This window comes from Rhinolophus hipposideros, assembly GCF_964194185.1.
Source record: "Rhinolophus hipposideros genome assembly, chromosome: 23".
NCBI classification, from domain to species: Eukaryota; Metazoa; Chordata; class Mammalia; order Chiroptera; family Rhinolophidae; genus Rhinolophus; species Rhinolophus hipposideros.
In genome coordinates, this window is record NC_138069.1 from 3778581 (window position 1) to 3922245 (window position 143665).

The window sequence follows — 143665 nt, forward strand, 5'->3', positions numbered from 1 at the left end:
TGGCGCCCAGTGGAGCCGCGGGGGCTCGCAGATCCGGTTTCCCCGCGGCGGTCGGAGGACCCTCCGCCGGTTCCCTGCCCGCCACCTCCCGGCGCCCGTGCCCGCGCCCCTCCGGGCACGCCCCGCAGCCCCTTCCTGCCGGCCGGTCGGCCACGCGCCTCGTCACCACGCGGGCACCTGTGCCCCGAGTCAGGCCGCGTCCTCGCACAGAGGCCCGGCCGCCCGCAGTCCTTCCCTACCGGCCCGCCGCCCCGCACCTCCGCGTCCCAACCTTCCGGCTCCGCGCCCGCCGCTGCCGCTGCCGCTGCCGCTGCCGCCCCACCCCGGCCCGCAGCGCCCGCGTCCCGCCGGCAGCGCCCCCACTCACCGGCTCCCGGCGCGCCCGGCTCCCGGGCCCGGCCCGTGGGCAGCGCCCACTGTGCCCGCCGCCAGCGGACCTGGGGCCGCCCGCCGCCCGCGGCTCCGGGGCGCAGCCAGCCCTGCGCTGGCGGCCGGGCCCGGAGCGAGCGGTGCAGCGCCCCCTGGCGGCCGCGCTGGGGAGCGCGGCTGCGGTGGGGTTGCGGCTCCCTTCCCGCGCCGCTCCTGCGGCCTCTCAGAGCCTGGCGGCCCTGCCCCCCGACTTTGCTCTGCTCCAGGACTCAGGGTCAAGGTCAAGCTCCCTGCGTTCAGGGCCTTGGCTGCCGCTCGCCTCCCACCCCCGCTGCCACAACCCACAAAGAGCATCACACGCTGCCCCCTGAGCGCAGCTCCGGCCCTACTCTGCAACCAAACTGACCCCCCACCGATTCTCTTTCCTGGCCAACCCCTGGCATCCTAATACCCGGGTCACCCCCTTTCCTCAAGGCTGGGCTCGGGCCGCTCCTCTGGGCTCTCTTTCTGCCATGGTCACAGAACTGTGATTTGTCTGTGTCCCTGAGTCCTGTGGGCACAAGGCAGGCATCCAGGGGTCAGGGAAACTGCACTCGACCCCCACTACCCAGTGCCCTCCGTGGGGGAGGGAGAGAGGGCAGGCCCAGGAGCTGGCCTGCAGGGAGAGTGGGTCACCTCTCTGAAGACACTGGGTGGGGGCGGGGGGGAGCTAGGAGGATAACGGTGAACTGTTTCATGTTTAGAATGGTGGGGGGCCTGGACAGTGTCTGGCGACCTTCTTCAACTCTCTCCACCGGACATTGTAAGTTTCCCGGTTTGTCCCAGCATAGAGGTGAGGACATATGTCCTCTGCTTCAGTCAGGAACTGCCCCATGAGATGTGGCAGGAAATCCATCCCAACCAGCTTAAGCAAAAAGGACTGGCTCATGAAGCACAAAGAGCCAAGTTTGCGGCTTTCCACAATATGCATAGGAATCCACCCGCCCTGTCTTCCAAGATCTCTGTAGCAGAATGGTCCCCAGCAGCCTGTGGTTGACAACAGAAAGAGCACGCCTGCCTGAGAATTGCAGTGACAGCCCAGAGAGGCCGCACCCGGGTTCTGCGGAGCCCAGCTCAGGCCATTTCTGCAGACCTGGAGGGTGAGGACAACAGGCCTGGGTGTGGGCTCCCTAGAGTGGAGATGAAGGGCACTGCTCTAAGCATGCCCCAAGGGCTGTTTCTAGAAGACTGGCCAAGTAAAACCAGTAGACTATAGCCATGGCTTTCACAGCTGGGGAAACTAAGGCCTGGGGCAAGCAGGCACGTGGCTGGGGCACAAAGATGTATTAGGGCCAATGTGGCTTGGGTGGGCTGGGCAGGGAGGCACTAGGGCCTTGAGATTGGCCAGGTCCAAAGATTGGCCCCAGAGAGGGTGATGCCGGACAGCAATGTCCAGGCACAAGCTGGTGAAGGGAAAGGGGCGACAGGTAGATAGACGTGCCTGAGTCAGGGGCAGGCACTGGCGCCTTACCCCAGTCCCTCACCCTCAGGCCAGGCCCAGGCCCAGAGTGCTCTCAGGAGAGAAGGCTGCAGAAGAGAACTTGGAAGAGGTGGCCACCCCCCTGTGCCCTGAGCAGCACTGTGGGGCCTCCTGACCAAGTGTGGCTCTGGGGAGCAGGGCAGTCTCTCTCCACCCTCCACTCCCTCTGTGAGCAAAGGCCCACGGGCTACTGAGGCACGATTGCCATGCCAAGTGTGGGATGGGTGCTTAGAGTTGGGACAGCGCTTAGCAGTGCAGCTGGAACCTGAGGGAGGACGTGGCCACAGCTCATGTCCCAACTGGGCTGCCCTGTGACGAGGGCAAAGGGCTGTGTCCCTGAGGGCTCCTGTGGCATGGAGAACATGGAGGACAGGTTAGCTGTGGTCACCTCATGAGGCCCACGTGGAGTTCTGCTCTGAGCCAGCCCAGCTTTGAGGGCCACTGGCTGGGCCCTGGGAGAGGTCTGGCCCAGCACAGGACTGTATTCACCGTGACCCCTCCCCAGCCCACCAGGGAGCACACTGTCCAGCAAGGCCCTTTGCCAGCCCCACCCCAGCCTGCCTTCCCACTCCCAGGGGCTGAAACCCACATTGTCTGGAGTACACTGGGTCAGAGGGTGAGTCAACTTGGGAGCTGTCAGTTTGGCCCACCCCCACCCCGAAACACCCTTTTGGGGGTCATTTCCTGAGGGCCTGTGTATGCCAAGCACCGTGCTGATGGCTGGAAAACTGTAGCAAGTAGGACGGGGGTTCCTGCCCCCTTGAAGTCCGCAGTTTAGAGAAGGGATACTGGAAACTAACCACGCACAGAAAAATAATGAAGAGAATCACTTCAGAGAGCACAGGTGCCAGGAAGTCACTGATGTAGGGTGAGGTGGCTGACACAACAGGGTTCAGGAAAGGCCCTTCTGGACACGTGGGCTTTGGGCTAAGACTTAAGACCTTGGGACCACCCGAGTTTGCCCACCAGCCCAGTGTTCACTGAGAAGGCCATGCCCGGAGTGGCTGCACTGAAGGAGGCTGGGAGGGAGGGGCGATGGACAGGGGACAGCCGACGAGGACAGGGAGCTACCAGGGTGGGTGAACAGACCTGGGCAGGAGCACCCCTGAGGGCTGTTGCTGGAGAGAAGCTGCGGGACTAGGTGGTGGGAAGACGGGGAGAATGTGAGAAGTGAGAGGCGGGGGGTCCGGTCAGAGTGAACGGCAGACCTGCTGAGACTGGGGGCAACAGGGATATTTGGAGGGTGCCTGGAGGCAGCTGGACTTGTGGGTACAGAGTCTGTTGTGGGGCCTCGTGGGTGAAGGAAGGGGCCCTGGGGCACCAGCTGCTGCACTCAGACAGCGTCCAGAGCCTGAGCGGCCCAGGCAGTGCCTCTGCCCCATCTCTTTGCACAGCCAGAGCAGGTGACTCAGGAAGGAAGGAGCCTGACCCCGAGCAGGGCTGCTGGGCAGTATCACCGATACAATCAGAGGAACGTGAAGACAGAATTTTGGACTCTGGCCAGTGCATCTTATTGGTGCAATCCATAACTTGCACATTCTGGGGTCTGGTGAAAATTCTTCAAACTTATTAAAAAGGTGAAGCTCCAGGAGAAAGTCACGACACAGCCAGTCACTGTGGCGGGGCCAGTTACGGACTGAATGTTGTGTCTTCCCGAATTCACATGCTGACATCCTACGCCCCAAGGTTACGGTGTTAGGAGGTGGGGCCTGTGGGAGATGCTCAGGTCATGAGGGTGGAGCCCCATGAATGGGACTAGTGCCCTTATAAGTGGGACCCCAGAGAGCTCCCTCACCCCTTCCACCAGGTGAGGATACAGCGACGAGGCAGCCGTCTGCAATCTGGAAGATGGTTCTCACCAGAACCCAGCTGTGCTGGCCCTGACCTCAGCCTTTCAGCCTCTAGAACAATGAGAGGTAAGTTTCTGTTATTTATTAGGTTGGTGCAAAAGTAATTGTGGTTTTTGCAATTGTTAACCTTTTAAACCGCAATTACTTTTGCACCAACCTAATAGAAGCCACAGGGTCCGTTGTACCATAGCAGCCCGAATGGACTAAGATGGTCACATGTCATGATTGTTTATAGACAAGAGCCCTAAGTGAGTGTCGGTGGGATTCAGGGAGTGTGCAGGTAGTTGTGTGTGCGTGTGTGTGCACTTGTGGTATGTGTTCCATGGACACGCATGGTGCATGTGTGTGTCTAGTGTGTGATGTGAGTGGGGGGGGTAAGAGTGTGGGTCTGATTCCCTTCCGGGTGCAGGCAGGGCGGGCCCAAGGACACACGCAGGCAATGTAGGTGGGGTCTCCAGAAGCAGAGCCTGAGAGGAGGTACAGGTGGTTTTGGAGGGGCTTCCACGGAGGTGAACACGCAAGGGACAGTGCTAATAGCTGCATTAGAGGACATTTACCATCCTCCTCCTCCTCCGCATGGGGAGCTATGCCGCGGTGTCTGGTGCCTCTGCAGTCAGTCGGTCCACACGCCCTCGACTCCCCGGCTCTCCTGGGGGAAGGCTGAGCGGACCTCCACAGCTCAGGTACAATTTCCGAGGTAGAAGAGCATGCGCTCACCGTGGGCCACGTGCAGACCCAGCTGTGCTGAGTGTGGGTGGCTGAGGCTGTGGCACAGATGACACTTGTCTGCAACAGACCACTGCCCTGCGGAACACGCAGAACACGAAGAGTCCCTGGCCCCCTCCTCGCCTACCTCCTCGGAGTCTGCACCTGCAAGCGGCACTTCAGCCAGCCGAGGTGGCATAGCTGGGGTGGTCACCCTGCCTCAGAGGGAAGGCCTTTTGCTGACCACTGGTTCACTGGCACGAAGAGCCGAAGTGTCTTGGAGCCATTTTTGGGGTCAGGGCAGCCCCCAGGGAGTCTAAATCTGAGGCCCGGGAAACATCTGCTGGGGGTCCTCAGCGCCCACGCTCTGATGGTTCGGGGTGAGGGACTGATGGTATAGGCATCCGCCCACTCTAGGCACCCCGGCACCTGCCACACTTGAGATCTCACTTATCCAGGCTGTCAAATGTCACTCTGCGTAGGAATCACCTGGAACTTGAGGCAAGGCAGCACCCCGAGACCCCACCAAAACTCAGGTGTGCGGGCTGGGTGGCCCTCCTCTCTTTGTAACTAGAGCTGCAGGTGATGCTTATGCAGGCAGAAGACGGGGTCCACCTCAAGGATGTGGATTGAAAACGGTACCGGGGGACCAGCCCATTTGTAGTGCACAGAACAGTGGCCCCCAGAGAGCTCCACATCCCAGCCTCCAGAACCTGTGACTGTTACCTCACACGGCAAAGGGGTCTTTACAGATGGGACTGTTAGGGCTGTGGCATGGCACAGCACCCTGGATTATCAGGGGAGCCCTTTGCAGCCACATGGTGCTGAGAAGCGGCACAGGGAGGCAGAGGAAGAGTCAGAGGGACATGTGAGCAGGAAGGCAGGGCTGCAGACGCCATGCTGTGGGCTCTGGTGGAGGAACGGCCGCCAGCCACGGAGTGAGGGCACCTCTGGAAGCTGAGAAAGGCCAGCAAACAGATTCTCCCCAAGAGCCTCCGGACACCTTGCTCGAAGCCCCGTGCTACCTGTGTGGGACTTCTGACCTACAGAACCACAATACGATTGTGTTGTTTTGAGCCACTGTATTTGTGGTCACTTGCAATGGCAGTAATGGGAAACCCACACACCATTCCACAAGAGACTAGGAGAGGGCAGGTGACTTGTCCATGTGGCACAGCAGAGCCAGCACCCAAACCCTGCATGCTTCCCACCTGCTGCGGGGGTGGGTGTGAGGCCGGGCGGCCAGGGCCCAGGCCGGGCTGAGTGGACGTGTGCTCGGCCCCCCCGGCAGCTCATGTACAACACGGGAGCCCAAGTTCCTGCTCAGACGCGGATTCAGAGGTCGGGGGCGGGGGGTGGGAATCTATACCTTACACCATCCCCACAGCATCAACATGGCCTACCAACCTTCGCTTGTTTAGAACCGACCAGCAGAAAAAGCATGGACGGTGGTTTCAGGATATCCAGAGGTCCTAAATGTGACACTGGCCAACTCGATCATATAAAAGTAAAGGCGTGTGAGCAGCGTGGAGTGCGGACCCATGGAGGCAGTCACACGGTGGTCATAGCTGCACCCTAAGAGGCTCATTCCAGGGTGGGATGAAGGCCGGGCAGTCGCTGGACAAGAGTGGAGGCCAGGAGGCCCTGTTCCCATGTTCCCATGTGCGAGTGCTGGTTTGCAGGCAGGAAATGCAGGCAGGCAGGGTGATGATGAGGTCGGGAATGGGACACAGCTGAATGACCTTTTGGGGGTGAAGTCTGCAGGATCAGGTCCTTCGCCCAGGCAACTTGTCCTCGGTTGTTGGTGGTCAGCTCAGCTGGATTAAGTACTTGATTGCAGCCTTAGAGGAGGTCTCCAGAGGGAGGCATGTGTGTCTTAGTTATGGCACAGGGGCGGTTTGGCAGGCAATGGAAAATGAAAGGATGGCATGTGGTTGGGTGAGGGAACAAGGGGACAGGAGGGGCCCTACAAGTGGGGAGCCTGGGAAGCATCCCAGCCCAGCTGAGGGGTCCTGACATGCTCCTCGTACGGAAGGATGCATTTTGATTTGTGCGGAGGCGATCGGGTTTCCCCAGGCTGCTCGCGGTTTCTAGAGCGGAAGGGGGTGGGGGTAGGATTCGCAGGCCCAAGGGACATGCACCAGCTCCCATCCGTGCTGGCCAGCTCCACTCAGCAGGCTCAGACTTGGTCCACAGCCTCTGTGTCCTCTCATTGCACACAGCCTCACAGCCCTAGCTATCCCGGTTCGGCTGGGTACCAGTTGGTACCACACTGGTGTCATACCACGAATTTCTGCTGCACACACTTTCACCTGCACACATACACGCACGCACGCACACGGACAGTGTCCTTACCCTCCCCTCGGTTTCCATCAGGAGGTGGTTTTGGGACATTTGACATCTGTGGCCTTCTCTTGCTCTTCCCCGAGTAAGTCCTGCACTCCCCAAAGGCCAAAGGAAGTTTTTTTTTTTCATGCTCAGAGTTTTCTGAGCAGAAAAACCAAAAATGGGTTATTTATTGAAACAGTTGTGTTGAGTCACCCTTGCATTTTGGAATAAACGATAAGATGATGGATTCAGTTAGCATCTGTGGAGAGGCCATGGGATCTTGACCTGTCCTTATCCAATTTATCAAGATGATAGCAGCCTCCTAACCTGAGTTGGGTGGCTTGACAATCTTGGGTAAGACAGGGTTTGTCTATGTCTTGAAAGTTGAGTAAAAACTGACCCGTAAGATTGATGTGTTCTGGAGAGTATTTGGGAGTGGGGGTTGACTTTGATGACCACTTCCCTTTCTCTGATATTCACTGGTCCTTCCAGGTTTTCTGGACGCCCCCAGAACGCTTAGCAGCCAAGAGCAAGGCCTCGTGCCAGCCTCCGGCCTCAGGCCCCGCCTCTGCACACATGGCCCTGGGGACTCACCTCCTCTTCTGGCCTCTGGCTCCCCAACTTTACAACGGAGACAATAATACCGACCTCATAGGAACTGTGGAGAGGACCACGTAAGTTCATACGAACGATGTGCTTTCTAGTCCCTGCCCTTTTCTCTATCCTTCCTCACTTCCCTCCTTGGGCTTGCTCTGTTGCTCTTTTGCTAAGCTCCCGAGTTGAACACTGAACTCACTTTCAAAACTCTGTCTTGCTTTTTTTTTTTTTTTTTTATTTAGCCAAGTCAGTGTTCTTTTTTTTTTTTTTTAATTAATTTTATTGGGGTGACAATTGTTAGTAAATTTACATAGATTTCAGGTGTACAATTCTGTATTACATCGTCTATAAATCCCATTGTGTGTTCACCACCCAGAGTCAGTTCTCCTTCCATCACCATATATTTGATCCCCTTTACCCTCATCACCCACCCTCCACCCCCTTACCCTCTGGTAACCACTAAATTATTGTCTGTGTCTATGAGTTTTTGTTTCTCATTTGTTTGTCTTGTTCTTTTTGGTTTATATACCACATATCAGTGAAATCATAGGGTTCTCTGCTTTTTCTGTCTGACTTGTTTCACTTAGCATTATTCTCTCGAGATCCATCCATGTTGCCACAAATGTTCCTATATCATCTTTCCTTAACGCCGAATAGTATTCCATTGTGTATATGTACCACAACTTCTTTATCCATTCATCTATCGAAGGACATTTTGGTTGTTTCCATGTCTTGGCCACCGTAAACAAAGCTGCAATGAACATTGGCGTACACGTGTCTCTATAGAGAAATGCTTTTATATTTTTGGGGTAGATACCCAGGAGAGCGATTGCTGGGTCATATGGTAATTCTATTCGTAATTTCTTGAGGAACCTCCACACTGCCTTCCATAGCGGCTGCACCAGTCTGCATTCCCACCAACAGTGTATGAGAGTTCCTTTTTCTCCACAGCCTCTCCAACACTTGTTACTATTTGTTTTGTTGATGAAAGCCATTCTGACTGGGGTGAGGTGATATCTCATTGTGGTTTTCATTTGCATTTCTCTGATGATTAGTGATGTTGAGCATTTTTTCATATGTCTATTTGCCATTTGTATATCCTCTTTGGAGAAATGTCTCTTCAGGTCCTCTGTCCATTTTTCAATTGGGTTGTTTGTTTTTTTGTTGTTGAGTTTCATGAGTTCCTTGTATATTTTGGATATTAGCCCCTTATCAGAGGAACTGTTTGCGAAAATCTTCTCCCATTCAGTTGGTTGCCTCATTATTTTGTCAATAGTTTCTTTTGCTGTGCAGAAGCTTTTCAGTTTCATATAATCCCATTTGTTTATTTTAGTTTTTACTTCCATTGCCTTTGGAGTCAAATTCATAAAATGCTCTTTGAACCCAAGGTCCATAAGTTTAGTACCTATGTTTTCTTCAATGCAGTTTATTGTGTCAGGTCTTATGCTTAAGTCTTTGATCCATTTTGAATTAATTTTGGTACATGGTGACAGATAGCAGTCCAGTTTCATTCTTTTGCATGTAGCTATCCAATTCTGCCAGCACCATTTATTGAAGAGGCTGTCTTTCCTCCATTGTATGTTTTTAGCTTCTTTGTCAAAAATTATCTGTCCATATTTATGTGGTTTTATTTCTGGGTTTTCAATTCTATTCCATTGGTCTATGTGTCTGTTTTTCCGCCAATACCAAGCTGTTTTGATTATTGTAGCCCTGTAGTACAAGGAAAAATCAGGGAGTGTGATACCTCCAGTATTGTTCTTTTTTTTTAATATTGCTTTGGCTATTCGGGGTCTTTTGTGGTTCCAAACAAATCTGATGATTTTTTGTTCTATTTCTTTAAAAAATGCCATTGGGATTTTAATGGGGATTGCATTAAATCTGTATATGGCTTTGGGTAATATGGCCATTTTAACTATGTTGATTCTTCCAATCCATGAGCACGGAATGTCTTTCCATTTCTTTGTGTCTTCTTCAATTTCTTTCAAAAATGTCTTATAGTTTTCAGCATATAAATCCTTCACATCCTTGGTTAAGTTCATTCCTAGGTATTTTATTCTTTTTGCTGCAATTGCAAAAGGAATTGTTTTTTCTATCTCTTTTTCTGAGATTTCATTGTTGGTATATAGGAAAGCAATGGACTTTTGTACATTGATTTTGTAGCCAGCAACTTTACTATATTCATTGATTGTTTCTAATAGCTTTTTGGTGGAGTCTTTAGGGTTTTCTATGTATAGCATCATGTCATCTGCAAAGAGTGACAATTTAACTTCTTCATTCCCAATTTGGATGCCTTTTATTTCTTTCTCTTGCCTGATAGCTCTGGCGAGGACTTCCAACACTATGTTGAAAAGCAGAGGTGATAGGGGACAACCTTGTCGTGTTCCTGAACGTAGAGCAAAGGGCTTCAGCTTTTCACCATTAATTATGAGGTTAGCTGAGGGCTTGTCGTATATGGCCTTTATTATGTTGAGGTATTTTCCTTCTATACCAATTTTAGTAAGTGTTTTAATCATAAATGGATGTTGTATCTTATCAAATGCTTTTTCTGCATCAATTGATAGAATCATATGATTTTTGTCCTTTATTTTGTTTATGTGATGTATCACATTGATGGATTTGCGAATGTTGAACCATCCTTGTGCCCCGGGGATGAACCCCACTTGGTCATGATGAATAATCTTTTTAATGCATTGTTGTATTCGATTTGCTAGAATTTTGTTTAGGATTTTAGCATCTGTATTCATCAGAGATATAGGTCTGTAGTTTTCTTTTTTTGTGTTGTCCTTACCAGGTTTTGGTATCAGGGTAATGTTGGCCTCATAAAATGAGTTAGGGAGTACTGACTCTTCTTCAATTTTTTGGAAGAGTTTGAGCAGGATTGGTATTAGATCCTCTTTGAAGGTTTGGTAGAATTCACTGGTGAAGCCATCTGGTCCAGGACTTTTGATTTTGGGAAGGTTTTTGATGACTGATTCAATTTCCTTACTGGTGATCGGCCTGTTAAGATTTTCCAGTTCTTCATGATTCAGCCTTGGAAGGCTATATGTTTCTAAGAACTTGTCCATTTCTTCTAAGTTATTAAATTTGGTGGCATATAGTCCTTCATAGTATTCTTGGATAATCCTTTGTATTTCTGTGGTGTCCGTGATAACTTCCCCTTTTTCATTTCTGATTTTGTTAATTAGTGTCTTCTCTCTTTTTATCTTAGTGAGTCTAGCCAAGGGTTTGTCGATTTTGTTAATCTTTTCAAAGAACCAGCTTTTTGTCACATTAATTTTTTCTATTGTCTTTTTGTTCTCTATTTCATTTAGTTCTGCTCTGATTTTTGTTATTTCCTTTCTTCTGCTGACCTTGGGTTTCGCTTGTTCTTCTTTTTCTAGTTTTTTAAGGTGTAACATGAGGTTATTTATTTGGGATTTTTCTTGTTTCTTGAGATAGGCCTGTAATGATATAAATTTCCCTCTTAAAACTGCTTTCGCGGCATCCCAAAAATTTTGGTAGGATGTATTTTCATTGTCATTTGTTTCTATGTATCTTTTGAGCTCTCCTCTAATTTCTTCTTTGACCCAGTCGTTCTTTAAAAGTATGTTGTTTAATCTCCATGTATTTGTGTTTTTTCCTGCTTTCTTTTTGCAGTTGATATCCAATTTCAAAGCTTTGTGATCAGAGAATATGCTTGGTATGATTTCAATCTTCTTAAATTTGCTGAGGCTGATTTTGTGTCCCAATATATGGTCTATCCTTGAGAATGTTCCATGTACACTAGAAAAGAATGTATAGTCTGATGTTTTAGGATGAAGTGCTCTATATATGTCAATTATGTCCAATTCATCTAATGTGTCATTTAGGGCTGCGATTTCGTTATTTATCTTCTGTTTGGATGATCTATCCATAGCTGTCAATGATGTATTTAAGTCCCCTAGTATAATTGTGTTTTGGTCAATTTCTCCCTTTAGTTCTGTTAGTAGTTGCTTGGTATATTTCGGTGCTCCCTGATTGGGGGCATAAATATTGATGACTGTTATGTCTTCTTGTTGTATAGTCCCCTTTACCATTATGAAGTGTCCATCTTTGTCTCTTGTTATCTTTTTCACCCTGAAGTCTGTTTCATCGGAAATCATTATGGCTACACCTGATTTTTTTCTGGGTACCATTTGCTTGGAGTGTCAATTTCCACCCTTTCACTTTGAGTCTATGCTTGTCCTTGTAGCTGAGATGTGTCTCTTGTAGGCAGCATATGGTTGGGTTTAGTTTTTTGATCCAATCTGCTACTCTGTGTCTCTTTATTGGTGAGTTCAGTCCATTTACATTCAGGGTGATTATTGATATGTGAGGATTTCCTGTCATTCTGTCTTTAGTTTTCTGGTAAGGCTGTGTCTCCATTGTTTCTTTGCCTTTTTGTTGTTGTCTGTTATTTCTGTGTGGTAGTATTCTATGATGTTTCCCTCTGTTTCTTCTTTTATTACAGTATATATTTCAGATTTGGATGTTTTTTGAGTGGTTACCCTTGAGTTTATGTAAAAGAAAGTTTGATATTTAGAGTATTCCAGTTTCTTCAGTACGCTTACTTTCTCTATTCCCATATTCCAGTTCAGGCCTTTACGCTCCCCCTTTTTATGTTTCGGTTGCCACAAGTTGTCCCTGTTGATGGTGGTCTAATAGCCTCCTTTAGTATTTCTTGTAGTGCAGGTCGTGTATTAGAAAATTCCCTCAGCTTCTGGATGTCTGGAAAGATCTTTATTCCTCCTTCATATCTAAAGGAGATCTTTGCTGGATATATTATTCTTGGCTCATGATTTCTCTCTTTCAATAGTTTGAATATTTGGTTCCATTCCCTCCTAGCTTGTAGAGTTTCTGCTGAAAAATCTGATGATAATCTAATGGGCTTTCCTTTGTAAGTTACCGTCTTCTTTTCCCTGGCTGCCTTGAGGATTCTTTCTTTATCATTGATTTTAGACAGCTTCAATACAATGTGCCTTGGTGAAGGCCTGTTGGGATTGAGGTAATTAGGTGTTCTATTTGCTTCTTGGATTCGAGGATCCAGTTCTGTCCACAAGTTTGGGAAGTTCTCATCAACGATTTGTTTGAATATATTCTCTGTTCCCTTCTCTCTTTCTTCTCCTTCTGGTATGCCCATTATTCTTATATTGCTCTTTCTGATGGAGTCAGAAAGTTCTTGTAGAGTTCTTTCATTTCTTTTAAGTCTCAAGTCTCTTTCTTCTTCCCTCTGTGTAAATTCCAGGTTCCTATCTTCGATGTCACTGATTCTTTCCTCCATCTGGTCAACTCTACTACCTAAGCTGGATATTTTATTGTTAATTTCTTCTATTGAGTTCTTAATCTCCAGAAATTCTATTTGCTTCTTTTTCAAGATTTCAATCTCTTTTGTAAAATGCTCATGGTGTTCTTTGATTGTGTTTCTGAGTTCATTAAACTGCCTTTCTGTGTTTTCTTGCATCTCGTTCAGTTTTTTCAGAATTGCGATCTTGAATTCTCTGTCATTTAAATCACAAAGGTCCATATCTCTAAGTTCCTTTTCTGGAGACTTTTCACTTTCTTTCTGAGCTATCTTGTTGCCTTGGTTATTCATGGCAATCACTGATTTACTATTTCTCTTCCTAGACATCTACAGGAGTGTCTCCTGCAACAGGTTGATAGGTATGCAAAGAGCTTTTGGAGTTCCAAAGCTCTTTCTGCACCAGATTCAGAGCCCGAATGTTTCAGCAGTTCTGTTTACTCCTGCAGGGATCCGCCCAGATAGGTGGGGCCAGGGGCGGGGTGAGTTGTGAGAGGTGGCCCAGAGCAATGGCGGCGACCACCACCACAGCCAGTCCTGCTTCCACAGCTCCCTCCCCTTTGCCGGAACTAGTTGAGCTGCGAATCTGTGTCTGCGGTCCACAGTTCTCAGAGCAGCAAATATTCTGTCCTTTGATCCGACACTGCTACTTTATGGCTTCTAGCACCGGGCAGGTGGGGGCAGGACGAGCTCTGGGAGGGTAGGGAGGGGGCGGCTAGTCTCCGTGCCTAAGGCTTCCGTTCTCCGCTCGGCAGTGAGGGCTTAAACCACCGATTTCAGCCCTCTTCCCTTAGTCTTTGCTCCGAGGTCTGCCGTGGGCGAGCGTTGGGTTCAGCGGTTTTGTATGCTGCCCCCTCAGCCCTGTGGGCCGTAAGCGGAGCCCTAGCAGTCCGAGTCCTTCCCTCTCCTGCAGCTGCAGAAGATCCGGGAGCAGTGGGCTCCGAGCACTGAGCTAGGTCTGTGTCCTGCGCCCGCGCGGCTCCGTCTCCGCACTTCTCCTCTCCCTCCTCCCCCGCTCGCGCGATTCACCCACCTGGAGGTGAATTCAGTAGTCGGCCTCTTCGTCTTGCCTGTCTGCTGTGCAAGGAGTCCTTTGTGGAGTTATTGTTGTCCGATTCGTTGTAAATTCCAGGGGAGCGTTACAGAGGCTCACCTCACGCCGCCATTTTTTTTTCGTCTCCGCTTTTTCATAAATATATTTAAGATGATTTCGCATCTTTAGTATGATGATTTACTACTTAAGAAAACCTAAGAAATCAACTTTGAAATGGAGAGCTGCTCAAACTCAGTGAGTTTCTGAATAAAGCTTTAGCCCAGATTAAAATCAAATGAAAACCAAGAGCATGGCTGCTATTAGTTGAAAAGAAAAACAAAGACTCAACAAAGGCATGGTGACCAAGGACTGAGGTCAGCCCGGTGTGGGCCAGCCCTGCCCCACGGACGGGACTGCTGGTGTCAGGCCGCCCGGCCCTTTGTGGGACTGCGGCTACACAGACTTCAGGACATCACTTCCTTATCCACACCGAGACAAAATAAGGCCACCACATGCTTCTGGCCTGTCCCCTTCCCCACTCAGCAACCTGCACACGCTGGGACAACTGGCCACAGGATATCAAACGTGTGGATATGGAAGGGAAAGCTGAAGCTCCCCACTGGCTCCCCCAAAGAGAAAATAAAGAAGGAAGTCTGAGAACCAGTGCATGGTGCCAAATTCATTTCTTTTCTTGAAATGTGACCAGTAAGCAGATCAGAGAATGCTGCTGGAGCGTGATCATCATTTCTGCGCGATGTCCAGCCAGATCCTTCTTGCAGAGCTCACTGCAAGAGAGCACTGCACACGGGCTGAAAATGACGCTGTTCAGCTGAGGGGCCCCGTGAGGAGGTGACAAAGTGCTGGCCACCTGGGTCCTGTCAAAGTGACTGCTGGGGTCTGCCTTAAGGCTGTCCTGCCACTCAAGACTGTTAGTTGTCCCTTGGATGAATTTTCAGAAGGGATGTTCATGCTCATAAAGTTGACGGATGTCACAAGCTGGCCAAGAGAACACATATGAAGGATGACAGAGTCAGGATTAACTGCAACATCACAAAATCCAGGAATTCTGATGGGCTCCAGGCTCCCAGTGTGACACGGCTGTTAAAGTGAAGACCACCCGAGACTGCGTTAATTAGCTGGGGGCCCTTGATTGGACGACGCGCTGCTCAGGCTGTATCTGGAATATTATGTTGACTTCTGGGCCCATACTTTTAGGATGCACTGCGGAGGTGAGGCTCTGGGTCTTTTTCATATGAAAGGGCTGGGAGAACTTTGAGTTTAATATAGAGAAGGGAAGACTTGGAGCTTACCTTTCCAACTAACGTATTAAAGCCTGTCTCATAAGATGGGTCCGACTCACTCTGTTTTACCCATGGTTGGAAGTCGTGGGAGCCAGGTTTCAGTTCAGTTTACAAAAGAACTTTCAAACAGTCAAAACTACAAAAAATTTAGTAGCAAAGGCATTTCCTTATTAAAACCATCTGAGCAGAGGCCAGGTGACCTCGTCAGGTTAATTCCTGCCCTGAATGGGGGTGTGAACCAGAGAATGTCTCCATCCATTCTCACTCTGTATGACATCTAAGTGCGTAAATAAAAGCATACTTGTGAAAATTCTAAGCAAGTCTCAGGGAAGTCGTGAGAGAAGGGAAGACAATATTATTGGAAAATCAACGATTTAAAATAGGGATTTAGGTAAAGTCAAGGGTTTATTTCAAAGCTCCACACAGAATGACCTCTTTAAAAAAAAGAGATGCACTTAATTCTGTTTCCAGGAAGTCTATATTACAAGCCTCCAGCTCCTACATTTCAGCCATGCACCGTGGAAGGAAGGAATGATGGAAATGATCCATTTCATTGCAACTAAACCCCTCTGTTCTCTTTTGGACACTTACTAAGAATAGGGGCTGGTGCTGGGGTGCAGAGTGAAGATGTCCTGAGAACTGTGGGCACAAGTTTCAGAGCTAGAAAAGGCCCCCAGAACCCTTCCTGCAGGCTCCACTTCCTGCTAAGAACACAAAGCATGTAGCAGCTGCTTCTAGAAAGGAGCTCTTAATGTGGCGTCCACCAGGGTCCAGGATTCTTTGGAAACTTTGGCAAAATTCTGTGCTCATGACATTTATCTAGAGAGAGGATCAGTTTTCACTAGTGTCTCAACGGTGTTTACAACTAAAAGAAGAGTGAAATCAACACTCAGAGGGCAAATCTATGGCCCCCTTCCCGATCGGGCCAGGGGCTACAGCCTCCTGGTTATCATGTGGGGTTGGGGGGGGTCGAGAAGTGATTCTGACTTTCCCCCAACTCTAAAGCACCAAGGCAGAGAAAGAGTGGTGTCCAACACCCTTGCTCACAACAACCCTGAGCCCCAAAACCTTCGTTTAAAACTGTGAAGGAGTGTGTGGCCCTGTGCCTTGAGGGCACAGAGAATGACAAGTTCCCAATGGCCGTAACAGGTGCATCTTTCTTAAATCATGGTCATGTGACGGGGAGACGTCACGGGCCACTCGGTCACTGTTATTACTGATTCAGTTACCAAGTTTCCTGATTAAAAACAAAAAATATCAAAGAACTGCCTTATTGTCAAAGGTAACCTTATGCTCAAATTCACACAAGGAGCCACAGGATGAATCTTCAGGACGGTATCCAGCTATTTTGAAATATTACCCCTTCCCCCACTCACCCACATGTATCATTTCAGTCAATAAATACGAAACATTTCAGGACGGTCTACAGTGAAAATGGGAAGGGGGTGAGATAGACAAATGGAACCCAGATGAATATCAAGAGGCATGTTTTCCCTCTTCAGAGACCTTTAAGAATAAGATTGATACTCATTGGTCAGGAATGACTCTCGCCCCTTTAGGTGGAGAAAAGAGAGTGAGCCACTAAGGGCCTTTCTATTCCTGAGGTTTTAAGTAGTGAATGTCCTCAAGTGCCTCGAAACCTGAAGTGAAATCCAAGTGCCACCCCATGCACAAACCACAAGCACCTGGGCACCCCGAGGGCCTTTGGCTGAGATCAGAGCACACCCCCAGTGGGGTCTCCTGGCTACATCTTGTGTGAGAACAATTACCCCAAGGCTCTGAATATGTAATTTTATACTGCGTGACTTTGAAGACGTAGACTCAGGAACTTGCAGAATATTTTCAGTAAGAGAGCTAACTGAAAGGTTTTGCTTTTCAATTTAAAAACCTTTGCTAATATTGATTGAAATGATGACACTCCAACATCCACCTGTGTTCACGTTAAATCTGTAATCAGAGATGGTGATGTAGAAATATACAGTCAACTGTCACTTAAAAACACACAAAAATTGGACATGCTGTACACTTCTCTTTTAAAACGTATCTGTATTATTTTCACCAATCAAAACACACATAATGGATTTTATTATAAAACATTAGGCAATGTTACGTTTGAGATGTGATCTGAAAGGCCACACCTGTATTTAGGACCGACGTGAAACACCAGTGGGCGTCACATGAGCGATCAGCCAATGACCCTGACGTCACCATCACATCCGGGTGGAACCAGCATCGCATGCAGCCTTCCGACGAGGGACCCTGGCTGTTCTCTACCGGCCCTGCTGAGGGCTTCTCCTTTCAGCCCTGCGGTTCTGGGCTTTTCATTCCAAACATAAGAACTGAGTGGTACTTGCATTTCCAGGACCACAGCTGATCAGCACTGAGCAGCATGTGCTTCTAGAATGCTTGCTTAGTCTGACAGACTCTGTCTGCTCTCTAGACCTGCGCTTGAAGTCAAGATCCAGCATAGAGGAGGCAGTCATTTCCAAGTTGAGTGAAAACAAAGCCAACAAACAAAACAAACCTAGTCCAAATTCCAGGCTAATAATAAATTACCTGGTTTATAAAAATATGTGTCCAAAATAGTTACTTCCAGGGTTGTATACAATATAAATTACAAAAATAAAATAGAGAAGATGTAAATGGAGCACATTTTCAGTTCTAATCCACATCGGCATTTATCCATAGTGACCAGTTTGAACCCGTGTGCCCTGCACCAGGACCCGGCATAGCCTGCTCAGGAGGGAGGACCCGGGAGCCGCGAGGCGTTCCCACGGAGCTCTGCGGTCTGCAGCCGGTGTGGCCTGTCCTAGGTGCACTCTCCGCTACCTGATGGAAGGTAGCTTTGGCAGGAAACCTGCCCAGGCTGAGCGGGCTCCCTTCGTGACCACACAGAGCAATGAGAGCTGAGAGCCAATCTGTGGGGCACCCAGCTCCACCTACGAATAGCGCCTGGTAAGTGGGACCTCATTGTGCCCTCAGCACACGGCTGCGTTTACATAAGCCCAGGGTAGACAACGCAGTTTACAAACAATCCCCTCTCTGTTTTCCTTTTTAAAGACAGATTTAGTAAAGTCTTTTTAAAGAATGTACAGTAGAGAGAAGGCCACTTTACGATGCTGTTACATGTATAGTGATACCTTTCTTCACTATATCACCAGGCCTCCAAAACCAAAATTGCCCCAGGCCTGTAACAGATGCTTCTGCCTCAGTCCAGGTTACTGTTTCCATCTTGTACTTGAATGTGTCTAAACCTCACAATACAAGACAATTTATTACTTCAATATTAATTTTGCTCATCAAAGGTTCCACTTTCCAGTGATAAGACCAATCAATAAGATACAACTGGTGCAGAGAGAATCATATATTGTAGATAATATTTACAATAAACTTTCTTATCAAAGTTCCCCCTAAGACCAATTCTACAGAATGTTGTTCCAAAACAATTAAATGCAAGATATGAATCTGTAACAGAACAAGCTCAAAGGAAAAGCATTACGAGCACAGGTAGCCAAAGTGTGACCATCACAACTCCATTTCTGCAGTGACACTTCAGTACTCAGTATCTTAGTGAATTCTGAATAATTTCCACATCAAAAAGTCTGAAAGTATCAATTTCAGGTGAGCAGTTTTAAATTGGGAAATATTCACTAGTCACTACTTTTTTGGGCATTTCCTCCATGTCCCTCTGAAGAGTTTTCCCAGAACATTCATGATTTCCCTGAGGAAAAGGAGATGCTGCCGGCAAGTGAGGACAACAAGCAGGCGTTCGGAATCAGCCCTGCTCCCGACAACAGATCCTGGGGGATTCAGGTGGTTTCTTTCAGTAAAGCGAGAAAGAACGTTGTGTTGCAAAAGGGAAACGCTGACTTGTGAGGTCATGTGCACCGTGAGTGACAGTAGGGTCAGAACGAGCCGGTCCTGTCTCAGGCAGAGCGAGCACTGAGTAGGCACCTGTGGTCACCTTCAGTGATCGTTTCCTAAAATTCTACTCTAACAGCAGGTAACGGATTCAGGATCCATCTGCCATCATCGAAATGGACTGTTAGTGGCTAAGAAAGAAGGTGAATGTCTAGGTAGCATTTTAAATTAATAATAAGTCAATAATAATAAGGATTTGAAAGGCATATGTAACTTAAGCAGCACAAAACAAAAACTTAAAATTTTATCACACAGTAAAGCTGAATGTACAGCCATCCCAGACTAAAACGATCTGGAGAGGACAAAGTATGCATGTAAGTGTCTTGGTTTTAGCAGGGATAATTCTCAGCCCCAAACATGACAAATTTAAGAAAAGTTCTATTTTTCATTTATTAAATAGATTTAATTATATTCCTTCCAAATTACAAAAGAGAATAAATCATACCATAAGAGAAGGTGAGATATGATAATATGATGGTGGCCAATTAATACACATAAATCTATTTTTTCTGGACAGACACCAAAGTACTTAGGAGGATTAAGAGATAATTCTAGAAGCAGCACTACCTGGAAGACTATTTGGCATTTAAATACTGATTTCCAAAGTGCTAGATGGCAAGTCGGAGCAAGCATTTGTGGTCACATGCATGTAAGTCCCAATAGTTACTGAGGATGAGAAACTGTCACTACTATTACCGTACAACTTTTAAAAACTTCATCCATTCTAATTGCTCACCTGAAATGACCTTGAACAAAATCTCTAAAAGTGTGGCTTGCATTTTTTTCTTCAGACACAACCTGCTTCATTTTATAATCTAGGCAGGCAACCCTATCGACTGAGCAGGGGCAAGGCATCGTGTTTCTTACATGCAGAACATGGGGTTTTCTATGTGGCTCCATCAACTCCGGAGCATTTCAGGCCCATGGAGGCGAGACTTCCTCACTGACGACGAGCTTGCAATTCCTAACTCATCATCGACAACCTTCAAGGGGTCCCGTCGAGGCATCGAGACTGCTGTCAGTGTCTGAGGCCAGCGTCTGCTCAGTGGACATGGATGAAATGTCATTGATGGATGACGACTGAGAAGGAGTGGCGTGGCTACTTACTGCTGCATCTGTGCTAAGAAAACCAAACATCATAAAACCTGAGGCACGACACTGCTACAAATCCAGGCAGTGAGACTTTGGGCCGCTCCTCGCTGTCCTTTTGTACTTTCCTATCCTAACTATTAGTACAGACAAGAAGTTAGTCGACTGTACATTTTGAACTTTTCCTCGTGTGTTTCTTTAGTCTCTGAGTCCCAAATACTCCTGTCCTCCCCTGTAACATTCTCTTTTTCTTCCCAGTGGCTAAGTGTCATGTATGCATTCATGTATGGTCATGTTAACTACATAAAAATGCCTGCTGGTTTAAAAAAGATATTAAAAGAAAACTGCTGAATTTATCCTAAAATTATCAGTATCACAAAAGGCTTAGGCACAAATAGGACTCTAGCGTCATCAGACACTTCAATTATAAGCATAAACACTTATTCTAAGGAAAAAAAGCATCAACCTTTGAAGAATTCTTTTCAAATAAAAACACCTTTTAAAATAAGGACCGTATACAAACAAACAAGAAAGGGGAAAAAATGTAGTAGACTTTTTTTTTTTTTTTTTGGAAATCCCCCATATGGACATTTGAAGGCAAGTGAGGCTATCCTATTTCCTACTATCCATATTTCAGTCTGGTCTGAGCAAAAATTAAACATCCAGGCTTTCAGAGGTCAGTGTTTGCAGCCTGAAATTTGTGCTTAGTTAACAAGAAGTACCTCAACTCGTGCTGAAGTTCTATAACCTCTGAATGCTTGACACATATGTCATGCTGAGTAGAAAATTCTAGAATAAGAAGCAGTGCAATCTACACCTCTGCGTGTGCGTGCACACCTCCCACTGGGAGTGGAGCGAGGGAATAAATATAACTGAAGAGTTTCATGTAGGAAACAGGGAGCATCCTACAGAGGTATGTTAAGACCATGTGTTACGTCTGGGCGACCATATAGTTACCTCGTGGCTAGTCAGCCTTCTACCAGTAGGTAGGTCCAGGGGAAAAATGGGATAACTAGGTGAACAATTTTCTCAAGAGAAAGCCAAATTCCATTTTACCTAGATTCACCTTAATTTTCTTTTTTAACTGGGTGGGGCCAGTACAAAGAGGATCACGCACATGGAAAAGGCTTTAAATTCAGTTTCCTCATCTATAAGTGCAGCTGACAGCAGCTGTTGCAGGGATGCAACACAAATGTTTATTACAAGGTTACTTTGCTGCCTGGCCTGCAGTGTAATGTTAGCTGCTACCCCCCGGACAAACCAGAATGGGGGACACTAGTTCACGCAAGCACTTCGCAAATCCAGTGCCGGCCAAGCTGGCGTTAACGCATGCTGCCATTTCCAGAAGCCAAACAAGGAGAGAAAAGTGTGTCACACCAGGAAAGCGATGACTAACCTGAAGGCTGATCTTTTACGACACCATTCTTGCTTCTTTCTTCCCAATCCATTACTTCTTTGTAAATCAGCTCTGCAAACAGAAATGCAGGTTATGGGCTTGCCAGTTTCCTGCATCTGTAAACCCTGCTTCCAAACCAATTTGAGCCACCCCACGGGCAACACAATGTGTTATTTTCATTGTGATATTCAGTTAATTCAGAAATATATAGTCGATCTAGGCTAAAACACCCATGTTTTGATTCATTACATCTTTTCAATCCAACTATGATGGCAGCCCAAAATATAGATGGTTCTGGATCCACGAGGGGGTTTGAGAGAAGGGGTAGGAGGCGGGGAGAGAGAGAGCTAGAAAAGTGGTGCTCACGGAACATTTTAAAGTGTGGTATTCTCACACCCATTTGCACGTGCTTCTCCGTCATTACAGTGGTTCTCCAAACGTGACCAGCGTCCACGTGTGGGCTAGAGCCCCTCCAGATTGCCCAGAAATGAATCCAAATACCTAACTTATCTCATGGCTTCTACCTCAGTTTTCCTCAATTTTCATTTGTGAGAAAAACAAATTCCTATTAAGTAAACTATTATTTAAATTTTAGTATTCGTGAAATAAAATGAGGACATTGCAAGCATATCCTGAGGCCTATGAGCCAGCCTTTTCCATGGAGTGTGGCCGCGTGCGACACCCTGCAGATCACTGTGTGCAACGCCCTGCTGGAGTGTGAGCGCAAGCAGGTAGCCGCAGGCAACGCCCTTGCCGGATGTGAGCGCACACAGATCACTGGCACTGGTGGGCCCATGGGCTGGAAGCATCACCAGGCTTGACCTCTGCTGACCATGGTTCTCAATTACTACTGATTCTGCTTTTTAATGAAAAACGTTAGTTTAGTCTCTTTATTACTGGTTTAGTTTGTTGTGGGTTGTTTGGTTAATCTTATAGTGGCAATAAAAACTATGTGCATATTTTTGATGTGCAATTTTACCCAAATTCTATTTTAAAACACATATACAACTATCAGCTTATAAATACAACAGAAGTGCACAGGACCCCAGGGAGCCTCCCGCTGGCTGCTTTACAGGGACCTGTAAATTGGAGTTACTCAACATTTTGCAACATGTTATCAAGGCAAGTGTGATACAATTACTGAGTTTTGTTTATAAGCCAAGATTTGAGGATGCAAGATCATGTGGAAAAGCCCTTCTTTTTTTCTTTTGAAGCAAATAATGTACAATTCATACATGTTTTCTCTAATTCTGTTGTTTTCAAGTTCTCCTTCTGAGAAGTGGGAAGAAGAATGGGCTGCAGGGTTTCTCATCGCTGCCCCCAAAAGTGAAAAGTTGTCCCTTTATAGGACTTCAAGTAATAAGTAAGAATCAAAAGCAGCTCTGTCCTTACCTTTCCATTCCTCAATGGCATGTTCTCTTTCTTCCAACTGGGCATCGTAAATTTGAGGTGGTGGCTAAAAATTAAATTACATGTAAAGTCAACAGTTCACAAAATAATGAGGCATGAAGAAAAAGGTAGAACCACTTGGAAAACTCCTAATGGATTTATGATATGCATGTAATTTTATTCAAATATGGCTTATGAAAGACTTCTTCACAAGTGTGGCATTATATTAGTTTCAAAATAATTAAGAAAAAAATTAATGAAAACAAAAATAGAGCTAATATAGTCCTCTTTGTAATCACATGACCTCAAAATACTCTAAAGATATCTGCTCAAATGTAATTATGAGTCATCACATAATTACATTCCTAGAGATGCAGCTGACAAACCACTGTGCTAGGCGACACAGAGGTATTCAGGCTTGCAGTTCTGCCCGCTAAAACTCCAAGCCCAGCCCCCAACTCATCAATGCACTATTCCAAAACGCTGATTAAAAATCACATGTTTATATATCGGCTTCTTTTCATATAAAACCATGTTTAAAATGGCAGTCAATCCATAGGCCAAGACATAAAAGTGTACCCCACTGATGGCATGAACTAAGCATGCCACTATGTGGTTCTCTCACTCACAGCTAAAGACCATCCAAACAGTGCTGCTGCGGAGAAACGCCTGTGAGCCAGCTCCCAAGTGGAGCTCCCCAGCAGTGCCTCTGGGAAGGACAGACTTGTGGTTTTCAGGAAGTGTCTTAGACTGACTGGGTGCCTAAAGGAGATGATGGAAGCAGAGTCTAAGGAACACTGCCAGGTACACGATGGAGGCTTAAAAATGGTGATATGATGACCACGCATCAGCAACCTGCGTCCATAAAGGTGATTATGTTATCACAGCACGCACATGTTCACTCCCAAGGTACTCTGAGCTACAGCCTCAGCAACAAGTGTCCCAAAGGAGTGGGGACCGCTGTCACATGATCTCTAGGACTTGTTCTCCTTATGTAGCTATTCCAGACTGACAGACATAAGATCAAGGTAACTTAAGTCCTGCCTCTACACACAAGTCTTCCCACCAGAGCTGCTTACCGCTTCTGCTTCGGCAGGGTCATACCAGACGGTAATGTAAGGGTGACGCAGAGCTTCGTCCACTGAGATCCGCTTGTCAGGGTCTATCACTAACATTTTTGATAACAAATCTCTGGCTTGACTTGCTAGAATGAAAATAAGTATTAGATTAATAACTAATGCTGTTAATCTGAAAATCTCACAATAAAGAACGACTGTATTTTGCTGTGTATAAAGTGCGCCAGTATATAATGTGCACTTACATTTTGGGCCCAAAATTTCAGGTAAAAAATTTTTTCCTTTTAATTTTTTAATTCAAATTTTTATTTGTTTATATTTAGGTACCTGTTTTTTGTATTATAAAGGAATTTTAACATATTATGGTACAAGAAATTTTTACCATAATTACAAATAATTACAGAACACAAGAACAGATACAAGGTACAAGAAATGTTATGTACCGGTAACAAATTTACGATATTTATGCACCATAGAAGGCCAAGAACTCTTCATTGTTGCAAGTGCATTGTAAGTTCAACAAAACTAATTATCATATTCCAGGGTATTATTTTATATACGTACATCGTTATTGATTTCTAGAGTTACACGTTTTTTTTTCTAGTTACACTTTTAACTCGTAAGCATAAATAAAAGAATTGAAAACATTTATATAGATACGGAATTAGTACTACCCATGTCTAATGTGCACCCTTATTTTTCCTTCACGAATTTGGGCAAAAAAAGTGTGCATTATACACGGCAAAATATGTAAACGTGACAGCACAAATAGCACAAACATGCATTAACTTTGATATTTTTTTGATAGGTTCAAGATCATTAGAGCCTTTTTTCTTTAAGAAGAAGTCAAGGAGTCCCTTTCATAGAAACCAGGATTTCAAGTGTGGTTTTAGCCTCTAGGTCTGGGAGAGTAGGATGGGCCCGAGCTCAGCAGCCCGGCCACGGAGGGCACAGGAGCTGAGCTAAGGGTGGTGTCACCAACATTGCAGGCATGAAGCACGGGCAAGCGTCTTCCCTGATGTCACAGCAAAATAAAATGAGAAGAGAGTTTTTAAGCCACACAACAGTCTCACACTTGGCAGGTGCCTCTGCTTGCCCACCTTTACAAAGTGTTGGCAACGTGCACTTTTTTTTTTAATCTCGAGAATAGCAGTTAGAAAAAAACCAACAAGTTCAATCACTTGGTTACATACAAGGCTCATCTAGGTTTCGGCAATTCAAGTTCACATGTATAGGCAAAGGGGAGAGGGCTTTTCTGATTGAGGTGCAGCTTACCTTGATGTGAAAACAGATCTATTCTCCTTTAAACTGCATTTTTGTGACAGGCACAGGAGAAGGGGTGCGCCTTTTTCACTGAACTACTTTAATTTGGTTTCTGACCCTTCAACTGGGCTAGATCTTCATTCTAGTACCCTTTAAACCTGAAAACTTTTTGAATTCCAATTGCTGCAATTAACAGAACAGTCTTTCAGACTGATCGGAATATTTTTATTTTGGCCAAAGGCTTCGGTTAAGCCATTTTATTGAGGACAAAACTACATCTTTTACTTTCTCTCTGCAATGCCTTCATTCTAGCCTGGAAATGGCTTTACTTGAGGATTTAACTATTTTATCTCCCAGTGTTCACAGATTTTAGAATGTAAACATGAAAAATGAAAGCTTCACCCAGATTATGAAAACAAGTACAAGAAGATATCTTACTTTTAATTTTGTCTCGTTCCGATTCTGATGGGAATATCCAATCTGGAAAGAGTTCTTCAAATTTGATTCCAGGATACTTTGGTCTGTTTTCTACATAATTCCTCACAGTTGGCTGAAGTTTCTTCATGAAATCTGCAGATGGTGTTCCTAGCTGCTCAATAACTTTATTCCACTGATCAATATCTAAGGGGTCTCTTGAGGAAAATACAACTGAAAACGCCTTATATTCATATTACATGAAATAGCACCATTCAAAGAAAAACTTAAATTATATTTATACCTGCCGACAAATAATTAACTAGGCCACCCCACCGCGTTGGCAGGAGCATTTTGAATAATAATCAAATAAGGTTTGGGTTTCCAAGTTTAGACCATTTAGAAAAACTCTTACACTCCGCACCTTTATAAGCTACGATCACGGTTTATTACATCAACACAATGAGATCTATATGCCTTTCCATTCATCAAAATAAAGTTATCTTGTAACTGAAGAATACTGATGACAGAAATGCTTAAACATGGAATTAGACAGTAACTACATAGGCAAATTGAAATTAGTTTTGTACTAAAGCTATGTTAGGTCGAAAGCACCCTGAAGTGGGGAGACGTGTGGGACCCCTCAGCTCACTGCTGATGAAGCGAAGCCCTGTGAGGCTGGCCTGGTGGCTGTGGCATGTGACAGATGTACAGAAGCCAGGGCTCTGGGCTTCCTGAACCCTCTCCTTGTCCCTTCCTTGGAGGCCACAGGCCTTCCTGAAGCTGGGCTTACACTGAGCAGTAACACTTTCAGAGGTCACTCTGTTTTACTTGGCATTGACCCCAGCCGGCACTGCTGTACCTAGGGGTGCATTTTATTTCCTTTCAAAGTGCATGACCTGGGTTTCAGATGCCACTGAGCACTAGACACTCTTCAGGTGTTGGGCAGTCAAGCTCCCTTGGGTCTCCACTTCCTTATTTGTGAAATGCAGACAATACCAGCTTTGCCTATTTCACAGGGGGTTAATGAGTGTGGGAAGTGATTCTGACACTGTCAACAACTATACAAGGGAATGCAAGCCAGAAGAAATCACAAAACAGCAGCTTAAAGAACTGACTAATTGAGGTATGTCTTAGAAAATGAAACTACATCATCATGAAAGAACCTAGGGAGCAGACACACATTCTTCCAAAGAACGACACTCAGTTCTTCCAGAACATCAGCCTTCCACTGACGTGCTCGCTCAGGAAATAGGTTTTGGACATTCAAATCGTTAGCCTATTCTTTCTTCACTCCCCTGTTCATACCTATGGAAGAATCAGAGTTGTGCCTGAGTTGTATGTACCTATGTAGCCCAATTGTGACACCCAGCCCACATCTACTGCTCTGTCTCGCTGTGGCACCATCACCACTCAAACCTCAGCTTTTTATGTTAAAACAACAGCTACTGTCTTTTGGCCCCACGTGGCCCATTAGCTACTATTCCCACGTGCAGCGGAAAAGTTGTCTATGCTCGCATTTCTAATCCCCAGCCTCTGGTTCTCTCTGAAACGTCCTCTCTTCAGGCTTTCCTCCCATCAGTCCATGAAAACTGGCTCATCAAGGCTGCCACTGACCATCTCTCACTCAGTGCTCCATTCACAGCTCTCACCTTTTTGACTGGTCAACCAGCCTTCCTCAGTAACTCCCTTCCTGGCCTCCTGGCTTCCTCTCTGGGAGGGGGACTCTTACTTTCCTTTTCTTGCACCCGTTTTTTCCGCCACCCCAGGGAGCTTAGTCCTCCTCCTTTGTTCTTCTCCCTCTGCACTCATACCAGTCTCCAGGCTTTACACAGTACTGGCAGATTCCACGTTTATTTCTCCATCCTCGACCTCTCTCCTGAGCTTCATCCTCGATATCTCCACTACCTGACAGCATCTCAAAACCCTACCGATGCTCTCTGAGGGGTTGAGCTTCAAACCAGATGCAGCATTCCAGCCCTCTCCCCACCTCACTCCCTCCATCCTGGTCTTCCTGCTTCAGCCCTCGCCTTTGCAGGCCTACCCTCAGCTCAGTGGCAGGGTCATCCTTTTCCAACGTAAGTCAGATGGGAGCCTAGGAAAGGGTGGGCGCTCAGTAAACATCTACTGGATTCATGGTAAAGGGTGATGTCAATAGACTACGGAGACGGGAGGGTGGAGGGGAGGGAGAGAATGGGGAGGACAGTCCCAACAAGCCTGGCTGACATCCTGGTATGTGAAGGCACCACTGTGCTATCGTTGTACCAAAAAGGAACCAAGACTCAGAAGGCCAGACTCCTCAAGGTCACACAGCCACCCCAAGGGAGTCAGAACTTGGGTCCACGCTGGCCTGGCTAGAGCTTTCTCTTTCTTACAGGCCATGTGGGGACAGGGGTCCTTTTCTACCCTAGGCACAAATCTAAATCAAATTTATGAGAACTGCAGTCTGTTTTCCAGAATCATTTTCTAGCCTAGTAATTTTTAATCTAATGTTTGAAAAAGTTGGCAAAATGATCTTTGGAAAACAATGTTAATCTCTGTGTATATTCTGAGAATGACATGAGGTGACTATATATATATATATATATATATATATATATATATATATATATATATATATACACATATATACATATATGTATATACATGTATATATACATGTATATGTATGTATATACATACGTATATATATCTTAATCACTGATATTGCAAGATATTAATATGTAATGTAGGAATTTTTAAATTACTTAGTAATCACCCAAAAGTACCCACATTTTTCACTTTTGTACTTTTTGAAGAAAACATTTCTTAATTAAAAAAGGAAAGGCAAAAAATGAATAAGAACTGAATGATAAGTAGATATTCTAAATTATTTACCTTTAGAATATATCAACTTTTCCTTTTTTAATTGAGTTTACTTGCAAAATAAAGGCCCTCTTACTTATAGTCTGAAACAAGTGAATCTAAGATAAGGGAAAACTGCCACATAATTTATTAGAAATAAAATCCTGCATTTAACTTCACATAAAATCTGTAATGTGGAAAATGTAAAGGAAGGTAAATAAAATGACAGGAATAAAATCTTTTCATTCCAAGTTTGTGTTGTGAAGAATTTATATTACAAGAAAATTACCCTCATAAAATTATAAAAAACTAAAATTACTTTAATAAAATACATACAAACACTGACTACACAGCTTGAGTTCCTGTAAAAATAACCATCAATCTGCCAGTGAACAGAGACCACTGTAAGATTTCATAACAAAAAAAAAAAAAATCAAAGACTTATGAAAATATTAAGTGGTTAGAACACAAATGAAAAAGGGCATATGTGAAGAACCATGTTAGAGTAAAAAATATTAAAGATGGAAGAACATGAGGAATATGAGGAAAGCAAGCTACTATATCTATTATATATCTAGTCTCCTTTATGCTATATTCCATTAGTCTGACTTCCTAACCATAGGATAAGTTAATCTTTTGCATTTTATATTTATTCAGATTTCCCAGTGTGTCACAAAATAATATTCTAGGTGGATCTTTTAAAATGTCTACAAATGTCGACAGAATAACAAACAAGAAAAGTTACCATATATTGTTCCTTAGAAACTTTCATTTTAATCTTTTTCATTTAGGTCTTATGTACTGTGCACCAGTTCTTACTTTGGGGGAAAGTACTTTAATACATACCGTTAACTAACAAGCTAGTACATTAATTAAATTATAAAAGAACACTGGCCTATTAAAGTTAGATAGCAACTTGCCTAGTTAAATTAGTTGAATGAACTAAATAAACAGTATTTTCATTTAAATATCAGAATACATTCATCAAAGAGTAAATAAATTTCTTATAAGCTATTTTTGATAAAATTAAGAGCTAATGTAATTGGTTTAACTTAACTCTTAAGCCTCAATAAAATCATAACAGGTAGTCAAATAAAAAAGAAAATGTAAAATTGAACCACTTGGTTTGCAACACTAGTTTCACACGCACAATAACGCCCCTTTAAAACACAATCTGGAATTATGACATTTTCCTTCTGAGCTCCTGCTGCCTGTGGTGTTTGTGGGAAGCGTGCCGGGAAGGTCCCGGGAAGGATACGATCAGTGCCTTGGAATATCACACAACCTTTCACCAGCTCGCCCATGATGCAACCCACTGACCAGATATCAACTGAAAATAAAATGAAATGATAAAATTATAAAGTGCCATGAACAAAACAAAGGTGAGGAAAAGGAATTCTAACAGTGCACTAAACACACACATATGGAAGAACAAATCGCTCGCTCAGGGTGAACTTGACACAATATGAATGATTGCTGACCGCCGCTGCAGCCGTCAGTGGGCAGCGACCTAGGTCTCAGTGCCCGAGACTTGAAGGCCGGACGGCTTGAAACGCAAAGGAAACCCCAGGAACAAGGAGCGCCCGTCCACACAGCTGTTTCCGGCCACACGCCCGCCGCCGCCGCCCGCTGCCAGGGCGGGGTCTCCCTGTGAAGGATACAGTCTCTTCCCGGGAACAGGACTTTATGGAGGACCATTTCTGCCATGATGCACCCGACAGACCAGATGTCCACTACCAAACACCAGGTGGTTAAAACCAGCAGGAGACCGCACGCGTCCTTCCTCAAACCCCCCCCCCCCCCCCGCACGAAGACACACCCGGCTCGTCAGTGGGAGCCGGCCTTAACATGCGGACCCCACACCTCCCGTCGAGTGAGCAGGGCCTCACAGGGTCCGGCTTGCCCCTCGGGCTCCAGGGGAGGCCCAGGTGCCCAGGCGTCCGGCCAGCCTCCGGCTGACTTCGGGCCTTCGCGCCTCTGCGGCCAGCTGCCGCCCAGAGCTCAGACAGCCGGGCGGGGCTGTTTCGTGCCCGGGCCGCTGGGGGCGGTGGCCGACCTCCCCGGGGATCCGCTTCTCTGCCCCTCCCACAGGGGACAACCAAAGCCCCAGGGCTGTGTCCCTCAGAGTGGGGGCACAGGGCACAGAACGTCTACCATAAACCTGACACGAAGCTCATTTCAGATGACTGGGGCAACTTGCGGGCCATTTAAAAAAGTAAATGTGATTTCGCTCTTTCTGACAAATTTGTCAAAAGCTAAGTTTGAAAGAGCTCCGGTATTCCTGGAATAAGTTTTGAATGTTAAAAAACACCAATTTCACACAAAAGAGAACATGTTGTATTATTCCATTTATATGAAATTCAAAAACAGGTAAAAGCAATCTATGGTGCTAGATAGAAATCTGGACAACGGCTTCCCTTGGGGGCTGAGACTGGGCGGGGCTGCGTGTGGGCGGAGCTGCGTGTGGGCGGAGCTGTGTGTGGGCGGGGCTGCGTGTGGGCACTCCCACACGTGTACACTGGAGGTGTGCCTTCTGCTCCATAAGTATGTTATACTTTGACAAACATTCAAAAGGATTGATTTCAAAAGTGAATGATTTTAGGTAAAGGAAATGTAAAATTATTTCTTATCCGCGGACTCTGATAATCTATGGATGATAGAGTCCCCACGTTATGTTTCATACAATCCACAGCACTATTTTCGACCGCCTCAGCCTCTTCCAGCTCCGTCTGCACTCACCGTTCTCCTTGTAGCCCATGCCCAGTATGACTTCGGGCGCCCGATAATAGCGCGTCACCACGTACGGGGTCATCATAAAGTTGGTGCATGCTGTCCGGGCCAGGCCGAAGTCCAGGATCTTAAGGGTGCAGTCTGATTTTACCACGATGTTGCTAGGTTTCAAGTCCTAGGGCAGAATTTAAGTGAATACAATGAACCAAAGCATGCTAAATACATGATCTCACATTGGCAAGCATTTGTGAGGTCAGTAACTACTGAAGTAAGCATATGGGAGTGCCGGCAGGAGGAAAGTTAGACTCGAACACTGGCATTTTGGAATAATTCTGGACAATCTTACTCTCAAACCAAAAGAAATACAAATCAGCCTAAAGCGGTCAGGTGGTTGCCCCTCCCCCCACGTGGAAACCTTCATGATCTTCCTTTGCTTAAAACCTTCTGAGAGCTTCACGCTGTTCCCCTCTTCCCTCCCTCGCCACCTCCAACGCCTGGTCATCCTTCAGTTCTCAACACTCTGGCTCTTCCCCATTGTCCAATTGATGTAATTTATATTTTTCAGTAGCCACCTTAAAAAGAGTGTAGAGAAACAGCTAAAATTCATTTTAATAATATACTTTATTTCATCCAATATATCCATAACACTGAGGATAGAGTGAAGGTAGGGAATACTTTATCCCTACCTTATCCCTAGAGTGAAGGAGTCACTTTAATCAAGCTGCTAAAATGATTAATATTATGAAGGTTGAGGCATAAAGAAAAATTATTCTTGTTCTAAGTAGTCTGGGAACTTAAACTTTTTGAAGTTTCCAGGCCTGTGTCAACGCCTAGATATACATCTGGATATACACCAGACCCCCAGATAACCCTCTGACTATCCCCTGAAGGCCTCACATAACCAGGCCACCTGACACCCATTATGGAGGCCACCAGATGTGACCAGAACTCCTGGCACCCATCCTCTAGACCACCTGGCATCCATCACCCAGACAGCGTGGCATCTGACTGATAACCGTCCTGGACCAATCCTAGGGCTAAGAACACAGGGCTGATTATTCTCAGGAATGCACTTTTTACTGTAAGAACTCTTTTCTTTCTTCTTCAGAACACTTCTGGGTTTTGGCCTAGTTGTGTTCCCTGTGTGCTAACTCTAAGACCGTTGAATAAATCTATCATTTATTTCTAGCCAAAGCCTCCCAACTCTTGTTGAGCTTGTTTGACAGGATTATAACTTCAAAATGTAACCAACATATAAAAATCATTAGTGAGATATTTTGCACTCTTCTTCTGGTACTGTCACATCCACTTAGAGCCACATTCTGAGTGCTCAATAGCCTCATGTGACTGAGCAGCACAGGGCTAGAGGTCTCTGACCCTGGAATCTTCCCATGGCTCTTTCTTTCCTTGGAAGAGAATCCATGATCACCAATCCCAACTCCCCCTCCCCTGGGACCCACCATTGCCAGCCGCACGCGCCCCCTTCCCATCCAAGGCACGTCTGTACCAGTCGGCCCTCTGTGCTCTCAGCTCTCAGAACTGGGCCAATAGGGCAAGTCAGTCAGAAACTGTTTGCTGAGTTAACACACACGTCACGTCACGCTGCACCACACGCAATGCCTGGACACGACTTCTGTAGTTCTTCCCTCTTACCTCCAGGGCCTTTCTTCCTGCTGACCTCCCACACCCCAGCCCCTTTCTCAGGCCACAGGGATCGGACTTTTGCCTGGGGACACCAGCCTGCAACCTCATCCTAGAATCTTGGACTTCTGAACAACCCACATGTATTCTATGCACAAGAGGTTTCCAGTGGGTAGTTGCAAGGTCAAATTACAACGTCAGCACACAGGACTGGGGAGTACTTTAAGTGTGACGGTTCGGGCCCAGCACCTGCCTTACTAGAACACTTTCCAACTGCTGGGTCACAAATGGGCACACGATGTTGCGAAGCACTGCTGGGGTAAGCAGAGAACCATTTACAAATCACAGCAGCTAAGGTTCTGTTTCATTATTGCTAAATGCTCTACCCAAACTTCCTGGATTCAGGAAAACAGGGAGGGAATGGGTAAGAGGCCTCCTGATGATGAGCTCTGCAGTGGGTCTGCGTTCTGCCTCGAGAGGACCCCGGCCTGCCCCTTACAGCCTCTCACACCAGCAGCCAGGCTTGTCTCCCTCAGTCAAGAGACCAGTGGAGCCTCAGCTAGAGAAACTAAAGAGTGCCCAGAGAAAAGACCTACAAATAGGGACACCTGAGGCCACCTGTTGCCCTAGAGAAAAAAATCCATCAGTCACCAACCCATGTACTTCCACTTGGCCTTCTAATGCTTCTGTCCTCTTTTTTTTTTTTTTTTTTAAGGAGGGTGCAGCTCACAGTGGCCCATGTGGGGATTGAACTGGCAACCTTGCTGTTATCAGCACCACACTTTAACCAACCGAGCTAACTGACCACCCCCTAATGCTCCCATCTTAAATAGGATCAGATGAGAAAAGGAGTACCAGACATTTGGGGAAAAGCTATGCATGACAGGGAGAGATCAAAATGCACTAAAAAAGGAACTTAGGAGAAAAAAAAACAATGCAGGGAGTGATAAAGAAAACTTCAAAGAATCTCTCATTTTAGAGAGATGATAGTGCATCATGCAATAAGGACAAAATACTGTAAAAAGGAACTACTCAGGATAAAAAAAGAGCTCCATCTAACCCATGCTTCAGAGAAAGAATACAGAGCACAATAAAGAGGGCGTTCGGAATGAAATGACAAATTTCCCAGGACCCCAAGGCATGGCCTTCCAGACTGAAGGGCCCACCAAATGCCCACCACAATTAATGAAAAAAATTCCCTCTCGGGTCATGTCGTCGTAACATTTCAGAATACAAGGAATAAAGAAACAATTTAAAAAGTTTGCAGAGATAAAAAACAAAACCAGTGTACCTGCAAAGGATCAGTAGTAATAAGAAAGGCATTAGAAAGCTCAAAAGCCATATGAGCTGCTATACTACAAAGTACTGCATTTACAACTCAGTGGGCAATTGACTTGCAACTAAGAATTTTATACCCAGGCAAACTATCAATCATTAATCAGGGCATAATATAGAGTTGCAGATATTTGGGGCCTCAAAAAGTTTAGTCCCATGCACACTTTTGGGGAAGCTTTTGGAGGATGTTTTCCACCAAAACAAGGGAGTAATCTGAGAGGGAGACAGAGGTCACGAAACAGGGAGTCCAACGCCAAGAGAAGAAAATACCAGGAAAAATGCTAGGTGAGGTCCAGAATAGCCCTGGTACAGGCAGGCCGTCCAGCGGGGAGCAGGGCTGAAGCTGCAGGAGAGAGCTCATGCAGATGATGAAACTGGTAAAATGGCGAAGGCATCTGGATGCACTGAGAGAAGCTTCAGATGCCTGGCAGAAAGCTAGGGGTCAAATCAGCAGTAAGAACATAGAAAACTGCTCCCTCCTTTTAAAACAAAACAAAACAACAGAGACCAAAACTCAAACAACAAAAAATGACAAGTTTTGTTAGCTCTGGGGCAAGACAGTGAAAGGAAAAGAAATGTATCCATGGTATAAAAGACCACATGCCGGTGAGGAGCATGGACGTGCCCTGTCGACGCACAGCACAGCATGGATGCCGCTCCAAACCCGGTGACACTGTCAGCACTGGCGCAAGGGGACAGCTGAGGTCATGGCAGGTGACAGAAGGCGAACTCAGGACCTTAGGCCCCACATTGAAAGAAAAGGTCAACTGACAGAGACCTAATCATATTATTTCAAGATGTGGAGATAAACACTGAAACAACAGCAAAAGAACTGAAAGAGTTTGCTGCTGAGGAGAGAGAAGTTAAGAGGAAAAAAGCTGGGACTCTGTTTTTTGATCCTTGATTAAAATAAAAACCAACCAACCAACTCATTTAGCAAATTGCAGGACAATTATGTACAAGATGATCCTGTTTTTGAAAAATGTAAGTTAGAAAGGACATACATATGAACAGCTATGCTGATACCAGTGTAAGTAGGAAGTCTGTGTCAGCGTAAAGTGAGGAAGGAAATGCCCCAACTGTTCACTGGCCACCTGCAGGTGACAGTGGAGGGCCGGGGGACTCTCATTTCTTTTAAGTCTTGAATTATATAAAGTAAAAAGTGCTGGGATTATGGGTATTTATTTTTCAAATAATTAAAATTTTACGCTTAGTAGAACACCATTTTAATAAGCAAAGATGAAAGTGTGTATCTGTGTATGGTATTGTATACAGGCAAAAGGACGGGGAAGGTTTACAGACTAAAGTTAACACACTAAAGGGTTAACTGCAGTTCATCACCTCTCTCCCTGGACCTGGTGAGGTGAGTGAGGTGGGCACACAGGCCTTTCACTATTCCCTTCATCTGCTTCTCCCCCAGTGAGCAGGTGGTGCTTTCCCAAGCAGAGAGCTTGACAGGCCATGAAGGTGTGAACAGGATGGACAGGTGGCCCATGGAATCATTTGCTCAGGTCTTCTCCGGTTTCTAAACACCATGCTGGGCAAACCAAACACGTCTTTGGTCTGTACCTGACCTCTGGACAGCAGGAGTGGGCCCAAGCTGCAGGCATCACACATCCCTAAACACAGGCACCTATGGGCTGCAGCTCCTCCCGGGTCCCAGGATCGGAGGACACTGCTTTCCCATGTATCTCCGGGCCCAAAAGGAGAGAAACAAGTGGGGCAAACCGTTTCCCTTTACAAAGTTAGTAAGCTTAATCCAATAAGGGCTAATACTCTGGGCACTTACTTGAAAGCATGAATTTAATACAAAATGTATTTAAGAGATATTAAGAAGTGCCTTAATTTATGTGAAGGTCTTTGCAATTTTTAGGAAGAAAAATAAAATGACATGTTGGGAAATCTTCATATTCAGTTAAAAAACCTAGTGTTATTTTTTAAAGCAAATTTGTCAACAGAATTTGTATTATTTTAACTGAACACTTGGTGGCAGCAAAGGCTGTATTTTACATGACGGCACATTGGTCAGGAGCCCAGTGCTTTCCAGCCAGCAAGCCAGGCCAGGCGACAGGCCCTGGGAGGACCCAGGATTCCTCCGGCATGCTGGCCTCGGGCTGCAGATCCATCCGAAGCTCACGACCAGGGAATGGGCTGAGGTCCCTCTCCTCCACTTGGCGGCTGTGATGGTACCAACCTTTCCTGGCACCTAACAGATCTACTACACCATCAGACATCTCTCTATTCTTCTCTGTATGAATAGACTTCATTGTTCTTATCTCACTGTCTTCCTCCCCACACAGATTTTAGTTCCAAGAAATGACAAGTCCCTGATGTTGAAACACAGTATCTAAAGACAGAGTCGGTCAACAAAATTAGTATGATAATAATTTAGGGAATGCTATGAATTATTCCAAGAAAATTATATTATTTCTGCTTCTAATCTCACTTGTTTTTTTAAAAAAGATTCTATCGTGATGTTCTGCTTACTCAGCCATATAAGTCAAAAAACAAAAACTCATAAAAACCAGCTTAGAGAATTACATTGTAGCTCCCTGGTTTTTAAATGTTACTTCCCAATAGTACAAGCAACTTTCATTGGAACCCCAGCCTTAGGCGAATCAAGAGGCCCATTGGGGGCCACTAAGTGGAGCTAGAATGCTGGTGTGGCAGAATTTTACAAAAGAAGAAATGGATATCTGGTTCATCATTTATGGAAGATTTCTCAAGCAACTGTACTTACTTGGCCTCTAACTCTCTCCCACCCTAAATCTAATCCCTTGATTCATTAAAAATGGGATTTCAAATATGGCAAAAATATTAACAAAAGGTGAATATGGGTAAATAGTATTTGGGAGTTCTTCATCCTATTCTTGTAATTTTTCTGTACGTTTTAAATATTCTTCTGCATATCAAGCTGAGGACCTGGCTCCTGCCTGCATCCAGGGTGGCTTGCAGGCCCTGGCCAGCTAGGCATTAAAATGTCTTCTCATCTCAACAATGTCTAGAAACTCAACACTATCCCGTATTTTATTTGGATTTTCAACACTGACAATTTTTTATGAAGCTCTTTTGTTTCTGGAGGATTATGACAACAAAATGATTGTGATTTTAAAAAATAAAATTAATATGGCATCACTACTTACTCTATGAATGATACCGGCTGAATGCAAATGTTTAATACCACAGAGCATTTGGTAAAGAAGGTAGGACATTCTTTCATGATCCAACTCCATGTGAATAACTTGACATAAGTTAGCGTCCATTAATTCCATAACCAAATACCTGAGGGAAAAGAAGACCAGCCATGTACACACGAAAATTACCCGGAATTTCTTCATGGCTATTAAACTAGAACTTTTATGAAACAGTACTAACTTATTACGTAGTCAACACACTGGCAAAAGTGAAACAATAATTTTTTTTTTTCTAAACATTTTATGAGGTATCTTGAAAAGAGGTAAATGTGTAATGAAACTTTGTAAAAGTTTTTCAAAAGAAAAAACAACTAACAACACATTGTCTTTCAAGTTAAAAACAAAACAATTTTTATATCATTGTAAACAGAATCTCAAACATCCAAATTCTCCTACATCTTAAACTTTTTACGATTGGATCATTCTTGCAAGTATAGAAACCATTCTGTTATTTCTCTCATCTTAAGAAATTGACCCCCAAAGATGTAAAGTACAGCACAGGGAATACAGTCAATAGTATCATAATAACTGTATGGTGTCAAATGGGCACTAGATTTATCCGGGTCATCCCTTTGTAAGGTATATAAATGTGTAACCACTATGTTGTCCACCCGAAATTAATATAATATGTCATCTGTAATTGGAAAATAATTTTCAAAAAGTAAAAGAAAATTTGGCTTTAATTCTCCCACCAGCTACCACCCTCTATTTTTATTCCCTTTGTAAGCCAAACTCCCCAAAGAGGTGTCATACTCGCCATCTCCAATTCTTTCCCCATTTTTTCTCAGTCTCACTCTGCTCAGGCTTTTGCCGCCCCCCCCCCCCCGCCCCCGCTCTCTGCTGAAGCTGTCCGCAAGGCTCCAGTGACTTCCGTGTTGCTAAGTCCTAGCCGATCCCATCCCCAGCTGCTTACAGTTGGACTGACAGCATTTGCTCCTTGGTCTTCTTCTGGTCTCTGTCACAGTCTGAATGATTTCCTCTGGTCTCTGGTCTCAAGGCTTTAAACACCAGATGTAGACCATCGACTCCCAAATTCATAGCTTCAGACCACACCTCTCTCCAGGACCATTTATCTAACGGCCCCCTTCACAGTTCCACTTAGGTGTCCCACAGACATCCTGAAGTCATGTCCCAAACTGAGCTCCGGATTCCACCCCGCCCTCTGACCTGCCCTTCCTGCAGCCTTCCTCATCTCAGCTGAGAGTACTTCCATCCTTCAGGTGCTCAGGCCAAAAATCCAGGCATCATCCTCAACCCCTCTTGTTCTCACACCACACATCCTAAGAGCAAACACTGTGGTTCGACTTTCCAGTCTCAGCACCTACTCTCTTCCCTTTCCCCTCATCACTACCTTCTCGTCTAAATGGAACCACCACGATTCTCACCTGAATCACTGCAATAGCCTCCCAACTGGTCCTCTGTGTCCCCCTACACCTTATGATCGGTTCTCAACCCAGAAATCAAAGTTACTCTTCTAAAATGAAAGTCACGTAAGCTCCCTCCTTGTTGAAAGTCTTCCTGACTTGCCTTAGAGTAAACTGAAATCCTGACAGTGGCCTGGAGCCCACAGTGTCTGGCCTTGTCACTTCTGAGCCCACATCATCTTTTCTCCTCGCTCCCTCAGCTCTGGCCACGCTGGCCTCTTGCTGTTCTGAGAGCACACCAGGCACACTCCCATTTCCACTCCTTGGCACTGACTGTTCCTTCTACCTCAACCCCCTCTCCCCCCAAATAATTGCAGGACCAAACCCCTCACCTCCTTCAAGGCTTTCTTCAAATGTCACTGATCCAGTGAGGTCTTTCCATGTCAAATAATGATTGTGAACAGCCAAACCCTACAATGCTGGCTTCCAGGGGACTGGAGAAAAACGTTTGCTATTTCAGTAAAGCAAATCAGTGGCATTAATAGTCACTCTCTGCTCTGAAGAATTATCTCCAGTCATCCTTTATCTGTTACGGAGATGATAACCATTTAGGCACAAACAACTGAATATTATTATCCATTTCCTTACTGTTTCTCTTCACAGAGAAAAATGGCTAAGACGTCATTAAAAATGTATTGCTACCTACATTTCCTAATAAAATAAGTTACTTTCTTTTATAAATTTTCAGTCTTTGCTGCATAGTGCTTTATTGAATAAAAAATGATACTTACACATCTTGAAATTCTTCTAGAGTTTTTTGTGGTGTAAACACATTTAACAAACTAATGATCTGAAAAGAGAAAATTAGTTAAACCTCACCATGTCAAATAACCCTACTTGATTATAAAAATTAAGTTTAATATTAACATGTTAAAACGAGAAAAAAAATCATAGCAGAGAGCATTGTTTTTATTATTGTTATTTCTTTTACCAAAATCATTCTATTACATGGCTGAAAAAAGTTAAATGATTAGGAGTCTCATCTTGGAAATTAGATACACTTTTAATCAAATTACTTTCATGTGTCCCTAGTAACTTATTATTACAGAATTTTACTGCTTATTGTCTTTGTGATTCTGAACATGAAAAAGTAAAAATTATGGGTAGAAAAACATGAAATAAAGCAATATGTTAACTCTGAAAAGTTAAATACTAGGTGCAAATTTCTAAAAAGTTTTGAAATATAGAGCCTGTATTTTTGGTATGATGAAGATGAAACGCCTCATAGCATTATACATTTATTTAAAGAAGGTTCTAGAATGGATCCCACTGCAGGCCTCACTCCTGGCACTCCAATGGTTAAAGAATAAGTCCTACTGTTTGAGCATCAAACACACATCCTCAATCATTTCAAACGACGACGACGGAAAGAGGAATATTCAGTATGTAGGATTGGGGTAGCCGGCTAACCAAGGAAAAAGCAAAACTGGATCTATAATTCATTCTCTATACCAAGATAAACTTGGACTGGAACAAAGATTTAAATCTAAAATGTGAAACAAAAACATTAAAGTGTAGGCAAACATTTATATAATCCTGGTGTAGAAAAGCTTTTTCTAAGTATGACAGATCAACCAACCAACCAAAAAAAAAAAAGAAAAAAAAATCAGTATGGCAAAATCAACCTAAATAAGGTTAAATGGAAACAGAAGTGAGGGTTGATGGCTTTAATGTACAAAGATGTTCTATAAAAGCATAAGAAAGAGACCAATAGTATAAGAGAAAAATGCCAATGCCCTTGGAAAAATAAATTCTCAAGAAATAAAAATAAATGGCTAATAGAGATATGGAAAGAAATTCAGCCTCACAAACAAAACTATTCCACTTGTTACCTGTCAGATCGGCAAAGGAAAACAAAAGACCAACAAGGTGTAGTGCTGGGGGTTCTGAAATAAAGGACATCCTCATATACTCTTAATGAGAGTGTGAAACTGACAGTCTTCCTCGAGGCCAATTTGTCAGCATATACAAAGGGCGCCAAAAGAATGTATACACATTTTAAGAAAGGAAAGAACTGTATTAAAATTGTAATAATATATACTGATAACAAAAGACGAATACAAGTCATGTGTATACATTTTTTTGGTACCCTCCAGTATTACAGCCAGAAGTGTGCATACTCTTTGACCCAGCAATGTTGGCCAAGAAATTCACCTGGACAAGTGTGCAAAGACGAACGTAGAAGGATATTCATTGCAGACTGTTTGTAATAGTGAAAAACTGGAGACAACCTAAATATCCAGTAATAGGTGATTGGTTAAATAAATGACCCTGTATCTGTACTATGCAGCTATTTAAAAAATTGCTCTGTCTATGTTCATCAATGTATGAGACCCAGCAATATTCCACGAGGGCAAAAGCAGGATGCATGACAACGTGGCTTATCTTGTTTATACACATGTGTATGTTCACATATGCATGAGAACGTTCACCAAAATGTTCATGATAGTGGCCTGTGGGTGGTGGGATTCAAGGATTTTTGCTTTCTTGTTTATATTTTTTGAATTTTAAAACATAATAACCATATTTTTTGTAACCTGAAAACAATTTTTTAAAATAAATAAAATAAAGCATGCATTGGAGAAATGAAAAACAAACTTGAAGCACAGACTCAAAAGGAAGAACGTATCTTAGTTTTGTATTTAATGTCCCTACACTAGGAAGATCCAGCATAAATGTTAAAACAACGGGAACCATATAAAGTTGAGGGTCGTCTTAAATTCTCAACCCAACAAAAAGGGGTCCTGTGGGGGAGCTCTTCAAAGGCCCTTCCAGACTTAACATTTTATGATTTTATCACGTGGTGAGGTTATCAAAATCATACTCGAAATAATACTCAGAGACCCGTAAGAGAACACAAAATGTGCCTGAGGACCTCATTTCCTAGCGACATGCCTTTTCTCCTTAAAATTGACAGTGCTTTGATGTCTGTGGGGATGCCATGTACCGCAATCTTGAATACAACATCATCTAACAACATTTATTTAAACTGAAATGTCTGTATTACAAGTAAAAAGCTACTTTAGAACAATGTTTTTCTAAAAAATAGAAATAGTTGTTTCTCAATTTGTTAGGTCAATAAATGCTGTTGCCATTTTGCAGAAACAGAAATAGTGAAAATCAAATAGCTACAGGGTAAACTGACATTCCTATCAATGCTGAGTGACCTAAATTCCTACGGACCGTGATGCCTCTGCTAACTTCAATTTCCCCAATGTTTTTTTATTTTATTTATTTCATTTATTTCATTTTTACATCCCTCACACCTTGAACCCCCCTCCCCCCATCCACCACCACCCCGACCTCACACCGAGCCATCACATTATACACATAAAATTATAGTTGGCATTCATTAATGTCCAGCCTCTGGTGTACAATGCCATGACCAGGCATCCACAGCATCCCTGAGGTGGTCTCCCAAACAGGACACATGTCCATCGGACACCCAACAAAATCCCCAAACACTATTGAATAAGTTCCCCAAAGTAATTCTCAAAAAACCCTGAGGCCATCCTGTGGTCACCAGCCGCCCCCCCCAATCCCTTCACCCTTCCCCCCATCCCCAACCCCCAATCTCCCCAATGTTGATAAGAATTTTATCAATAAAATATAACCATTTAAATCGTTATGTTTATTACTAGTTTACCCTCGGTCCAAACTCAGTGTGACCAAGAAGACTACCACATCACAGACAACATTCAAGTACAGAGAGGTAGCAGAGACAGAACTTACATTTTTATGATTGACACATTTTAGGAGGACGAGTTCACGATAAGCTCTCTTTGCATGAGTTTGATTCTGAAAAGGCCGGCTTAGTTTCTTGACTGCGACGTTTATCCCAAGAACTGTATCAAAAGCAGCACTATAATTAGGAAATATAATAACCAACCCATTAGAATAGTTTTTGAACAGCAATGCAGAATGTATAGTCAATGTACTATCTTAATGAGTAACAAACTAGGAAAACTCTGCTAGTTTCCATGTGAGGTACTTGTACACGTGAAGGCCCAGGTGAGCTGGCTAAGAGTGCAGAACGGACTGACTGCTTTGCGGAGCAGCTGCAGTTAGAATGGGTGCAGCAACCCTTTGTACGTGGACTTCTCTTGTATTCGTTGAGATTATTATGTTCAGAACGAAGTAATTTAACATGGAGTATGTCAGGCAGGTCAAGAAATGAAATCTTCAGTTTAGATATGTCAGTAAGTTGAATAAAAGCCACTGGTTATCACAGAATAAAATATAAGCATATTTTGGAGTATCTCACTGGAAGAAACAGTTGAACTCATGGAAGAAAATAATAAATCTAAGTGCTGATTGTGTTTTTCCCAGAAGGAAAAAAATAAATCTAAAAAGAAAACAGAAGCCAAAATTTCAGTTCATGGTAAATTTCCCAAGAAACACAAATTCTAATGTAAGCAATTGTTATATGAGTATATAAAATTCTACTAGAAACAGCACCTCCTACTATCATAGTAAGAATAGAATCTTCTACAGCCTATGCTTCCAGCATCTCAAGCTTCCAGTCAAAATTTATGGTTCATTTTCCTCCGGAAAATAGACAGGAATAACTGAGTAGCCTGATTGTACATTTTGTACTAATTTCAAGCTAGTACTAATTCTTTCGGCTAAGCATCAGGGGTTAAACGCATAAAACCTAAAAACCTAAGCACCATTTAAAATACGCTTTCTATTTCTTTATCTTATTCAGTTTAAAACATGGCTTACACTTATTCACTTCTACGAATAATGTTTTTTGCCAAACAACCCTAATTTAATTCAACCTGCTTTTAAATTGAACACCGCCTGCTATAGCACTTGGTTAAGAATGGTTAGAAACTTCATGTCACTTTGGAATTATTTTTTTCTCAAATTCAGTTCGCATTATGTGTACATGTTTACAAATATGTAAATTCACACGCCCATATGTAAATGCACCATTCATATAAATTGTAAAATGTTAAAGAGAAAGCTATTTGTGAAATCATTAATTAATGAATTTGTACACACATATGTCTTTGTACCTATATTCTATTTCTTGGTTTCAGGAATTTGAAAACAGACTCAACTTTTTTGGTCTCAACAGTGTGTGTCAAAATGAGCCTAATGGACCATTCTGAGCATCTGAGTACCCACATGCTTTTCCCACTCCTTGTTCCCACTCCCGGAACAACTACCTTCAATTACTCCTCGTTTTACTTCTTGCGATCGCTTCTGAACTGTAAAGAATATACTTTTATCACTATTTCCTCATTTATCAATTTTAGAAATTATCTACTATGCCCCATTACGAAAACTAAGGATTTAGTCACTCGAAACTCCAACTCCTCCCACTTTTTTGTTCTCATGTTACTTTTAACTTTTCTCTTGGTTACCCGTGTACCTTTAAATAAAATGCCTGTCTAAATTTTTGTTCTGTCATTCTCCAAAGATCCTCTCAACTCTTCAGTATGTAAAATGAGACTATTGTATTTCATATCTTTTCTGCTCCAGCTCTCTATTCTCTTTCCTCCAAACTTCTGTCTTAAACCTTCAAGCTTGATAACAAATCTAATCGTTCTCTATAGTTAAGTTTTCTGTGTTTCTTATTTAGGATGTGACTAAAAGTTGAAAGTCAAGACACAGAGTATACGTGTGTGAGCATGTAAACACTGCTGATTGCAGAGCTGGGATTATATTTAATTTTCTAAAGATCGTGACTCTCGCTGCCTCTCCTAGGAGAGTGAGACCAGTGCCAGCATCAAGGTCAAATGGGTTCTTTTGTTAGATTCCATCAACTGCTCAAACATCATGTCCTTTTACATTAGTTTTATACTTGGATCATGCCTTTTTCCAGCTTTTCCACCATACGTTTCTAATGAACATTTTTTTTTCTTTATTAAGAGAAGGAAAATGTACCTGTTTTAAGCCTATTAACAGTACTTCCTCCCTTCTTACATTATCTATTGTTTGGAATGAATTCCATTCTTTTTGAAGTTTCTTTCAAGGCCTGCTGCATAGTTATTGCCCTGGGACTTTTCACCGGCTTCCACTGTTCCAGGTGACATATGTGCTTGTATTGTCTTTGTTGGAGTACGTCCTCAAGTAATTTTCTTCAAATGCATAGGAGATAAATGATCTTACTCAGCTCTCTCCCTTGACTTGATAGTTTGTCTTCTAAGTCCAGAATCAGGTTTTGCTCGCAACTTCACTGATTCCCTATGTTGAATGTTGTTGGTGATAAGGTTTATGCCTGTCTGATAGTCATCCCTTGGCTTACTCTTTTGTTCCTCAGCTCAATGATATATCACAAAGAGCATGTCAGCACTCCCAAAGTGCCCCACACCTCCTACTAATCACTATCCCTCCTGTCCCCCTAACTGCTTCTGACTTTTATGATAATAATTCCTTGCTTTTACCAGCTAAACATGTATCTTTAAGCCCACCTGCCAGTTTATTTTTGCCTAGTTTTTGAAATCATCTGTGTCAGACTTCTTTCACTCAACATTATATTTGTGGGATTTATCCGGTGTTGCTTCATTCTGTCATTGCTGTAATATTCCTTTGCATGACTCTATGACATAGGCTCAATAGATTCTTTAGTTGTTTTTAGTTTGCAAGCAATTATAAAAAACACGGTCATAAACAATCTCATACATGCATGCATTTCTGATGAGTAGATGGCTAAGAGTGGGATTGCATATATTTTATTTTAGTAGATTATGCAAAACTATTCTCCAAAGTGGTTTGTTCTACTAATATGTAGGCACTGGAATTTTTTTTTTTTTTTTTTGTATATTGAGCCTGTGTCTTGCATGGGGGCTAAACATAGTCATTTTAACAAAAGGCGGGTAGGGCTAATCTAATCACAACAGCCCTTTAGAAGCAGAGTTTGATCTGGTCAGTGGAAAGACCGGAAAGTCAGAGAGCTGAATCCTGAGAAGGGCTAGACAGGACATTGTTGTGTTTAAGATGGAGGGTCACGTCAGGAGCAATGGGGGAGTCTCTAGGAGCAGAGAGGCTGACAGAGAGCGAGGGAATGGGGACCTTAGACCTACAGTTTAAGGAACTGGGTTCTGTCAACATCTTGAAAGCACCTGGAAGCAGCTGTTCCCAGAGCCTCCAGATGAGGGCCCAGTCCAGCCAGCATCTTCCTCTCAGCCTGTGAGGCCAAGCAGAGAACCTGGGTAAGCCCACCGATTTCTGACCTATTAACTAAGAGATTATAAATGGGTATTGTTTTAAACCACTAAGTTTGTGGCAATCTGTGATGCAGCAATAGAGAACAAATCCTCTCCTTTGCAGTTTTCTACCTTTTAGTCATGCCAGGCTTCATTCTGGATGTTTTATTCTAACTTATCTTTCAGATCACTATTTCTCTCTTCAGTTATTAATATATTTAATATGCTGTTAAACCCATCCATTAATGCCATAATTTTATTACTATACATTGCAGTTCTAGAATTTCTATTTAGTTTTAAGTTTTCATTTTTCCACCCCAAAAATTTTCATCTTGCCTTTTACCTTCTTGAACATAACATCAGAATTATCTCAAAGTTTGGATCCAAAATAATGCCAATGTTCCCTGTGCATTGTTTCTTTTCTCTGTTGTTTTGCTGATTTTGTGCGTGTTGTCTAATCTCCTTGTGCGACGAGTCATTTTTGGTTGTGTGCTGGTGCTTACACTTACAAAACTGTTTGCCATATAGAAATAATTTTATATTCAGTATGATATCATCTCCCTCCAGAGAGCATTTACCGGTACATTTACTTCTGCTGGGTACCTGGGGGCACTAGCAGTTTGGATTTACCTCAAGTTCAAGTTCAGCAAACTAGATGATTTGAAGCTGAGTGGTAGTGCCTACAAGTGCCTCTTTCTCTCTGGTTCATTCTTTCTTCTAGGATGCAGTCCTTTACTGGTGCTAATTCAAAGCAAAGGAAGTTCACTAGGCCCCTTTGGGGTCCCTGGACTCAAATCCTGTCTCCTAGCCCCACCAGGCAGTCCAAAGCACTATTCAATCTCTCAGCCGCCCACTCCAGAATTTTCAATAGCCCTCATGGGAAAGACAGCCCCAAATCCTGGGCTCCCCCCAGTAGACTTCCACCGTGCCACGGATCCTGGCCTAGTAGTTCTGCACTCACCTACTCACTCTCTAGCGGCAAATGATGGACATGGAGGTGGGGGTGGGAATGTTGGGAACCAACTGACCCAAATCCTTCATAGACACACTTTTGATGAACACCCACATTTCTAGCCATCCATTTCATCTTCATTTTCTGTATCTGTCAGTTCTATACCCACAGTCTTTCTGGGGTTGTACTATAGGTAGCTTCTCTTCCTTGTTGCAAGGGTCTCATCCACTTATGCTCACTTCCTCTGCTCTCTTTTACCTGTATCAAGTTTCCAGTTACTTTTTATAATTTCAGAAACTTGTTAAAAGCTTGCCACCACTGACTACTGGCCCTCCCCCTGTTCTCTTGGCTTAGGTGTGTGATCCACCATCTTAAACTCATTGTAGAGGTGAAACTCCTAAGGCCCACAATGACACATGATTTGGCCAATCACAAAGAACTACTGCTGTGAGGATCAGAGCTGGATTTAGACTCAAGTCTCCTGAATCATAGCCTTCCTATGCCTTTTACCATACAACTTCTTTATCATAGAAATTTTATTGTGGACATTTTATGTTTTCATTTATTTACATTAACACACAGAAAATAAAACAGTGTAGGAACAAGCCAACGTTCCTGCTTATACAGAACTAGAAGAAGCAAAAAGGAATGAGCAAACCAAACATTTCATGCTAAGGTTGTAACTGTCACTTCTAAGTGCTGCCAGATCTAAGATTAAACAACTTTTTTAAAGTTCAACACTTCATAGAACTGTTTCCTAAAATATATAGTCTTTACTATTTTGGCTGAACAACTTGAGATTTTAAAAGGAGAAAGAAAAGTTAAATATATGTAAAAGAAATGTAGACACATTTTCCCCACTAGAGCTTCAAAATCTTGCAATTACTTAATTTTACTATATGATTTGCTGATGTCTACGAATACTTCAAAATGATAAGCATTTTAAAAATTACTTCCTAATTAATTTTACTAACATTTTTAATGAACAACAAAAACATAGAAACAAATAAAACAAAGACAAGTGTAAAACAGTTCAAAATTCGGAGTCAAAATACTGTATTCTGATCCCAGCTCTTTCATTTAATCCTGTACCAGTCCTTGCACTTTGGTTTACCTGCACACCTGTCCCTTTGTCTTTGTAAAATTCAAATAGATGATTCACAAGTTTTGTAAATCTTGTGCTATAGCTATTTGTTACATTTTATTTTTCAAAAATGTAAAAACACACACGTCCCCTGCATTACTTTCCTATTGCTGCTGTTAACAGATTACCACAAATTTACTGATTTAAAACACACATTTATTATCTTACAGTTCTGGGGGGAGAGAAGGAGGGAGAGGAAGAGAGGGAGAGATAGAGAGGAAGAAGGAGAGGGAGAGAGGGAGAAGGAGAGAGGGAGAGAGAACCAAGCATTTTGATCAATCTGAGAGGAGACTCTGTTCAGAGAGTGAGCTAAGATTATCTGGGGGACATGTCACAGGTAAGTCTTGAAAGACCAGGGATGGTATCTCAATTGACTGGGGGGGAGGGGTGGTTCAGAAGAGAATCCAAGGAGATACAGTAGGGACACAAGTGATGGGCATCAGGAAGAACCTATCGTATCTGCCGGGAAGAGATCACTGGAGAGAATAGGTTATTTGGAGGTTAGGGCTTGATGGTGGGGATATTCAGACCCTTACATCACTGATGTAAGAAAGGGGTGTGACTGGCAGAGTCACACCTGCTGTTGCTCTATCTCAACAGCAGAACTAGGTCATAGACCCTCACATTGCACCATGCACAGAACACTTTTAAGGACCTTACAGCGTAATGAGAATATCCAAGATGCTATGCAAAATAGAGCCAGAAAGAATCCTCAGAAGACATGTGGAGGAACACGGGCAGGTTTCTCTCCCGGCAACCCAAGCACTGCCACTCCCAGCACCACCACTGCTATAGCTCAGGGGGCCCACGAAGCCTCAGCCTGGAGGGCAGGCAAGGGACAGCCAGCCAGCTCCCCGGTGGCACAGACTCTGGGAGAAAGTAGCAATAAAGTAATCATGGAGACCAGTTCTCCACCCATCTAGGACCAACTCCTGTGGTGCTACTTTATCTAAAGGTCAAAAGATGAAACATTCAAGGAGTCTGACAATAATGCTCATAATTGTACAAACATTTCTAAAAGGAAATCTCACTCTGAAGCAAGTTAGCTAACTAACCCCTTTTCTATGCATCCAGTAAAGTTAACTAAACAAAAAGGTTTGCATTTGGTAATGAATAGCTGGCTTGGGTTACATCGTTAAGTGAATTAAGGACATCAGAGATCATGGGCTCAGGAAGAGCTGCCTGAATCAATTCAAAGTAATGACTTCTTCCTTGAGAAGAATAGAGCAAACCCGTTTTTAACCTCTCTTTACAATCAAAACTCAGGCTATGGAAACGGGGGTTTGTAAGAGAGGAGATTTAGGATAGTGTTAAAATTTTAGCCTCTACCTCCTTCTTCCTACCATTCTGTATGATGAAACATACAGAAACAGATGAAACAGATGAAACAGATGAAAGCTGTTCCTATAAATATTAATAAAATTGTCATAAAACCATTTAAATGAAAATATTAAGAGCTAAGTGAGGTGACTGTTAAGATTCTGTGAATATATAACTTAAGCTACAAGAAAATTACGACATAGTTTATGCATAACATAACATGACAATATCATTATATATAATGCTATAGTATTAGGAGTTACATAGCCATTAAAAATGACAAATATTCTTAGTGTAAGGCACCTTCCAGTTTATTTTTTTCAAAACACTTTTTATGGAGGTGAGATTCACATAAACATAAAAATAACCATTTTAAAGTGAACAAGTCAGTGGCACTCAGTGCATTTATAGCTTTGTGCAGTCACCATATCTATGTAATTCCCAAAGATTTTCATCACCCCCAAGAGAGACCCCAGACCCATTAGGCAGCTGACCCCCGTTCCCCGCCCCCCTTGCCCGTTAACCACCGATCTGTCTCTCTGGATTTATCTTCTTTGGGTATTTCACATAAATGGACTCAGAGATTACCTTTCATGTCTGGCTTCTCTCACTCAGCACAATGCTTTTGAGGATCATCCATGTTGGAGGCGGTTCAGTGCTTCAGTCCTTTTGATGAGTAATATTCCATGTACATATATTACACTCTTGTGTGTCCATTCACCCACTAATGGCCATCTGGGCTGTTTCAGCCTTTTGGCAATTGCAAAAAGTGCTGCTAGAAACATTTGTGTATAAGTCTTCATTTGAACATCTGTCATTAATTCTTTTGGGTAATGTATTTAAGAGCATCTAATGGGTCACATGTAATTCTATGTTTAACGTGTTAGGAACCATCAAAATGCTTTCCACCATTTTACATTCTCACCAGCAATGTATAAGGGTTTTCATTTCTTCACATTCTTGTCTACATTTGTTATTTTTGGTTTTGATTATGATCATTCTAGTGGGTGGGAAGTGGTATCTCATTGTGGTTTCGGCTTACATTCCTAAAGGACTAATGATGAGAACCTTTCATGTGCTTTTTGGCCATTTGTGTATCTTCTTTGGGGAAATGTCTCTACAAATCCTTTGCCTGTTTTTAAAAAATTTTTCTTTTTGTTGTTGAGCTATACAAGTTCTTTATATATTCCGGATACTTGTCAGGTATATTTGCAAATATTCTCCCATTTTGTAGGTTTTTTCACTTTCTTGATAGTGTCCTTCGATGCACAATTTGATGAAGTCCAATTTTTTTCTTTGTTGCTCATGCTTTTGATGTCATTTCTAAGGATCCAAAGTCGTGAAGCTTTCCTCCTAAGTATTCTTCTGTTTTATGGTTTTAGCTCTTCTATTTAGGTTATTGACCCACTTTGAGTTTACTTCTTACACGATGAGAGGTAGGAGTCCAACTTCATTTTTTTGCATGTGGATATTTAGTCATTCCAGCACCATTTCTCTCTTTTTTTAATTAAATATATTGGGGTTACATTAGTTAATAAAATTATATAGGTTTCAAGTATACAATTCTATAATGCACCATCTACATATTGCACTGATATAAATGATATATATGTCATCTGTGTATCACCTCCCAAAGTCTAGTCTCCTTCCGTCACCATATATTTGACCCCCTTTACCCTCTTTTACCATGCCCCTCCCCCTTACCCTCTGGTAACCATTAAACTGTAGTCTGTGTCTATGAGTTTTTGCTTGTCCAGCACCATTTCTTGAAAAGACTGCTCTTTCCCTATTGAATAATCGCGGCACCTATTTTTGAAAATCAACTGGCCATATATGTATGGGTTTATTTCTGGACTCTTAGTTTTTAAATTTTTCTTTTTTTTTAAACTTCAGTATTTTCCTTCCTATAATTCTACCACTGCTTTTACCAGAGGAGGTTTAGTTTATAATGGCATTTTAGAAACTTTTATTTCAAAAGTAGAATTTTAAAATGAGAAATACACATCCATAATGAACAATTTCATCATTAAACATTTTAAAAAAAAATAAAGATGAGAAGTAGCATATGCAAACCAGAAATCAAAACAAATGTCTGCAAAATAGTATTTCATAAAGTATTATAGCACATGATTTTATTTACCACGCTATAATGAAGTCATTAGTTTTAACTGCTTATCCTTTATACAGCCTTATGTTTTACAATTAATTATAAACTTCCAGTCATCCTCTTAATAGGAGTATTACATTAAATGTCCTTGACATCAGTCTTACTGAATTACCTATGTCAAAATACCATCCAATTCCAAATAAGAGACGGATTTTAAATCAAAAGAATATTTCATTGTCTAGAACTTTTTATTAACATCAAAGTGCCCTAACATGAACCATCCATTGACTTTATGACTTTAAGTATGTTACTATTTGGAAGTTAAGATCACCACTATTTTAGACACAAGCTGTGCATTCCTTCCAAACTGCCCTTCTCCCACATTAGTTTGCCCAGGAAGCTCTAAACTGCCACTTCCTCCTTGCTCCCTGGGCCTCCAGCCACCTGGGCCAAAGAAAACAACTGACTTCCCCAGTCACATGCCTCTACAACAGAGGAGCAGTTACAAACCACTGGTGAAGAGTCTCTAAACCCAACGTCTCTAAGGAACACAAACTCCCCTCCCAAAATATCCATCCAAGAGTTCTCTTTCATTTTGAACCCCCTTCGCCTACCAGCTGTAAACGCTGGGTGTTTAGTTTCATCACAGTGTCTTTTAGATGCAAAGACAATCTTGTTTTTATTGACCAAAGAAGAAAAACGTTTTGCCTGGAAAACTAACGGATAAGATGTTTGGGAAGTGCTGATAACTGTATTCTAGAAAACAGGTGGAAAACTTTACCTTTAGCTGGCCAGTGATGTCGCAGCGGCTGACTGTCTTACCATGCAAGAGACTAAAGTTCAGGGTCAGACCAACGGTTCTGACATCCTGGGCTGGACACATAGTTGAAGTGAGACACCAAGGAAGAGACGGCCAGCCCAACCCCTCACACAGCATCCCTTCCTGGTTAATCCATGGGTGATAATGACACTGACTGGCCTCATCCTGCCAATGAAGGGTAAGGCACAGCAATGATGGCGCCTAGAAATGAATAGGAGTGATTGGGAATAAAAGGGGGAGGGGGAGAGGTGGCCAGGATGAAGAAATGAATAAAACTCCAAATTTCTGTTACAACTCACTGTCATACCTATTCCTCTACTATCATAATGGCAGGGGGAATGAAAAAGAAAAGAAAAGAAAAAGAAAAAATGAAAAATTGCTATCTATTTAAGTTTAAGCAATATTCTAAGGATTTGGGTTTGTATGCTACAATCTGACTACATATAACTAGAGCAAGAGGTTGACTCAGTTTTGCTTATAAACCTATATGAAAGAAAAGAGTATTTTCATCATCAGTGCTTCTAAACTCTGATGATTTAGTTTTGTTTTTAATATGAAAACAACTCAATCCACACACGCGATTGAAACAGATCATACTTACCAAACAATTCCTTGGGCTCCAGAGCCAATCGGTTTCAATTGCTGGTAGCGTTTTAGGACAGTGAAAGTGGAATCTGCCACTTGCACACTGTAAAACTGACTATCACATTTACTGTCACTCATGATGTAGTGTCATGTAATATTCCAAACGCTGTCAGTCGTCAGATTCCTTAAAAGAAAACCAGAATGAATATGCATTCTGACTGAAATTAGACACAGCTAGCTTAACAGTGTTTCAAATTTACTGGTATATAAGACAATGTGGCTGTAAGTTGATAAACTCAGCTTGACCAAGTTCTGAGCTTAAGCAGCATGAGAAAAATGCAAAGACATTTCAGTGGTACAAGACCATTATGAAAGGAAGGAAATTTGAAGCCATGCATGACCACATTTTACGTGATTGGGTTAGAAAATAACCACTTTTGGAGAAAAGAAATGGCACATTTTTACTAGTGACAGGACCATGTTACTACATGATTCTCATCAGCTTGCTTCCTGTGGGATCAACCAGGCACTGTTTCAAGTGATCACATCTACCGTTCCTGCAGAAAAACAAATGGACTAAGTCCATAAATGCAGGTGAATGTAATGAACCAGAAAGGAACTCCTCTGCCAAAGAGGTGGAAAATGGGGAAATTACAGAACACGGGGTCCCGGTGTCGCTGGTGTGCCGCGCACGCTCAGGGGCGTACTGATGTCACGTGTGCCCCTGCTGCATGGGGGAGGGCCGGCTGATGTCCCGGCACCTACATCACTAGTGGGCTTCAACATAGACATCAAAAACGGAGAACTGTCCGCAACCTAGCCGACAACGTGGGCGCCACGCCATTTGTTCGTGAGGTCTGAGTGTAACGCGCAGCCCGGAGCGGCCTTTCAGGGGTTTGGCTGGTAGGCTGAGATGCCCACTCTGCAGAAGCATGGATGACTGTGTAGGGAAAAAGCACACAGAAAATCAGCAGCCAGCTACGCTTGTTTACCTGGTTCCCTGGCTTTTGTCTGACAATGTTTATTGAAAAGTCAGAGAACTATTTATATTGGGGCTTTAAAACAATTTTTTAAAAGCCAACAATAAAGTCATGGAGGGAAACATTCTTTACTATTTTTTAGAATTTAAATTTTATTCGACACCACCAGCAAATTCCTGCCTGTTGGTTCTACCATCCAATATTTAATGTTTACCCACTGAGTTTTTTTAGAGTGATGATTCGTATTTCAACACAATGATGTCTGGCATTTCCATTAAACATGGAAGTAAACTGATTCATAACAAGCCTAAACAGAGAATTAAAATCAAATAGTTTCTCGAAGTGACCATTGCTTCGTGTTTTTCACTGTTCTCAGGGCAGTGGCTGCAACACAGCTGTTGGTGCCAGCAGCCATTGCAACTGAGCCATGCACCCCAGCCAGGGGGCCTCCAGGAGGACCCCACAGGAAGGGCCTGGCCTCTGGGACCGCAGGTGCATTCAGTAGACCTTTGCTGATCTCACCTATAGTACAGCATCTAAAGATTTCTTCACAAAGCTGCTCCATTTTACTGCCATCTGAAAGGATATCCTTTTCTAAAGATTAATTTACTTATAGATAACGCCACTCAATACTTATGGGGTGCCTTTATACTAGAAAGTGACCAGTAATGTAGGAGACACAGCAGTATGAGCTAGGAACCAGTCTCGAAGCAGCACGTAGTTCACTATTTGGGGGAGAACTGTGAGGAATGGGACTGTTATCCACATTGTAATACAAATTAGAATGAGGTCAGGGCCAGGAGCAAAATGTAAACAATGTCAAAGGGCAAAGAGGTCTTACCCATCGGCAAGACTTTAGAAGACCAGGAAAGCTTCCTGGAAGAGGTGGACCTGCTCTGGACTGGTTTGCCAGAGACAGGACAGCAGAGGCACGGAACTCAAGCTGACGGTGCTCAGACATGGTAAATCGCTCCTCTGGGCTAGTGGGGTACAAACACAAAGGATCAGAGACAGACTCGGCGAAAGGCAGGTAGCCACTACCACCTGCTGTCCTTTGCCGTATTGTAGAACACCGGCAATGCTGGTCATCATAAGCATGTCCTCGCAGCCCTGCGAGTGAGCTCCTGGAAGCACGCACTATGGGGACACTCAGGAAGAGACCTGAGGCCAGGAGAGCTCTAAACCCAGAGGACGGAGATTTGGGGTACAGGGAAGAGTACATGTGCCAAGAGCCGGAGGTGCCTCTGAGCATGACACATCATCTGAGATTTAGTTTTCTGGGTAGTGGGGGAAAGAAGCTGGAGAAAGAAAATGAGGCCAGATCACCACAGGCCCAGAAGCTGCTGGGAGCTGCCTGGGCCTGGGCCTGAGGGCTGTGGAGCCACCAAAGCTCGCACGAGGCGTGTGCTCTGACCTGCTTTTCAAGAGCTCCTTCTGGAAGCCGAGAAAGGGATGGATTTGAGTGGGCAGGACTGAAGACAGGGAGACCTGGCAAAAAAGACTGGATCATGGCAGGTGGAGGAAAGGAGATGCATGGTCAGAGGAAGAACATATGTGAATTATTGCCCCCAGACGAGACGAGGAGAAATGAGGGGGAAGCAGGTAATCCACGCTGAGTCAGGGAGTTCAGCTTTGGACAGGTGAGTCTGGAGTGCCTAAGGGACAAGCCGCATGACAGGCACAGGCTCCTGATGTATTCCAGGATCCATTCCTCCCTTCTTTGTTTTAGTAACGGAAGCCTCCCTGTTCCAGCTGGACAAATGGCTGCCCAACGAGAGACGACATCTGGCTGTTTTCCTGGTAGACAGGTGGGGCCAGATGCCCAGTTTTTGGCTAATGAAATGTGAGCAGAATTAATGTATACTACTTCCAGGTATTATTGTGATTATTATTATTATTAAAGAGAAAGCTGCTTCTGTCCAGTCTGTCTTTCTCCCTTGCTGCTGGCTGGAGGATTGGCTGTCACAGACCTGGAGTTGCAGGTCACCTGCTGAAGATGGTAGAGCCGCCCACCAGTCGGAGCCCGAACAACCAGGTGGCACAGAGACGCCCCCCACTCTGGTCCACCTGCCCACACTGAGACTGGCACAAATTAATTTTAACCTTGCTGAGCAAGTCTGGAACTGTCTCTGCGACAGCTTCTGTGATCTATATATACTCTGACTGGTACCACTACCCGGTTAGCTTTTATGAATTTGGGGAATACATGACATCACTATGTTCAAGAAGTATTAATACAGTTTCATCTCAAGATGTAAAACAATCTTAAAATTAAGTTGCCCTTTTTAGGCAGGGGAAAAAAAAACACCTAAGAGAGAACCTGGCAAAGCCACCTTCTCTGTCAGGCTTAGGCCTCATGAGAGCAAGAGAAAGACCCTCAAGGTGACTCGAGAAAGCCTGTAACTTTGTTATTAACGAAATCAACTCTGCTGTGATTGTATTTCAACCAAATGGATCTCAACTGGGTTTCCGAAAACAGTTTACAAATCAGGAAGAGAATTCCTCATGCAACCACGTTAGGACACACTGAAGATGGTCACTGCCCGCACTCCTCACGGGAGGGTGTTGCTTCCTTACTTTGCTTCCAAGGGCGGGCCCAGTGCCCAGAGGCCGGGGGCTCCTCAGAAGTGGGGCGGCCTGTCTTCCCTCTCCTCCACCATTACTTGATGATCTTAAAGAAATGCTCCCCCCAGAAGCCACTGAAAAAGTTGGGGGACACACTCTGCTCCTGGGGCTCTTAGAACCTGAGTGAGGAGGACACCTGGCGGGGAGGAATCGGCATGGCCCCTGTGCACAGGCCATGCTGCTTCGTGAATGCTGCAGAATGAAATGCTCTCATCTGAAATCTGTTTCTCTAAGACCGGACACTGCTGTAGAACGCCCCTAGATACTGGAGTAAACTACTCACTTGATGAATAAATAAATACTGGTGGGAAGGAACATTCCTACCTGTGTAGAGCCTAGAGTAAGAAGTGCTTTAAAAAAAAGTCTCTCCAACTCTAGTATACTTCTAAATGTAAACAATTTAGGGATTATAAATATAATATTAAATCTCTGGTTTTTTTCTAAATTAAAAATAAATTGCTCTATCTACAGCTTTATATAGTTCTCAAATTTTAAAGTGGAGAAGGCAATGGAGAGCATACAGCCCCAGTACTGCGGGGACGTCAGTAAATATTCACGAAGTTCTCATAACAAACATTTCCTGAGGGCCTCCTGTGTGCCAAGCAGAGTAACAAGACAGCCCCTTCCCTCAAACCACCAACAGCATAATTACATCACATCGGAAGTGTCCTATGGGTATGCACAGACCACAGAGCGGGGATTGGGACGGACTAGTGTCCCAGACTGATGTCCTGGGAGGAGCAAGGGAACAAATGGCGGGAGTGTAGGAGTGAGAGGTGGCTGTATAGGAAGGCTTCCTGGAGGAGGCAAGACCTGAACGCAAGTCTATTCACAGTATCAACCCAGGTGTGAGGAAATAGGTACTTTCATACTTGCCAGTAAGAACTGTCAATTAGTAAAACATTTTTTGGAAGGAAGATAGGTAATATCTAATGAAAATTTCAAATGCACATGACTCCTAACCTGGCAACTACAATTCTACAAATGTACCTGACAAATATGTGTGTACAAATATTCAAAGATGTTTGTGCAAGGATGTTCACAGCACTTCTCGTAACAGGCAAACAATTAGAAATAACCTAGCATGTACTCTTGGAATGACTAAACAAATTATGGCATAAAAGTACAGTAAAGCCATTAAAAACAATGCAGGGACTTTACTGATATGGAAAGATGTCTAAAACATAAATGGAATAAAGCAAATTAAAGAAGAGGGCACATGGCAACATCAATCTGTGGAGAAACACACACACACACACAATACACTAAAGCGCACAGAAATAGTGGGAAGTGAGACTTTACTCTTCCCATTATAAGTTTCTAGTCTGTTTTTTTTTTGTAGCCATGCACATATTTCACATTAAAAAACAAACAAACAAACATTTGTAAATGAAAAGCTGCAGACACCAGGGAGGGTGGGTCTGACAGATGAGATGGAGGCAGGAGACGGCCAGTCCTGACAGGCTCCGGGTGCAGCGCCATCCCACCCTGCGAGCAGGCAAACAGCTCTGAGAGCAGGGAAGAGGCCGGGACTTGCATCGAGGTGCGTTCGAGTGCAATATTCACGTTCTTCCCGATACTCTACTCCAAGGCCTTTAACTTTGTCTAGAAATACAGTGACATATTCAAGGACTGGCCGAGATGGGCCAGGAAGCACGAGGCCGTCACCTTCTGCCCTGGTGGCGTCGCCCCGCCCAGACACTTTTCCTTCCGATGATGACGATTCACAGATTCAAGTAAACCTCTGGTCACACAGACGCTGCAGGAGGCCCAGGATGTGCAATATTTAAAGTAACTTTTCATAGTCACCCTCTTTGTTTCAAGACTTGCTGCTGAAATTGTAATCAAATTGTTCTTTTTCCCTACTTTAAGTCTTACTAAAAATACCATAGCCCAACAACTTCATCTTTCTTTGATAATCGAGAACTCAAAGCAGCTCAGGGCTGTCCTTCTGAACACTCGTTCTTAAGTCCCTGCAGACACTATGATAAAGAACAAGCAGCATCTGTTCAGGATCAGCGAGAACCCTGAAGGTCCCCCTCGTAGGCCTCTGGACCCGCCCATTCTCACCCTCTCAGCCCGACTCCCAGTGTTCTCCGTAAGGCCTCCTCACCGTCCCCGGGACATGGCAACAGCTAACGGCTCTCCTAGCCTCCTTTCCCACTACCTCCAAACCACTTACACACACCATTTAGAAAGAGATCCGGCCACGTAAAAACCTGTACACAAATGCTCATTGCGGCAACATGTGTAATAGCTCAGAACCAGACACCATCCAGATGTCCGTCAGTGGGTACATGGTTAACCAAGTGTTACCATCCACACCACAGAACGCCACTCGACAATAAAAGTGAGCAAACTACTGAAAAATGCAACAACTTAGGCGGATCTTAAGGGCTATCCTTAGTGAAAAAGGCAATCACAAAAGGTCTATACTGTATAATTCCATTTATACAACATTCTTGAAATGACAAAATTAAAGCTCTAGAACAGATTAGTGGCTGCCAGAGATTACGGATGGTGTGGGGTAGGGGGTGTGGTGCGGTTATAAAGGAATAGTACAAGGGAGATCTTTGGAATGATGAAATAGTTGTTATCTGGATTGTGGTGGTGGTTATACAAATCTCCACTCGTGGTAAAATGACAGAACTATAAGCACACACTGTACCAATGCCACTTTCCTGGTTCTGATATATGTATATACAACCATAGTGGAAACTGGGTGGAAACTCTCTGTACCTCTTTTGCAATTTCTTGAGACTCTATATTTCTTTCTTTTTTTTTAAAATTTATTGGGGTGACAATTGTTAATGAAATTACATAATTTCAGGTGTACAATTCTGTATTACATCATCTATAAATCCCATTGTGTGTTCACCACCCAGAGTCAGTTCTCCTTCCATCACCATATATTTGATCCCCTTTACCCTCATCACCCACCCCCCACCCCCTTACCCTCTGGTAACCACTCAACTATTGTCTGTGTCTATGAGTTTTTGTTTCTCACTTGTTTGTCTTGTTCTTTTGTTGTTTTTGGTTTATATACCACATATCAGTGAAATCATATGGTTCTCTGCTTTTTCTGTCTGACTTATTTCACTTAGCATTATACTCTCAAGATCCATCCATGTTGTCACAAATGCTCCTATATCATCTTTCCTTAACGCCGAATAGTATTCCATTGTGTATATGTACCACAACTTCTTTATCCATTCATCTATCGAAGGGCATTTTGGTTGTTTCCATGTCTTGGCCCCTGTAAACAAAGCTGCAATGAACATTGGAGCACATGTGTCTTTATGGATAAATGATTTCAAATTCTTTGGGTAGATACCCAGGAGAGGGATTACTGGGTCATATGGTAACTCTATTTGTAATTTTTTGAGGAACCTCCACACTGCCTTCCATAGCGGCTGCACCACAAACTCTATATTTCAAAATAAGAAATTAAAAGAGAGAGATTTGTTTAAAATATGTAGTGATCATACTGCTCTCCTGTTTAAATTCTTTCAATAATGACCGACTGCCATGAGAGGAAAATTTGGATCCTTAGCACAGCAGAAGAGCCCGCAGGCCCTCTGGCCCACCAACAAGCAATATGGAACCACCTGGGACCAGCGAATGCACTGCTACTGCACACAGTCAGGCCTCTGCCTGAGCTGCCCAATCTGCCTGAAATGACTTCCTGTCCCCTTTGTTCTCCTGGCCAACCTTCACCCTCCTTCAAAATCTAGTGCAAGCACCTGCTACTCCTACAAGCTTTCCTCTCCAGCTTTTCTCTTCAAACCACGCCGGGCATGCTTTGTTTTAAGCCAGCACCACCTGTCTTCATTTTATATTGCGTTGCAAATATATCTCTACTTCTACTCTGTGAGCTCCTGAAGGGCAGAAAATGTGTCTGATTCATTTCTCAATCGCCTGCTAATTACATAGTGGATGCTCAGTAGACGTCTGTTAAAGGCAAACCTAAGCAGGAGAATAAATGTGGCAAATGTGGCAGTTTCCAGGCTCTCGGGCCTCATGTGGAAGGGTGCCGGCTCGGGTAGTAGATGGCCGTCCGCTGTAACCAGTTAGCCAATCAGCGACTGATATAACTGCCGTGACTGCGTGGGTTGGTTGGTTGGTTGGTTGGCAGGCAGAGAAGTGGATGGCGGATTGCAGATCGTGTGGATACTACTGCCTATGTGTGTCTCACCAGGCCACCGGCGAGACTAGGGGTGCAGGAAGACCCCTTGTTGGGGTACTGGTGGATGGTTGCTTCCTGTGTGTCTAACCCAGCCGCCAGAGAGAATATAGTGGTATGACTCCCCTATTCATGGCTTGGTGGGTGTTCCTTTTTGGCCTCGCCATATCCTGCGTTCTCATGTGGGGAGGGAGAGCTGCGACCTGCATGACAGCCTGCATGACAATAGGGCGGTGTGATGCGCGGTTAAAATCAGGACTCTGGAGTCAGAGGGCAGACTCTATGCAAAAAACCGTTACAAGTAATAAATTCAGTGCAGTTGCAGGATACAAAATCAATATAAAAAATCTTGTGTTCATATACACTAATCATGAACTATCAAAAAGAGAAATTAAGAAATTAAGAAAACAATCCCATTTGCAATTGCATCAAAAAAGAATAAAATACCTAGGAACAAATGTAACCAAGGAGGTGAAATATCTCTAGTATACTGAAAACTACAATACATTACATCAGTGAAAGAAAACTGAAGACACAAATAAATGAAAAGCTATTCCGTGCTCATGAATTGGAAGAATCAATATTGTTAAGTAATATCCATACCACCCAAAGCAAACCACAGATTCAATGAGATCCCTATAAGAATTCCAATGGCATTTTTCACAGAAATAGAACAAATAATCCTAAAATTTGTAAGGAACCACAAAAGACCCCGAATAGTCAAAGTAGCCTTGAGAAAGAAGAACGAAGATGGAAACATCATGTTCTCTGATATCAGACTATGTTACTAACCTATAGTAATTAAGACCGTATGATATTGGTATACAAACAGAAATACAGATCAATGAAACAGAATAGAGAACCCAGAAATAAACTCAAACATGTATGGTCAATTAATTTGCAACAAAGGAGCCAGGAATATACAGTGGGGAAGTCTCTTTAACAAATGGTATTGGGCAAACTGGGCAGTCCTCTGCAAAAGAATGAAACTCAACCACTGTCTCATAGCATACACAAAAATTAACTCAAAATGGATTAAAGACTTGAGCCATACGACTGCTGGAAGAAAACATAAGCAGTAAGCTCCTTGCCATAGGTCTTCACAATGATTTTTGAATTTGACACCAAAAGCAAAAGCAACAAAGCAAAAATAAACAAGTGGGACTACATCAAACTAAAAAGCTTCTTAGGGCAAAGGAAACCATCAGCAAAATGAAAAGGCAACTCTTACTAAATGGGAGATACTTGCAAATCATGTATCTGATAAGTGGCTAATATCCAAAATATATAAAGAACTCATACAATTCAACAGCAAAAAACCGAACAACCCAATTAAAAATGGGCAGAAGATCTGAACAGACATTTTTCCAAAGAGGACATCCAGATGGCCAACAGGTACAAGAAAAGATGCTCAACATCATTAATTATCAGAGAAATGCAAATCAAAACCTCACACCTGTAAGAATGGTGATTATCAAAAAGACAAGAAATAACAAGTGTTGGCGAGGAAATGGAGAAAAGGGAACCCTTGTGCACTGTTGGTGGGAATACAAAGGATGCAGCTACTATGGAAAACAGTGTGGAGATTCCTCAAAAAATTAAAAGCAGAACTACCATAGGACCCAGCAGTTCCACTTCTGGGTATCTATCTGAAGAAAATGAAAATACTAATTTAAGAAGATATCTGCACCCCCATGTTCACTGCATTATTTACAATAACCAAGATATGGAGGCAACCTAAGTGTCCATCGATAGAATGGATAAAGAAATTGTGGTATATATACACAATGGAATATTCCTCAGCCATTAAAAAGAATAAAATCTTGCTATTTGCAACAACATGGATGGACCTAGAGGGCATTATGCTAAGTGAATAAGTCAGACACAGAAAGACAAATACTGTATGTAAAATACACTTATATGTAAAATATAATAACAAATTAACAAATAGAAAAAAAACAAGTTTACAGATCCATAGAACAGATTGGTGGTTGCCAAAGGTGGGGGTTATGGGGTAGGCGAAATAGGTGAAGGGGGTCAAAAGATAAAAAGAAAAAAAATACACTACTCTTTTCTAAATTATACTATACAGACTTAAGATTTAGAGTGTATATTTCTTACAACAACTGTCTAGATTAGGATTTATATCTTCTCTATTCAAATTTTTAATTGTGATACATAATGCAATAGAAGATATCTATGTAAAAAGAAAAGATTAGGACTTTGGAGCGGGAGAGCAGTGGGTCTGCCACTTACCTGGGTGACCTTGGGCAAATAATTACACTCATCTGTAAAATGGGGATAAGCACAGAATCAATCTCAGAGGACAGCTGGCACATTGCCTGCAAAGGTCAATGTCTCAATGTCAGCTGACATCAGGACAGATATTACTACACTCATTCTACTTACTACTCAATTGTTTGAATTCTGAAAATGTGAACTAAAATCTGTTAAGTGCAAAAGCTGATGATATGAGTAAAACTAGGTGAACACCTCCGGGAAAGACACAACAGACAGAGGCAATGCACAGAATTGCGAATAATGCTTTGGGAGCATTTTGAAGACATCTTCTTCATAACATGTAACAGTAGCTGTTTCTGAGAGTACAGTTAGGAGTTGGTGAAACAGATTTTGATTCCAGAATCAGAGCCGGTGGATTTACTACCTGGGCTGTATCCTCATGCCTAAATATGCTAAAATCAGCTGGTAGCAGCTAGATATACAATATTTAAATAGTCTAACAAATTAAATCACTTAAAGTTCTATAGAAATATGTATGTATATACATATACTTTTTTAAGGAAGTTATTTCAAAGACAATTTCAGAACAGGCAAGAGACTAACATAAGGGAAGTTAATATTAATGCCTCATTTTAAAGAAAAAAATAAGAACTGTCTTATTTGTAATCCATATATCCTTAGAATCTAGTTTTACTCTTCCTGAAATGTTTCAGAGTATGTAGTCTTTGCTTAAGAAAGATACTAAAGTCAAATCAGCCTGGAAGTGGGGGGAGTATTTTATAGGATCAAACAAGAAACAAAAAAAAAACAAATGAATTAAATAAAATCAAATTTGCTGGATTTCACTTTCAAATGATTGGTAAATTTCCTTAGTTGTAAGGAATTCATTATATTCATTATATGTATTATAATTGTGTTCATTATTTTTGTACCTATTAATTTATCACCAACGTTTTCCAAAAGGATTTGAGGCATATTGAAAACATGTGAAATGGCAATTCAAAGGCCAATATAAAATCAGAGAAGATCCAGAGTTCTTTTTTCAAAAATGAGTTCTTAATTGAGCAGAAGATATACAAACTTGCCTCTCAAATAATACACCGTCCTAACGGGTCTAGGACTGAGTGTCAACTGCGGCTAACACCCCAGCGAGAGCGCCCCCCGCAGGGTCACCTGCCATGGGAGAGTGCACCCTCCTAGGAAGGCACCTTGAGTCTGACCAAGCCTTGTCTAGACCCAACTATGAATTTTCAGGAAACACAGAGAAACACATTAAATGCCATCGCATAGATGTAATCAGTAAAACCCAACAACAGAAATGCTACAGTACAACCCAATTGCTTCAACAAATAAACTACAAGGAAAACAGAAACAGAAAAAGAGGGGGAATCTACAGATTAAAAGACACTTAAAAGACCTATCAACCAATCACAATGTATGGACCTTATTTTGGATCCTGATTCCAATAAACAAACTATTACAGAAACTCTAAAATGTATGGGACAATGGGAAATTTGAATATTGACTGGTTGTTTATATTAATTTTTGCTTTTCCAAGTTTAAAAGAGTCTCTATCTTTTACAGACATATACTGAAAAATTCACAGATTAAATGACCTATATAGAATTTGCTTGAAAATAATATGGAGGATGAGGGTGTAAGTAGATGAGGTTAGGGATGAAATAAGATTGACCAGGAGATGATAATTTTTGACACAATTCTGGTTTTTTTTTTGTATGTGTGTGTGTTTTGGTATATATGTTTGAAGGTCCTCATAATAAATTGCTTAAAGAAAGGCCGGTGTTGAAATTAGTTCACACAATCACAAAAAGCCAAGTACAAACTGTAATCTACCAACAAATTATTTAAAGTCCTAGTATCCTGAAAATTAAATCCTCAGGAAAATCAAAGTTCTCCATAGAAGACTATGCCAAAATGGGATTATTGTTAACCAGGAAGGATCCTTATGAAGGAACAAATAAAGAGTTAAATGAAGGAAAACACCTAGATTGGATGTTGTTCTTCCAGAACAACTTAAAAGCCAAAGAATACTCACAGCTGAGGGACCCAGAAAAGAATGATGATCTGGGGGAGACCTGGGTTCCAATTTCACCTCCCAGTGACCTGCAGTGAAGCAGACTACTGAGATTCTGTGAGTCCCCATTTCCTCTGTAGAAATGGGTTTCATAGTTGCCACTTGCAGGGCTCCAGTGACAATGAAATGAGTACCTGGACAAACTAGCTCCCTTGGCCTCAGGCTATCTTTCTAGCTCATTACAGCTCTTCCTGCCTATGTAACTTGCCCTAGAAGTTGACAATCCTGCAAACAAGCTTAATGAAATTTGTGTTTTGCTTGGCTCACAGCATTTAAAAAAAAAAAGTTAAATTAGCTACTGCCAACAGTTAAAAAACTGGAGAGTTACAAATTTAGAGTTCAGGCTTCTTTTTAAAAATTACTGGGTGAGGTCTGGTTCTCGAGTCCCGTTCCATCCCCCCCCCCCCAGGCACCCACTGTCTTACACCTTGCCCAACGGGCTGATTCTCGACCCCACACTGGCTAAGCTCCCTCCTTCTCCCTGCCCTTCTCCATTTCTTTGCCTCTCCTTGCCTGGCAAATTTCTCATCACCCTTCAAGGCCCAACGCCAGCACCACCCGTCTCATTCCCTACATTTCCGTGGCACAATCCCTCCACTACAGTGGGCATCACACCGCCCTGGCACTGTCTGCGTGTCTGCCTTCGTGGCTGCATTCTCAGGCTCTCTAGAGGAAGGGACCTTGTCGCTATTGCCTTTGTGTCCCCAAGGCCGAGCAGAAAGCCTGACCTAAATAATGTAGAATTCAGTAAATGTCTCCTGAATGTCTGGAAGGAGATTAGAGCTAAAACATTATAAAAATGTATGATTTTTATATCATAGCGTGTTCTGAGTGTTACCAAATAAAGGGGTCAAGAACATTAAAATGTTTCACAAAATGAGAACAAGCTTCTATCTGCTTCCATGTTTCACAAGTTAGTCAGAAGTCACTAAGTGAACAGATAAAGCAGAGGCAAGTGGCAGGCAGGGTCATTCATTCATCCACTGAACTGATACTACTGAGTATTTACTGTGTGCTTTCTAAGCACTGCGGATAAAGCCGTGGGTAAATCAGACAACTACCTGTTCGCACAGAGCTACTTAACAAAATGATAGATAAAATGACTAAGGGATGAAAGAGGGTGGGCAAGGAAGGCCTCCTGTTCAATGAGACATCTTACCAGAGGAAGAAGCAGGAGCCAGCTGTGCAGATCCTGGAGACAACTGCAAGCACTGGAAACACCAAGTGCAAAGGTCCTAAGGTAATGGGGCTGCATGTTCAGGGCAGGTGAGAGGATGGCTGCGATAGGAAAGCAGTGTTCTGGTCGGGGTTCGAGGGGGAGGGGGGCAGGACCCGCTCTGCTCTTGCTGGGTACCGAGTGAGCAATGACGAGGCACAGGAGGGCGGAGATGGGGGACTCTGGGAGGCGGGTGAGGGGTTCCTGCCACACTGACACCGGCAAGGGGCAGTGCCCCGCCCAGTTTTCCACGTCTGTGCACTGAGCTCCAGCCCAGGCGCTTTCCCACACATTCACAGAGCCTGACGACAACCCTGTCCCAAAGGGCAGGCACTTGCCCACTTTCCCGAGGGGATAACCGAGAACAGCGAGCGTCAGTGCCATGGCCAAGGTCGCGGGAACCAGACCCGGCTCCTGAGCATCCCGGCACGGGTGTGCAGCTGCGTGCCGCACTTTCGGGAGAGGTGGCGCCCACAGACCCCACCGGGGGCCGCTGGGAGCCATACCAGCAAGAGCCCGCAGCCCCGGGCTGCTGACAGCCGGCGGGCGGGGGAGACTGCGATAGCCCGAGGGACAGGGGCAGCAGACGGGCCTCCAGCGGCCGCAGACCCCGACCACACCGCCCACGCCCCCCGCCAACCCTCCCGCCGCCCTTCCCGGCGGGGCGCGGCCAGAGCAGCCCCGGCCAGGCCTAGCCCGCCGCCGGGCTCACCTCGCCTCCCGCCGCCGCGCCGGGGGAGGGAGCGAGCGGGCAGACTGCCGGCGCTGGCGGCTCTTGCCCCGGGCTCAGCCGGCCACCCCGCCCGCTCCACCCCGCCGCCGCCGCCGCCGCCGCAGTGGGTGTGAGGGGCGCCGGGGCGATTCGACCCTTCCGGTCCGGCTCCCTTCGCCACCGCCGCCGCCGCCGCCGCTGCCGCCGCCGCCGCCGCCGCCGGAGCCCCGCCTGAGCGACCCGCACGCTGACCAATCATCGCGCCGAGAGGCGGGCGGGCGCAGCCAATGGCACCGGGGGGCGGGCCGCTGCCGAGGGGCGGGTTGCTGCGGGGCGTCGGGTGGAGCCCGGCGGGCGGAGACCAGGGGTCGGTGCGGGTTCCCGCTGTGCGCGCGGGGTGTAGAATTGCAGACACGGTCCGGCGTTCCCACTGAGTGTGCTTATCCCCCACGGGGTCCGGGACGCGGTGGCTGCATGCGGAGCCGGGAGGTGGCGGACCGGCGGGACCGAGAGCCGGGCCTCGCGGCTGCAGGTGCAAACTAGCAGCGACGAGGCGGCCTGGAGCGGGACGGAACGGCCTGGAGGGGGAGAGCCAGCGGCCTCGGCGCTCAGGACCCGGGCGTGTGATGGCTCCCGGGAAGCGGAGGCGGGGCAGCGAGGGAGTGGGGAGGCGAGGTGGGTCCTTGGACTCGCTGTGAACCGGATTGTGGGGGTGCGGCCAGAAGCGGGGGTAGGGGGTGGGATGCCGAGGAGATGGCCATGTGCAGACGAGTGTTCCCTGCCGGTCATTGGCAGAGGGAAGGAGAGAACAGACTGGTGCACTTGGTCAGAGGTCAAGCCTGTTTCAGAGGAGGGCAGGGTCGTAAATGGGGGGAAGTGAGTGCTGAGGGCCCCCTAGGGCGTGTGGTCGGTTGACATTGATATTTTGAGGCACCTCCCGCAGCCTTGCAGCCCCTGGGTCGAGTTCCAGCCGGCCTGGCATCCTCTGAAATGATGGGAGAGGCCAGATGACTGGGTGTTGCCCAGTCGTTTAGATAAGCAACGATGGAAATGAGGCCAGGAGGCCAGACACATTGGGAGTGGGGGTGGGGCGCAGAGGTCCTTGGATGGGGTGAGAGGACTGTGGGAAAGTAGCTGTCACAGGATGCCTGGGCCGACAGGGTGGCCAGTGTGGTGGACAAAATGGGGAAAGAAGGAGCACCCTGCATAGGGGGAGGTCAGGAGACAGGAGGGTATGGAAGGTGGTGGCAGAATTTGGGGAGGGCGGCAAGCCTGTGACCCAGAGCAGGCTGGGGGCACCAGAGCCTCAGAGGAGACATGGGGTAGAGCCAGGCATCCAGCCATGCTCTCTCTCTTAGGCCCCCCACCTTGGCCACCAGAGGGAGTTTTCTGAAATTGCTATGGCCTGATCAACTTCAAATTGGAGCTCCTGAGTGTGACCTGTATTGAGGAGGGTCCACAAAGGTCCTCCCACCCCTCAGCCTCACCTGCCACCTGCCCCAGGTGCACAACAGAAAACAGGGAAGCAAAATTTTCACAATCAAGGCTTATGGGAAACTAATGAAGTCTGGCTGTCAGCTGTGGTTTTACCTGGGAGCATCTCTGGGTACTTCCCCTCAGATTAGGTGGGACACCCAGTCCTAGACACTCCAGCCCTGGGTTTACAGCACTCACCCCATGCAAAGTAAATACCAAAAACAATCGTACATACATATACACCTGTATGTATTTAACACTTTTTCTGAAAGGGTTCTGTTTTTTTCTGGTTTATGAAATACAGTGAACTGAGCAGTGACGGGGGTTGGTCCATACTTGAAAGAGTGCACAGAATTTTGTTTGAGGCCAAGAAGCGATAAGATTCTGCCGCAAGTATGAAGAGAATTTTAGGACATGTGAGCTTTACTGAGGGCTGATGGAGGCTGCCAGGAGGGAGAGGCAGTTGAGGAAGGCCTCCTGCACAGGAGGAAACCCCAGCTGAAGCTGGGAAGGCCACAGGAATGTGCTGGGTCAGGGGTTCAGGTGGAAAGGGCATTCAGACCCAAAGGTTCAGAAGTAAGGACCTGCATGCTGTGTTCAGGGAACCACATCACCTGGTCTTGCTGGAGATAGGGGTGTGGGGGCTGGAGAGTGATGAAGGCCTTGAGGTCGAGGGCACTGCTGACTAGAGGCCCCTGAGCTGGCTTCAGCTCAATTATACCTCGGTTAGCCCAGAGAGGTATTTTTTTTCGTTTGTTTTTTTGTTGTTGACTTAGTTGCCAACATTTGAGAATTGGGAGCTTTCACTTGAAAAATCTCAATTATTGGTTTTGCTTAAAAAGTTAGAAGTTCTGGCAACATGGGCCCTGCATTCCCAGAGGGCAGTGATCAGCTGGAACTGAGTGGCACCTACTACCTTTTAGGCGAGGCCCCTAGTTTACCACAGTCCCCTCCACTCCCTATTACCCACCCCGGCTGCGACTTCACTCATCCCTTCCCTGCTGGCCCTTGGGGCATCAGGAGGTAAAGAACAGCTGTTGAAGGCTGTTAAGAAAGGAAGTGAATAATGTGAGTAGATATTTATTTTGGAAAGATCACTAGAGCACATGACATTTCAGGGATGAGGGGCTCATGGCCACAAGACCGATTAGGGAGTTCTTACAAAGGCCCTTGAAAGAGAAGATGAGGCCTAGCCGAGGTCCATGGCAGTAGGTGTCAAGAGGAAGGAACTGATCTTAAAACTATTTCAAGACTTTAGGGGAATGCAAATTAAAATCACAAAAAGCTACCACCACACACCCACTAGGATGGCTATAATAAAAAAAGACAGTTATCAACTGAATACTCTCACACTGCTGCTGGGAAAGCAAAATTGCATACCCACTTTGGAAAATAGTTTGGCAGTTTCTGATAACATTAAACATATACCTACTATACGACCTAGCTACCCTTTTCCTAGGTGTGTATCTGAAAAAAATAAAAACGTCCATGCTAAGAGCTGTACGTGAATGTTTATAGCAACTTTATTCAAAACAGTCAAAAACTGGAAACAACACATACGTCCATAATCTAGTGAGAGGTTGAACTGTGGTACAGCCATCAGTGGCTTCTCGAAACCTGGCCACAGGAAGGACTGGCCTGCTAACAAGAGCACAATATGGATAAGTAACAAAAACAACATGCTAAGTGAAAGCAGCCAAACATAAGTGAATTGTCTATGAGTCCATTTATATGACATTCTGGAAAAAGCAAAATCAAATCAGGGGTTGTCAGAGGTAAAGTGGGGGGAGGGGAATGACTATCAGGGGCCAAGGGAGTTTTCTGGGATGATGGGTATGTCTATATTTTAATTATGGTGGTGGTCACATGACTATTATTTGTCAAAACTCAGAACTGTACACCTACAAAATGGTGACTTAATGTATGTAAATTAAATAAACTTGATGTAAAGAAAATGTTTAAGAGGTGGAATTGTCAAGTGTTACAGGTGGGATGTGAGGGTGAGGGTGAGGGTGGGATGTGTAGGGCTCAGGGAGGACACCACAGTTCCTGGCTTGGTTTTCCGAGTGAGGACCTCTGGGTTTGGCCTGCTCATCCTGCCTAGAGGAAGGCCTTTTGAGCCTACATCCCATCTGCCCACTCCTCTCCCCCTCCCCCCTTCCTGTCGCCTTCAGCTCTGTGGCCCTGGCTGGGTGCCCTCTGGGATGAAGGCCACTGCCTCTTCCCTCCTCCTGAGACCTCACTGCCCCTCCCTTCCCTGCCCTTGACTTGGCACAGCGGGCAGACATTGCCCACCTCCCCTTCCCACACATGGCCTCTTCACCAGGGAGAACACAGGAGGAAGGAAGAGCTCTGCTGCCACTTCCTGGGTGGGGGGTGCCGGGGGTTGCAGTGCTGGGCTGGGGGCCACAGTGCTGACAGGTGTCCATGGCTCTGATCTCATCATCTGCCTTTGACTGGCCTGGGTTCCAACAGGGCTCTTGACTTAGTTGTGCTTTTCTGAGCACGGCATTCTCTTCTCTGAGCCTCAGCTCCGTGGGGAGTGGGCATAGGTGGTGGTCCCAGCCCGATGGGAATGCTGCAAGGACTCCAGGGGAGAAGTGCCAAGTGTGGGGCACAGACCAGCAAACCATGCACACAGTGGGGTGAGTATTCTCATGATGGCATCCTCCAGCCCCTCGCCCCACCCCTTACAGGACCACAGATGTGCAGGGGGTGCAAGTCATGACTTTTTCAGTTGTGTGTTTTAGAAGGCCATGCCACACTTAAGCTGATGGGGACAATTACTGAGAAATTCCTGCATTGTTGCATGGGCGTTGGGGTGGGGGTGGCGGAGGCAGAGGTAGAGCTGGCCTCAGGACTATAGGCTGTAGAGCCAGTCTGGGGCCTTGGAAGTGATGGGCAAACTGTCCGTCACATCCCTTTCTTCTCTGTGTCGGCTTCCTTCTCCCCGTGTCACCTTCTGTTCTTCCACCACCCAATGGGGGCAGGCCCTCTGTCCCAAATGGAATTTGAAAACTCTGGAGGAGTACTCTGATGGCCCCTCTGGGCAGGGCTTCTACTCCTAGGCCAGGCAGTCAGACTCAGGTGAGGACACAGTAGGACAAAGGGCAGAAACATTTGGGAAAAGCAGAAATCTGGGAGTTTATTCTCTGGTAATAAGAAAGGGCATCTGAGCCTGGGGCACAGCCGAAGGCCTAGGAGCTGTATGAAAAGAGGGCTGTTGGGTGGCTCTGTAAATGCTGACCTCAGTGGTCCTCAGCCCTCCTCCTCCAGGCAACTCCCAGATCACCAGCCCCTGGACTCCTGCTCTTCTCTGGAAGTCTGACGAGGCCTAAAGTTAAAGGAAAGGCCTGCCCCCATCCCCTCTGTCCTCCCTGACACACACACCCAAAAATCTCCCAGATTGCCCGGCAGTGAATTTTAGCACCAACAGGGCCTTTACACCATGTGCTCAGAACTTTGTTCTCACCTTGAATCTGAGCAGACTGCCCAAGGTCACATGGCAAAGAAAACTAAGACAATCAAACAGAAAACTGTATCTGGAAAGAAACAGACTATATGGAGAAGGAAATTCCAAAAGAAAAGATATCATTGCAAGCTTCAGAGAGAATAAAGAAACACCACATCCTTGAAACGAGAACCAGCCATTAAAAAAGAATTCAGCACACAGATTATGTCCACAGAAGATGGCCTAGAAGCAATGACATCCCAGTAGCAAAAGCGCACCTAGAGCCCAGCTCTTGTCTCCAATAAAGGAAACAAGGCTGATTCCAGGACTGGGGCGGGGGACGTACAAGAAGAGCCTGGAGCATCTTGTAGTGCAGGAAAATAAGGAGGTGTTTACGAAGGACACACGCACACACAATGCGAGGGCATGTCTTAAGGGACACAAGAGCCAACTGAAAGAGCTGGAACAATCTGAGCAACAAAATAAATGACATAGTATTGGGTTATGACTCAAAGTATAAAATAAATACCCATGAATTCATAATAATAGAATTAAATGACTTAATAAGTAAAAAATAAATGGGTGAGAGCAAATAAATCTGTACTGAATTCCAAATAATTAATGTAGATACTCTCCTCTCAAGGAAGTGAAGAACACGTCTCTCCTTTTAAGTGAGGGATGGGCATAGTGACTTACTTCCAAAGAATTCAGTATGGAAAGGGGGAGAAAATAGAATACCCGACAAATACTACCTCCGACAGGTGGTAGACACGTCTAGCAGTGATAAGACGTGTCCATTGTATGTACCTTGATATGAAGTGATGAGAAGGGCACTTTACTTCTGGGTTCTTCTTCCCAAAAACACATAACCCCAGTCTAACCACCAGAAAAGCATCAAACAAATCCAAGTGTGGGACATTCTACAAAATACCCGATAGTACTGGAAACTGTCAAGGTCATCAAAAACAAAAACAAGTAAAGTCTGAGAAACTGTCACAGCCAAGAGGAGTCCAAGGTGACGTGTAATCGGTGCCCTGGTATAGGAAGGGGCATTCGATAGAAACTAAGCAAATATGACTGAAGTCTGGGCTTTAGTTAATTAAAAATATTACATGTATTATAAAAATATATATTTATATATTTAGAGCACAAAAAAGAGCTCTTGGAAATTAAATTGTGTTTGCACAAATGAAAATATCTTAGTAGTAGGCAGATTGGGAGAGAAAATTGAAGAAACCTCCCATTTGGTAGAGTAAAAAGACAGTAACATGCGCAACAGAAAAGGTAAGAAATTAAAGGCCATCCAGCAGCTTCAACCTCTGAATAACAGGCCAGAGAAACAAAAGGAAATCCGCAAAAAAGTAATTCACGAAAATTTCCCAGGTATAAAGGGCCTGACTTACCAGACTGAAATCAACACTAAATGAAGAGACCAAGGCACCACACTGATATTTCAGAACACAGGGAACAAAAAAGAAAATAAAAAGGTCACCTGAAAGGCTCTTCAGAGTGACCTTGGAACCCTCAACTTCAACATTGCAAACAAGATAATGGAGCATTACTTTTACAATTCTGAAGTAAACAATTCTTTATGACCTAGAATTCTGTATTTAGCTAAGCCTTCAATCAGCTATGAGGAATAAAATGGTTTCTAGACATGCAAGCTCTCAAAAAACTTACCTCGCAACTACCTTTACTCTAGAAGGATGTGCTCCACTAAAACAAACACGGAAACTCAGGAGAAGGAAGACATGAGAGACAGGAAGCAGGACACCCATCGTGAGATGACAAGGGGTCCCTTGGAGGAAGGTGAAAGGTTATCCCAGGATGACAGCCCGGCGCCAGACTGGAGGCAACTGAGCCCTACTGCAACAGTGTCACCCCAGAGACAGACTGTCACCACCAAGACCCCCACTTCTATCGGGCCATCTTCTTAACCCGAGGACAGAACACCCAGGAGAACTTGGCCCGGATTCTCCCGAGGACACGCATGTCACTCACGGAAGCTCTCAATTTTCCCTGAGAGCGAAAGGGTCCACGGTGGGCTTAGGAGCAGGGGGTGCAGGGCAGCCCACTCCCTCTGCAGTCCCATACCTGGTCCACCCACAGTCCTGCCAGGTGCCCAACTGTGGGGAACCCTGTTTCCCAGGACTTGCTCCAGACCTCACTCATGACTTCCCAAAAGGGGCCTCGTCACCTCCCAGAGAAGCGGAAGTCAGAGCCCCGAGCAGAGACTGTCCCGCTCACCTCCTCCTGGGGCCTCTGCCCAGCAGGGCAGTGCTGCCCTGTCCTTGCCTGGCTGCTGGGCGCTTGCGCTCCGTCTTCAAGACCAGGTGGTTTATAGTGGGGGTAGGTTACATGAGGGTGTTGGAGCTATAAATCACAGCTGTTAACACAAAGTCAGGGTGGTCGTCACTTCTCGGGCATAAGGATGAAGTTCATTTTTCTGATTCTTGTTCAGATAAAAATATTCTGACTAGTTTGTAAGGAGTTTCCTAATCTCAGAAGTAGTATTGGCCACGGTTTGGTCAGAAAGACAGAAACCAGGGCAAGCATTTCTGGCAGGACTTATACCCTGATCGATTTGTGGGAAGGGCAGGATAATGGAGGTGAGAGAGTGCCACCACAGCCCCTAGGCTCCTGCCAGCTGGCCAGAGCTGGGGTTTTGGAGGAGCCTCAGGAAACCTCTGCTTGTGGCCCAGGTGTCTGGAGCACTGAGTGGAAGGTGAGTTTGGGGGAGCACCACCATACTTGGATCTCCAATCTGCTGAAGTCATGCTTCTGCCTACCTCTGCCGAGGAAAAACAAATGATATGATTTCTCAATGAATAATATGATTTCTAAACTATCTTCCAAATCTCTAGGACTGCCTCTCGATGGTGATATTTAACCTGGAAATGTAGTTCCCAGGTTTCACTCCGTGATCCAGGGAACAGCATAGAGGGAATGGCAGAGTTGCTGCTGTGAGGCCCAGAGGAAATCCAGAACAAAGGTCAGGTGAGATACTAGAGCGCACACCTATTAGCTGTCAGGAAGAGCTCACGCATGCAAGCCATCTGGGACAGCATCGCACAGGGAGTCTAAATTCCGAGCCACAAGCCTTCAGAACTGTCTTTCTAGTTTCCTGCCTGATTGTATTAATAGAGTCAGTAAGTAGCATAGGGTCATTGGGGAAAAAGTACAAATTTGACCGTCTCACCCCAAATTTGACTGTCTGCTGCCTTTAGGCTCTGGGCAACCATCTCAAGCAGCATCACGCGACCCATCCCCCTCCAACGGCTGTTCAGTGGACTCTCAGCTGAGTCCCAAATCTCCTGCATTCTGTTCCATTCTGTAAAATAGTCCCCATTTGGGTACTGGAAGCACACGAATCATGGGTATGGGGACAATGCCAGTGAGTACCAGCACATAGGGCTGCCCCCACCAGATTCTGCCAAATCCTGTTTTGAGGAGCCCGCAAAATTCAAGTACACAAAAAGAATGAGATTAACAAAAATCCAAATGAAGAAGACAAAAAAAATTATATTGTCTTTATTGTCTTAAAATTGCATAGTACTTTGATTGTGCACGCTTTTAAATAGAGGACCAGGGAGTCCATGGGAAGCTACTCTCCTGCAGGGGATGTTTCAGGCTGTTTTACTACGGGCCGGGGCAGCGATCACAATGCTGCCTGGGCTCAAAAAGAACCATGATCAGATGAAACAGAAGTTGGAGAGTTGGAGGGATTTAGATGAGAGGAAACTGGTAAAGAAAGATGAGATTTCAATAGGACCTATTATAGCAGGCACAGGAAGATGGGGTTGGGATTCAGGAGCACAGAGAGAGGAAGGGGAAAGAGAAAGGAGTCAGAGGCAATGCCTTGGGCTCAAATCTGAGATGAATGCCCCCTGCCAGGAAACTGGGGCCACGGGGTGGGTGGGGTGTCGGGGGAACATCCTGGGCATGACCCTGGCTACAGAAAGCCACATATTAGAAAAATAACTTAAAAGCTATACAATTGTCATTATAAATATTTTGTCTTTTAAAACTAACTAATGTTGGTTAAAAAAGGTTCACAGTTACTCGGAAGAGAGCTGTTATCTCTATTGCACGGTAGTGGAAAAGTCCGCTCTGATCCCTGTGTGTAAACAATGAGTCCCTTCTCCTCTGGTGACTTCAGGACACAGAAACAGGATCTGCTGGAAGCAAAGCACTTGGGTATAAGGCACGTGGAAGCTGTCAAGCCCTACTGGGATCTAGGAGATGAGAATGGTGTCACTGGGACAGATCTTGAACCAGGTTAAACGTGGTGACCGTCTCCTCATGTTCTTGTTCTCATTCCACGGTTACAGACTTGGCCAGATTTCTGGGAAAGTCAACCTAAAATGATAGAAAGTAAATGTTCAGGACCCCACAGATCTCGGCAACATGCTATATTGTAAAGCTAGTATCAGAGATGGTGTTCCTGGTCACCTCCAACCACAAGCTCCCTTGAGACTGTATCTTGGAAGTGGTTCTTTACTCCAGAAATTTCAGTTAACTGTACAATGTTTAGTTCATTCAATAAATATTTATTGTGCACTTGATACGTGTCATGCAGTCACACTATTAAAAGGATACAATTCATGCTATTAAAGACAGCTAGCTCAATTTGTACTGTTAAATATTCAATTTTCTTGAAAGGATGGATATGCGCTAAACCCACGAGACTTGTTAGTGTAGGGCAGGGGTTTGGAAAGAAATGTGACTCTGGATGGCTGATAAAGTGGGCTTTGACTTTCATCTGCAATGTCTAATTTTGTTTAAAATAATGTTTTGAAAAACAAGAAACAAACATGACAAAACGTTAGTATATGTCACTTCTGGATGACATGTATGCTATCAGGTGTTTCTTGTATTTTTGTGTGTGTGTTGTCATGTACTTTTAAAAGTTTCTCAAGATAAAATTATAATAAACTTCAATTTCTTTGCACAATGAATTGTATGTTCTTACACACTGCTGGTAAGATTACCATGTTTCTCCGTAAATAAGACCGGGTCTTATATTAATTTTTGCTCCAAAAGATGCATTAGGGCTTATGTTCAGGGGATGTCATCCTGAAAAATAATGCTAGGGCTTATTTTCTGGTTAGGTCTTATTTTTGGGGAAACACGGTACTTGGTTCTTTTCTGGAACATAAGTTGACGACATATGTTAGGAGTCTCCAAATGTTGAATCATTTGTTAGGCTGAGGACAAATCTTAAATATGGGACAAAGATGAATGTACAAAGATGTTCACTGCAGATGTTCCAAAAATTAGAAACAGTTTAAATAATAGAAGACTGGCTAAGTAATTGTTAAAATGCATGTTATAAGATTGTGGTGGAATATTATGGAGTGATTAAATGTTGCTTACAAGTTCAAGATGTGAGAAAATATTTGCAATACATCAAAATGGGAGATAGAATTTTTCATCCTTGACGTAACCTTGAAAAATGTTAAAAAATTCACATGCACAAGGAAAAGACTGGAATAAGATATTAAATCTGCTTAATTAGCACAGCCTCGGGATGATGAGCTTGTGGTTTAATGATATGGTTTTTATACACCTCACAGTTCCCAACTTGTTTTCAGGGGTTATGAGTTACTTTAAAAAGAGAATTTTTTCAAATGAAAATATTTCTCCTATGAATAATTACGCCAAATAATTATTTTTAAAAAAGGAGCTCTGGGGTTACGTTCTGCCCTTTGCTGGGTTCGGGGCGGTTTCCAGACGTACATCATATCCTCGGAGAACAGCCAGGTGGAAGGAAAGGAGCTGCAGGGGAATCACACTGAGGATGCCCTGGAGGCAGTCCACAGTGCGGGGCAGCTCGATCATTTTATACGCAAACTTGGAACTCTCGGTGTCATCCCTGGAGCACAGTATAATCGGGCGACCCTGAAACAGAGAAATGTGATCACGAAATGCACATCGTCTCCGAGAGAAGCAATCCCTCACACACATCTGAGTTTCTGAGGTCAGCATTGTTGCCACGGTGACAGTGATCTTTTGCTTTTCCTGTAATTATGGGTAAGGTGTTGTTCATGACCCACGTAAAGGACAAAGTGTTTGATGATTTGCGCGAGTTTCTTTCCCGTCACTGGCAGAGTGACGGTCCTCCTGCTACAGCCATTCAGTCCATTTCTGAGTGGGTTCCTTCCATGCGACTTCCAAGGGCAGGGTGCACCCGCTCCTTGCTCTAATGGGGCTCAGAGTTGAGTGGTGGAAAACAAAAATGTAAACTAGAAAACCAGTAAGGAATGACTAATTTCAGGAAAATGCCACAAAGGCAATAAAATAGGGTAATATGGTTGGGGGACATTGGTGAGGTCTGGGATGGACTCTTCAAAACAGAGACATTTGGGCTGAGACCTGGATGACAAGAGGCCAACTCTCTGAAGGTGCACGGGAAGAACATGTGGGGCAGAGGGAACAGCTAAGGTGCAGAGGCAGGAAGGAGCTGGCCTGAGTGGGAAACAGGAGGAAGGAGCTGGTAATGCAGGCTTGTGTCATTGTCGTTTGTCCGAAACGACAAACGACTGGAAGGTTTTAAGCAAAGAAGTGTAGTGACTGTGTCCTCTGACTTCTCTGTGACCACCATGCTGAGCCAGGTGTGGCAGCAGCTGGCTCCAGCTCATTGTTGGATTTCACCTGTAACTTCGTGGGCACCCCGCATGGATCTGTGGGGGCTCCCCCCTCCCACTTTAGGGCAGCCATAGTATAATACAGAATTGGGCCAATCTTTGTCTCTGGTTCCTGGGAGGGGGCCTCTAAACTCTTGGGCTTTCCGAGTACGAGAAGTATCTTCGTTTTTGTGGTGGTCCCTTGGACCACACCTGAGTTTATGTTAATGAGGTCACTCATGGTGGGCTCAGGATAGTCTCAGGATGGGGGCTGACCATGCCTGAAAGACCCACCATGTGGTTAGAGGGTTAGGGCTTTGAGCCACGTGATGTCACCCTGACCTCCTGACCTTCAGGGACAGAAAGGGGCTAGAAATTGAGTTCTATCACATGGCCAATGACTCAATCCATCGTGCTTCCATAATGAAACCTCAGTAAAAACTCTGGCCCCCAGAAACTCAGGTGGGCTCCCTGGCTGTTGATGCACTGGGGTGCAGGGAGGATCCCAAGGACACAGAAGCTTCCTGTTTGGGGACCCTTGCCCTGACCTGAGTCTCTTCTTTCGGCTGGCCCTGATTAGTATCTTCTATAATAAAACTATAATAGTCATATAGTGCTTTCCTGAGTTTTATGAGTCATTCTAGGGAATTAGTGTACCTAAGGGATTAGTGGGAACTCCAGAGTGTGGGTGGCCTGGGAACCCCGAACTTGCAGCTGGTGTCCGCAGTGAAGGCAGTCTTGTGGTGGGTAGTGCCCTTCACCTGTGAAACCTGACCTAACTCCCGGTGGGTGGCATCAGGACTGTCCCCAGGGCTCCCCACTAGTAGTACCTCCTCTAGCCTCCTTGCCTGGGATCCAGCACAGCCCTGGATACTGTGGGTCACTGGGCCTCACGGAGGAGCTGTTGTGGGCATGGCTGAAAGCTGGCCAGTCCCCTTCTGAGTGTGTGCCCCACTCATGAGGGGGCCGAGGAGTGTGCTGTCACACCCGCTCACTGGCAGGACCTACGCATAACTGGTGCTGGCAGACAGCGGGTGAGGTGGGCATGTGTGGAAAAGAGAAGGAGAGAGGTGGCCTCAGCTCAGCTGAACGTCCCTACCTGGCGGGCCGTGATCTGCTGCAGGGCATTCTGGCATTTGGCAAAGCAAGGGTCCTTCATGATGACCATGATGATGGGCATCTGCTTGTCGATCAGCGCCAGGGGCCCGTGCTTCAGTTCCCCAGCCAGGATGCCTTCTGAGTGCATGTAGGTTATCTCTTTAATTTTCTAGGAAACATAAGGGGGCTCAGTGTCATGCTGGGCAGACAGGAGGCTGCAGCAGATCAGCCAGAGGGGAGAAACAGGAGCTGGGGGAGAGGTGATTCTGGAAGGCGGGAGCTGAGGGCCACAAGGCAGATGGAGGCAGCAGCACACTGAGGGCAGCTGGCAAGGCCAGGTCCAGGGGAGACCAGCATGCAGCCTGCATCCCCACACCAGCCCCTGGGCACAGCCACCCTACTTGGATGGACAAGTCCGTGTCAATCAAGCTGTTGCCAGGCCCCACGGCCTCCCCACCATTGGAGTTTGTAATGACGGCACTGTATTCTGTCTAGATATGCTTCCATTCAATTATCTGATTAATCATATCCCCAATTCTAGACCATTAATAACTTAGGACTGCCTTGACTTACCTATCAAGCAAAATCACACACGGTGGGCTGTTCCTTGGAATTTCCCCTATGTTCAGGGACATTTCATTCTATTCTGTTACCACTAAACCCCCATCATTGGACTGGTGGGAGTTACGAAGAATACGTTTCTCCCCTTGAACTATTTATTTGGGTCTGGGAAACACTGTTAGGAGCGCAGCCCCACCCTGGATGCCCGAGCCATCTGGAGTGCTGGCCCCCAAGTGACCATAGAGGGGCCATTGACTTGGGCCATCAGCAGCGTGAAAGCTTCTTTCTTTCCCCAAAGACTAACTCGGAGAGGCAGTTGAATACATATCTTTCACCAGTGCACTCAGGCGCTGCAGCTGAGCCCCCCAGGTGGCAGAGGCGGGGGCCGGGGGTTTAGGAGCTGGGTGCCCACTCCTCACTGCCTTGGGCAGGGGTCACAGCCTTCACAGAAGGATGTGGAAGTTGGAGCTCACTGTGGTCAGGCACGTCATGGCTTGTACACCCTACCCCACTCCCCGCTATATGTAATATTTTAATGTTTCTTGTGGACCGACTACAAACAGCATTGTGTTTCAACTGCGCGAGGCAGTGGGGTGGAAAGAGGGGCCACTTGCTCCCACAGGGAGAGGAGGGGAGCTGAACTGGGTCATAGGTGACACCCTTGTATGGGTAGCAAGTGTTGCCTCACCAGGGACAGTCTCCTGTTCGCTTCGGGTGAACGTGAAGAGCAAATGAAGAGAGAGTAAAGGGCAAGCACTAGACCCAGGCCCCGGACAGCAGGCCCACCCTCTCGGAAGGCCCGTGGCCTGGCACCCGACCGTGCTCCATCAGCTCTCTTACACCAGCCAGCAGGGGTCTTTATTGCCACAGGGGGCAAAACAGCCAGTCATGGATTTAGAAAAAGGCAGGGTCTGGGACGCTCATTCCCACAGGATCTCCAGCTCCTCTTACAAGTAACAGAGCAACTACCCCACACTTCTGCTCTACTCAAATCCTCCCACGCAGGCTGCTTACAGTAGTGGGAAAAAGTAAAGTCCACATGAACCTGAGTCCGAATTTCAGGCCGATCACTTTTGCTATGTGATCTTGAGCAAGATGAATTTTTTGGAGGTTCAGTTTCCTCCTGGGTAAAGTGTGGATAATAACTGCCAGGGTCTCAGAAGACGCCCATGAGGTACAAATGGGCTAATCCAGATGGAGCCTGGCACAGGCTGACACCTCCCGGGCTCACCCAAGGGTGCCCTGCCCCTTTACCTGGGAGAACAAAGGTTGGGAGCCGCTATGTCCATGTCCCCAGGGCTACAACACCTGGTCATGTGCTTCTGTGCAATGTAGCCTCACCTGGCGGACAATGGGTCCTCAAGCGCTCCCCTACCCTAACCCAATGCCCTGCCCTTCTTCTTGCTGGTTTCTTGGGGTGGGGTTGGGATTGGGCAGAGGGGCTCACCAAGGCTCCTTCCAGGCACGTGGCGTAGTTATAGCCCCGCCCCATGACCAGGAGTGACCGCTGCATGTAGAGCTCCAGGGCCAGATCGTGGATCTTCTCGTCCAGTGACAGCACTTCCTTGATCAGCTCTAAGTCACACACACGGGAGAAGGGAGAGCCAGTCACACCAGTTTTAAACCAAGATTCACAAAGAATCCTGGTGTAAAAGACAAGGTTTAGGAACTCACATCACTTAGTACACTTGGTGTCCTAGCATTCATTTCAAACAGTTTTACACTTAAATTATGGAAAATAACTTGGGTTACGGGCAGGGCAGGATTTTGCTGGGAGAGTGATTCATATTTGTGTTCATACTTTCCTGAGCATGTAAGATAAGTAGGGAAGCGTTATTCCTAGCTCCATTTTACAGGTAAGGCAAAAGAGGCTCAGAGAGGCTAAATTCCCAGCTGGCCAGTTACAGAGCTGACATTCCAAACCAATGCCCTTTGTCCAGGCCCCATGCCATGCCTCAAGACAAAGCCAGTGTAAATTGGATCAATGGTTCTCAAACTTTTTGGTCTCAGGACTCCTGCAAACTCTTTAAAAATTATTGTGAATCCCTAAAAGCCCTTATTTTTGATTGATATTGATTGATATAGCTATCGATATTTATCAGATTAGAAACTGGAAAAATTAAAGACATTTATTTATTCATTTATATAAAAATAACAAGAAAACCATTATATTTTTTAAAAAATCAAAGAGTTGCATTGTTTTTTGCAAATCTTTTTAATGTCTGACTTTTAAATAAAGACAGATTCTCATATCTGCTTCCTCATTCAATTTGTTGTTTGATCTTTTAGCTGAAGTACAGGAAGAACATCCAACCCTACAGAAATCTGTGATTAAACAAGGGTGGTCCCAGGGGGTGACATTTGAGCTGACACCTGTGCTGAGAAGCCATCAGCTGTTTGAAGAGCTGGAGGAAGAGGGTTTCAGTACAGGAAAAAGTCAGTGCAAAAGCCCTGTGGTTGAAAGAGCTTGAATTGCTGAGGATCAAAGGTCAGTGAAGCCTTCTGGGAAGGGGAGGGAGTGTGATGAGGTTGGAGGTGGCAGGGGCCCAGTGCGCAGGGCTGCTGGGCCTGGGAGGAGTGCAGACTTCAATCTTGGCCCAGTGGGAACACCTGCAGGCATGTAGTGGTGAGGAGGACGTTTTGAGGAAGAGGGTGTAATTAATAGCATTATTGGCAGTCAGAGTCAGGAAGACAGCAGCCCAGAACAATCTACTGGATTTGGAAGTAAGGAAAGTTTTGTTTTGGGACATACCAGGTAATGACTGCAGGCCCTGGATGATCTCTCGCCGTCTGTCCTGTAGAGAAATACGGTCTTCGGACATCATCAGGCCAAACATCACGAGGGAGATAAACTGACTGGTGTAAGCCTGTGGACAGACAATGGCGCTGGCAGAGGGCACCCATGTGGGAGGGGCAGATCACTGGGCCCCCTCTCGGCCTCCCATCCACCCTCACTCTCCCACAGAGGTGCACGTGGGTCCTTCTACCTTGGTGCTGGCCACTCCGATCTCCGGGCCTGCATTGATGTGGACGCCGCAGTCGGTCTCTCGGGAGATGGAGCTGCCCACAGTGTTGGTGACACCCACAGTCAGGGCCCGGCGGTCCTTACAGTAGCGTAGCGCCAGGAGGGTGTCTGCGGTCTCGCCTGCCACAGAGGCCCTTCCTTTCAGTTGCATGTACACAGGTGCATGGCTCTGCCAGCCCAAACGCCCAGCACCCCCCACACATTCATTTACTCCCCTCTCTGACACCCAAATCGGTGCCCAGATACAGGCAACTTGCACTCAGAAAGACTGAAAATGCATGCTCAACGATTTTGCTGGTGGATCCTTAGATTCGAGATTTCACTACTATTTATGTGGCAAGCACTCTCTCATTCACTGTTTCCCTGACTCTCGTGGTAATCCCATGGGGGGCTGTCATCCCCATTTCCCCTTGGAGAATGAGGGGCTCAAAGACGAGGAAATCAATGGCTCACACGCTCAAGGTCATGTGCTGCAGGTGATGGAGTCAGCACCACCTGGGTGGGCTTGGCCCCCAGTGCCCTTTCTACAGCTCTAGGCTCTTTTATTCAGAATGTGGCGAGATTTAACATTTAAAAAAGCAAAAATGCCCCCAAATGGCATTTCTCAAATAAATCTTGTTTTAAAGAGAAACACTTCTTTATAGCCTCCCAGTACGGACAAAAATTATTTTTTTTATACTAAAGCTACTTAAATAGGTTCACGCATAAGCCAGCACAAACTCCCTATGTTTGTAAGTCCTAAGGAACTCAAACTAAATTAAATAGGTTCAAGACCATAAAATCAAACTCATTCGATGTCCACTGCTCTTGACTGTGGCTGTCCCAGTTCTCCCGCAGTGCAGGCTGGTGCTACTGCAGGGTCCAATTCCTCTCCTTTTTCTCTTCAGACTAGAGTCTAGCACGTAGCACCAAGGTGTCACACAGCCCTTCCTCAGCACCAGTGGGGCTCGGGCCTGGGAGGTGGGGAGCAGGACAGCTCTATCTGCATCAGTCCTCCTCCCAAGTTTTTGGTACAGTATTTTTTAACTTAATGGAAAGGGCTGAACAAACTGAAACTTTAAACCCCTTCTGTGTAGACACTCAGGAACTGCTGCTGTGTTGTTTTCACCCTAATTCCACCTCTGTTCTCTGGTTAGTGGCTCCCACCAATTCATGAAACATTTTTAGGCTCTGAAGGGATCATAGGCCAAAGGCTACACTAGCAACTAAAGTCACATGGGAGCACCTGGGAACGAGGAGCTCAGCCAGATGGTGGATGTGTCTGTATTAGTGTTTCTTAGCTTGTCCTTAAAATTGGAATTGTATTAAAAATTCCAAACAGAAGCAACATTCAAAGTCCTAATAGATATCAGGGCGTTGCTGTGAATGTTTTAATTGCGATTACGACACTGTGCTTGTTTTTTTCTTTTATCGTACGCGATACATTCTGAAATATCTATGGACAGAAATGCATGATGTGTGGGATTGATTTCAAAATAGTCCAGTGGAGGGGTGGGGATGACACAAGGTCTGCTGAGTTGATCGTAGCTGAGGCTAGGCGATTCTTTATAGGAATCTCTACTTTTATAAAGGTTTGGAATTTTCCATAATTAGAATGTTTTACAAATCTTCCTAGAGCTCATAGGGACTCCAAGCATATGGCCGAGGGTCACCTTCTCAACCCTCTGCCCAGCCCGACTGGAGCAAATGGCCAAACCTGGTGTTAGGATGGTACCCAGCAGGGTTTGCTGAGCTGGAGGAGTCCTGAACCCTACCCTGAGCTGTTGTCTCTCCACACGTCCCCTGCTGGGCAGTGGGGGCACTGCAAGCACCCTCACAGCCCTTGAACCAGTAGAAATTTGGAAGATGTTTCTCAATTAAATCCGGTGCACATTTATGGCACTGTAGTGAGTGGTCCTTTAAGCCCTGGACTTGAGACTCCAGGAGGAGGGGATGCCCTGGCTATAGGGCCCTCCTCATAATATGCGACTGATGGCGCTGTGACTGATGGCGCTGAGGGCTAAACGACCAGATGCATGAGAAAGTGGCCCATGGTCAGTGCCCAGAGAACTTCACTGCATGAAGGAGGGTGGAGGTGCATGGTGTGATAGTGAGAGCCCTGAGGTGAAGCCGTGCAAACCTGTATCCCTTACCCGACTGGCTGATGAAGAAGCAAACGTCATCCCTGAACACGGGCGTGTTCCTGTCCAGAAAGTCACTGGCAAGTTCAACCATCACAGGGAGCTCGGTCAGTTCCTCCAAGACTTGCCGCGTCTGAAGCCAACAAGAATGGGGACTAAAGTCATGACCCTACAGGGACACCGGCAGGTGGGCTTCTAGGGACAGTTTGTGAAATGGAGCCTCCATGTCGGGGTGGTGGGGGAACTTCAGGCACGCACGAGCTGCACTGCAGGAGAAAGGGCTCGAGGCCAGCTCTCAAGCTGGCTCAGGGGCACCACATGTGGAAGGCCCACACATGAGTGTGACAGCGTGTAAGACACGCCCTGTCCTAAGTGGCCACGACCATCCCAGCACCATCCAGGGCCTGGCGCACTGCACTTACGGCCAAGGCGGCGTGGTAGCTGGTTCCACAGCCAATCACGATGAGCCGTCGACACCGTCGAATCTCCTTCAAGTGGGCCTTCAGGCCGCCCAGGAGCACTGTAGGGGACACGGAGGGCATCAGCGCGGATGCCCTACACAGAGGCTCGCAGGGGCCCGAGGCGTGGCCCAGGGATTACCTGTGCTGGTCTCAAAGTTCACCCGGCCTCTCATGGTATTGAACACTGATTCTGGCTGTTCGAAGATCTCTTTCTGCATAAATGCACTGAAGTTACCTGCGCAAGTAAACAACGAGTCAGGTCAGTTTTCATTATCTTTCCACGGCTCAACTTTTAATCAAGACAAAAAGTCGTTATGCAGTTAGTCAGAGTGACACATGTAAAGGCTACTGCAGATTACAGTCCCCAGGGTTGTCCTGCCTGATGCTCATGGTGACAAGTGAAAGGGGAGCAGGTCAGATAAGCAAGTACACATCTGATCCTCCCAGTGAGGGGGGCAGGGGTGGAAGGCAAGGCTGGTCTTCCTGGGCCATGTTCCTCTTAGCAAGGCCAGAAGAAAGGAAAACGCTTGACTTCCCCAAACACACCTACTTAGGGAAGTACAAATTAAGGAGGCTCGAAGAAACAGGCCATTTTCTTTTGAACAAATACACTTAGCTTCTGTACTGAAGAAACACCTTTTCATTTGCACATGCATTTCTAGGGCTCTCGTTTGAATGAGGTTGAATGAGATCAAAGGGACGACCTGGTCACAGCATGTGAAGGCCCCTGGCAGGGGCTGTCTTGTGCTCTTGAGGTATCAACAAGCAGGGTGGGGATGTCCTCTGGGACACCCACTCGCGATGCCAAGCATCACAGTGTCCCTGTCTGCTGCCTTCAGCAGAGGATTTGTGCACAGGGTACCACAGAACAAATAAGACAAGCGAGGAGGGGTGGGACCATAGCAGACACAGGATCAGGGGAGGACTCTCTGAGGTGGTGACATTTCAGGGGGACGTGATCAAAAAGAGCCAGTCTTGGGGCCAGCCCGGTGGCTCAGGCGGTTGGAGCTCCATGCTCCTAACTCCGAAAGCTGCCGGTTCGATTCCCACATGGGCCAGTGGGCTCTCAACCACAAGGTAGCCAGTTCAATTCCTCAAGTCCCGCAAGGGATGGTGGCCTCTGTCCCCTGCAACTAAGATTGAACAGGGCACCTTGAGCTGAGCTGCTGCTGAGCTCCCGGGTGGCTCAGTTGGTTGGAGCACGTCCTCTCAACCACAAAGTTGCCAGTTCAATTCCTCGAGTCCCGCAAGGGATGGTAGGCAGCGCTCCTTGCAACTAGCAACTGCAACTGGACCTGGAGCTGAGCTGTGCCCTCCACAACTAAGACTGAAAGGACAACAACTTGAAGCTGAACAGCACCCTCCACAACTAAGATTGAAAGGACAACAACTTGACTTGGAAAAAAGTCCTGGAAGTATACACGGTTCCCCAATAAAGTCTTGTTCCCCTTCCCCAATGGAAAAAAAAAATTAAAAAAAACCCAAAAGAGCCAGTCTTGTGAGAACAGCAAGTACAATGACTCCTGGTGGGCAAGCACAGGGCCTGTCTGTAACAGTGAGGTGGCCAGAGTGGGCAGGGCCAGGCTACATGTGTGGGGGTCTGTGGATTTTATTTTAAGAACAGCAGGAAGCCATTGGAGGGCTTTATGTAGCAGGACAAAGGGTCTGGTTCATATTCTTAAAAGTTCACCCAGGTGCCCTGTGAAGAACAGGGTGCAGGGAGACAAATGTGGGTGGGGGGAGAGAGTCTCTCTTTGAAAGGAGAAAGTGGTTCACAGTTGCCCCACTTCAGGTCTCCCACCTAGGGAAGAAATGATGCCTGGGGTATAGAAATGTTTCCCAGAATTGGTGAAGGGGGGCAGTTCATGGACTGGTCAGATCCAGCAGGGGAACCCAGTGCCTGAATATAGTCAGAAACTCCCTTAGAGACTGTAGTCCAGGCTCCCCCCGAACACCTGCTCCCTGAGACTGCTGCACACAGACCTGCAGAGGACACCTGCCTTTCATGATTTGCTGCAATTCCATCTGCAAGGTCTGGATGGCTCGGGATGGATCATCACTAGCCGAACGCTTGACCCGGTGAATAGAGAGTTTCCCATCAGCCACTGCGGCGATGTCGTCGTCCTCGAGGAAGATGACCCGATTGGTATGTTCTATGATAGCACTGGGGTGAGGAAAACATGGGCATCACAGGAGGGGACTGTGCCCAACAGCTGCAAGATGGCAGTCACTTACTGATTCCCAAGTGTGGGTCCATATCAGTGCACTGAAGGCATTTCAGAAGGGACAAGGACACCACACTATAAACATCGATTCACACCTCCCTAATGTCCCACCCAGAATTATTTTGAAACCAGTCCCAGATATCATATCATTTCATCTATAAACATTTTAGCTTATATCTCTAGAAGATAAGGATTATTTTTAAACTACTACAATACCATCACCACATGTAAAATTAATAGTTATCCCTTCATATCATCAAATATCCAGTATGTTCAAATTTCCCCAATAGTCTCAGATGCCCTTTCCCCTTCTGTAATTGCTTTTTTCAAATCAGGATCCAAACGATGTCACCTTTGGAGAATATTCAGGAACCAACACATTATCCTAAATCCTAAAGGGAAGGAATGAAACACTGCCTTTCCAACGATCTGACTTCCAGAATAACTACATCATTTATGAAGGCAAGTGTCTTTTTATAGGAGGAATAGAGCTAATAAGGAAAGAATGACAGAATTAGAATAATTAACTTACAAACTCCTAATTATTACTAGCTCTAATCAAGGACCATTAATGGCTATTGACACCAAATAGTGAAAGGCTGAAAGCAGCTTTATAATGGATGGATAAGGCTGGCAACACTTGAACCCCTGATCAATCTTAACAGCACAGAAAGGCAACAAAACAGATGTGCCTCCTGATAGAAGGACACACCACCATCTGAGAAGTAGTTTTGAACCTCTGATCAGAAAGTCAGACCTGAAGGAGATTAAGCTCCTAAATATCTGTAAACTCCAGCTTGCAGGAAATACAGTGGATAGGGGACCATGCTAAATGACACTATGGGGGATCTACTTAGCAAAATCCAGACAGTGGGAAACTCATCAGGACAAATGACTGTTTCTTAACACACACACATACACATACACACACACACACAATAACAACGGGCTTAAAAGCAAATATAAAATATGTCCACCAATGAAATGTAGGGTCTTTGTGTTTATTTTTATAATAACTTTCTCTGTATGAAAGGTAATAACGGTAAATGCTGCTTATATTGTATTGCCCTTCAGACAAGGCTTAATAATATATTTATGTGTGAATTTTTTTCTCGAGTTGGCAATAGACAGTTTCTTTTAAAAATAAATTTAAGTTAGAAAAGTTGGTAAATGAAAAAGAAAGGTAGTCAACAGCACAAGTGGTATATAAGGTGGTGTTGGAATGGAAGGACGAGGGAGGAAAAAACTCTCATTCTCCCAAGTGCCACACCCATACATGTCCTGTGCAGAAAAATGAACATTTAAAACTCCTAATGCAAAGTTAAAGAGGAAAAAATCTACTAAATTCTATGGCCCTAAGAGAGGGGTCTCTAGACAGATCCTAGGGAAGAGAGTTGAAGAATGATGGAAAACCACCGCATTGGGAAAAAATACTTCAAACAATATACACCCATTGTTTAGAAAGTAAAAAACACAGACTAACAAGAGGAAGCCGTTTCTGGCCTGATCCCATGTCCCAGAGACAAATGCTGTTTATATTACATTGCCCTCCAGACAGGGATTAATACACATACTTATGTGTGCATGCACATCTGTATGTTTAGATATAATTATTATTTTATTTACAAAATGAATGATAGTATTATCTAGTCATCAAACCCGAGGTGAAATCCTCATCTCTCTCTTGCCAGCCCTGTACCCTTGGGCAACACAGATATGACCCCTTGGATAACAGGAGATAATTGCTGTGCCTGCACCAGAGGTCTAAATGGGACCATCCTGGCGAAGCCCTCAGCACACTGTCCGGCAGTAAGGCCACAGCACAGGCTGGCTGCTGTCATCACGAGAGTGCTGCAAGGTGCCTTCATGTCTGGGAGGGTCACCCTCGTCATTCTCACTTTTCAATGCTTGAGGGCTTTCTCATCTTTACTCATACACCATACATTGTAGAATCACTTTATTAACTTCCCCAAAACCTATACAAACAAAAGAATCTTGAGGATTTTATTTATAACATTGAATTTACGGATTAAGGAGAACAGTATCTTTAAGAATTAGTTTTTAATTATTAAATTAATTTTAAACCAATTAATTAAAAAAACAATATCCTTTCTGCCAAGGAATGTGAACTCTCTCCCTTGACTGAAACCTCTGCTTCTCATGGTAAACTTTCCTAGGTTTCTCCAATCAGGTTCTGGACTATTTTTACCAAAATTTATTTTAAGGGATGAAAACATTTTTTTCAGCTGTGGTAAATAGATTACTTTTTTTTGTTGTTCAACAAAGGTTTGCAGAGCCAACTGTGCCAGTCAGGAGAAGTGACACAACAGGCCAGGTGCACGTGTTCCCCACCCCCACCCCCTTTCAGCTGACAGCTTAGTGGCTATTGCTGGGATGTTGGATTTCAAAACCTTTATTCTCTGACCAGCCACTAGTATTAGCTCTAATAGTCTTTCCGTTGGCTTTTGAAAGTATATAATCATATCGGCTACAAATAATTACTTCATCTCCTTTCAGGTAAGTCATGCTTTCTTGTTGAGAAACATCTACCATGTTTCATTCACTATAAGGTAACACTGATCTTAAGATCAGATTATTTTATACACTTTTAAGAAAGTGTAGCAGATTATCACTGCAACACGCCACTTATAAATGCTAAAATCTATAACGTAATTGTGTTTTAGAATAAATGAAATAATATTAGCTTCTCATTTAAGGAACACAGTTTGGGAAGCCCTGCCCCTTCCTATCTGCATTAAGCACCATGCTGGCTGTGGGCTGAGAGCTTCCTGGTACTCGTGTGTCCCAGACTTCACCTGGTCACAAAAAGGCCCCATGAGCTGATGGGAAAGAGGCTTAACAAAGGTTTGGATGAAGGATGTACTGGTGTTGTTTATGGTGGTTTTCTCTTTCAACTAGCAGGAAAGTGTTAGGGCCTTTTTTGAGTACGTATGTGTGCGTATAAATTTTTTGTACTAAAATAGCTATGAAGTCGACATTCTCAAATTTCAGAATTATTGTTTTTGAGTATTGATGAAGAAGCACATGGACTTTGGAATCAATTGGACCAAAACCCTAAATCTTGGCTCTGTCTTTTACGAACGGTCAGACTCAGACAAAGTGCAGGAGGGAAGGCCGGGAGACACCTGCCCCACCTAAAGGGAGCAGCCTTGGTGCAGCCCCAGATAACCTGGGTCAGAGGGAGCACCGCCCAGGGTGTTCAGATCTGTTGGTTTTTCAGAGCAGCTAGAAATCCAGATTTTTATGTGAAATTTCCCAGTTTAAAAATGTTGGCAACTAATCCAATTATTCTGGGCGGGCCCCAAACATTGTGAGTGGACCTGGCCTTTGGCCACCAGGGCTGCTGTTGACAGCCACGCAGGTGCTCACTGCGCCACCACAAGCTGAAATTTGCCATCATCCCTGCCCCTGCTGGGCAGGGAGAAAACAGACATGGGGGCGGGGTCATTCTTGATAACACAGTCCTAGGAAAGAAAGCAGACAAGGCTTGGCTACCTTGCATCGGAAGCGAAAAAGAATTCCACGGCTTTATTGCCCACGGCGTGAAGGCAGGTGGAGCTGTCCAGCCTCTTCACCCTCGAGTTACAGATGTTCTTCATGTTCTCAATACTGCCTAGCAAATGAAGGAGAGGATGACAAGTCCTGTTAAACTCTTTTGTTTGAATAACACAAAGCATGCAGCCCATTTTCCCCTTTGGAAATGCGTGGGAGAAATTTGCGATTTTTAGCTTTGGCTGTGTCAGCCAAATCATGTGAAAGATCCCCATATAGCACAGTGCTGCTATAAGGGCATTTAAAGGGCCAAAAACACAACCAAATCAGCACTGGAATCTGGGCATGAGTGCCTGCATATAACAGAGCTGCACGCCGTTCCCTCGACTTGCGTATATGTTCAAAAATATCCATACTAAACAAGCTTTTGAAAAAATAGAGCCAAGTCTCCGTTTCCTGAGAGAACCTTTTGGTCCTGGCAGCACCCCATGCAGGCCACTCTGCATGGTGAGGGGAGGCATGCCTTTAGGGGGCAGGACTGCCTGCACTGGAGCAGCAGCAGCCAGTGTTCCCGAAGGGAAGGGACTTACGCGTCCTGTACAAGATGGGGATCTGTTCCGTGGAGAGCTTGTGTTTGCTCCGCACTCCGATGAGCAGGGGACTGCCTCTCCTGCAGGGACAAGAGCAGGTTGAGTTAGCCATCATGTCCACACCTGAGGTGGGCTGGGTGTCCTCTGAGCACTGAGGATGGGGCAAAGCATCCTGTTGAGGTCCCACACGACGGACTCCTAGGCCACAGGAAGTTGCTCCCAAGGCTTGGAGCAGGGACCAACAGGCTAGTGTGAGAACCCCATTTCGCTTCCATGGTACCACCCTCCTGCCTAGTGAGTCCCGGCACAAGGCTGTCATCACAGAAGCCGAATCCCTGTTAGACCCTGGCAGCACGCAGGAGCTCGGGTCTCCACCTGCCTCCACTCCCATTGCTTATGCGGGAGCCCTTGAGGCCCAGGGTCTGCACAAAGGCTGTTTTTGGCCCCCTTCCACCTGTCTCAGGTGTTCTCCAGCTTTGAGGGACATTCAGCTGACTGGCTTTGGGTCTGCTTGACTTTGTGGGCCACTGAAGGCACTTTTAAGGGTGGTTTTGTCTCTGTCTGGAGGACACCTCACAGGCAAAGCTTCAACTCTCTGCTCTGCAGAAGGCAGATGCCATCACAAAGGAGACAATGATTTTTCAGAAGGCAAAGCCGTGAGTAACTCCTGCAGCTGATCTGCCTTCTGCATTCATTTAAAAGAGTAGTATCATATTTAATATCAGATTTTTAAAAGGGTGTCTAAATTTGATAAGGACCAACATGTATATAATTCTATTATTTGAAGGAATTAAATTCCGAATGATAAATTCATTCCTGTCCTAGAAAAAATTAAAATCATAACATATTCGCACTATTTTCTGCCTAGATACTTTGACAGTCTGCAAGGGAGAGCCTCACCCTGTCTGGCCCGGACTCCCAGCACCACAGCTGTATTCTCAGTGACTCCCCAGGGCCTTCAGAATAAAGTCTGCAGCCCACGGGCATCCCAGGCCCTGCTGAGGTGGACCTCTGCCCACGTTCCCACTCCCCACCAACCCTTGAAGTTCACGGGGCAGTGTCCACGCGACCTTGTTCACTGCTGTCCCCCAAGCCTGGCATACAGCTGGTGTCAATAAGCACACACTGAAACTGGAAGAGCCTCAAGTCCCACCAGTGCCCCACCCCCCATCCTGGCCTAACTGTAGACCCCTGAGGTGCCTTTGCTCATGCTGGTCCCTATGCCTGCCCCCCAGGCTGACACCTGCGCCCTAGCCCAGGCCCCCATCACAGAGCATCACCATATCTGCCCTGACAGTCTTCCTGCACAAATGTCCAGTCCTTAAGGGCAGGGCCAGGTCTGATGTCACTAGGTCCCCAGAGCCCAACACATAGTAAGTGATGAACAAATATTAGTTGGATGGAGAGAGGGATGGACAGATGGATGGAAGGAGGTGGACAGCTGGACTGATGGATGGCTAGATGGCTAGATGAATGGATGGATGTAGGGCCAGATGGATAGACAAACAGACAGATGGCCAAACAACCCATTTGAATATAAAATAAGAGGATGGCACAAGCAGGTGAGTGACTCCACAGCACTGGGGACCCTGGGGACTCTAATAGAGGGACATGTAGGCTGAATCCACCCTGTTGGCTGATTCCTGGGACACCCCTGCCTTGAAGGTAATGAAGTTTGAGCTCTGGGCTTTGAGGCCTCTTCTTTACTGGATTCAAATCAATGTTCATTTTTGTTCCTAGTTTTACAGTCATAATTTTGCATGCTCTTTCTAAAGAGTTTGAAATTATATAGGCTTCAAGCCCCATGAAAGCTGGATCTGCCCTCGCTGTTTAATTTTATTTTAAATTTGAATTTGTTCTCAACTTCTAAAAATCTGGAGATTTCAAATAAAAATCCGACTCTCTCGTTTCTCTTTAAAAAATCAGAAGCTCTGGCCAAAGAGATGGTGGGATACATTCTCTGTGGCTAAGCCACAGTTGTCCCTTAGATAGAGCAATACCTTCCAGTTTTCCAGAAGCCTGATGGCCCCTTGTGCCTCAAGCTAAGTGACTGTATTTTAGTTATTTGCTGTTGGATATGTCAGTGCGTTCGCCTCACCTTGTGGCAACAGCTTCTCCCGGGTAGTGGATGCTCTTGAAAACCAATGCGAATGCACCTTCCTGAAAACACAGGGGACAAGAGTGAAGAACAGCTCACTTCAGCTAAGCCAGGCCACTGCAGCCTGGTCTGCTGTCGCAGACGGGTCTCCCAGAGTCCCTCTTCACTGTGAGAAGTCAGGCTCTGAAGGCAGGACAGCCCATGCAGGGGGCCATCAGGAGGGGAAAGCAAAATAGACAGGACCACGGAAGTACCAAAGACCAGACCCTGTGGATTTCAGTGTGAGCAACCACCCCTGCAGAGGACCACAAAGAAGGATTCCCAGCTCTGCGGTGAACTGGGCGGACTGGTGCATTAGAACCAGGGGCCAGGTGAGAAGCAGGGCCAGGGCCCCTGTCCCCTGGAGACAGTACCTCCTGAGAACAACTATGGGGATTAAAGGGGCTAATCCATGACCTGTGCTTAGCTCAACACACACTAGAGCCTGGCTTCAAATCCTGGCTCCACCCTTTAACTGGGCAACACTGCAGCCTCTTTGCGCCTCATATCTTCATGGTGAATGGAAATGGGACTAGTAGTCCCACCTTGTATGGCTTCTGTGAGCCAGTGCATTTTAAGTGCTTAGAAGAGTGCCTGCTATAGAGAATCCAAGAGAAGCATGAGTTGTTATTATTGTAATTATTATTATTTTTATGGTGATGACTGTCAATTATCTCCTGCCTCAGCTTGTTGGTTTGTGCAAACCAGAACTAGAACCCAGTTCTCCTAACTTAAGGCTCCAAATGCTCTTTCTACTTAAATCCTTAATGCATGATTCTCTCCTACACTCTGACCATGTGGTCCTGATTTGTCACGACCCAAGTAGACTTTGGTTATGTACAACCAGCTGTAAATCTGGATTTCCACGTGAAGTCTCCCACGGCTACGAGCCTTAGGCAGACGTAAGGCCCCGTACATCCAAAGTGCTACAGCCTGTTTGCCAACTCTGTCACACAGCTAGAGGGACCCAAAGTCAGCGTCCCCAGGCTTCTAAGGGCCTTTCAAACTGCCCGAAGAGAGAGGGTTTCAGGCAGACCCTGAGCAGCCTGACATTCACCCTGCTGGTTTTGTCAACAACGAAGTAGAACTGGATAGAATACGCTTTTCGTTCTCTGCCAGAAAAAACGCTGTTGCTTCAGAGAAGGGAAATCACTGAAGTTTCAAAGTGCCATCACTGGGGAGGTAGTTTTGGAATTTTAAATTACGAAAAGAGGAAGTAGTGCTGTGCTGTGAATCCAAGTCGGCTCACTGCACATCTCAGAGACATTAGACTGTATGTTCCTTAGGGGCCAGATTCTTAACTATAAATATGTACTCTAAATTAGGACCCCCGAAATGGGAGTTACAGAGGAAAGGGTTCAACAGTATACTTACTTTTTATAAAAGATCCTAAAAACACCAGAGGGTGATATATTTTGAATCACAGCAGCCTCTGATTGCGGACGTTCTGGATTGTTGGCTCTGAATGCTGTCCCCAGGCTGTCCCCGTCTTGGAGGCGCTATTGGACTCCCAATGCCCAGGAGCCCAAATCACAGGCTCTGGGAAGTCTGGAGGCCTCTCCTGTGTCCCCCATCAACCCCTGCAGAGCCTGCATCTGCTTCACCTCTTTCTCCAACGAGGGAGACATCCCCAGCATTTGCCCCTCCCTGGGGCCTTGGTTCAGTGGGTCCAGCCCTCTCGGAAATCATGAATTGCTCTCTCTCATAGATCATTCCCTTCAGCACAAAGAACTGATCTGATGTGTCTTAATCCAAAACGCAATTCTCCTGGGAACTGCAACCCTCTCCCACCACTGGGCTGTATTTTTGTGCCCTTCCTCTCCAATCTAACTTCTTGACAATCTGCACCTGCTCTCTTTACTTCCTCTGCATTCCTTCCATCCACTCAGGAAGGACGTGGGAACGTTTGTCCCCAGGACAAATAATTGCTTTACCGAAACAGGGCGAAAGACTACAATCCTGTCTCCAACATCAGTTAAACGCATCTCGAGTACATAACTAATGGCGCACACAACTCAATTGAAAAGACAACACTGTGAACAGCCATGACCAAGGTCCTGTGTGCAACCTACGATCGTAAGAAGCCACAGATCAGTAGGCTGGCTACAATTTCAGAGGTGTTAAAATGAGGCAAGGCACTTCTATTTGATTTACCACCTGAACCACAGAACTTCTCCCAATTTTACAAGGTTGAAACATCTTAAGACCAGACGTGGTAAATGAATCAACTTGAGTCCTCAGATCCTTTGCACAAATTTGTCTGGTAAATGCTTATGAAAAACGACGGATGGTTTAGACAGGTAGGACTTGTAACTCACCAACTGCTGAATGACTCTCTCGACCAGTGTTGAAAATGTGATGTCCTCAACCTCCCTGTTGTCAAACACGTATTTGATCAGCTTGGCGATGGTCTCCGTGTCTGTTTCTGACTCAAACTCGTAGCCTTTGCTTTCCTGAAATATTTGGTTGGAATGGTCATTGCACAACGCTGGCCTGTCCAGCTCCCTCTCCCCCTCCGCCCTCAGAGTGACTTAAGGCGAGAACAGGAAAATGAAAAAAGGAAGAGAAATGGTTGCCAGAATCACACAGCGCAATGCAGCTGAGTCATTCCCACCTCAGAAGCTTGTCCTTGCCACAAATCTGGACATTGCAAAATAATAGCAGTAGAAGTGATCAAATGAGTTGAGTCAAATCCACCCACATCCCAGCCAACACAGCAACTTCATCCTTTACACACTTGCCATCTGCCTCCCCACCCCACATTCCATTTGGTGTGTGAGTTGATAATTTAGTGCAGACGCTTTAACAAAAGGAAGTTGATGTTCTTTTGATTCTGCCAATCTGTAGCAGCCCTTGTGAACACAAGTGCCCTGCTATCTCCTCTAGCAAGATCCGGGAGGCAGCCGGGCTGGGGCTGAGGTTCATGTCTCACGTAGTGACGTGGCCAAGAGTGGCTCTCACTCAGCTCTTGCCTTTGTTTCCGGAGGGAAATGAGCTGGTTGGAAAATTTCTGGGAGAAGACCAAGACCACTTGGCTTAGATGTTACCCAAGAGAAGTATCTTACCAGAAATTTCCTCAAGTCTTTGTAATTTGTGATGATCCCATTATGGATGACAACAAATTCTGAAAGAAAAGTTTAGTTAAAAGAGAAATGCTTTTAGGAAATAAGTGAAGTTGAAGAAGTGAAGTTCAAGTCAAATGTAAAGGGAAATGATTTGACAGCTGGGAACTCTGCAAAGTCTGCTCCTACAGGGATGTCTGCTAAGCAAGCTTCATTTACAGTGACTAGAACTCCCGTCTGCTATGACACGATTGCAACCCGAGGAAACACACATTTTTTTTTTTTCCAATAAAAAGCATCCACCAACCTGAGCACGCACAGAGCTCTGACTTGTGGTCTACAGTGTCACCAAATAAGCTCAGCTATTTACGTCAAATGGGGACGATTAACCCTTCATTACCCAGAAATGATTCCAGCCTTCCCAACTGACTCAGAGAGGTCACAAACTAGCGGGTGCGCTTCTGTTTGACCACATTGTATCATAAAAAGATTTGAACTGAAAATTTTGAGTTTTCTCTTAAAAATCCTGGTTTTCTTAGGGGAAAAACCCCAGAAGTCCTGCCATTCCCGGGCTTCCCACTCCACCCCGCTCCTACGTGGCACAGGTGGGACAGTGGGAGGGTGAGGGCGGTCCCCTCAGTTGCCACTGCACATGCTCAATAAATACCTGAGGAAAGAGTTTAAGGCCAGCCTGAGAGTTTTCCTAGGCTAGTAACCCTCTTTCCCCCTCAGCCTAGATAATGGAAAGACTATTATCCTTGAGAGTCAATAATTCTACCTGAATGTGTCTGGGTATTGGGTGTTCTTCATAAATGTTGACTATTAGTCAGCAAACCTTTGGATTTCCAACTCGAGTTTTATTTCACTGCGGGACAGATTTCACCTATTACATCTTTTAAAACCTTTTCTTTTATTCTGTTTCTTTATTTTTACCACAATTTCCTCTCTCTATATATTTTTACAACATATTGTTTACTTTTGTGAGGTCACAGGAAATATGAAGGCTTGAATGAGGAAAGCCATTTTCAGCAAGTGTGCTAGCCCTGCTCACCTCTGCCATGCCTTACATGTATTTCCTGCTCCATTTGTTCTGATCTCTCTTGGGGACACCAGTTATCCACCTTTTAGACACTTGTTAACTGCCCCAATATCCATCACCTCCTCCAACTGTTGTCATATCCACTACAACATTATTTCTTACATTATTTTCTTAACCCTGTCACATTTTCTTTCATCTCAGTCTATTGTCTTCTCAATATTAACTGTTAACCAGAATCCACGTTTTCTTTGTGAAATCTCCTTTGTGTAATTTCCCTGTGCGATGCTGTTTGTGGGTGTAAGTCTTCCATAACAGTATGCTCTCTAGCTATCACTGATGAGCCGCTAAAAACATTTTATGAATCTTTTCTTACGTCCCATGTTGTTTTGCTTTCAATTACTCATGCTGAGTCAGGGCAGGCATTTCCAAGTTTGGGTGTGGGGGCATCTCCTCAGAGCCTCCCGACTTTGGGGACACAGAATCATAGTCTGCACTGAAGCAGGGGTTCACCTTTTCACCTGGGTGGGCAGGGGGCTGTGGCTGGGGTGGCAACATCTTGGGGCACATGGTCTTGGCACAATGTTTCCTCAGCCAACACAACTGCTGCTGAGACCAGCCCTGCATCTGGCTTGGGGTTTGGCTGGACGCATGTTCTAGGTTCTCAGTACCATGGGGTCCACTGTCTCCCTCCTGGGCGTAGGGTGCCTGTCCTACTAGTGGGACATCCTATGGTCCAGGGGACCGTCCCCAGCAAAACCCTCACTGCCTGAGACTGACCATGCAGATGCAGACGCGGCCCAGCCCTGAGCCACCTGAGGCTGCTCTGCTGACAGGCTGCACGGGGCTCCCCTCTGCTCTCTAGAAGAGGCACGTGAGCCTTTTTGGGGAACCACAGTGTCCACAGGGGCAAAGGACCCTGAGCTCTGTCCTGTGGCCCAACTCCCAGGGGAATCAACAGGAGAATTAGCCACAGTGCGGCTTGTTGTATTTAGCTAAGGCTCTGCTAAGGAGCACTCCATGGCTCGTCTGATGTGTCTGATCCTTACTCTACTGTGAGGCTTCGCAAGAACCGGAACTCTGCCAGGGGAAGTCTCAGAGCAGGGGCACCAGCTGACTCCAGAGACCATTCTCTCCATGGACACCCTCCCCATCATGCCTAGGTGTAGGTCTTTGGGGCTCCTGACCTGACCGGGCCCAGCCCCAGGTGGGTGCTCACTAGAGGGCCCAGATGATGTTCTCAGGCCTTCGCCTGCCTTGGAGCTCTGGGAGAAGTCAAGGATTATGCCCTCTTCCACCTCACGCCTACTGTGTCCTATTATAGGAAGGCCCCGACATCCCTGAGCCCCCAATAGCTGCCAATGAGAGCCCCAGACCTACAAGTCCGCCCCCCACAAGAGTGGGTGGGGCACCATTAAGGAAAACCATGGCATGGAGAACTGTCCTGGGGGCCCAAGCAAGTGCTGTGGACCCATGAGCTGGGGCTGACATGAGGGGGCAGTTGAGAGAGCTGGGAGCCCGAAGCCCACCACAGGGCCTGGTGCCCCTGTGACTACCGTGAGCGGTGGCCGGGGCCCTGCTCTGTGACCTTGGCCCACTGTTTGTCAGTGGTACTCTGAGGTACTGCGAGCCCAGTCACTGTACCTTCCAGTTTGTCAAGGGATGCCAGAGGTTAACGTGCAACCATTCTCACTTTTCACAAATGGAAAGCAGCCAAGTGGAGAGAGAGCGCTGCAGCTGGGAGGCATTCCTGGGCTGTCAGCTTCAGCTTCTGCTTCTCCAGATCCCAGGCCCTTGGCTCTGAGGCCTCACTACAGGCCAGACTGCAGCAGGCACCTCAGACTCAGTGAAGCAAGGTCAGCTCTGCCCCCCTTTCCCAGGACCACTGTCTCAGGGGCAGGTGGCTTCAGCTGGAGGAGGACCTTCCCTTAAGCACCACGCCCTCCGGAACACTTCCATCCTTGTTTTGGAACTCCGGAACACTTCCATCCTTGTTTTGGAACAGTGCCCAGGTCCTTCACATGGCCATGCAGCCAAGTCCCAGCAGCACTTTTAGGAAGTGCGACCGATTTCCGGCAGACACCTGGGAGGTCCGCACCGCCCAGGGCTAGGCTGTTTATCCCGTGTGGGGCCGGTGCCACCAATTTGGATCCCCAGAGAAGACAGGGTGGCTGAGAAGCCCAGTGCGGTGGGCGAGGATCAACCTGGCTTGGTCAGGGTCAGGCAGAACCTGCGGGACAGGGAGCAAGGCCACACTACGTACCGTTGCCTTTGTCTGAGCGCTGCGGATGGCTGTTGACAGCACTGGGGGCACCATGGGTGGCCCAGCGTGTGTGGGCAATGCCAAAGTGGGTCTCAAACTCCACCTCTAAGTCCATGCTGTCTTGTTCTAGATGAAAGAAAAATCCATTTGCTGCACTTTCAAAATAAGTATGGACACAGCACTGATCCAGCAAGGTGGCATGCTACAGACACAGCCGTGCCAGCAACAGGACATCCCACCGGTGACTGCAGAGGCCCCCACCCCTCCTGGGGCTTCAGCCAGACCCCCCGCTGCTGTCTCCTTAGTACTTATCACCAGAAAAATTGAAAAAATAAATACATAAGTACTAAATATTTTTAAAAACATTTCTTCATGCACCACCACCTAAAATAAACCATCCCACAAGGCTGGAAACACAGTTTTATAATGTGGGCTTAAACGCCTTCTATTTATCCACTCTCAGACAAGTTAGTGTTTCTAGTCTCGAATACTGTTGGAATAAAAGATTTGCCAGTGACCCACACTACCTTTATCGCTTTGACTCGCGTGCTTTGCACTTACTGTAAAGTTCTTCATCAAGAGCCTTGACATTCCCCGTTTTCTTGACCAGCTGGATATGTCTTTCTTTGACTTCATTATTATTTCCATCAATTGCCACACCTGCAGATAAACACAATTTTCTGTACTGGAATTTAAGATTGGCCTCACACACTTGGTTGCAGGGCACCGCCCAGGGTGAGGGCTGCAGGAGCTGTCGATTTCTTAGCTCTTGTTCCCCAGGCTTGTCACCTAGTCGACTGTGGCAATGCTTACCAGCTAGCAGGGAATGTGTGCCTGGACCCTGGGCAGTCACTGGCGAGCCCTGGGGAGGTGCAGGGAGAGACACCACTGCTGGTCACAGAGGCAGCGGGCACATTTAAGGGCATTCATCTTGTTGTGTGCTCGTATCCTGCTACTTTAGCGGGTACTGCACGGCCTCAGCGTTCCTGCAATCTGCTACCTGCGTTGCTTTCTGCTAAGCACTGATACGGGTGTGAAATGATCTGGCTCGCCCTTTCTCCTAAGGTGGCTTAAATAAAAATGGAAAACAGACTAAATGTCCCCCAGCCAGGTGCGTGGAGGAGTAAACTGAGACAGCCACCCAGTGGGGGACTGTGCAGCCATTTAGGTCATTAGGAAGAGTTCAAGATAATGGAAAAGGCTGAGACAGTGAAAAAAGAATATAAAAGTACAAAACTCCATCATTACAATTAGGTGGAAAAAAATATCGCTGCACGACACTTCCACCCATCCACCGCCTACCCCCAGACCACCCCAACCATGACCAGAGGAGGGACACAAAGATACCTTTTGGTACACTTTGGTATAGATTTCTTTTACCCTTGTTTCTTCTTTCCACTTTGCTAGAGTTTTCAAATGTAACCAACAAACAAGTGTTCCGTTTCTATGGCTAAAGCCTGTAGGACCTACCTGCCGAGTCATAGCCTCTGTACTCCAGCCGCTGCAAGCCCTTGATGAGGGTTTCAAAAATCTCCTTCCTGGTCCGGGGGACTCTGTAGTTCATGTAGGCAAAGATTCCTGTTAAAAGAGGGGACACGGCACTTTATAATACCCTGGGTTCGCGTTTCGATGAACACAGTCTGGGCACCCAGACAATCCTGCAGGAAGGGTCCAAGCTGCAGACAGAAGAAGAGCCGTGCTCCCCTCCTGCTTCCGGATGGGCATCAGAGGCAGCCCTTCCCCTGTGCCAAAAAGACCCACACATCACGCGAAGAACACCCTCACACACTTGGCCTTACAATTACACCACAGACAAGTTCTCCCCAGGAGACGAGGCTTTCAGCAAGATTTACAACAGCAAAGATCAACAAATCAACCCAGCCACCCACAGAAATCTGGAAGTCCCCACCTACAATGGTCACCTTGATTGGCACAAAACTCGCCTGGGAAGAGTCACACAGAAGTCACAGCAGGTGGGAATGGGCATTGTGGCCTCCGCTGCACTTCCTGCTCAGGCCTGCTGCCTGGGTCAGGAAACACTACTTTACAACAGCGAGAGCAAAACCATCTCTTGGCCCTTAGAGAATCCTTACCTTCAAGGGAGGCCCATGAGCCAAGAAGATTTTGTTTGGCTTTATTCTCGTATTCACATTCCAAAATAATATTTTCCCAAATAGGAAGTAACAGTTGTCATGTTGGATCTTTCCAAACTCCTCCACTCCCCTGCTTGAGACCATGGACCCCTGGCCTGTCTCCATCTTGCCCTGCGAGTGCCCCATCTGGTCATCCCTCTGTTTCTTCTAGTCTTCCTGGCCCTCCTCAGAGCTCGGCTCCAACCCCACCTCCCAGGCAGGCTAGTCCAGACCCCAGCCCTTCCAGCCACAGTCACCCCAGCGCTCTTGTGTCCTGAGACATCTCTGTCACCTGACAGGGACACAGGCTGGTGTTCCTATCTCCATATTTCTCACCGTACCTCAGCACACTGTCCTTATTCAATAAATGTTTGTGGAATCGAGTGATCTTGCATCTGTATTAATCAGAGAAGCAATAGTTTGGATCATGAAATCTTCCTGAGAAATCACCATTTGCCAGGCACTGGGCTAAGCATTCCCACACACAGGTGTCAATCAAAGCTCGCAGCAGCCTTAGAGGTCAGACCTGCCATCGCCTCCCTTACCTTCCGGAATGGAAGCCTGGCAGGCTGTGACTGAACCAGAGTTGGGAGCAGAACCAAGGACACTTGATTTCGGGACTTAAACGCTCCTACCACTGGGCAGCGCTGCCTCAGGGATAGATAGGTTCAAAAAAGATTTATTTTCCCAGTTTTAATTTTTAATTTTTTTATTTTCCCAACACTTTTCTAGGATGACAGGCAAGTCTGACCAGGATTAAAAATTTGCCAGATATCTGCATCCCCATGTTCTTTGCAGCATTATTTACAACAACCAAGACATGGAAACACTGATAGATGAATGGATAAACAAGATATGGTACACATACGTGGTCAGACAATTAAGTTCGTGAACTCATCCTAGAAAAAGTGCTACATACCTCATTGCTGAATATCACGACGGTCACCTTTGAAGTCCTCCCCTTGGGAAGCTATGCACAGACACCAGCACCTAGTCTACCTTTCAAAGCAATTTTGGAACTCTTTCTGGAATGGCCATCAGAGCTGTCATCGTATTACCCTTGAATGTCATCAAAATGTCTTCTTTTCAATATTTCCTTTATCTTCAGGTAAAGAAAGAAGTCATTGGGAACCAGATCAGGTGAGTGGGGAGGGTGTTCCAATACAGTTATTTGTTTACTGGCTAAAAGCTCCCTCACAGACAGTGCCGTGTGAGCTGGTGCATTGTCGTGATGCAAGAGCCATGAATTGTTGGCGAAAAGTTCAGGTCTTTTTCGTCTAACTTTTTCACAAAGCCTTTTCAGCACTTCCAAATAGTAAACTTGGTTAACTGTTTGTCCAGTTGGTACAAATTCATAATGAATAATACCTCTGATATCAAAAAAGTTTAGCAGTACCGTTGCAACAAGTTCACGAACTTAATTGTCACACCTTGTACATTTGAAAGTTGCTAAGAGAGTAGCTCTTAAAAGTTCTCATAAGTAAAAAATTTTAACTATGTGAGGTAATGAATGTCAACTAATCTTATTGTGGTGATAATTTTGATATATATAGTGCCAAAACAACGTATACAAGTGGACACTTTGGTCAATGTTGCTCAAGCAGTACTTCGCCGTAATCCTAAGTGTCTAGACACTAATGGTAACCACTTTGAGCACCTCTTGTAATTGCAGAAGTCAAATGTGACTTATATTCATCTTTTGTTATTGGTATATATTGAGTATTACAATTTTAAAACAGTTCCTTTCTTAAAAGGCATATACATTTTTTTGGCAACACACACGCACAAGGTCTGACAATTAAGTTCTCGAACTATTGCAACGATGTTTTTTGATATCAGAGGTATTATTCATTATGAATTTGTACCAACTGGACAAACAGTTAACCAAGTTTACTATTTGGAAGTGCTGAAAAGGCTTTGTGAAAAAGTTAGACGAAAAAGACCTGAACTTTTCGCCAACAATTCATGGCTCTTGCATCACGACAATGCACCAGCTCACACGGCACTGTCTGTGAGGGAGTTTTTAGCCAGTAAACAAATAACTGTATTGGAACACCCTCCCCACTCACCTGATCTGGTTCCCAATGACTTCTATCTTTACCTGAAGATAAAGGAAATATTGAAAAGAAGACAGTTTGATGACATTCAAGGGTAATACGACGACAGCTCTGATGGCCATTCCAGAAAGAGTTCCAAAATTGCTTTGAAAGGTAGACTAGGTGCTGGTGTCTGTGCATAGCTTCCCAAGGGGAGGACTTCAAAGGTGACCATAGTGATATTCAGCAATGAGGTGTGTAGCACTTTTTCTAGGGTGAGTTTGTGAACTTAATTGTCTGACCTCGTGTGTGTGTGTGTGTGTGTGTGTGTGTGTGTGTGTGTGTACCATATCGTTATATTGTACACCTTAAACTTATACAATGTTATGCCAATTATATCTCAGTAAAACTGGAAAAAATTTTGCCAGGGATGAACCTCAGAGAGGATAACCTGGAGATATCTGAAAATTGAGCATGATTATACACAAAATCTGTAATGTCTCTGGTCGTTAAGTAGATTTCAGTCAGTATGGTACACCTGAATGAATGACTAAATTTCAGGTAAATGAACGTTACGTTTCTAAGCAATAAGTAGGGTCACATCACACAAACATCTAACTTGCTAAAATTCATCTAGACACACTCAGTAAAAGATAGGTGATACAACTCCACAGTGCCAAAATATTTTGCATTCTTGTGTACAGTATGTTACTGTCCACAGGATCTATTTCCAACACATCTTAAAGTACAGAGTTTATATTTAAAAACATGCACACTGTGCTTTCTGAGCGGTTACAGATGTTTTCTGTTAACAACAGCCACGGGTAATTTGGACAGTCGGCTCTTTCTGTCTTCCTGGCTGATGAGTTCAGGTGAGGTGTGGCACCTAAGGGCGCCTCCAGCAAAGGCACCACTGAGCTTCTTGGGCTCACTGTTTCCCTACACTTCAAACTTAAACACAGCTGGCCATGGGATGTGTGGTCAGCTTACATTATTTAAAAAATGGTAGCTACCTTCCCATGTAAATATTTTAAAAATGTTAACAGCTTTATTGGGATATAGATCATTACCATACCAGTCTCCCATTTAGAGTGCACAATGCAGTGGTTTTTAGTATATTCACCAAGCTATGCAACCATCATCTCCATGTTTCTGTGAAATTCTTCGTGACACTTTTCTTCAAAAATTCAGAAAGTTCCCTGCAGAGGACATAAGCAAACTGCAGTCACTAGTACAGACCACTGAGCTCTGGGAGCCGGTTATTTGAAGGAGTGAGCAATGCAAATCATTTGTGGAGTCTTTTAAGCTATGAAACTTTGCTGGCCTCATGGAAATCATTCTAGAATTATACCTGCACCTCACAAAGGGGAGCTGACGGCACTGCAGATGGCACGAAGGCCCATATACCAACTCTGGAAAGGCTTAAAATCCAAATGCTTATTATTACTTATATTCCCTATGCTTTACACCCCTATGACTATTTTGTTACTACCAATTTGGATTTCTTAATCCCTTCACCTTTTTCAACCTGCCATATTGCCAGGTGGTACTATTTGGGGGATCACTTCCTAAATTATATAAATGTCTAACCACTACACTGTACACTTGAAACTAATATAAAATAATATTGAATGTCAACTCTAATTGAAAAATTTTCAAAGGAGAGAAAAGATCAGTAATATTGTGATAGCATGTTACAGTGTCAGATGGCTGCTGGACTTATCATGGTGATCACTTCTTCAGCATAGGGTAATGTGGTGATAACTCTGTATAGTGCTAGGTGGGTACTGTTGAGTAGCTATGGTGTATACCTGAAACTAATATAATATTATATGTTAGCCATGTTTTAATAAAAATCTTTTTAAAAAATCCAGAAAAAAATCCAAATGCTTTTACAAGAGGGCTCTATGGGGCTCTGTGGTGCTGCTCCCCAGTTCTCCCCTGCACCCCTCCCGCTAGGCCAGACTTCACTGAGCTCACATCAGGCACCTATGTTCTTTGAGGGGGCTCTGGCTCTGGGGTCCGCAACAGCCTCCTGAGGGGGGGGGAAGGGACTGCCTCTGGAGCATCATACCACCCCCATCGGCCATGGGCCGGAACGTTAAAGGGTCCTTGTCTCCTTGTCCCCGGGATCACCAGCTGTGTCCATACCCAGCCAGGAGGCTCAGAAGCCAGCTGGCCGCAAGAGCACAGTTTGGGAGACAGCTATGGTGATGGCGGCTGCCGAGGGCTGGTTTTCAAGGTCTTTGCACAAGAAGACATAAACTTAACTTTCAACGTAAACTCTCTCACATGCTGGCATCTCTTCAGTAAGTCCTTTCATTACCTAAGCACCATCTCTCTCCACTCCCAGCTCACCCTCTTGGCTGGACAGACTGTCTCTGCACCGAGATGAAGTGAATAAACCAGCCTTTACACCATGCTCTTGCTGTTGTTAAAAAGTAATGAACTAGAATAAAGCTGCTTTCCTGGGAATTTCTCGTGCTGTTCACATCAGAATCCCCTGCTGGAATCCCTTCCCTCCATAATAAGAGCTACAATGAGAATCCATTTTTCACCTATGAGATCAGTAAAGATCTGTTTGACAGTAAGTGAGAGTTTAAGTTTGTGCACCCTCTTTGGGAGGCAATTTGGCAGTGTCTCAGAATTAAGAGGTACACATCTGGTGACCAGAGCTGTTGTACTTCTAGGACTGTGTCCAGCAGATACCTCTGCAGAGATGCCTGTGTGCTCGCTGGAGGATAGCTGCTGCTCAGAACTGTTTGTGGTAGCTGGGGACAGCCTGATGCCTGATGGGGACCAGGTAGGTGACAGCACAGCCACACGCAGAGCCACCACAGAGACACGGGTCGGCGGCCCTCCACAGGAGTGAGGTGAAGTTGTCAGCCATCTTGGAAAACAAGCTATCTCTCCAAGATGTGTCAAGGGGAAAAATGCAGCTTGCAGAACATGAGTGAATTATGTAGGGGGTGGGGGGTTGGGAAATGCATATAATATTTCTGGAAGGATACCCAAGACGCAGGGCCAGTTGCCTCTGAGCAGGGGACTGGATGTAGGCAGAAACTTCCTCTCTAGTGTGTGTGCTCTTTGTATGGTCAAGACATTTGAGCTTGTACAGGTGTACACTGGTTAAGCACGGGCTGCTGTCTGAATTAGAGAGTGGTGGGCACAGAATTGTCATTGAGCCCAAGGAGACTTCTCTGACTTCACCGTGGCTGCCCAGCCCTGTCCACCTGGAAGAAGGACAGTCACACGAAGGGAGAAAGCACAATCGGAGCATGCCTTCTGGTGCCTAAAAGGACTGGTTCAGGGTCACCCTGCCTGAGCCTCCTCCCTGGGGCTCACCAGTGTGCGACAGCCAAAAGCAGAAGCACAGCGGGTGGTGGCTGACACCTGCAGCCTGGGCCAAATACAGCTTGCAAATGCCAGCTTGCCCTTGTTTTCTGTGTGGCCTGGATCAAGTCACTGAACCCCCTGTGGAGCAGGGCCAAGGCAGCACCTACTTCCCAGGGATGCTGTGAGAATTCACGGAGCCTTTGCAACGCCTGGCAAACAGTGCCCGCCAATAGTAACTGTCCTGAAAAGGAGCAGGCCATCAGCTTCCCATCCTAGGGAGTGTGAGACACAGTGCAGGTCTGCACAGCACACTGTAAACCCTGGAGAAATGATCACACACTGAAACCCAGGGCCAAGTAGAACCACTTACCATTATTTCTTCTTGGCTCTCTTCTTGGGCTAATGATGGTTAAACCAAATGAGTGATTGGGCTGCAGCTTGGTTAAGATTTAATTCATCCCCAAAATATTTATCTGCCCCATGAGGACCTCATAACCCTGATTGGTATTGCAAGAAGGTGCTGAGATGACCCTGTCAGTGGGCCTCGCAGGGTGGATGGGTCAAGAGTGGACAGGATGCCCGGGGACCTCCTGACCCCTCAGGATTTGCAAGCAGAGGGGCTGGGGGCTGAGAGATGAGAGATGAGAGAGGGGCAGAGCTCCTGGGCTGGCTCTGTGCAAACGTGGCTCCACTTCTTTCTGCGGTGTCAGCTGCCAGGTTACCCACCCCCTCGGTTTAATGCAGACCTTCCCAGTTGCCGCTTTTGTAAAAGCCACATGACTCTGTTTATTTCCTGCACAGCACTCACTTTCTTGACTTTTATCTGACTCCCCACTGGATTGTAACCTGCATTAGCATGGAACCACACCTGTCTGTTTATCTGTCTTATTCATCGCTGTATCCCCAGCCTCTAGCCCAGAGTCCAGCACATTTTATGTGTTCAGTAAGTATGTGTTGAAGAAATGAATGCATGAATTAATGAATGGATGGGGTGATCAGAGAAGGTGGCCTCTTAGTGGGGCCTGAGCCAGCCACGTCCATCCGTGCACAGCAGATATGCTCCCTGGAACCTGAGTGTGACAGACAGGAAGGTGGGGAGTGCTGAGCCCCCATCCCTGACGGTCAAGCCCTTTCACAAGGGCAGCGTTGCACTGCCAGTGTCTACGGGTCACCCCAAGACCCTCAAGCACAAAGTTTATGTCCTGACACTATCCCTACATCCGCCCTCATGCACTGTGATGATCCCAGGACTGGAGTGAGGAGACCCTTCTAGATCAATCCCTAGAGAATCCCAGAACTCTGCTTGGGGGTGGGGAGGCACAGAGTAAACCATCACCACCATCATTTATGGGGCTCCCGTGTGCCGATACTTCTAGAACCGTACCACGTCTGATCCTCACAATGCCCTGTGCCCAGGCTGAGGCTCTCAGTGACAGACAGGGCATCTATGGCTCTGAGGCCAAAGCTTGAATTATTCACAGTCAGGCCTGCCCGAATCATCACTGCTGCCCCCAAATCAGTGTAAGACCTATCTTAGACTCCTACCCCAAGGGGTGAGAAACAGCTGGCGCATGGGCGATATGGCCTGTGTGAAGGTGCTCACCTGGCTCCTAGGCACAGACCTCCGAACTCTCCTGGTCAGGTTCGGGCCATGCTGACATACCCTCCCCTGACCCCTGGGAGTCCACAGCGCAGGACACAGCTGTTTCTGACTCCACCTTTCTCTTCCCATCCAGCCCCCTCCCTATAGGGCCAGCAGCCATAGCAAGGTTGGTTCCCATTCCATCCCTCTAAGGGCTCCCCAACCTCCAAGTGACAGGTAATGACGTTGACCACATTGGAGTTTGCCTGGCCAGAACCAGGAACGCTGCACTTCTGGAATCTTCTCTACAACCCCTGGAGTGCTCATGGTGCTGGATGGGGGAGGGGTTGTCTGGAGCCTGGAGGATGAGGGACAAGATCAGGTTCACAGTGGGCAGGCTGGGGTCCACTTCTGATTCTGTGGCTGTAGTTTTTTGGGGAAAAACTCTCCATCCCTCTGAGCATTAGCTACTCAATAAAGGCCCGCTCCCTCTGTGAGTCAGGGTGGACAGTCCTCGGTGCCACACACAGGGTAGGGCTCCATTGCGGGAGCTACGTCACTGCCCATTCAGGAGGGGACCCTTCCCAGGCTAAAGTGGCTCTTCTAACCACCATCCAATGCTTCTTAGAATTGAAGTTTCTGAGCCTTTTAGTCCATGTACCGAGTCTAATTAGACACTATTCTAAGTCCCAAATTAGATTAGTCTTTGCCCAGACAGAGGACATCACCAGTTGGATTTCTGCCTCATAAAATTCCTGAGAGTCTCTGTGTGGGAGGCGCTCAGGGGGAGGTGGGGCAGTCTACTCTTCTGGGTGAGACCCCCAGGAAGGGGAGGGCCAAAGGGCAAGGGCAAGGGCTGCAGAGGAGGCTGTGGGCTCTCTGGAGGTCCAGTCCTTACTCGTGTAAACTGGGGAATGCCACTTTCTTCATGAAGTGGAGAGGACAACTCCTGCTGCCTTCTCTCAAAGGGAGGGCAAAGGTGAAGGTGCCCCAGAAACAGGAAGCACTGTGGTCCCACAGCAGGGGTCTCACAAACAGGCAGAGGAAAAGCAGGCCAAGCTCAGGGTCAGGAAGGGGTAAGACCCTCTGGGGATAGCCTTATCCTGCCTCGAGCCTTCAGGGGTTAAAGTTACCACCCCACCAGATCCCTGAGATAACAGGAGACTGCTTCTAGCAGTAAGCGTGGGCCAGGCATTTCTATTTTTAATAGAAAAGTTCCTGGTGTCCTTGTCAAGTTAGGATTTCACCAACAGAAAAGGGGAAGCAGCATATACTCTAAATTGTAGTAAAAAAATTTTTAAGAAAAAAATAGGAGTCTTGTTTAAACCATCAAAATTTGGCTATTACAAAAGCCAGACTTTTTTTTCAATGTGAGATCTATTTCCTTTGAAAATGAAAAAGAAGTAGATGATCAGATTAAATTGCTTAATTGTTTCTGCACTGAATTAATGTTCAGTATTTTCTCTCAAGAGTGTCTGTAACCTCAAGTTAATCTCCCTTTATAAATGAATTTTCCTAAATATAAAAGTAATCCCGCAATTTAAAAGCACTGTTTACTAATGAATGTTATATCACAAAATTTCCAGAAGATTTCTCAGAACTTGAGAAACTCCTAATGAATAAGACTGACCACGGGGGAATGGCACGATGATGATGAGGAGGAGGGTGGCAGCCGGACAGAGCCCCGCCTCAACCCCCGTGCCCCCAGGACAGCTGGTGTGCAAAGGCCTCGCTCACTCCGAGAGTGCCTACATGGGACCCATCATCTGGGTGCTGATGTGAGGGAGCTGCTAGGACTGGCTCCCGGGAGCCAAGTGTGCGCACCTCTTCCCAACTCCACGCTCGAGGACCTAACACTAATGAGCTGAAATGAGCCAGGGCTCCACAGAAACTGGCAAACCAGAGAGCCGGGTGCCAGGCATTTATCCACACATCACTGAGTAGTGGCTCTGTTTCTCGAGGCTTCTGTGGCTTAAAGAGGTAACAAGCCCAGCAGCCTGACCCAAGTCTGTACCCTATAAAGCCCAGTCCAGTCTCTTCTGAGAAATCCGTCACGAGCTGAACTGTTACAAGGAGGAAAGGAGTGTCAACTATGACAGGGCCCTGAGAATTGGAGAAAGTTCGGGACAAAGGGTGAGCTGTCGCCGGAGTCACGTCATCTCCCTGGACTGCTGTGTCCTCAGCTGAGCCCAGGTGCAAGCCCTATGAGAGCCCGACGAGCTCTCCTGAAGACCGCAGTGCAAGCAAACAGACTGAATGTGTGTCTTGGCCCCTCTTCATTCTGGGCAACAAAACCACGCCTGCTTCTGCAGGGAAGAGATGGACGGGAAGGGCCTGTACATATATGAAGGTCAGGATGCAGGGAGTGCCATATTTGTATGACACAGGAACCGACTTTTAGAGAAACCAAAATCTACTTGGTCCAGCTGAGTGTGTGGGACCATGCCAGTGAAGGATGGAATGTTTGGGGGTGAGTCCAGTCTGAGCGTGCTGGGCCGAGGGCACTTGGGTGTGTGTATGGGGGTGAGAGGATGCTGGTAGCCCTCTGGTCAACATCCCTGTGGCTGTGGCTTAAGCATCTGGGATTGGCAGCACTGGGCTACTCTTGGGGAGGGCACCTGAAATCAAGAACCCAACTGTAATAGGATAATTAATGACCTCCAAAGATAGCAAGTCCTAATCGCCAGAGTCTCTATATGGAGTCTTTATATGAAAAAAGTATTTATAAGTGTAATTAAGTTAAGGATTTTGAGATGGGAGATAATCCTGAATTGTCTGGGTGGTCTCTAAATGCAATCACAAGTGTCCTTATCAGTGGGAGGCAGAGGGCAATCCAATATGGCAGAGGAGGCGGAGATGTGACCACAGAGGCAGAATGGAGTAAGTAGCCACAGGCCAAGGAAAGCTCGCAGCCACCAGAAGCTGGAAGCGGCGAGGAACAGATTCTCCCCTAGGGCCTCCAGAGGAAGTGGGACCCTGACGACAACTTGACTTTGGCCCAGTAACACTGATTTCTGGACTTACTGATCTCCAGATCTGTGAGAGAATAAATTTATGTTGTTTTAAACCAGCAAGTTTGCGATAATTTGCCAGAGTAAACTAATACACTAACCAAGACAAAAGACGACAAATTCAAGGCAAAGGCTTTAACTTCTAGCAAAAATAAGAATTTTCCAATTCTCCATAACCAAGTCTTTTTTTCCCTCAACACTGAAGGATAGGGAAGATTTAAGAATTCGTGGATAGGAAGTACAATCCTTTTAGTCAATTCCGCATGCATGCATGGTCCATGCTGCCATGCTCTTGCATATGCCATGCCCTCAGCCTGGCATGCCTATCACTGTGCAGCCATACTGGACTCCAGGCCCTTGTGGCACTGTCCCAGGTACCCCCTCTCTGCCTGGGTAAGTCAATACTCCCTGCCTCCACTGAGGTAAGGTCCCAAGCTCACACTGCATGGGGCCAACAGGTAACATCAGTGAGTGAGGCAGCTGGGCAGGAGCTGGGATAACTGGGGAGTCTGCCCCCATCATCCCACGGGCCGCAGTGCACTATTCAGAAATATGGACTCAGGGTTGCTCCTCTCCGAATTTTGTCAAGAGAAATAGAAAATCCCACGAACGTATATGAAATCTCCTATATGAAATCTCCTCGATTTTGTAATTTGGTAACTAATTTAAAGAATAAAGTTTAAGAGGTGGCCGGTTAGCTCAGTTGGTTCGAGCGCGGAACTCTTAACAACAAAGTTGCAGGTTCAATCCCCACATGAGCCACTGTGAGCTGTCCCCTCCACAACTAGATTGAAACAACTACTTGACTTGGAGCTGATGAGTCCTGGAAAAACACACTTAAGTAAATAAAAGTTAAAAAAAAAAAGAAGAAAGTTTAAACCCTTTTCACCAGGCAGAGGGATGTCTGCCTGCTGGTTTGGCACGGGGCTGCCAGGCTGAAGCTTGTGCCCGAGGTCTGCCCTATGTGATGGCATTTTCCTCCGGAGTTATCCTGTCCCTGGTCAGCAACCTGCCTCTGGACTGCCCCTCCAACACCCTGCCCGTTCTCCGGGGGGAGGATCGTGCCCACGCAGCCTCAGGGCCTGGAAAACACAAGGTCTCTCTGCGAGCAGCCATTCACTAGTGGCTGAATGAAGAAGGAAGGAGGGAGGCAATATAGTAACTTGTCTTGGCATAAAGTCAGCAAAATGCCAGCAACTCTCAGATGTCATCAAAACCACCCATGAGTACCTACGTGTCATTTCAGCCAATCTCTCAGTGCGCTGAAACTTTGAGGATTATGTTTTGTGTGTGGGGACCAACTAGTACTGGGTCCAGCTTTCTGTGGGAGAAGCAGTGTGGACAAGGGAGAGCCAGGGCCACTCTGGGCATGGTCATCAGCACCCGACAAGGAAAGGCCATCAGTGTGACCCCTGCATAAACCGCCCAAAGATCTCAGCGGGGCCACAACTAGCCCAGAGAGAGAAAAGCTGTCCAAAAACACTCTCACACACAGGTGTGGACCAGACTCCTCTGGGCCTCAATTTCCCCAAATAGATATCGAAGAGGGTGAGTGGCTCATTCCAGGAGCATCTTTGCAATTTTTGCCATACCCTTGTACCAAATGTACAATCATTTCTTTCATATTTTTCTGTAAAATTGACTAAAGTTTTGAAACCTTAAATGAGTTAATTACAGAATAACAATAAAAGGAAAATCAGTATCATTTGCCATACATACACAGACCATCATCCAAAAACCAGACCAGACCAGTGTGCTCAATTCCAACCAGCTGCTGCTGTGTGCGCTGAGCCAGAAGCTTTCTCAGCACAAGGGGTGCTTGGCAAGCGTCAGAAAGATGTAAAAGGCACAGGAACACACAGCTGCGACTTTCTTCTGGCTACCTGAAAAGGAAATAACTTTCCAACTCAGGACTTCCATGGAGGCTCCCTGACTCCTCTAAGGGCAGCAGGGTGGGGTGTGTCAGTGGGTACCCTAATGTGAGGACACAGGTACATGGTTCTGACTCAACGCTCATTTTCCCAAGGGACAAAATATGTGCAGCCCTTTAAGAAAGCAGAACAAAACTCGTGATTTTGAGAAGTGGAGAACATAGAGCCCTCCCAGGCTCAGAAAGACATGGAGAAAGCTAGATGCAAGTAGGAAGCAGGATGGAAGACTGGGGTGTCATGGGAGTGGAAGGGCATACCCGGAGGAAGGAGGGCAGCTGCCAGTGCGGGGAGTGGGCCTTCCTAGTGCAAGGCTCTTGGTGCACTCGTCTGGCTCGAAGGTCACCAGTTGGCTACTGGCCTTGAATGCCACACTGAAGGGTTTAAAACCTTAATAGCTTCTGGCAAAACTGCTCCCTTTGCTTCATCTCTCTCTCTCCCCAAATTGCCCACAGGCAGCCCTACATATTGCAAATGATGCTGGGAGCCCCCAGATTTTTGCTGAGGCTTCAGAAATTAAAATCAATGCCTACCCAGCCAGGGGGAGGCTGCACTCCAAAGCCTGCTCCTTGGTCAGTCGTTCCCTTTTCAGGTTTTCAGGAGAGCCTGGCCTCAGAAACAAGGCCTTCACAGACTTTGGCCCAGGGCTCACCACCGGCACACCCCACCCTGCAGCCCTCAGCAACGTCAGACAGAGGCCTTTCATGGCTTCAAAAGTTCCACCAGGTCCTCCAGCCACAGGAGGCTGGAATGGGTAACTGAATCCTACTCAAGGCAAAAAAAAAGGCACAGTGACCTTTTGTCCCAGCAGAAGTTCCCGGCTCTCTCCCCAGTCGGCGGAGGCGGCCCAGCCAGGAGAGTAAGGAATTGCAGATGTGCGCGCGGGACCGCGGCTGCCCTCCCCACGGCCGCGCTACGACGCGGGACAGCGCCGGGTAGCCGCAGTGTTCAGGACGCCCGGAGCGCGGCCCCGCTCCCCGTCCGGGACTCCCTCTCCCAGCTCCCGCCCGGGGCTCGGTGGTCATTGCTGCCTCTTCCCGTCCTCGCCTAAAGCTCGTTCCAGCAAATATGCGGCAACACGGAATCAACTCCTGTACTAGGGACAAGGGGCTCAAGCTGGCACGCGGGAAAGACGCGCAGGCCCGTCCGCAGAGCACCAGGGGCTGCTCCCGACGCTGCCAGGAGGGCGCAGGTGGGGTCGCCTCTCTGAGTGGGCGCGGGCGCTGAGAGCTGGTTTTAGCACCCCGCATCAGGGATGCGCGTGGCCGCCTTTGTGGGCGACTTGGGGCAAGCGGAGAAAAACGCCCTCACTGGACATGGGGTGCGGACACCACTGTGTTGCAAGGGTCCAGGAGAGGGACAGGACAGGACCAATTCCTCCCCTCTGCGTGGACCGGAGCGGATCACCCTCAGCGAATCTGACACAGATTAGGCATTCCCCTTTCCCCACTACCCTGGGACACCCACTCGGGGGCCGGGCGGATCGACACCTCCATCCCGCGCCGCCTCCCTGTCCGCTGCGCCCCGCTCTGAGGCCCTGGCGCTTGGAGGCTGGGGCGCCAGAACCTGCGGCCGCCACTGAGGAGGGGCCGCGGGCAGGGGTCGGGCGGGCGCCACGCTCACCGCACATGGTGGTCGCCGCTCGCGCTCTTCGCGGGTCTGGGGCTCTGCGCACGGTAGACACTCCGCACTCCGTAAGCACCTGGCGCTCCCGGGCTCTGGCTCCCGCCGCGGGGCCGTGGGTTCTTATAACCTGGAGCCCTCCGCGTGGGGCGGGGCCGAGGCGGGGCCTCCTCCCCTGCCTGCTCCCCATTGGCCGCCGGTCGTCGTGACAACGGCGGGGACTGGGCCCCTGGAGTCAGGGAAGCCGGAGAGGGGCGGCTCCAGGCGCAAGTTGTGTCTGGAACTCCCGCGAGGAGCGTGGGATCTTGAAGAGGGGCTGGGGGACGCACTGGCCTCGACCGCTGAGGGGCGCGAGACCTTGGGCAAAGGACAGGATCGCTCTGTGCGTGTGTCCCCTTCTGTAAAAAGGAGGGACAATGGAAGCGACCGCAGGGTGGCGGTGAGGAATACGATGCACTGTGGAAGGCCCAGAGCACGTCGTGGGGCATGGCACGTGGGTTCCGCTGTGCATCCCCTGCAGGCCAGACTCGTCGCAGGGCACCAGAGACGCAGCACACGGTGGCCTTCAACCTGGTCCCCGCCCTGTGAGGAGATAACTCCGGCGCCTGGTTGACGGTTGAGAAAACGGAGACTCCTCGGAATGGAAAGGGAATTGGCCAAAACTGGGCAGCGGAGGCGGTGGCCAAATTCGAACCCGGGCTTTACTGTGGAGCGGGAACTCGGAGGCAGGGATTCCCCAGGTCCAGAGCCAAGCTGCGGCGACCCCGGAAGCCGCCCCTCCCGAGTGACACGGGCGGGGCTGTCCTCCGCGCAGCTGTCCCGCGCGCGCCAGAGGCTCCTCCACGCCGGGGCCCAGAGCCCAAATCCGGCCCGCCGTGACTCATGGAGGCCTGCGCTCCCCGCCCTGGTTCCCGGTCGTCCCCTCCCCTCCCCACTGCGGCCCAGGCGTTGGTCTCCCGTGGGAGGTCACGAGAACTAGCCCAACTTTTGCGTACTTTGAAGCCATCTGGTGTTTTTTACTTTACTTTAAAAAAAATCCTGAAATTCTGAATAGATCCTCCCGGTGATGTTAGAGAACAAAACGAGGCTTTTTACGTCTTGTCCAGAGCAGCGCCTGATGTAATAGCTCTCTAACTTGCCTTGGCTCGGCACGCCCTGGGAGAGGAGGTGGCTCTTGTACTGTCTTGCGCTTTGAGGAAACAGGCTCAGTGACAGTAAGAAGGGGTTTGGTTTGGCCCATCCTGGGTCAGGCCCCTCGGCCTCCAGTTGCAGGTCACCCTCCTTCCTGAACAGCTGCCTGCCATGCTTGTCCTGGCGCTAGGGACCTGATGAGCGGGAATGGATGCAGCCTGTGCACTTCCAAATGGTGGGAGGCAGACACTAGTCCAACGTCACACAGAGCCAGATAATTCCAGGAGGGATGAGGGAGGGGGCGGGCCAGGCTGATGGGCAGGGGGCCAGGCTCTGCCAGGACTGGGCAGGTGCAAGCCAGCATGGAGCCATGGCAGTTGCCAGAGGAACAGATTCCAGAAGGGAGGGAGGAACAGGCATGTGCAAAGGTCCCATGGCAGGCTGTCCCCTCAAACAAAAGTCTGCAGGCCACCCTGTTCTGCCCCAGACCAGCCTCCACCCTCTGTGACTGAGGTGAGGACAGGATGATATCGGCAGGCTCTCTGCTAGCACCCAGACACCGGGGCCCTGGGGTGGTAGCATGGTGCAGATCTGTCCCCCATGCTCCTCTGGGATTCACAGTTTCCCCGTGAGGAGTGGCAAGAATACTAGGAACCCTGTGGGGGTATCTGCACCTCCTGCTGGCCCAACATCTCGCCTGCTATGGGAACCAGCTCCTGAGAGTCCTTTGGGGGGACAGTGGCCTGGACTGGCCACACAGCCACTAGATCCCCCGGTGTCCTGAAAGGGGAGACCAGCAGAAGAGATGAGCTTGTCCCCTGCCCGGTGGCACAGCCGGCTGCAGGCTAGAGTGGTGATGCTGGCGACCCTCTTGTCACCTCTGGGGTGGGGAGAGGCTACCTGAGAGGGAAGCAATCCAGAGCAAAGCAGATCTGGGGATGGAGAAAGAGATATTTTTGGCAGCTTCCTCCCCTGCAGATTTTTCAAACCTCAAGTCAACTTTTATGCAGTTGAGAGATTTACTTATTGAGCTGTCTTATCCCAAGACAAACCAGAGATCTGTTCCCCCCCCCCCCTCGCTGCTCCCGCCACCAGCCCTCTACCCCCAGTCTGGCTGAGTCCCATGGCTATCCTACAGATGTGGAATATGCCTGCTACCCCCCGCCACAGGCCCTGTTCAGCTGTTTTTCCTTGTGACATACCCACTGGGGCCTGAGGAGGGCTGTGGGGTCCATGGTGTGGTGAGGATTGCTCTCTAACTCGTGCAGGGGTTCTGGCTGGGCTTTTACCAGCTCCCATGTTGTCATCAGGGTCCTCATTACCAGTCTGCACCTGTCCTAGCTGGGCTGTGGCCACCGGGCAATCAAGAGTGATCACCTATTTCTCCGGAACTCCTTGTACCCCTCTGGGAGCAGAAATGCTAGGCAGACCTCAGTGGCAGCTCCTTGAGCCTGGAGATGCAACCCAGCCAAGAGCCATGGGAGGGCAAGAAGCCACACCCCCTCCCAGTCCTCTCCCTGGAGTGGGGTGGACGGGCAGTCAGTGGGGTGAAAAAGGCCCATGATTAGGGAGGATCTGAGAGCCTCACTGGGGCCATGTTTCAAGGACAACCAGAAATGGACAACTAGGTGGGAAACTGAGGCAGGAATTCTTCCACAGAGTGAGGGCCTGGGGGAGGAAGGCCTCAGAAGCTTAGCTGGGACATGGGAAAGAGGGAGGGCTGTGCAGCTCAGGTTTTGGCTGCCAGATGGCTCTATCCCACCCCGACCCCAGCCCCAGCACTGAAAAGAAAGAGGACCTCCCCTCACCTCCCCACTTCAGCACAGGCTGGGACTGCACAGCAACTCCTGGAGCCCCGATTTATTCACCTTTCTCTCTCCTACAGGACCGAGGGGGAGGTCTGCCACAAGGCTGGACTCCTGTATTCTTTTATGATAGTAAGTTAATTTTTTAAATACACAGCTAATTATCAACTCTATAACTTTTACATTTTACAGAAGAAATACACGTTCATTTTAGGAAATACAGAATAAACAAAATTTTAAGGGTTAACCACTGTCAATTTTTCTGCCATCCAAACGTTATTTTTTGCATATATAACCATTATTTCAACAACAATGTGCTTGCACTGCAAATACTTGTAGCTGGAGTTTGACTTCTGATTAGAAAGAATTTCAAATTGTTCTGCAAAGCCTGCATCTGGCTCAGCAACACGAGCGCTGTCCCCACTGAGCCTCTGGTGCCATGGCACCCGGAAAAGCTGGGGTTCTGTTTTGCTGGGCCAGGAGAAGGTGGGGGTCTGTGCAGGACGAACAGAAATCTGAGATTGCATTGAGCATCGGCTGTGGGACAGCCACGAGGGAGAGCGCCCTGCAAGCCCTGGGGACTCTGGCGAGGATGCAGGGGCTAGTGGTGGCCGCACATGCCTGGCATTCCTGCAAAGCACCGCTGAAGCTCACCCACTCCGAGCAGCATATTGCATCTTTTCAGGGCCAAAAAGGCAGGTACTGGGGTTCCTGCCAGAGCAGGGAAGAGGCCTCACATTCACAACAATGAGGTGAAATAAAGTATGGTTGTGCATTTATCTCATAAATGTTCTCGACACTTCCAAATGCCTGCCCTGCACTAGGCCAGGGGGTGTAGAGAGGAAACCTACCCAATGTCCAACCTGGAGGAACTCATAGTCTCCTCAGGCACACTCACACCAACATACGTACACAGAAAATAATGGCTGGGTTCAAATTCTACCTGAATGTTGCAAGTTGAGAAGGAATTCAACTGGCAACTCAAACGCGGAAGAACATTCCAGGCAGAAGGGACAGCATATGCAAAGGCCCAGGTGTGGGAAAAAGCATGTCAGGCATAGGAAGTAAGAATTACATCATTGTTAATACTCTACACCCTGTCTAGACTGGTGTCCATAGGATCCAAGCAGCTAATATGAGTAAGGAAGATGAGTGCGGAAAAGGAGGTGATCGGACGATAGGGAGCAGTGGGGACTGTGGGGCTCTGGGATCATGTGTCCTATTTAAGCCTCTTCCTAGAGCCCAGAAAGGGCATGAGGCTGGCCACAGAGCATAGATCAACTAAGTGAAGGAGGACCCAGGAGCTTATGAGGCTCTTTTTAAAATGAATTCAAGGTAGGTGTTTAAAGTTTCATTTATAAACAGGCCTTTCTGGAAGGCCAAGTAGGGTGCTTCTGGAGCAGCAATCTGGTGGCAAGAGCTGGCCCAGAGACCAGCAGGAAAGCCCTGCAGCCGACTCGGGGAGCTGGAGTGGCGAGAGACGCTTCCTTTGTTGGGGGCATTTCCCCGTGGAACCCCAGAGGAAAGGCTGCCCGCCTGCCTGGGAGATGGCTGTGGCCAGACCCAGCTGGGAAGCTTGGCCTGGGGTTTGGAGCTGGGCGGTGACCCAGAGGAGAAGACAGCAAGGAATTCATTAGGTAAATATTTCAGGCTTTGTGGGCCACAGAAGATCTCTCTGTGTTGCATATTCTTTCTGCTTTTTATAATCCTTTATAAATATGAGTCATTCTTAGCTCACTGGACATATGAAAACAGGTCAGGGGCAGGGTTTGGCCTGCGGGGTGATAGCTGACCCTTGCTCTGATAACAGTGCCCAATAGAGGGTGGCTGCACTGGTCCACTCTGTGGTTGTATACAGCCACCCCAACTCCAGCTGCTTTTGACAGGAGTGAGGGACTCCCACACCCAATGGGACGTGCGGAGAAGCAGACTCAGGAAACCAGCAAAATCCATGGGGGACCAGACTGCCAGAGCCACCCCCAACCTGCCAGGGGCTCCCTCGGTCTGCAGAGGTCCAGGTCTGCGTGCTTTCCCAGGAAACGTACATGCATGCCACTGGGCCCACTTTGCACTCAATTCCTAGGGGTCATGCAGCTCTGTCCAGGGAACCCCTGGGGAAGGAGTCCCAAGTGTGGGGAACCCAAAGCTTCCCAGAGAGCATCCTGGGAAGAGTGCTGTGCTGCAGGCAAGGGGAGTTCGGAGTTGCTTGGGTCACTCACTTGAGCCGCCATGTGATCAGGAGGCGGACCTTGCTTGGGCAAAGTTTTGTCCTTCTAAGGGGGCCTGTGTCCAGCCCTGTCCTCTCTGGTGATTTTGTGTCTGGCCAAGTATTTATCCCATGTCCCCGCAGGGCCACTTTTCATCCCCTCCCCCTGCTCTGTGGCCAAGGAAGCTGGCCTTTACCAGGGCCCCAGGCCTGCTTCTGGTTGGCTTCAGCCATGGGAGCCTCCCAGCAGGAGGTCTGGGGAAGGCAGGGGTGCTGTCTCCCCAGGGCCTGGGGTTCTTCCTGGCAGCCTCCTCCACAACTGTGGGAGCCCCCTGTCTGGGTCCTGGTTTGCTCTGCCTGAGCCAGCCTGCTGGTCGCCAGCCTGCTGGTTTCTCTTAACCCTGTCCACTCCCTTCAGGAAACACTCTCAGTCACCCTGCCGGAAGGCGCAGCCAGGGTGACAGCCGAGTTTGCCCAGGACTGTCCTGGTTTTAGCACTGAAGTTCCCATCAATGTGTCAGTCCTGGGTAAACTGGGATGGATGGTACTCTAGCTGTCACCAATCCCTACGAGACTTTGGTCCTGCATTCTAATTTCCTTCCTTCTTGTCTTCTAAGCTGAGATTAAGAAGTTTCCAGGCTGTACCCTGAACTTCCAGGTTCTCAGGACCAATTAGAAGAGCTGGCCCAGCCTAAGGGGTAACAGTTGCCTAGAGCTGAGTGTGTCTGTGTCCTCAGAGGGGCTTGCCTCCACCTTCTCCCATCCCCCCTCCTAGGCTGGTGCTGGCTCTCCTACCAGCCTGGTTTTCCTGCCCAGCCCCAGAGGAAGCTGAGTGGCTACTCCATACACTGCCGTTGTCTTCCAGATTCCCCGGGGGTGAGTGGAGGAGGGGGTTCTCTGAGGGTGGTGGTGAATGTACCCTCCAAGTGGTCTGTGATTCTCTGAACCCAGGGCAACGACAGAGGGTGAAGGTTTGGGGTCCAGGACTCTTCTAGTGTCCTGTCCATCAGACAGTGGAGAGGGGTAGTTTCTGGGTGGGCCACACAGACAGGGCGGGCAGAGCGGATCCTGTACAAGAGTCGGTCCAGACCCATGGAGCAGGGTACTGGTCCCCAGGGCATGCCTGGAGCTACTCCCCCCCCTCATGCATGGCCCCCTTTCCACGTTTGTTGAAGCAGTAGGGACATGAGACCCTCCCAGGCCCTGCTGGTGCAGGAAGGAGGCTTCAGGGAGGCCCACCTGGGTGTTTAGTAGGCATGCAGGCACCAGTGCCCTCTGGAGTGACCAATGGGCAGAGGGGCCATCTGAGCCTGTTTCCCGCCCCTTGGGGGACAATACCCTGGACTCACCCCTTCTCTACTCTCAGCCTGGTGGATCACATGGGCCAGCTTGCCTCCTGGCTGCTGTGATGGGCACATGACACAGGCCTGGGCACATGATTGTGAACAGAGACATTGAATCTGGGCTGGGCAAGAGACCTAAATCCGACCACTGAGAACCAGTGTCATCCTGGAGGAGCTTTGCCGGACTCATCATAAAAGAGGGGCTTTCTTTCCAGAGAAGTTACTAAAGTATTAGAGTATAAGACTGCGGTGTCTCTTGTGGCTAGCTTGCCCCCAGTGGGGAGAAGCCAGGAGTGGAGAGAAAACAGAGGAAAGCTGCTCTGGGCATCTGGATCCAGCCCTCCTGAAGGCATGCGTGCCTAGATGTTGCAGGCATTTTGTCCTTGCTTGGGTAGGGGTCCTGGCTTACCTGGTGAGGTAGACACTTGTCCCCAGGGGCTACTACTGCACTGTCCGCCCTCTCCCTGGCCCCTGCTGCTCTGTGCTTGGCCATGTTCGGGGACCTGCAGGCAGCCTGCCCAGTCATGGAATTGGCATGCATTACCGTCATGTGCCGTGCACTGTGGCGGTGGGTCCCCCAAGCACTGATCTTTGTGAAAAGCCTTGAGGTTTTCACGGGATAGAGCATCACCTGTTTGCATCACCTGTGAGCACACTGTTACCATAACTTGGACTTTCTGTGGAGTGCGGGAAGGGGGGTTTCACAGCTCACGGCGCTCCAGGAAACCTGCCAAGGAGAATGCAGGGGTGCTTGCTGGGTCTGCCATCTTTGCACCAGTGAGCTGGCTCTGTTGCCAGGGACAGACATGTGCTCTACCCAGCCCAAGCCGAAGTGAGGGGGCACCTCTAGGAGATAGACGCCTCCTTCACAGACAAGAAGGTGGGACAATCAGAGGTCTTCCCTATTCCGCTGGTATGACAATGTCTTGCACATGTTCTAAAACAACTTGACCCGACTACACAAACCATCTTCCTTTTCTTGTAAATGGAAATCAGGGTGTGCAGTTTCTAACTTCCTTTCCTTAAGAGTATTATCTTTAGAAAATCTTTTTGATCTTAGCAGATATGTCACACACACACATGGACTCACATTTTTTTCCTTAGGAAACATTTTAAAAATGGTCTAATGAACCCCCACATGCTCATCACCAAAGTCAACAATTATTGACATCTAACCCACCTTGCCCGGTTTGCCCCTCCAGCCTTGTTTGGTTTGGTTTTGCTGGAACAAATCCTGATATGATTTGATTCATTAATAATTTTTATGTGTATTTACAACTTCAAAACCAGTATTGCACCAAACGAAATTAATAGTAATACCTTGATATTACCTAACATTCACTTTTTTTTTTATAAGAAAGCTTTTTTTCTTAAAATAAATTTTATTGGAGAATGTTGGGGAACAGTGTGCTTCTCCAGGGCCCATCAGCTCCAAGTCACTGTCCTTCAATCTAGTTGTGGAGGACGCAGCTCAGCTCTAAGTCCATTCACCGTTTTCAATCTTTAGTTGCAGCGGGTGCAGCCTCAGCCCATCATCGCATGTGAGAATTGAACCGGCAACCTTGTTGCTGATAGCTCACCCTCTAACCAACTGAGCCATCCGGCCGCCCCTCCAGAAGCTCAGTGGCAGCTTGTTGTCTTCAGTCTAGTTGTGGAGGGCGCAGCTCACTGGCCCATATGGGATTCGAACCAGCAACCCTGTTGTTCAGAGACCGTGCTCTAACCAACTGAGCCATGTGGCCACCCTACCTAACACTCACTTATATTCAATATTGGATTATCTTCAATATTTCTGGATTGTCTCAAAAATGTCTTTTTACAGCTTGCTGGTTCAAATCAGGATAACAACAGCGTCTACACATTGCCTTTGTCTGCCTCTGAGACTTTTACATTTATAATCCATAAAATATACACCACCTCCCCCGTGCCATTGCCCTCCTGCACTTGGGAGGGTCTGATATTAGTGCCCATTTTTAACCCTGCGAGGTCCTGTGTAACTGTGCTGCCTCAGATGTCTATTGTCTGCCCGGCTCAGAGCAGACACGAGGCTGTGCAGGGACCACCTGCTGCTGGAAAAGCAGCAGCCCCACGGTCCTAGCTGGTAGGAGCTATGCAGGGCAGGGAGGGGGTGGTGATGTCAGCGCAAGGCAGAGGCAGCTGAGAGCCTGCTGGCTCAGGAGTTGGACTGGCCAGTGTGAGCCCTGGCTGTCTGCAGCCTCAGGGGGTGGACTTCCATAACATGGAGAGAACAGGCACTCTCCTACACTGCCCATGAAAGTGTCAATAGGTACAACCTTCTAGAGAGAAACTCAGCAATATATATCAAGAGAGGATGGTTACAGAAGAGTGGACCACACTCGAGATGCTGTGCAGCCCTGAGAACCAGATGATGGCACAGGTGTGTACAGGCTGTGCTGTTTAATAGGAGAAGAGGGCTACAAAGATGCGATGTGGTGTAAGATCCTCGTGTTTGGCTTTATATAGCTTTATATAGTTTTATAGCTTTATTGAGCTATAATTCACAGATCATGCAATTCCAAGCCTACGATTCAATGGTTTTAGTGTATTCAGAGTTATGGGACTATCAGCACAACCAATCTGAGAACATTTCATCAGCCTCCCACAAAAAAGAAATCAGGAGCCTCCACACCTGTCAGGAAAGGCTTACAGTGCAAAGGGCCTGGGGCTCCTGGGAAGCAGAGGGCCAGCCCCTCACCCTGGAGGAGCAATGTGGCCTTTGGTCCTGCCTTTGGCATCGTGCCACATGCACGATGACTCAGACCCTGGGCTGTGGAGCACATCAGGACCTTCCAGGACCATATCCCTGAGTTCTGGGGCCCTCACAAGCTCATTGGGGGCCAGTGCCCAGAGAGGTGTGCTGGGGCCCCTACCTGTTGAACTGAGCTCCTGAGCCTCTTGGCACAGAGAATCCAAGGCAGTTAGAACAAGGGATTCCATGTCCTTTAGGGTTGAAAATTGTCCCATGTCATGAAGCTGATCCTTCTCAATCTGTGGAGTGAAATGCTTAGGATCTTCTTGTGGGTCTGCAGATGTTGGTGAAAAAAAAGTGAAAATAGGCCGACATCCAGACTCCTAGCCTTCTAGCCTTGCATGTCCACATGCACAGATGGGATTGGGACAGAGATATGATACCCAGTGACCACAGAAGCCTTTCCTAGAAGGGACATGCTAACCTTGTTTTAGTTCTCTCAACCCCAAACACACAGAAAGGTCATGGTGACTGTCCATGCCAGGGATCCTGGTTTTTATGTGACTTTATCCCAGGTGCCTTCCATGCCTGGCTGACTGAAGATAATTTGGAATGTGACATTGTATTCTGTCATTTGTTGTCAAAGAAATCCCTGTACTCCAGTGACCTCAATGGCTCATTGTGATGGGATCCCAATGTCCCTGCTGAACACAGGACTCTGGCTGGGTCCACCTCCGACCTTCTGTCCTAACCTCCACCTCAGCCAAGGGGCCAGCTTGGAGTCCCACACGGTGCTGAACTCAGGCTTCTGCTCAGTTCACGGAGCAGGAATGCACCTCAAACTGGCTGTTGGGCCAAATGTTTGTATCCCCCAAATTCATATGTTGAAACCCTAACCCCCACTGTGATGGTATTTGGAGGGGGGCCTTTGGGAGGTGATGAGGGTTGGATGAGGTCATGAGGATAGAGCTCCCATGATGGAATTAGTCCCCTTATCAGGAGAGGAAGAGAGCTCTCTCTCTCCATGTGCATGTACCGAGGGAAGACCCCGTGAGGACACAGTGACAAGGTGGCTGTCTATGTGCCAGGCATCACGCCCTCACCAAGAACCAAAAGAATCACATCTGCTGGCACTTTGATCTTGACTTTCCAGCTTCCAGAACTGTGAGAAATAAATGTCTGTTGTTTGAACCACCTGGCCTATGGTTATTTTATTATAGCAGCCCGAGCTATGACATCAGCTTGAGTGAAAAAGAAAGGAGATTTCCTGTTCCTGAGAAAATAGATCCAGGGGCTCACACAGTGTCTTCATGGTGCTATCACCCACTTGGCCTGACTCTATTTGATCTTGGGGATCAGGCAGGAGCCCCCTCCTGGCGGCTGGGGTTTATACAATGACCCCCTGGTGATGGGTGAGAAGTGAGCTCACTTCCCCAGTCGTGGAGCAGTCCTGGGATCTGGAGGCATGGGCATGGGTTCACCCTAGAACCACCTGGAATGAGAGGTAAAGTGGAGGGTGCCCCAGTGGGAAACGGGGAATATACTGCGTTGTCCAGGACCTCATCCATCCATCACACTCACTGAGTGTCTGGTGGTCACAGGTGGGCTCAGACTGGCAGAGACTGCAGAGGCAGCAAGAAACTTCTTTCCCCATTTCTCCTCTTCCCAAAGAGAGGAATGACCTTGCTTCTTTCCTGAGGGCAGAGGAGGTGCAGAACACCAAAGGCAAGGAAGAGGGTATCTCATTGCTTTCTTTCCCACCCTTCCTGAGCTGACTGTGCACCAGCTTGTGCTGGTACTGAGGGACAGTGATGAGTCAGGCTCCATCCTTGCCCTTGACAGCTCATGGTCAAGCTGAGAGGCAGAGGGAAATCCTAATGTGCTGCAAAGAACAACAGATAATGGGAAACAAGTGGAGCCAGCCACCCACTCTCCCTAGAAGTAGAGGGTCATCTGAACTGATCTTGATGGTGTGCAACTGGGAAAAAAAACCTCAAACTGGTGCAAGTCAAAAAGGGACTACATTGGCTCACATAGCTCAAAAATGCAGGGTCAAAAATGTAGGTGCAGGTACAGCTGGATCCAGGTGCTCAGAATATGTGTCCTTCTCTTTCATTCTCTGCTCTGCGTTTCTCTGTATTGCTTCAGGTCAGCTCCCCTCCCCTTGTCGCCCCTGGTAGCCTCTGGCAGCTCAGAGTGCTATAGCATTCTTCTCCAGAGAGTCCAGCAAAAGTCCTGGGATTTCCTCCAATTGTCCAGGGAACCCTGCCTCTCTGAGCCAATCCCTGTATATGTCATCACAGGTCTGGGTTACAGATCCACAGTGGTGGTGTGTGTGTAAAATCTGAGGTGCTGTTACCAGACTAAGGGCATAGCTAATGGTTGTAAAAACTTTTTGTCCATCACAAACGTGTAGGACAGTGCAGGGCAGGGAGAGAGAAAGGCATGAGGGGAGACCGCCTGGCCGAAACCAGGCCTCAGGTTGGGCGAGCGGATGCAGCACAGGGAGCTGGGGCAGGGCCTCCCTGTCCCTTCTGGGGGTACTCAGTGGAGCCTCCCTCCTCCCTGTTCTCTCTGTGGTTGGAGGCTCAGTGGAAGTTCTTAGCAGAAGTGACCAGGTGGGCTTTGTACTTTAGAAAGGTCTCTGGGGCAGTGGGAGGTAGGTGGGTCGGTGGGCTTTGGTGCAGGTCCAGGGTGGGAGGAGGGGCAGCGGGAGGGAGCGCTAGGAGGTTGTGCAGGCAGTAGGCAGTGGTGGGGAGGTAGACAGCCACAGCTCAGCCCCCAGTTCTAGCTCTGGCTTCACATACAAGACGGCAGCAATCTGAAGGGGTGGGAGCGCCTGCAGGGGCCTTGTTGGATTGACGTGCCTGCGGACATATGTCCCCGACAGGAAGGTCTACAGGTTGTTGGATATGAATGTGGAGTTCAGAGAGAGAACTGTACTGGAGACAGGGTTTGGAATCAGAAACAAGAGGAGACAATGCTGGGGAAGCCAGGGGCTTGCTCAGAGTTCTGGTGCCCCTCTTGCTGACCTGTGACCTTACAAGCCCCTTCAACTCCCGGAGCCTCAGTTTTGTCATCTGTAAAATGGGGCTGAGAAAGCCTAGCTCCCAGGCAGTTATGAGGATAGGCTCTGCCAGCCATGAAGCACAGTGTAGGTGTTCGGACGGCAGCGGGGAAGCGGGCAGGCAAGGGTAAGGCCACAGAGCGTCTAAGAACTGCAGCCCAGGTGGGGCTGGGGCCAGCTATGGAGAGGGGACTGCTGCTTCTGGTGCCCCATAAGCTGAGCTAAAGTGACCCCCGTAAGAACCAATGCCTGGGGCTCCACCCAGAGCAATGAAGCCTAACCAGGGAGGTTCTGCCACAGGGTTACTTCCAAGGATGGCCTCAGAGTCACCCTTTGGCAGCATTTGGAGCCTTAATTATTTTCTCCTAAAAACACAGCTCGGAAATAAATGATCACTGGCCATAGAGATGGGTGTTGGCCAGATGGCCTTTCTGTCACCCTTCCCAGCTCAGTGGGGTTTTTGGAGATTGTCTTGTCATCAACAGACAAGAAAATAAGCTACATGTTGCTTGTCTGCAGAGTGCAAGTGCGTCAGACCATGGCGGGATGAGTGGCCTCCAGGGCTTTCTGGGCCAGTCAGCGCATTGAACAGATGTGGGGAGGGGCCAGAGAGGCTGGGCGCATCATGCAGTTGTCTGGCCAGTTGGGGACCCTCAAGTGGTCATCCCTGGTGCTGACACTGGTCTTTCAAGTGTGGCACTCTCCTGGGTTTGGCACATGCTCCAGGATCCTCCAAACTTAGGCTTATGTTGGTTCAAGATGCCTTCAGAGGGGCCCGGCATGTTCTGGGCAGGTGTGTGTGTGTGTGTGTGTGTCTGTGTGTGTGTCTGTGTGTGTGTGTGTCTATGAAGAGTAAGTGGGAGGCTAGCACATGGCATGAAAGACCTTGAGGGCTGTGCTCAGAAGTGTGAGCTCTATTCTCTAGTGACAAGGAGTGGATGGCATAAGAAGTCACTTGTTCCTTCTTCAAGGCGCTGGTCCTTGCTGTTCCCTCAGCCTGGAAGTCTACCTGCTTCAATCGCTATGCAGGACTGGCTCATGCTACCCCTCAGGGAAGTCTCCCCTGACCGCTCCTATTGAAAGTGGCTACTTGCCTGACTTCTACCACCTGCCCAGTGCTCCTGGGGGCACCTTTGGGCACCAACCCTGGCTTTCGTTGCCCATTGCCTCTGGGAGGATGAGACTGAGTGGGCGAGGCCATGGGCAGTCTCCCAGCCAGCCCCTTGCTCCCTCTGCTGCATTGGAGAAAGGGCCACATGGACCCTGGGCTGCTACTGGGATCTCAGACCTGAGAGGGTGACTGCACAGCCCTGACTAGACAGCCTCATTTCTTTGCTGTCACTCACTGAAAAGATGCAAAGCTCAGGCCAGTGCTAAGAAGCAACTGTGCAACAGGCTCTTCCTACAGAGATGCCTCTCCCCCTGCAGTGGGCTCCTCTCATAGCAGGGAAGCAGTGTGGCCTTCCAGCTTGCTGGGTTAGGGTTGAATTCCTACTCTGCCTCTGAGATCCTTAACTGCTGGCCCTTTCTGAACCTTCGTTTTCTCATGTGTGGAATGGGAATGATACTCTCTAGCTTGATGAGTTGTGAGAATTAAATGAGAAGAGACAGGAACACTCATAAATTTTATGAGAAATTTAAAAATTTTTCAAAAGCAGAAGCTAAACAAAATACTTTTCTTAGTACAATAAAAGGATAGTAAAATTTTTTCCTTGAAGAAAAAATTCTTCTAAATAGCCTTAGGGCACAAAAGGAATTAGAATAAAAATTCTGTAAGAACATGTATATTAAAACCTGTGAGATGCATACAAAGTGGTATTCAGAGGAAAATTCATAGCCTTAAACCATCTTTTAGAAAATCAGAAAGAAGCAAAACCTTGTAAGTAGGGCTTTCTTTTTTCTTCCTGTTTTATTTACTGAGAAGCAGAAGAAGCTTAGTGAAAGACAGAAGGCTCTGTGGTCAGGAGAGAGGAGGAGGAGGATCCTGCTGGAAACTTCAAGGATTGAAAGCTCAGGTCAGACTGGATAAGGGTTCGTGTGGGTGATGCCAGCCAAATAGTCTGGACAAAGAATAAGGTTACCCCCTAAACTGACCAGCAACTTCTATGTAGGGTCATCACATCATTTACTGTCAAAACTAGGGACTCTGAGAGTGAAGGGGGGTACCATTAATAAGGAAGCCAAGACAACAGGTATCAACTGGGCCTATCCCTCATAAATCACTCTATTTACATGCAACCCCAGAGAAGGCAGGGCCAGGTATGTGTAAAAGCTTGAATTAACGGGGATTATCAGAAATCTACTAAAATTGAACACAATCCTGGTGGATTCTAGTTAAGTTTAGTTATCAAAAAAAAAAAAAAAAAAAGCAGTTATACTTTGTACCAGTCAGGGTTCCTGCAGGATAAGATGGTACATTCAAAATTTTCATAAAAGGACCCTTTGTGAGAGTATGGACAAGGAGTAAAGAAAATGCAGATGGCACTCTGATGCTCATAACAACAGGGAATCATTACTGTTTCTGGGCCTGAATGAGCAAGAGGAGGGAGAAGCTTCTGGAACTCCAAGACTGGAAGGGCTGTGGGGAGAAGTTCGTTCAATAGAAGCTGTGACCTTGGGTTGTAGGATGCAGGTGACTCTGCAAGAAGGATCTCTCTCTCCTCTCACTCTCCAGTCTCCTGTTAAATGTTTCCTATTGCTGAACCCAAATGAAAGTCAAAGGAAAGGAGAGCTTTTCGAGGGGCCCATCAGACTGGTCTCCTGGAGAAGGTGGAGAGGGGCAAATGGAAGACACCCCAGATAGTCTGCCCTTTTTGCCCTCAGCATCCATTCACTCAGGGAAAAGTTTGTGTCCCCACAGGGAGCCTAATAATTCCCAGTAGTGATAGCAGGGATTAGCCAACTTTTTTTCTTTTTTATTGAGATATAATTGGCATATAACATTATATTAGTTTCAGGTCTACAACATAATTCAATATTTGTATACATTGTGAAATGATCACCACAGTAAGTCTAGTTAACATCCATCACCACATAGTTACAATATTTTTTTCTTATAATGAGAACTTTTAAGATTTATTCTCTTAGCAACTTTCAAATATGCAATAGAGTATTATTAACTACGGTCCCCAAGCTGTACAGTACATCCCCAGGAGTTATTTATTTTATAAGTGGAAGTTTGTACCTTTTGACCACTTTCATCTATTTCGCCTACACCTTTCCCCCTGCTTCTGGCAATCACCAATCTATTCTCTTTTATTTATGAATTCAGTTTTTTGTTTGTTTTTCTTTGTGTAGATATCACATATAAGATTATACAGTATTTATCTTTCTCTAACTTATTTTGCTTAGCATATGCCCTCCAGTTCCATCCATGTTGTCATATATGGCAAGATTTTCTTCTTTTTATGGCTGAAAATATCTATCTATCTATCTATCTATCTATCTATCTATCTATCTATCTATCTATCTATAAAATTTTCTTTATCTATTCACCCACTGATGGACACTTACGCTGCTTCCATGTCTTGGATATTGTAAATAATGCTGCGATGGACATGGGATGCAGATATAATTTGAGTTAGTGTTTCTGTTTTCTTTGGATGAATATCCAGAAGTTGGATTGCTGGATCATATGGTAGTTCTATTTTTAATTTTTTGAGAAACCTTCATATTGTTTTCCATAGTGACTACACCATTTTATATTCTCACCCACAGCACATAAGGATTCCCTTTTTTCCACATCCTCGTCAACACAACATTTTCTGTCAAGGACCAGATAGTAAATATTTAGGCTTTGTGAGCCAGACCATCTTTGTTGCAATTCGATTCTGCTGCAGTAGTCATAGACGATACATGAACAATGCGTGTGGCTGTGTCCCAATAAGACTTTATTTACAAAAACAGGTGACAGAGTGGATTAGGTCCATAGGCCATAGTTTGCCAACTCTTCAGCTATAATATTATTATGAAGTGGGTTGAGTCTTCAATTTGGCCCCTTGGAAACCTAAAATACTCACCACTAGCAGTATTTTTCATGGAAAACACTGGGTGGTGGGAAAACATGGGTGGTGGGTCAGTGGAGAAACAGTTGATTAAAACACAGCTGCTCAAGTCCTTGCTTTGTAGCTGCCAGGAGACCCAAGTTGGTAATCAGAGCTCCCCCTTCCACTGCCCATTCTGCGTTCTCCTCACACTCTGCCAGAACCTTGGCTTGGTGGGCTTCTTTATCTGGTGATTCTTCTCTGAGCCTCCACTCCTGTAGTGTCTGCGTCCTTCCTTTGTGGGCCTGTCTTCACCAGGCAGTGACCTTTCCATTGGCCAGCACTACCGGGCCAGGGGTACTGGGAGGCACTCAGGGGACCCCCGAGGTTTACATGGAGTCCTCCTTGCTCTCACTGTGTAGCAACAACACAATTTCTTCTTGGTGATTTGGTCCGTCCCCTGCCCAATGCAGTGTCCCCTCCCATCTGCCATTCGATGCAGTGAATAGAGAACCCAAGTGGCAGTGGGACACTCACAGCTTCCAGTAGGAGGAACCATAACTGTGAAATATTCCTCTCCTAATTGCCAGGACCAGTAAGCTCCCATAGAGCCTAAGGCCACCGGGAGGAAAAGCAAAACTTCATTAAGTGGGTGTCAGTGAAATAGTGAGAGGGACCCCTCCGACTTCCACTGCTGGTTCCCAGGACTGTGAATTCTGCAGAAGAGGGAGACAGTGGCCATTTTAGGCCTATCACATACTTTGTAGGGCAACACTCCAGCCTTAAAAAGTATCATCCTTCAGATGGAGTCCCAATGGAGCCCTCGGCAGATGCTCCCACCACCCCCACAGGCCAGCTGCTGCTGCGGGATGTGGTGGGGATGTGAGAGCCACTGACACACTCTTTGTCATAAAATGTATCCCTTGGTGGGAAGCAATGTTGCACAGGATACTGTGCAGTGGGTCAGGTGGTCTCTGAGTCTGTGAACAGTACTGCTGCAGGAAGAGGCTCTAAGGTAGTGGACGCAGAATGCATTTAGAATATGCATCATTCTGGAAGCACAAAGTGCTTCTTCCATGATGGGGGGACCAACAAAATAACCTGCCAGAAAATGGCCAGCTGATCGCCCACAGAGTGGTGCTATCCTGGGGGCTTGGCACTGGTCCCTGATATTGGCAGCTTAATAGTCAGCAGTGACAGTTGCCAGATCAGCACTGGTACAGCAACGTCTGCTGTTGAGCCCATACATGGCCTCCACCCGTCACCATGGCCACGTTATACCCAACCTCCATCCCTGTCACCATGGCCATGTTATACCTGGCCTCCATGAGGACTTCCCTTCACCACGTTCTTTCTGCGTCAGCTGCGGGAGGGTGTTGTAGGGGCTGCCATTCACTTCACTCTGGTGCTGGCTGACTGTAGAAACTGTGCCTGAGACAGGGCATTTAATCCCCTGTTAACCTGTCGTGGGGCAGCTCCCCGTGGAGCCCACGGGGGTTGGTGCAGCACCTGACAGCAGTGGGGGCTGGTGTAATGGGGACCCCAGCCTCCTGCTCCAACAGCACACTGTGCCTTCCAGACATGCCTGCATTTACTCTTTCTGTTTTAAGATGGAAGACTGTTTTGCAAATATGAGTTTGTGATTTGTGGGTTCAGATAACACCCAGTTCTTGATAGGCATTTTGGGTCATTCGGAACACTTGCTAACCCAAGGTCAGGCATGCATGTTCTCGAGTCTAGTGGTAAGTCAGGAACTTGGTTTTAAGTAGAGAATTGTGTTGGCAGAAGAAGGCATTTACTCCAGGACACTGGCATCCATGCTTGAGGCGGGGCTCTTTTCTGCTCTGGACTCTACCCACAACCACAGGCCACCCAGGAAATGTGTTGAAACAGGTACTTACAGGTGGTTTATGTTGCTTCCAAAATCCAAAGATCTTTTACCTCTTTTTTTCCTGGTGGTTGAAGCAAGGTATAGTAATTTTGTCTCACCTCAGAGGGGAGATCCAAGGTCACTGGTCCCTTAGGAACTGCCCATGTGGAGACTCCTGACCCTTCCCAGGGTTATCTCCTTCCTTCTGGCAGGAAGAGGAATCTGTCATCTAGGATGGTTGCTGCTCTCTGCCCTTCAGAGCCTCTTAGTATGATGTGATTAGTACAATGGACCAGCATTGTGTGTCTTGAGATTGCAAGATGAAAGTGACATAGCCCCAAGGCCTGTGAGGGCAAACTGCTTCCGATTTCCTTTAGCGACAAAAATAGGACCAACAAGTTTCTGGCCACTAGCTGGATAATGGTGTCAGGAGCTGAGTTTATTTACCCCAGTAAAGATTCCACATATGGGACTGCAGACTTATCCGTGTCATCACTTGATGGAGTTTGCAATCGTCTGTTGTCATTCTCCACCCGCAACGTTTGCACTGAACAGACAGGTGAGTTCAGTGAGGCTGTGGTGGGAGTCACCACCCTGCATTTCTCTGAGGGTGGGCCAATCCCTGCACGCCCTCCCCCTGCCCATGACACAGCACTGCTTTTAGTTTACTGTCCTGATGGGAGTGTGCCAAGGCGCCACACTTTAAAAGCCTGGACTCAGTTCATCAGTGTGGGGATTCATCTGGGTATTAAGCACGTCACTCTCACTATGCATACTGAGATTGAGGAAATAAGGATTAGACCTACTATAAGATGGACCTCGCCAAGACTCCACCTATCCTTATCTCCATAAGCCACCCTGACCAGTGGACAATTTCAGGTCTCTGATGATTGGCATCAGCTCAGAGCATGTATCTAATTCCTGGAAGGTCTAGGTGTTTCCCCGTGGTGCATAGTGACTCCGGAAAATGGCAGCGTGTCTGTCCCATTTGGGAAAGCAGAAGGGGAGATTTGCTGTATAATGCTGGTATTTCACGGTCTTCCTCAGAGAACGTGGCCTCCCCTTCCACCAGCTGCTCTTGGTCTAGGAACTTGGAAAAGGCCATGGATCTCTGCTATGCCAGCTCGACTTACATTTCCCCTCAACAGCTCTATGGCTATTTATCCACCACAGGTCCTCACGGTCAGACCACTCTGCTACCACTCTGTGCCTGCGGTCATGGTACCACCTGGACATAGTTTGGGCTGATTCTGTGCTGCCATCTGGCCAAGATCCCATTATTCCCACTGAGACTGGGAAATCTAGTTCCATTGCGGCGTCCCCACTGTATGTCTAGCCTGCAGAGACAGCCACCATTGAGCTTTCCAAGGATGTGGGTGGCCCCTCACCAAAGCCTCTCTTAGTGCCTTGGTGAAGGACTCCATTCCAGGCCTTTCTAGGGGTGGTGATTGAGGAGTGCTGGAACAGGTTGTACCTATCAGGTGACTCCAGATGCCCACCTTCCGAGGCCTCCAGACTCCTGGCTCAGTGTGCCAGGAGGCTCCAATGTTTCAGCCATGTTCCTTCAAGCCTTTTATTGGTCAACTGACAGGATCACTCCCTTGTCCCAAGCCAGCACATTCCATCCCACAGGACTATAAAGTGTATCCATGAATGAATGGGGAGTGGCTAAGTCTTACATTCATCCTCTTGGTCAAATGCATTAGAACCTGTGCCTATCCTGCTGCCAATATTCCCTGGGCTTCTGGCCATCTGGATTGATAGGCAAGGCCATGTAACTTTTGGAGCGCGGGCTTCCTCATTCGAAATCAGGCCCTGGACCTCTCTGGGTATGTAGATTGTGACTCACTGTTGGCCGGCAGACCTGAGTCTACAGGTCTGCTCAGGTATGGTCACTGAGAGGCCTCATGCAGGAGAGGGTCCTTCCTGGGCAGGAAGGTCCCTCTGCTGTCAAGGGAGGCTGGGGGCATCCGAGTTCAGTCTCATTTGTGTATGTCCGACTGCCTGTGCCATGTCTCAGGGTCCCCTTCTCTCCCATACTCTTACCATGTACAACTGATACCAGCAAGTTCAGCATTCGATTGTCACTGCAACTCGGAACCCTTACACTGAGGTCCTCCACGTCTTCTCTGCTTCTCAGGTGATGAAAAGCCAGCCCCCTGTGAGCCTCCTGACGCCCCACCTGCATTCTCAGATGGATCTCTCGGCTCTGAACTTCCCCTTGTCCACCGCACCCTCCCTAACACAGTGCTTCTCAAACTGTCTGTGGGGAAGGGCCATTTAAAAATAGTTCCAATCCATTGCAGACTGATAGTTGTATAAAACAACAAAAAGATTTACTAAAAGAAAATGTAAAAACAAGGCATACAATATACAAGACCTACAAAACAGTTTTGATCTATATAAAATTACTTTTCAATAAATATGATAAAAGCAAACAACGTAACAAAAATTATTAAAATCACAAAAACTGTATATTTTACCAAGTGTACATATTGATGATTAATATGAAGGATCGTAATGACATCAATAACTTTTTGTCATTCTGCAACTGTAATAACCAAAAAGGACTCCAATAATGTTTCTATCTTTGACGGTTTTAGTGGATTTGCTTCTGGCTTATTAGTGTATCTAATCTACATTGAATTGACATAATGCTACTTGCAGGAAATAATGCACATCTAAGTTTTTCTAGTTTTTGTGTTAGTAATTTTAATACCAGAGAAACCATACAGAGGTATATTAACAGAAATAAACACGGAAATTTTAAAGTGACTTCAGCAAGCTCAGGATTTCCACTTTAAACTTTTGTCTCAAATGGAGCAAGTGACGTCCTATTTTAAAACTTCATCTCCCATTCTTCATTAGTAGCAGCCCCACATGTTCTTTCCTGTTATAGTTAAACAAATCATCTTTTGAAGAAAGAAATGAGTCCATGTTTTAAGTTTGTTGGGTTGCAGTAAAGACTAACTTGAAAACCCCACACATGGTGACACCGTCCTGCCGCACATGTCAAGGTCACACCTGCACCACCGGCCACTCACCATGACTTTGATGATGCCCCAACGTGTCTCTGCCCTGTGCAGTAGGATCGTGGGTCATGCTCCACCAAAATGCTACAGAGGTTTCCAAACCCGCTCAATTTCTGAACTTATCTCCTTTCTGACCAGCAGCAAGCAGTCAGTGGATGGCACAGGTTGGGGCCACATTTGTTTTTTCATTAGTTTCAGGTGTATAAAACAATGTAATAGTTAGACATTCACACCCCTCGCAAAATGATAGCCCCTCCCCCAATCTACTACCCCCCTGACATCCTATGTAGCTGTTACAATTCCACTGACTCTATTCCCTGTGCTGTGCTCCACAGCCTGTGACTATTATTAAAGCATAGTTGACATTCATTATTATTCAGCTTCAGCTTCAGGTAAACAGTGCAGTGCTCAGGCATCTACACCATCCATGTAATCCGGTCTCCCTAATAAGACAAGTGCCCATCTGACACCCTACAAAATCTTTACAACATTATTGACTATATTCCCCAAACTGTCTCATATCCGCAAGGCAATTTTGTAGTTACTGATTGTGCTTCAGGGCCACATTTTGACAATTGTTGCTCTAGGGTCGTTATTATTCCTAGGTCATGGTTGCTATAGCAACCGAGTGTCACAGCTCCCTGATGCTCCATGCCTTTCCCTCCACCCACACTCGTTCCATGCCCCCACCAGCCATCCTTCAGAGAAGCGGAACGCCACTGCATGCTATGTCCCCTCCCCCAGCAAGGAGGAGTGATCTGTCTGTTCCTCAAATGCATGAACAATCATGTCCTAGTGACCATTTGGAGGATGTGTTTCCTGAGGCACGTTCAAATAGGGTAAGTTGAGAATGATTTAATAAAAGACTCTGTCAACGTGAGGGAAGGGTGCAGGAAAGCCACAGGGGAGAGGGAGGGAGGTGCTGGTACACTGTCTGCTGCAAGTACAGCTCTTATCAGAAACCCGAGAAGGAGGTGGCTGTGTGGAGGGGGCAGCCAGGTACCAGACCTGTGGCAAAGGCACACAGCCAGCCTGAAGGACCCTGCCGGCAGGGACCTGGGGAAAAGCACTCTTGCTCTGCTCTCCACTGGGGAAGGCCTGTTGGGGCATCTGGATGGGGCAAACTGAAGCCACCAGCCCTCATTATTTACACTCCTGAGTTTGTGACTGGAGACTTGGGTCTCCGATGACTTGTTTCTGAACCTGGCAAGTATTTCAATGGAGGCTGGGGTGTCATTCCTTCACATGCTCCCTGTGTGTTGACTCAAGTCAGAGTCATGCGAGCACATGGTTTGAAGCTCATGCAGAGCACCATCAGTCTGTACCTACATATTCGTGCACTTCTCTCCTTACCACAACATGTAAAATACCAGTAATACTGGGCTCATTCCAGGACTTCCATTGTCGAAGAGAGAAGCTCACACCAATTTAAACCATTCATTCCCAGGGGTCCCCTTGGTGGGCAGGCCCAGGTCCTAGCCTGGCTCCTGTGACCTTCCCCATTTTCCCCTCTGAGATGCCTTCTCTGACAACCTCCCTGGGGAGCAAGTCCCTGCCCCCCCCACCCCACCCTATCACCGAAGCCCTTTCCCCCACCTACCAGCTCTGAAGCAGAGAACACCACCATCCAAGTGGCTGGGCCACCAGGGCTGAGGGACACAAGCTTGCCCGTGTGTGGCCATTGCTGACCTAAGGAGCAGGGCCAAGGAATGGTGCTGCGGGAGAAGATCTCTCTGATGCCAACTGCCATTGCCACCTCTCTGACACTAGCACTATTCTATGTGTTTAGACACAAAGAGGAGTCAGCGGGCTTGGGGCATGTTATTAGAAGGTAGTAGCGGTTTGGTTGTCCTTGAATTTATTTTCACTGTTACTTTCTATTTATAGAAAGTTAATCTAGTTTTATATATATATAAAAGATTTTATTGGAGAAGGGGAACAGGACTTTATTGGGGAACAGTGTGTACTTCCAGGATTTTTTTCCAAGTCAAGTTGTTGTCTTTTCAATCTTCGTTGTGGAGGGCGCAGCTCAGCTCCAGGTCCAGTTGCTGTTGTTAGTTGCCGGGGGCACAGCCCACCATTCCTTGCGGGACTCGAGGAATTGACCTGGCAACCTTGTGGTTGAGAGCCCGCGCTCCAGCCAACTGAGCCATCTGAGAGGCAGCTCAGCTCAAGGTGCCGTGTTTAATCTTAGTTGCAGGGGGTGCTGCCCACCATCCCTTGCGGGAGTCTACCCGGCAACCTTGTGGTTGAGAGGATGCACTCCAACCAACTGAGCCATCCGGGAGCTCAGTGGCAACTCAGCTCAAGGTGTCTTGTTCAATCTTAGTTGCAGGGGATGGAGCCCACCATCCCTTGCAGGACTCGAGGAGTTGAACCGGCAACCTTGGGGTTGAGAGCCCACTGGCCCATGTGGGAATCGAACCGGCAGCCTTCGGAGTTAGGAGCATGGAGCTCGAACCACCTGAGCCACCGGGCTGGCCTCTAGTTTTATATTTAACTTAGTGATCTAACATTGCATTTTTAAATAAATTTATTTAAATTGAAACAAGGAGAGACATTAAAACAAACAAACAAACAAACACCTAGGAGGTGAGTAAACATGGCAAAACCTGGATATGGGCTGGCCCGATGGACTTGGGAGTCACTTGGGTGGCTGGGTCTTGGAAGAACCCCCATGCTGGTCTCCCCACTTTCACCCCAGCACCTCGCAGTGGTGTATTCATTGCCTGTGGCTGTCGTAACAAATCACTACAAAATGGGTGACCTAAAACAACACACATTTATTCTTACTCAGTTCTGGAGGCCAGAGGTCTGCAATCAGTTTTACTGGGTTGAAATGAAGGTGTGGTCAGGGCCACACTCTCTCTGAAGTTTCTTGGGGAGGATGCTGCCGGGCCTCTTCCAGCTCCGGTGGCTCCAGTGTTCCTTGGCTTGTGGCTGCATCACTCCCATCTCCGCCTCCGTCTTCACATGGCCTCTGCTCTCCCTGTGTCTCTCCTCTGTGTGTCCCTTATAAGGACACTTGTCATTGGATTTAGGCCCACTTGGGTAATCCAGGATGATCTCATCTTGAGAGCCTAAATTAATTACATCTGCAAAGACCTGTTTCCAAAGACATTCTAGAACGTGGTTCTGGAACGTGGACGTATCTTTTCGGAGGGAACCCACTACAAGTGGGTTCTGTCCCTCTGCTCAGAGCGTCTCAGCCCCCTCCCTCCACTTCCTGCCCCTCTCCCACCATCACTTCACTGCAGCCACACAGAATGGCTGGTCCCCTAGATGTTTCTGGAACATGCTGGCTTTGTTTCTTCATACACTGTTCCTTCTGCCTGCAGTTCTCCTCCCTCCGAAACTGCTGGCTCCTCTCTTACTTCCTCAGGTCTTTGCTTTCCTGTCACTTTCTTGATGAAATTTGACCCTGAACATCACATTTAATAACATGGTGGCCTGGCCCCATGTCCTGACATCTCCCTCCCTGCCTCCCAGCTCTAACTCTCTTCAGAGTTCCCATCAGCAGGCAACACAGTGGATATGTGTCCCTTGTGCATCTCCCTAATGGGAACTTTGGCTCCACAGGGAGAAGAATCTTAGTCTGTTTTGTCCACTGCCCCAGATTTTAGAATAGTGCCTGACTTGTAGTAGCTGCTCAATAAACATGTTGACTGAACCGCTGTGTGGGGTGAAATGGAGGGTAGAGTGAGGTCAGGGGACCCTAGGACCCATCCAAGCTTAAAGAAGAGGGGTGGAGACTCAAACCCAGGACCTGTGGCGTCTGGTTGGCCACCAAGTCTAACTGTCCCTGTCCCCCTGTCGGGATATAGCAGGCTCTCTGTTCACCTGTTTCTTGAGACTCAAATCTTGCTTCTTTTATTTTTCTTAGAATGGAAAACGGAGGCAATTCTGTCTGTTTATATATTAGGAAACTTCCTAATGATTTCTCATGCTCCATTTTGGGGGGGAGGGAAATCAGGGATTTACCTTTTAAAATAACTTTTTTGTATTGCATTTGCTCGTTATGAAAGCATGATTCACTACAATCAATTAAAGCCATGCAAAAACAATAAAGAAGAAATTCACCTAGCAATTTTCAAAGGTTGTTTTCAGAGGGAAGACCAGTTTGTGATTCTGCGTCCTTTGTTTCTGTCCTCAGGGCAATAATGTGAGCCAGGGAGGCAGCTCAGAAAACCCTGGAGCCATCTTGGTGACACGTGTGATGGCCCCTGTCCTGGAAACCCAATGCCAGCCCTTGCCAAAAATTCAAAGATGAACACAGAGACTAGTTTGAAACTTGGGACTCCGAGTCCTGGCAGTGGAACAGCCATGTCTGAGGACGCTGTGCTCCTCTTTCCGGTGGAGCTGGTGGAGCTGTTAGCTGGGCCAAACCCCTCCCCTTATTGGTGCAGAGCCCCAGGTCCGGCCTTCACTCTTTTAGTGGAGGAAGAAAAGAAACTTTGTTCAGCCAAATTCACCCACCTGGGCCTTTCAACTGTGAGTCTGTATCCCATGCCTGGGAACTTGAACAGAAGGCACTGGGAAAAGTCTGCCTCTAGTGGGAAGAGAACAAGATGCTGCCAAGAATGTGATGGAAAATTCTGCCAGCACCCTGGGGTCAGGGAAGTGGGCGGGACTGAGGCTGCTATCCCCCTGCAGGTATCTATTTTGCAGGCTGGCCTCCATATCCCTCCTGGGTTCTCAGAGGAGCCTCTGCAGGAGCACACCTGGATGCCTGCACCCTTTCCCTCCTTCCCAGGACTGGGGAGCCCGAGGTGAGAGCCCTGGCCCTTTGAGTCCCCAGCTTGTAGCTTTCACAGCTGACCTCATTTCTGAGCCACAGCTTTCCATCTATAAAATGGGCTACTAGTACCCCAGGTAGGTATGAAACACCTGCCTCAGGCTGGCACTCCAGCCCTGCTTATTCCCGTAAACATGAGCTGTTTGGCAACCAGAATCTTTGGGTTTCTAGTGCAATGAGAAAGTCCAAGCAACGTTATTTCTCTGGGCAGTAAGAGGGTCAGAGCAGTGACCCTGCCCCAGCACGCCATGGGCCAGGCCTCAGCATTCCTCCCTAGGGCTCGTCTCAGACCGGCCATATGGGTCCCACCCTTGAAGCTTATTCTCCACTCCATCCTCTCAATGGATCACATCCCCCAGCGCCTCAGTAGCCAAAGGCTCAGGGGAGGGTCTTGGGAAGGCTGGAGAGCTCTGCTTCATCCCAGGAATGATGATTTTCCTCGGTTCTTGTCTTCTTGAAAGCAAGAATTCAGTCAAGAGACAGAAGTCAAGAAAGCATCAGACAGCAGTTTATTTGCAAAGTGAGTACACTCTGAGGTGGGTAGCAGCCTAACGTCTCTGGGACCCTCGCCTTACGTCCTATAGATTGGGCTATAGTCCTCCTCTTCATTCTACACATTTCCTTCATCCTAGTGTGTCTGCACTAGCCCAGGTCTTTGTTCTGGCTACTCGCTGCAGTGGGTCTGTAACAGGATGCTGCTGACAACACGGGGTTACCTGTGGGGGCCTCCTAGCTCCTCGTCCTCCGGAGTCACCATTCTCAACATGTAGCATTCATCCTCAAGGTCACAATATAGTTGCTGGGCCACCAGCCTTCATGTCCAGTGTCTGGATAGAAAGAAGTGGGAGGAATGGTAAGGAACAGAAATACGAAAGGCCAGGCTTTATCAAAAGGCCCACGTGGACTTCCACTGTAACTCATTGACCACCTCTATCTGCAAGTGAGGCTAGGAAATGTAGCTTCTTACGTAGTAGAGCTGGTGTTTAAACTCAGCAAGGCTGGTTCCTGAGTCTGTGCTCTCACTACTACACTCTACAGCCTTCCAAAGGCAATGGCATATAATTAGAATTTAATATTCATTTGTTTTTACTTTATTTTTATAATTACACTTGGTTCATGAAAAGTAAATAGAAAATTGAAATGATATATATAATGTATACAATATTATTTCACCATTATTTGGTCATTATATATATATATATATATACATATATATAATTTTATTTTTAATTGTTACTTTATTTTTAAATTTTTGAATTTTTATTTTATTATTGTTAGAAATATCTTTATAAGAAGTGATCTTACACACATCAATGTATGTATTAAAGACTATGTATGAGAAAGAGAGAGAGAGAAAGACAACAAATAGGACCAAAAATGTAGTTATTCAAAATCAGAGAACATTTACACAAGGAAGAAAAATCATGTAGCTGTATCAAAACATGCACCAAGGCATTTAATACAATTTAGTAATCATTCTTAATAAAAATTCCAATTTAAATAAGAGTAGAAGAAAATAATGGTAACTAAGACAAACAGATTTACCAAATCTAACAGCAAACATCATACTAGTTACTGAT

The 143665-nt window shown here is 46.6% G+C and overlaps 3 protein-coding genes across 15 annotated transcripts in view; all 3 read right to left on the reverse strand.

The window, feature by feature from the left end:
• Positions 1–478, reverse strand: part of RASGEF1C (RasGEF domain family member 1C) — a 100947-nt gene extending 100469 nt beyond the window's left edge. For 4 of the 5 annotated variants that reach the window (XM_081035587.1, XM_081035585.1, XM_081035582.1 and 1 more), the window contains exon 1: positions 368–478. The gene's annotated coding sequence lies outside the window, so the exon portion shown is untranslated. The remainder of the gene's footprint in view (positions 1–367) is intronic. The other variant, XM_081035584.1, reaches the window with a different exon arrangement.
• Positions 479–16928: 16450 nt separating this feature from the next.
• On the reverse strand, positions 16929–67060 carry MAPK9 (mitogen-activated protein kinase 9). Of its 8 annotated transcripts, none has more exons than XM_081036074.1 (13): positions 66852–67048; positions 54621–54759; positions 52816–52983; positions 42447–42576; positions 39446–39504; positions 37240–37378; positions 31130–31295; positions 29649–29720; positions 25571–25753; positions 23873–23997; positions 22797–22860; positions 21405–21476; positions 16929–19957 (listed from the first exon to the last, which is right to left on the reverse strand). In XM_081036074.1, exons 3-13 carry the CDS (start codon positions 52935–52937, stop codon positions 19938–19940), a joined length of 1152 nt encoding a protein of 383 aa, XP_080892200.1. In that variant the 5' UTR covers positions 52938–52983; positions 54621–54759; positions 66852–67048; the 3' UTR covers positions 16929–19937. The 8 variants fall into 8 exon arrangements, with proteins under 8 accessions (XP_080892200.1, XP_080892197.1, XP_080892196.1 ...); XM_081036071.1 differs by having other exon boundaries at positions 16929–20034; XM_081036070.1 differs by lacking the exon at positions 54621–54759 and adding an exon at positions 66083–66201 and having other exon boundaries at positions 16929–20034; positions 66852–67045.
• Positions 67061–75281: 8221 nt separating this feature from the next.
• On the reverse strand, positions 75282–116266 carry GFPT2 (glutamine-fructose-6-phosphate transaminase 2). 2 transcript variants are annotated; one of them, XM_081035773.1, is made up of 19 exons: positions 116144–116266; positions 101966–102073; positions 101057–101155; positions 100496–100621; positions 97200–97258; positions 96453–96587; positions 94096–94157; positions 91998–92077; positions 91411–91528; positions 87670–87833; positions 85809–85904; positions 85631–85728; positions 85221–85341; positions 83051–83208; positions 82816–82930; positions 81511–81638; positions 79504–79671; positions 77518–77679; positions 75282–76137 (listed from the first exon to the last, which is right to left on the reverse strand). In XM_081035773.1, exons 1-19 carry the CDS (start codon positions 116148–116150, stop codon positions 76093–76095), a joined length of 2049 nt encoding a protein of 682 aa, XP_080891899.1. In that variant the 5' UTR covers positions 116151–116266; the 3' UTR covers positions 75282–76092. The 2 variants fall into 2 exon arrangements, with proteins under 2 accessions (XP_080891899.1, XP_080891900.1); XM_081035774.1 differs by lacking the exon at positions 79504–79671 and having other exon boundaries at positions 75294–76137.
• Positions 116267–143665: the final 27399 nt, after the last annotated feature.

What these genes read in the sequence shown, in the direction of transcription:
- MAPK9 (XM_081036069.1), bottom strand. Translation starts at nt 52,937, where the DNA reads ATGAGTGACAGTAAATGTGATAGTCAGTTTTACAGTGTGCAAGTGGCA. An exon ending in GGAGCCCAAGGAATTGTTTG is followed by an intron (nt 42,577 to 52,815) that starts GTAAGTATGATC and finishes TCCTAATTATAG; the next exon opens with TGCTGCTTTTGATACAGTTC. An exon ending in GGAACGAGACAAAATTAAAA is followed by an intron (nt 23,998 to 25,570) that starts GTAAGATATCTT and finishes TTTTCATTCTAG; the next exon opens with CAAGTCAAGCCAGAGATTTG.
- GFPT2 (XM_081035773.1), bottom strand. An exon ending in GGAGAAGCTGTTGCCACAAG is followed by an intron (nt 92,078 to 94,095) that starts GTGAGGCGAACG and finishes TTGTCCCTGCAG; the next exon opens with GAGAGGCAGTCCCCTGCTCA. An exon ending in CGTGCCTGGAAGGAGCCTTG is followed by an intron (nt 79,672 to 81,510) that starts GTGAGCCCCTCT and finishes TATGTTTCCTAG; the next exon opens with AAAATTAAAGAGATAACCTA.